The sequence below is a fragment of the Conger conger genome, chromosome 4, assembly GCF_963514075.1.
Source record: "Conger conger chromosome 4, fConCon1.1, whole genome shotgun sequence".
NCBI classification, from domain to species: domain Eukaryota; kingdom Metazoa; phylum Chordata; class Actinopteri; order Anguilliformes; family Congridae; genus Conger; species Conger conger.
This window is the reverse complement of record NC_083763.1, coordinates 5389317-5516816: the sequence shown is the minus strand read 5'-3', so window position 1 is coordinate 5516816 and position 127500 is coordinate 5389317. Positions and strand designations below refer to the sequence as shown.

Below are 127500 nucleotides of genomic sequence, written 5' to 3'. Positions count from 1 at the left end.
CTGTGTGCTCTCTATCTGAGCCTGTGTGCTCTCTGTCTGAGCCTGTGTGCTCTCTATCTGAGCCTGTGTGCTCTCTATCTGGGCCTGTGTGCTCTCTATCTGCGCCTGTGTGCTCTCTATCTGAGCCTGTGTGCTCTCTATCTGAGCCTGTGTGCTCTCTATCTGGGCCTGTGTGCTCTCTATCTGCGCCTGTGTGCTCTCTATCTGAGCCTGTCTGCTCTCTATCTGAGCCTGTGTGCTCTCTGTCTGAGCCTGTGTGCTCTCTATCTGAGCCTGTGTGCTCTCTGTCTGAGCCTGTGTGCTCTCTATCTGAGCCTGTGTGCTCTCTATCTGAGCCTGTGTGCTCTCTATCTGAGGCTGTGTGCTCTCTATCTGAGCCTGTGTGCTCTCTATCTGAGCCTGTGTGCTCTCTGTCTGAGCCTGTGTTCTCTCTATCTGAGCCTGTGTGCTCTCTGTCTGAGCCTGTGTGCTCTCTGTCTGAGCCTGTGTGCTCTCTATCTGAGCCTGTGTGCTCTCTATCTGAGCCTGTGTGCTCTCTGTCTGAGCCTGTGTGCTCTCTATCTGAGCCTGTGTGCTCTCTGTCTGGGCCTGTGTGCTCTCTGTCTGAGCCTGTGTGCTCTCTGTCTGAGCCTGTGTGCTCTCTGTCTGAGCCTGTGTGCTCTCTATCTGAGCCTGTGTGCTCTCTGTCTGGGCCTGTGTGCTCTCTATCTGAGCCTGTGTGCTCTCTATCTGAGCCTGTGTGCTCTCTATCTGAGCCTGTGTGCTCTCTGTCTGAGCCTGTGTGCTCTCTATCTGAGCCTGTGTGCTCTCTATTTGAGCCTGTGTGCTCTCTTTCTGAGCCTGTGTGCTCTCTATCTGAGCCTGTGTGCGTCTGTAGCGTAGCGCCGCAAGTCTCTCTGCTTGGTCCACGCAGATACCGTCTCCCTCCTTCGCCTGCATGCATCCGCTCCCGATAATGACCTCAGTGCCTTAGTGCATTGAGTTACCTTCTTTGCCCTGCTTAGCAGCTTTTAGCCGCGCAGTTAAGATGCTTGGCTGGGATCTGGATGATTGGTGGTTCAAGCCTCAGTGTCGTCACAATAACATCAGTGCACCTGTCGGGCCCTTAAATGGTAAATGGTTATCATTTATATAGCGCCTTTATCCAAAGCGCTGCACAATTGATGCTTCTCATTCACCCATTCATACACACACTCACACACACCGATGGCGATTGGCTCATCGGGAGCATTTGGGGGTTAGGTGCCTTGCTCAGGGACACTTTGAAACGCACAGGGCAGGCTCGAACCAGCAACCCTCCGACTGCCAGACGACTGCTCTTACCGCCTGAGCCAATGTCACCCCGTTAGCCAATGTCACCCTGTCCCTAGAGCAAGGCCCGGGGTCACCTTATCAGGATCTACCTTGCCAGGGTCGCTATGGGCTTATGAATTGCTAAAGAGCAGTGAAGAGTCGGTGATCCCTGCTACGGTGGCAAGGCTGAAGCTATGGACTGTGGGCTTGGGAATCAGTTAGAGGCCAACACAGACAGAGGCGCATTCCTACTCAACTTCAGAGAAGCGCAAAGCACCGGACATACGCGATGACTAGAAATAAGATCGTACGGAATGCACGCGAGGGTAACATCCGAAGAGGAGTCGCAGTTGAAGCTGAGTTCGGCGGGGTTAATTCTGCACGGCAGGTTACGCCGGGTGCAGTCATTTGAGTAAGGTCATTGCAGTGCAGCTTTAAATCGCTGTGCGCTGTGTACTGACGGCAGACCTGAGCTGCACTGAGACACTCAGCACACGGCAGCAACAGACACCTCGCGTGTCAGAGGGAAATAAACGAGAAACGCTGACGGGTGTCGTGCGGGTTCACGGCGGGGCCGTGAAAATGTTCTGTTACAGTTTCTTTCTTTTTAGATGTGCTGTTTTGCAGGAAAGGGAAATGTTTTATTAGTTGTGGATCGAGGTTGTTGCTCGTTGGATTGAGACACACACGCAGTCTGTCTCTGGGACGTTATTTGACGTTAGGCTGGTGCCAGTGAATGAAGCAGGAATTCAGGTTAGCACAGGCTGACCCGTCCTCTGTGGAACAGCCTGGAATCGCCCGGGATCAAAATAACCTGGAGTCACTGGATCCTCAATATAAACTGTCAGTGTGTGGTGAGGTCATAGTCTAAAAGTGCAAGTTAGGCTGTGGCATTTCTCAACTGATAGTGTCACCAAATTCCAACCTCTGTTCCCTCAATCCACCCCTCTCTCTCTCTCTCTCTCTCTCACCCTCTCTCCACCTTCTCTTCCTCCTCCCCCTCCCCCTTCTTTTTCACAATTTTTTTTACAGTTAGGACATTGCACAATTACGATTTACGATTACAGGTCTGTTTTCCAGTACGCAGGGTCCACAATGCACTGCTTTCACTTTACCGTTAATAACTGTGCAATTTTACACCGAGCATTGCTGGGCAGTTATTTGTTCCTGTGAACACTTTGCCCTTATTGAACCGAGGAGGGAAATGATGATGTAAGAAGATAGAGCTCACATATGACCTCAAGACGAGGTTTGAGGTCATCACAGGTTCCTTCATCTTTAGAAGTTGCATTTCACTTTGTATTCTCCACGATGTTGCGACTGTAATTATAAACTTTCAGCCTGTATGTAAACTCGATTGCTTAGACTTTCCGCAGGCTTTATGCAAACTCGGACGTTTACTGGTAGCCTGCACTCCAGCTCCACCTTGACTGTGTGTGCATATTGTTGATAGCAGCAGACATTGTAATCTAGACATAGTAAACAACGAGAGGAATACGCTTCAGACTAGCCTATTTATTTAATTCGCGCTTGGACAATACAATGGGAAGGTGAGACAATGCCCAGCGCTGACAAACGCAAGCTCCGGAACAACAGCTGCAGAGGTGGGCTTTCGCAGTCTGGGAAAACCGACGGCCGCTGTACGGACGCGGCGGTGCCGCCCGGGTCCATCTGTCCGTCTGCTGCGTCCGACTCCGCGGGGCGCCAGCTGGGCAGACGAACCACGGCCCACGTGGATTGGTTGGAAGGGCGGGCACGTTGTTTATTGAGGGCGCGACGACAATACGAGGGATTTAATTATCCTGCGCGGATGTTTTGTCGGGATTATCCATTAATTTAAATTGGTTTAATTAATTTTGTTTTCCCTCGAGAGCTTCAAAACAGACACTAATTTCCATCCCATTATACCCGGTCGGACTTTTAATATTTGCTTGTGCACGGCACATGAACATTTTATGCAAACAATGCAAAACCTTTATTTAACTTGCATCTTCGAAACGGTTCCCTTTCTCTCGCTAAAATGTCAACATTGCAAATATGCAATGTGATTTGCTGCACATGAAATGTAAACGTCAACTGTTACGTATGGCCATATAACATATAGGCTGTGTACTGTAACTGTTATATTTGTGGGCGTATTTATATTTGTCAACTCAAGCTCGGGTCGTGCAGCTTCCCGGAATGACCTCCTTGTCCTCACCGCAGTCGGCAAATGAGCCGGCTTCTAAATCGTGATGCAAAAAAAGAAGTCGTGTCGGAGTAGCTGAAAAATATTGGCTCTCTGCGGCTAAAATCACGCACCTGCGTGTCCTTAGGAAGTCGAGGGAGGAAGCGGAGGGCGTACCTCAAACTGCTGGCGAATGATCCCAAAACACACACGGAGAGGTGTGGATTTCAGAACTGTTGGGAAGACCCGAAGGTTTTGTTGTTCTCACAGGGATTTAGTCGTGGGAAAAAGACGGCGCAAATCAAGCAAGCGGCACTTTAGGCGTAGAACAATAACACGGGGATTCACTTTCGCTTGCATCTACATAGCCGTGCCCTTTATCCTCTTTTTAAATCGCCGGTGGTTGAAAATGAGGGCTTCCAGAAATCACAAAGTTAAGCACTGCCTGAAAGCCCAAAAAATGCTAATGAAAAAAAAAAATTGCCCTACCCTGTAGGATTAAAAAAAAGAGTGTTTCCCCATCTGGACACTGAAATGTGCAAACTCAACATTTTCTTGAAGGTTTCTTAATTTGTTATTTAGACGAGGGAAATAACACATTTCATTAGTATGCATTATGTGCAAACCTACAGGCCTAATTCAGCAAATTATAATCAAGATCTGAGGCAGGAATAGACCACCATACACAAGGCCCTCCATGGCACTGGGTTTGAGATCACTGCTGTAGATAATGACTGATACAGGAATACTTCTGCAAGGTGCAGTCGTTTATTTATGGCCGCTACAATTGTTTATTTGACATTTTATGTATGCTCATAGGCTTTCCGCAGCTGTTGGGCCCTTCAGCAAGGCCCTTAACCTTGCATTGCTTCAGGGGGATTGTCTCCAGCTTAGTCTAATCAACTGTACGTCGCTCTGGATAAGAGCATCTGCCAAATGCCAAAAAAGTTTTTAAAATGTAAATGGGGCAGCCTGTAGCCTAGTGGCTATGACAGGGAGCTGGGAAGTTGGTGGTTCAAGCACCACACAGCTGTTGGTCCTTTGATCAAGGCCCGTAACCCCACATTCCTCCAGGGTGTATTGGCCCTTGCTTAGTCTAATCAACTGTAAGTCGCTTTGGATAAAAGCATCAGCTAAATAACAAATGATATATGTTTTTGTGCGTCAGGCCGTCCCAGCTGGGGTGAAGGTGGCCTTTAGTGTAATGCTATGCCTCTGTTGCGTGACACTGTTCTGGGGTTATACGATACTGGAGCGCCGCATAGCATGAAGCACAGACGCATGTGAACCCGGCACTCTCTGTCTCTCTCTCTCTCTCTCTGTCACATTGCATCTTCATGTGGCCCACAGCGCGAGCTGAGAGCAGGCCTGTCCTGGCCTGCGATGACATAACTGCCCCCCCCCCCCCTGCCCAGCGGGCTCAGCTGCCCATCCTCACACAGCTGGGAGTTCCGCACATGTGAGAGTACAGTAAATTAAATGTGTTGCGGTCGACGACGGGATTGACCTTATCGTCGCTCTATCACGGCTGCGATACGAACAATCTGACATGTCCGTATGTATTTGGCCCCCGATTCTAATTTTACGTCTTCCTCTCTTTGTGGACGCAGTCGGCGGTTCCTGAGAACCAGGGGACGGGGCATTCTTCCTGCAGGATAAGGGATAATGGTGGGGAGGGGGGGGGTACGACAATGAGAACGAAGGTCACCTTTTTGGGGAAGAGTAACCTTGGCTCTGTCCTCGTTCTCTTGTTGTAGTCGACGTTTCCCACCTCCGCAGGCTCCCCTGTCCAACGCCCCCCCCAATCCCCCCCCCCTCCCGTCCCTGGATCCTGAGGTCTCCTCTCTCCGGTTATTCCCAGGTCTGGCCCACTGTTATCACCCCCGTCTCCACACAATGCCCTTTGTCATGTGAGTCGTGGGCTTCTTCCGCTCACAGCCGTCCCTCCCTGGCCTCCGTGCCCGACCGCAGCAGTGCGCCCAGCGTCTGGCCAGCGACGGTCAGGGGAAGAGCACAACGTCATCCCACAATGCAACGGTACGAACCTGACCTGACTGGCCCGAAAGACAATGGACAAAGCAGTGATACAGGAATACGGTATTTGCAGTCGACACAAAAGCGGGCAAGTTAAATAGCTATTGTGCTTATATCATATCTCATTATGGTTTATTTAATTTTATTACGCTATTGTTGTCTGGGAAAAGGGTACTGGTTGTGCGTACAATGGTGCTCATTTAAAAGGTGCGTGAGTGCACAATAATGAATGCAAGGGTATCGGTGTTATCGTAGTTCAAGTGTAACTACTGGCCACATGGCCCTTTAACGCTGATTACAAAAGCCAATCAATGCGTGAGCTGCCACTCTTACTACTGCAGCTATTGATCCTGGCTTTTTATCTCAGAGTGTGCTTTTGTGTGCCTATTGAGGTCTCTTTTCCTGGAAACCTGCAACGCTGTCCAAGTATTTCAGTATCAACACAAGTCCCCCTCTCCTTGTATGTGTGAACTTACTGCACAAACATCTCGTATATCTCACTTAAAAATGTGTACTCCTCAAATCTGAGTAATATTTAAAAATGTTTTCCTCGGTGTTTATATTGAAGAAGCCTCTTCAACAGGAATGAAAAAGCTACCTTACAGTCTCATTCCCGTTAAAATTCAGAAACTAATTCTATTGTTGCATGTACTGTAGCACTGGAGTACCTTTATCGAAATTGTGATCCGTGACATTATTTCTCCTGTCGTGTGGCGTCCGGTGAGTGCTCTGTGTCATGACCGTGAATGTGCACTGACCCCCAGCCCCCCCCCAGCCCCCCCCCCCCCCCGCCAGCGTGCGCAGGGCTGAAGGCCCCTCCTGCAGCTTCCTCTACCTCCGACGTTTTCTAGGAAATGGGGCCCTGTTGGCACCTTCCGCTGTGACTTTGGCCCGAGATCACGAGTTTAGCGAGCGCGTGGGAGAGAGAGAGAGAGAGAGAGAGAGAGAGAGAGAAAGATGAGGAGGGGTAGGGGTAGGGGGGTTGTTTGTCCTTTCTCCCCCCGTGGCAGCTGTGAGAGTGTTTAACCGACGCCTCCTCCGGAATAGCTAACGGCGGCTGTGTGCTCCCTGTCAGCACACCTCAGAGCTAATGCCTGTGTACCTTGGTCATCGAAGAAATCCCCCCCCCCCCCACCGAGAGAACGCTGTAGCAGCTCAGACGCCGATCCCAGCGGGATTGACCGCAATATAGTCTTGCCCGTGAGCATTAACTGAAGTCCATGCGAGATTGAAATCAACTGTTGTGCACTCCTGCTTAATCTACTCCGGTGATGCCACGCTAGAGGAGAGCGCGCTGTTGCTATGCATCTCTGCAGCGCATGTGTTCTCTGCGCTGTCGTATAAAATACTCTGGGGTAGCACGGCTTAAACTGGATGCAAGAGTAGATTTGTTGTTGTACCTCAACCATGGTGCCGGAAAATGCATGGTACCCTATAGGTGCATATGATTGTAGCCCTAGCCAGCAATAAATAATTAATTTGTACCTTTTTTGCTTGGAAAACGTACTTTGGGGTACATTTTGAAAATTTGATCCTTGAAGAACAAAAATGTACCTCCACTGTCATTTTATTTCTGGGAGTGTATAGCACTTGTATTCCATGCTGCGTTGTTGCATATTCTTTGAGATAGAATGGCTTAAAATTGATGCGAGAATACATCTGTTGCAGTACCCAAACCATGGTGGGAACACATTGGTGTTTTTGATTCGATATGTGCATGTCTTGCATTATCCAAAGAGGAAGTGTGGGTGGGAACAGTGAGTAACTGGTGGGTTTTTAGGACTGTGGGAATCCTCTCGGCTGTAGTTATTATGAAATGGTCCCCGCATATCCCAGCATGCCTAGACCTTCCCAGCCTCTTCTTCTGTGGTCTGCGCTGTGCACACGGGGGTGGGAACTGGGGGGGGTTATGCAGCGAGGAGGACTGTTCTCACACCTTCACAACACCGGAGAGAGAGAGAGAGAGAGAGAGAGAGAGAGAGAGAGAAAAGAGATAAGTCAGGAGAGGTGCAGAAGGAGAGTAGGAGGAGGAGGAGGAGGAGGAGGAGGAGGGTGGGAGTGAAACTGGGCTGAGGGGTGAGGGGCGTGCCTGAAACAAACAGACCTCCAGGCTAGAATTTTTGGAGCTCCTTTCACTGAGACGTCTGCAGGAGTGCAGCCCGTGAGAACAGGCTCTGGGAACCACTGGGCTTCCGGAAAGACACGTCTCCTGGAAAAGTGACACCTCTTTCTCAAGCCTATTAATCACCACTTCATATCCACCCGGGGGGGAGGGAAAATTAAACCCTGATCAGCAAAAGAAAGATCATCACTAACAAATAAACCTTTCTTCTTTTTTTTTTTTCACATAACCTTTTCCAAATGTTATTGCTTTTTTTTCAAATTAAATCATTGCACGTGTAAGCATATTCCCGAAGTTGTTTTTGAGCAGCGAAAGAAAGATAATCACTTACAAGCTTTTTTTTTTTGCACACAGCCACAAAAAAACCTTTTCAAATGTTATTGTTTTTTTTTTTCAATAAAATTAAATTATAGCACTTGTAAGCGTATTCTCCAAGTCGTTGTTTTTTTGACCTGCACTTTTTGTTTGAATATATTCCAGGGTCACAATGTTCCTGTGACACGTCTGGTGGGTGATTGTGATTGCTGACCCAACGTGCCCTGCGGAAAGCGGAGCCTCGCTGCCTGCGTTTGTCCCGGCTGCCGACCGACCGCTGAAATAAGTAGCTTTCACCTCCTCGCTGTAATCTGCCCCCCTGCCGCGAATGAGATTACCCCGGACTAATTCCCGGCTCTCCGGTACATTCTGTTATGCTCGCAGCACATAATGGAGTCAGGTGGGGTTTGTCCTGCCCACAGAGGCTTTCTCCTGTCGGATGTGTTGTTAACGTCTTGCGTTCTTCTGCACGGGAACATGTGCATTTCGGCACTGATGGCGTACGATACAGAACAGAACGGCGCCTGACGGTTCCTTTTTTATTTTGTAATGCAACATCAACGTCAAACTACGCCCACCCTGTTCGTTGGGGTTCAGTGCCCCCCCCCCCCTCCCCCGGAGAGCAGATATTTGGGTGCTGTAATCTACTGGGTTGGGGGGGGAGCAGGTGGGACATTCCTCCCAGTCTTCCAGACCGCTGGGAAATCATTCCCGGGATCTTATTTATAGCAGAAGTGTGAGGGTGGAATCTGTGGGGCATGTGGATGCCACTGTTCGGAGTTAATGCTTTTCAGGCCTCTGCAAGACAGTGGTCTAATGTAGGACTGGATTCATGGACAGAGATTCATCTTAGTCCTGGATTAAATTGAGTTTAGGACCAGGCATAATCCATATGTCCATAAAGTTCAGGTGTTCGCTCAAACTGAAAGCTGTAAGCTGTAAGAGGCGTATTATCCCACACGTGTCCTTCTTCTCTGTCTGCAGCGGGGAGCAGTAATTTATTGAATCAGCACAGGGTAGGACATGCTGACAGGTCTGGGAAACGCTCCTGCTCTGTAACAGCTGCAGGCAGTGTGTTTTCACGAGAGGGGGGGGGGGGGGGGGCTGCCCTGTGGGGTGTGTCTTTTAAAACAGATGACTCGCTGGATGTGACAGATCTGCGTTTGACTGACTGTACAACTGTCGTCCCGCATTGATTCTCAAACCACGGGAATAGTTAGAAGCAAAAGATTCAGTTACTGTTTGTTATGTGTGTGAATGCGTGCACTGATGCACTGGTAAATATTTTAACTGTTAACAAACTTGCATTTCATTCTGCCAGGTCAAGGCTGGCCAACCCTGTTCCTGGAGCTCTACTGTCCTGTAGGTTTCCACTCCGACCCTAACAAAGCACACCTCATTCAACAGCCAGAGCAGGGCTGCCCAACCCTGTTCCTGGAGCTCTACTGTCCTGTAGGTTTCCACTCCGACCCTAACAAAGCACACCTCATTCAACAGCTAGAGCAGGGCTGCCCAACCCTCTTCCTGGAGATCTACTGTCCTGTAGGTTTTCACTCCAACCCTGACAAAGCACACCTCAATCAACAGCTAGAGATCTCACTGAGCTGCTAATTAGTAGAATCAGGTGTGCCAAGTTGGGGGTTGAAATGGAAACCTAGAAGACAGTAGATCTCCAGGTGCAGGGTTGTGACAGGGTTGTTTTCTAGAAAAAGGCAGTATACAAATGGACTCGACTAGAGTTTGTTCTGAAGGCACTGCAAAAAGAGGTAATATCTTGCACTTACACTTATTCCGACAAGATAAATTAACTTACCAATTACTGTCTGCGTAAGACTGTTTAGCTTGTTTTAACAAAATCTGTCTTGTTTTAACAAGCAGTCTTATCAAGTGAAATTTCCTGATCCCATTGGCAGATAGTTTTACTTGATTGAAGTGTTTTTTATTCAAAAATTTTTCACACACATTTTTTGGAAGCAGAGGACCCCCAGCATGTCAGCCATGTTGAGGTGCCCAGTCAAGTGTTGCGTGGGGTCGCCCAGAGTTGACGCTTTCTGACCTGTGACCCCCCGGGCCAGCTCAACCCCCCGCCTCTCTTCCTGTACGGGGGCAGTCAGGAGGGCACATCAATACCGGCACAGGGTCGGGAGGGTGGAGGAAGAAAAACAAAAATGTCATCCAGGCTCTGTCCCGTCCCGTCTCCATTTCAGCGTTAATGGCTCTTCCGGCAGCGGTGGGTCCTCTTCCCCTGCGTGCGTGTCCTCCTGCCGCTGAGTATAATGTGTTATTTAGCTGACGCTTTTATCCAAAGCGACTTACAGTTGATTAGACTCAGCCCCCCCCCCGGAGCAATGCGAGGTTAAGGGCCTTGATCAAGGGCCCAACGGCTGTGTGGATCTTATCGTGGCTACACTGGGACTTGAACCACCAACCCTCTGGCTTCCAGTTATGTACCTTAGCCACTAGACTACAGGCTGAGTATACTACAAAAGCCTACAATACCCAGCCTCACTGCTTCTTTAATGGTACAAAAGCCTACATTACCCAGCATCACTGCTTCTTTAATGGTACAAAAGCCTACATTACCCAGCATCACTGCTTCTTGAATGGTACAAAAGCCTACATTACCCAGCATCACTGCTTCTTGAATGGTACAAAAGCCTACATTTCCCAGCATCACTGCTTCTTTAATGGCGGAGGGCGTGATGTTGTTGAGTCAGCATTTTCTCCCACAGCCTTTGTACTAATGTACTGGAGGTAGGTGCAAGGTGAGTCATGAAAACCTTGAGAAAAGCACACCTGCCCAAGACATATACAGTTGTGTAACTGCTAAGGAGGTGGATGGCTTGGCCTGACGAGAACTGAATCATGACAGACGCCACAGGCTGCAAACCAGCACCAGCCTTGTCCGAGAGCCAGGACTCCCAGAAGAGTTGTGTGTGTTTTGTTGACAGCAGTTTCGGTGGCCCTGAAGGAATGAGCACTATTGTGTATTCTGTGACTTTCTTAAATTACCCCGTGCATTCCATTCCTGTCCTCTTTTTCTCTTACCAAGGAATTGGACAATAGGGCGTGTATGCGCTGTTCAGAGGCGTGTTGTTGAGCTGCAGTCCGCTCCCACGTCCCGTGGACTTACTACGACGTGACTCACCCTTCTGCAGGCATCAATGAACCAATGAGCCACACTTCCATGCACTTACTCCTCAGCCCACAGGAATTAAGTAATAATGTGACACATGCCGTGGCCCTTTCATGCATTCCGCCAAACGAGTACGGACAAATCTGATCGGGAGCAGTTGTTTTTGTGCCCCGCTGCATCGCGGATACGCCGGTGGAGACGTTAGGTGGAGTTCGCATATGTGCAAAGCTGCAGCTGTGTTGATCCTCGTCGACTGTTCCCGTGTAGTCTGCCCGTGGAATTGACGGGATGGTGTTGGATTTTCGATGTGCTCCGTGGTGAAGGGTCAGTGTCTGTGCTACGTTGAGGAAATCCTTACACAGGAAATGGGTGCATCTCGTATCTCAAGCATAGCTGAGTGAGACACGAGCAGGAAATGTACATTACTACGTTATCTCCCTCTCTCTATCTCTAGCTCCCTCTCTCTCTGCCTCTTTGTCTCTCGCTCTCTCACTGTTCTTTCTTTCAAAAACAGGTATACATTGTATTTAAACCAGTGGTCTCCAACTCTGGTCCTGGAGAGCCACAGGGTCTGCTGGCTTTTGTTCTTACTCTGCACTTCATTAATCGATTAGAGCAGTTGATTACACAGTTAACTCACCTCACCTGGTTACCTGGGTCTCAACAGGAAATAAAAACCAGCAGACCCTGTGGCTCTCCAGGACAAGACCAGGGTTGGAGACCGCTGATTTAAATTCTCTCTCTCCTAACAAAAATAACTGTTCTGAAGCACCTGCATTTCCATGTGTGTACATACATTTATTCATGTTTGTGCACACTCTCTCTCACACACTTTTGTTCCTTTCAAACACTGACGTCCATAGTATTTAAACGGTCTCTCTCATTATGTAACAGCCACTGAATTTCAACGGCTGCACATGCATTTGTATTCATGTATGTGCACGTATCTGTGCATGCGTGGGCTTTGGGCTCATGTGTGCATGTGTGTGTACACGTTTCTTGTTGGGGTTTTTTTGTTGTTTTTGTATGTACTGCCCTGCGACTCCACTTTACTCGACACTCCTTGTTAGCTGGAATGAAAACAAAATTACGCCCGGGTCTCAGATTCACAAACACAGAGTGCCTCTAGCACATGGCAGGCGCATTTAAAATCGAACGTCCTGCAGTTACCTTTGTGTTAGGGTGGCTTTGTGCTGCAAGGAGGGATCATTTCTGCAAGGAGGGAGTTTTCTTCATCTTCTTCTTTGTCTTCTTCTTCTTCTGTGGTCTTCTGGCCGCTGCAGTTGTTTTTGTGATGTAACTCCCCCGTTCTGTGCGTGGGTGAGGCATTAAGAGGTTGTTATTGAGCCCCTCGTAAAAAGGAGCCGGTCGGGAACGGCGAGAGACATGGGCAGAGCGGTCGGTGGCTGAGCTGTCCCAGACAGTCTGAACGCCAGGCGAACACCCAGCCCACTCCAGACTGCTGTTTTCCTAGACACCTCCTCTGAGCCCCAGTTAGGCATTATACAACACGGTCATACATTCCTCAGAAACCCCGACTGCACTCAGCCATCTGCATCAGCGTCCACAATCTCTGCCTGTCTATCCGTTTATCTCTCTGTCTGTCTGTCTCTCTCTCTCTCTCTGTCTGCCTGTCTCTCTCTCTGTCTATCTGTCCATCTGTCTTTCTCTCTCTGTCTGTCTGTCTCTCTCTCTGTCTATCTGTCTTTCTCTCTTTCTCCCTCTCTCTCTCTCTGTCTGACTATCTGTATCTCTGTCCATCTGTCTCTGTCTATCTGTCTGTCTCTCTCTTTCTGTCTGTCTGTCTGTCTGTCTGTCTTGTCCTGTCTGACTGTGGGCTCTGGCATCATCCTCCTTCCACCTGTCTTGTCTTTCTTCCCAGCAGCCATGGAAGATAAGAGCAGATCTTTCTCCGCAGTATGTGCTATGTGGCTCCTGAAGATGGATTCAAGCATACGACTCTGTGCTCTGTTTGTGTGCAGTGCAGTGCAGTAACAGACGCCATGTCTTCATGTTCGTGCAATAATTGTTTCCATTTGTTCATCCTGTTTATTTGCAGCCTCATGTTTACGACACCCTGATTTTATTTTCGCGGCACGCACACATACAGAACACATGCACGAACACACACTCAAAGATGCGCAGCACACACACACACACACACGCACGCACGCAGGCACGCACGCAAACATGCGCATGCACGCATATGTGCCCACACACACCCACATGCACAAGCACACACAAACACGCATATTGTACGAATTTGCATGAACACGTGGTTCAAACAAATTTGTGAGGGGGGCATTGTAGCAGACCCGGTATACAGTAGGGTCATTTTAATTGGACCACCACAGAACAACAAAGTTGTATTCATTTTTTTTTTCTGTGTCCTCTCAGCTCTTAGCTTATTCCAGGGAGGCATGAACAAAGACGGCGGTGTTTAATGTAATGGCCTTATTTTCGTTTTCTCAGAGTAATTCTCAGCTCAGGTACAGTACCAACGCTCTCCCAACCCATTTACTTGTTTAGGTTTATTTCAATTATATTAACATGTCAACACTGTACAGAGGACAAACCTTCACTCTGTCTGAAAAGGAGACTATTAGACTCTACTTGTTTCACATCGATGCCGCGCTGTTTTTTTTAATGTACTGTATATATGCAAACACAGAAGCATGTACATGTTTATTCAATTGGCTAAAAATATTGTGCTCTCCTTCTTGGTGAGTGTTCTGGCACAAAATGGCACCCAGGTGGGTGCTACACATTGGTGGTGGTTGAGTTGAGTTTCCAGAAAATAAATGCTTTATGAATGTCATGATCTATCTGTCTATCTAAGTGTGTACACATACCACACAACACACACATAAGATCGACCACACAGGTCTAAATCCTTTATTTCCCAGGTCATTAAAAAGATTTTTTCCACGTCCCTGTCCCACCAGACGTGTCCTGTGGGAAACACTCCCACTCTTCCATCAAGCTTCTTAAGTGGTAATTGGTAAATGGTCTGCATTTATATAGCGCTTTAATCCAAAGTGCTTTACAATTGATGCTTCTCATTCACCCATTCACACATACACACACTCACACTCACACTCACACACCAACGGCAATATACTGACAAGCAAAGCACCAACCAGCTCCAATCCCCGGTGTAGCCACAATAAGATCCGCACAGCCGTTGGGCCCTTGAGCAAGGCCCTTAACCCTGCATTGCTCCAGGGGAGGATTGTCTCCTGCTTAGTCTAATCAACTGTACGTCGCTCTGGATAAGAGCGTCTGGCAAATGCCAATAATGTAATGTAATATCCACCATCCCGATTCAGGAATTTTGATCCTGTATCATATGCATTTCCTCCTTTGTTAATCCATCTCCTTGGAATTATAATGTTCTTGCTGCGTTCTGAGTCATTTTGAGATATTGAGCTTCGAAGCTCTCACATCCTAACAGAGCTGAAATGCAGGGGCAGCTCTTCATAGATCAAAAGGACAGACGCCCTAAAAATACTCTCACTGTACAATATCAAAATCCTATCAAATTGGCCTATAAACAAGATTTCGATGACACACATTTTTGTCATAAGTGTCAGTTAGAACCTTATAAGGTCTCGAATCACAGTCAACAGTCACTTGTACCATGAGGGTGACTCAAATTCTCAAGTGTCACTAACAAAAGAAAGTTTACCAAGGGAGATGGTTTTCCTGATCTTAGTAAGTATTTATAAAAAAGTGATTTTAACTGGTGTGATGCAGTGGGGATGCACTTCTTCCAATAGAAGATTTCTTTCCAAATAGTTGTTTCATTTATTAGCATATATTTCATGTATGTAAAGAAAGATAATAATATCAGTTACGTTTGCAAGAAAGTGATATATTTTCATCAGTCATAAGCATTCGTTTCGAGGCATTTTAAAAAGGTTCCGATAGCTTGCATGTGAAATACCACTCAGCTGTAATGGATACGTCTTCAGAGACATGATCTTGCTGCTTTCTCGTCCAAATATTCACACAAAATCAGCCGCTGGAGTCTTCTGTGGAGCAAATGATCACGTGACATGTGTGGCAGTTTCCAGGAAAGAAAGTTTTTCTTTTCTTATCCCAGTCACAGTTTCCCTTAGGGCATGAGACAGACTTTCTGCTAGACTGCAGGATCGGTATATTTAGCCGTCCTTCGCGCGTTGATTTGAGAAGTGACCCGTGTTTTCAGACATGAAGTAGCTCTGTGAACGGTTTCAACATCGCTGAGTAGACACTTGGGCGCGATTCGGACGGGGTGACTCGTCCAACGCGAGTGATTAGGGGCGGGAGCGGGTGACTGTTCCCCCAAGAGAAAGTCATGAACCCAGCTAAACCACTTTCAAGAGCTGCCGTGTAAAAACGCAGGGGAACATTAGTAACACATGCATCAGATGTCTGGCAGAGGGAGAAATGCTGATTTGAATAAGTTAACATAAAATCGAACGGCATTGCCGGGAAATTGTGCTTTACAAATTTGATGAGCAAAGACTTGCCCTTAAAAGCAGGTTTTGAGTCAGTTGTAGACAAATGGGTTTGATTAGTCTCTTTAAAACACATGATTACACCCCTCCATTGCGGGATTATTTTGCAGACTTTTGGCTCTGTACTACTGTGCAATACTGCCGGTGCACTGTCATTACTGATATACTGATGCTTGTTAAACTAAATGATCACATGAGTATTGATCACACCAGAAAATATTGTGATCACTCCAGTTCCTATTTATCTTGACACATTGTTAAATAATTACTTACTTTTTTTTCATCGTTTGTCATTTGTGTCAAGGGAGAATCTTAACCAAACACTCTCAAATTAAGGTCCAAACCTCCAAAACTCTGGTTTTTAATCCTGCACTGCTGGTAGTTTTTGTGATCCTGCTCACTTACCCATATCTGTCTGTTCAGCAAAGAATAAGGAATTAAATTTATTACTTGTTTTTCCATTTTTATTTTTTTAACATTTGCGTCAAGGGGAGAATCTTAACCGAACACTTTCAAATCGAGGCCCAAACCTTCAATATCCTGTCCTTTTATGGTGCACTGTAGTTTGCTAGTCTCTGTGACCCTTCTCTCTTACTCATATCTGTCTGTTCAGCAAAAGGCGGGGAAGAACGGAGACATGGCTGCCACCTGTGTGAATGTGGAGGGGAAATAAATGCTCCACTGTGCTGCCGAGCTGTTAGACGTGTTTACGTTGTCTGGGTGCCTTCCCTGAGACCTTCCCTGGCTGAGTTTGCCGGGTTTTCCCAACATGACTCAGAGCTGGCTGATACACCAAAGCAACCCCCCCCCCCCCCCCCCCTCTCTCTCTCTCCCTTTATCAGACAGAGGCGTTCCCCCGCTTTCCAGGCCAGGAACTGCGAGGGAGGAGGAAAAAATAAACCAGGGAAACACAGAAAGAGTATCGTCTGAAGGCGTTTTGAGACGGGGGAGGGGGGGGGAACTGGAAAAGAGATTAAAATTACTCGACTAAAAAAGTTGTGATAGTCTCAGCTGGGTAGAAACCAAGTGAAGTTTGTGGAAAAACACATTAGTGCGGGGCTACTCGACTCCTGGTCCTGCAGTGTCTGCAGGTATTTGCTCCAAAGTTGTACTGGAGTTTTTTTTTTTGTTTTTTTTAGTATCTCAGAAACTGCTGATCTCCTGGGATCTTCATGCACAACAGTCTCTAGAGTTTGCAGAGAATGGTGCAAAAACAAAAAGCATCCTGTGAGCAGCAGTTCTGTGGGCAGAAATTAGTTGTTAATAAGAGAGGTCCAAAGAGAAGGCCCAGACTGGTTGAAGGTGACAGTAACGCAAATAACCGCACCTTACAACAGTGGTATGCAGGAGAGCATCTCTGACCACACAACGCTTCAAACCTCTAAGTGGATAGGCTACAGCAGCAAAAATAAGTCTAATAAATACCTAATAAAGTGCTCAGTATATGTTGCTTCTTATAGCGACGGGCAATCGTCCAACAAGAACTCGGAAACACAGACAGCCAGTTTCTGTTTCATTTGGTTTCGTATCTGGTTGCGTGCATAAATGGCATGCATTGGCTTTTAATACTTTTTAAAAATATATATTACAGTGCTACTTGTCAGCTTAGGTCAGCTGAGAACACATTCTGATTTACAGTGCCATCGGGACTGGCCCATAAAGCCCACATTTGCATACTTTCAAGACCTTTCAGAAGCAGAAGCAGCTGTCCGCTGGGCAACAAAAACCTCTGATGACACAAAATGGCTCCCCACCAACTCCCAGCCGAGTAAGCCCTTGGCATTTATAAAGTGACGCTGGCATACTTTCATTTCACATTTCGAGCGCAGGGGCAAGAGAAATGTGCAGCTGTTGGGGGGGGGGGGGGGGGGAGCCAAGAAGCCAGAACGGGCGAGTTGGTGTCTGGCGATTGCACGCCTTCTGCTATTAGCAGTGGGATCGGGATGTGTGGAATGTGGGCAAACGCGCGTGTTCATTCCGGAAAGTTTTGAAATTCTCGCCTTTGTATTTTTTTTTTTTTTTTGTTCTTGTTATCGTCTCCTCCTTTTATCCACGAGCACGCAGGAATCCACTCAGAGCCCAAACTACACCCTGCACATAATGAGAGACCAATTTTCCAAAGGAGAGGTTTCACCGTGTCAGCCTGTAGCCTAGTGGCTAAGGTACTGGACTGGAACCCAGAAGGTTGGTGGTTCAAACCCCCAGCATAGCCACAATAAGATCAGTGCAGCTGTTGGGCCCTTGAGCAAGGCCCTTAACCCCACATTGCTCCAGGGGGGACTGTCCCCTGCTTAGTCTAATCAACTCTAAGTAGCTTTGGATAAAAGCATCTGCTAAATAACTGTAATGTAATGTTCTCCTGGGTATGGTGGTGTGTTTGTATCCCTGCCTCTGATCCCACTTTAGGGACAACTAGCCTCACACACTGTACCCTCTGGTCTGCAGAAACACACACACACACACACACACACTGTACCCTCTGGTCTGCAGAAACACACACACACACACCCTGTACCCTCTGGTCTGCAGAAACACACACACACACACACACACTGTACCCTCTGGTCTGCAGAAACACACACACACGCACACACACACACACACACACACACACACACACACACACACACACACTGTACCCTCTGGTCTGCAGAAACACACACACACACTGTACTGTCTGGTCTGCAGAAACGCACACACACACACACACACACACACACACACACACACACACACACACACTGTACCCTCTGGTCTGCAGAAACACACACACACACACACACACACACTGTAGCCTCTGCTCTCCAGAAACACACACAAACACCTCGCCCTGCAGTGCAACAGCGATGTGGCACTGTATCGCTCTCACATGTGAAAGCACGAGAGCAGCTTGGTCAGGGTGTGTAGTTTTCACCGTGCAATGTGAGTCAGAGTCCCACGCCAGCAGGGAGCATCCACCCCGGTTAACAAACACCGTCACAAAGCGCAATTATCTCCATCTAAGCCACGCAGCACAATACAGGCTCAGGAATGTGTCTGTACTTGGACAATGTTTAATAAAAACAGGCTTCACATTTCCAGTGAAGCCCGTTTACACTCTCGTATGGCCTGCAGTCTAAATCTTCCCTTTCATCTGGAATTGTTTCTTTTTGTTTCTTTTTTTAATGTTTCACCGCCATTCTCTCATGATACTGTCATTTATAATTAGTATGCTTCTAATGTTAGTAAGCAGTGTAATCCCCCGTACCTATGTCTGTCAATTCTGCGGTTGTGGTGTTGCATTCCTGAGGAATTATTATTACATTTCTCCCTGAAATGCAGTCCATTTACCGGGGCAATTATGTGTAATTCGACAGTGACCAATAGCTCTTAGGTAATAATGCTCATTTTCTCCATTTTGTAATGTTTTTCAAAATTTGACTCAATGTTAATATGCCATTATTTCTCCACATAAACCTGTAATTTCCTGCAAATTAATTTAGTTCAGTGCCTCAGAAAAATGCTGCCTTTTTTCCTGTATTTTTGCATTTGCCTTGCTCATGTCTGCAGAAATGGCCCAGCTGGGCCACCGTCACTGCTGGGGTCCAGCATGCCGAGCTGCCTGTGATTCTGTTGCATGCAGGGAGGTTAATGATTTATGCTCTTTTAATTCCACAGCGTTGAGGTGCGTTTATTTCACCACAGTCAAATACTTTATCAGACAATGCACGCTGGTGTGCAGGCCCTGGCTGAACGCAGGGGAACTGCGTGTGACTGGGGGGGGGGGGGGGGTTTTAAAGAAAATTGGGAAAACAGTTCAGAATCAGTGCAGGCGGATCGCTGAAGTAGGTCACCAGAAAGCTAATTGCCTAGCAACTGCTGTCGGGGGGGAGAGAGGCAAGGAGGGGGTACTCACTGGAGCATTTGTTGAATGAAGCTGCCCCCCCCCCCACCAGCTGTGATTACGCGTACGGCAGTGCGTGTCCTGTCCTGTCAGCTGGCAAGCAGCAGCACACACACACACACACACACACACACTCACACACACACTCACACACACACACACACACACACTCACACACTCACACACACACACACTCACACACGCACTCACACACTCACACACTCACACACTCACACACACACACACTCACACACGCACACACTCACACACTCACACACTCACACACACACACACCCACACACACACACACACACACACACACACACACACACACTCACACACTCACACACTCACACACACACTCTCACACACACACACACTCACACACACTCACACACGCACTCACACACACACACTCACACACTCACACACACACACACACACACACACACTCACACACACACACACACACACACACACCCACACACACACACACTCACACGCACTCACACACACACACTCACACACACACACTCACACACTCACACACACACACACACACACACACACACTCACACACTCACACACTCACACACACCCACACACACACACACTCACACACTCACACACACACACACTCACACACACACTCTCACACACACACACACTCACACACACACACACAGTCACCCACAAACACACACACACACACTCACACACACACACACACACTCACACACACTCACAGTCACCCACAAACACACACACACACACTCACACACACACACACACACACTCACACACACTCACACACTCACACTCACACACACACACTCACACACACACACACACACACACTCACACACACACATGCACACACACACATGCACACACACACACTCACACACTCACACGCCCACACACACACACACACACACTCACACACACACACACACACACACACACTCACACATGCACTCACACACTCACACACACACACACACACACACAGGTCCGCGGACAGCGTCTGTGCGGGCGTTGCTGGGTCGTTCCCAGCGCTGTGAAAGCTGCCAGAATAATCCTGAGCAGCCGGGGAGGGTGGTCGGGCGATAATGATGACATCGCCTATTTCCCAGGGTTCACAGGGACAGCCCTGTCCTTCAGAGGGGGGGGGGTTCTCATGGCTGAAGGGGGCATGCAGCTTCCACAGTCAGCTGCATTATCTTTATAAAAATCTCATCAGCAATTACCTGCCTCCATTACTTAACTGCAGCTCAAGATGCTCAAGTGCATGAGAGGTATAAGCATCGTTCCTATGGCCATTAACTCAGCCAAAGATCCGGGACATAATTTGCCAGTGGAATCGGATCGCATCAATAAACATCCGACTATAATTGAGACATGATTAAGTATGAATATATGAATATATCCACTCGTACATTTTTCATTTCATTTTCATTTTTAAATCCCCGAGCGCGGTCCGAACGGACGCGGCTCTTAATGCAAATGAGCCAGGTGTGCCGGCGGCCTCAGGCCGTGCTGATTATGGCGCCGGGCTCCGGGGCGCAGAGTGAACCTGTGTACAGGTGTGCAGGGCACAGGTGTGTGTCTGTGCAACAGGTGTGTGTCTGTGCAACAGGGGGGGGGGGATCCCGGCCGCAGTTTTGCAGACCTGGGGTTCTGTGTTGTCTCATGCAGGCCTGAACCCTCTTCCTGCAGCCTGCAGCCTAGCGGCTGAAGGTTATTGACCGGGACCCGGAAGGTCGGTGGTTCCAGGCCCAGTGTAGCCACTTCTGCACTGTGGCTGCCCACTGCTCCTAAGCGACTAGGATGGGTCAAATGCAGAGGACAAATTACTAGCCTGCTAACGTACATTCCACCCAAAAATGTCGTAATGTGTTCTTTAAACAAAAACGTCTCCTTTCCATCCCTCACACACATACACACATGTACATGCATGTATGAACACAGACACACACACATGTACATGCATGCATGAACACAAACACACACACACGTACATGCATGCATGAACACAGATACACACACACACACACGTACATGCATGCATGAACACAGACACACACATACACACATGTACATGCATGCATGCATGAACACAGACACACATACACACATGTACATGCATGCATGAACACAGACACACACATACACACGTGCACACACATGCACACAGACACACGCACACACATACACGTGCATGCATGCATGAACACAGACACACACATACACAGATGTACATGCATGCATGAACACAGACACACACACACACACATGTACATGAATGCATGAACACAGACACATGCACACGTGCACACACATGCACACAGACACACGCACACACATACACGTACATGCATGCATGAACACAGACACACACACACACACATGTACATGAATGCATGAACACAGACACATGCACACGCACACACATACACGTACATGCATGCATGAACAGACACACACATACACACGTGCACACACATGCACACAGACACACGCACACACATACACGTGCATGCATGCATGAACACAGACACACACATACACAGATGTACATGCATGCATGAACACAGACACACACACACACATGTACATGAATGCATGAACACAGACACACGCACACGCACACACATACACGTACATGCATGCATGGACACAGACACACACATACGCACACACACAGAAGAATGCATGTACGCACACGCACATAAGCACACACATGGTCACACTGTGAATATAAACATAGGCACAGCGTGGTCTGTTTTTTTTTCACTCCGCAGGTGTAGCCACGCTGTCTGACAGTCCACAAAAGTTTTGCTTCTCACAGAATTCACTGGAAGCTTGAGTTGTCACTTCCCCTTTCTGCTGAAATCGATGCTTGCTCGCACAGTTTCGTAGGCCCTGTTCTCGGACTGTGGCTTCTCGTTTGTAGCAGGACGCGGCTGTTCAAATGTCGCCTGCTGAACAAGCCATCTCATTCAGAAACTAGTCACGCATGCAAACTTCCAAGCAGCCATCATAAACAGAATCCCGGTGTTGTGTTTCATTGCGTATTGAGTGATTTCACTGTGATATTTAGAAGTTAGTCTTTCACTAATCCTCTGACATTTAGCAAGATCCTATTTTTAAGACGTAGTGCGGGGGTGGGGAGGGGAGGGGAAGGTCTCCGCCGGCTGATGAGTAACAGATTGAATTTAAGAGGAAAACTCCTTTTTCTTTTGTGTTTCTGTTTTTTTTTTTCCTGTTTCTGTTTACGCAGAATTACAACCTTTCGCTGGCCGATGTGGCTTGTGCTCCGTTTACGGTCCCGCCTGATGTGACCAGCGACCGCTTCTTTCTGTCTGCATGTTTTCTTGGGAAATGTCTCCGTCTCATATTATTTCTTTGTTTTGTTTCCTCTTGCCGTGTCTATTTAGAGAAAGATGCCGTGTCTGTAGACGGGGGGGCCTGAGACAGCGAGCGAGCGAGCAAGCGTCTGACGGACCCAGACGTGTGTGTGCGATGTGTATGTGTGCGCCCGGTTTGTTTAGTTCATGCGGTCTCCTCCATCATTATTATTATTATTACGGGGCGGTTCGCTGGCTTTCCAGACGTTTTCAGACAGCCCTGTTTTCCCTGTCTGAGCACTGAGTCAGCGAGGCTCTGTTGAGCACAGACCATAAATAACCGCTGTAGCATATTCTCAGGCCGGTGAGCAAAAGTCTGCTTCTTGCTGACACGCTGGGCGGTGGGGACAGCCTCTGGCCTGATCTCCAGTTTCACGGCGCTCTGGGAGGCCTCCAACAGGAGAACGCCATAAGCTTGACTCATTTGAATAACCCCCGAGATAACAACTTCTGCAACTGTTGCTGCTGGCGCGCGAGATAGTCGCGGTGTGCGGGGCTGTTATTTATAAAAATAGCAAAATCGCCACTTATCTTGAGAAAGCAGTCAACCTTGTGCATTGTTGGCATTGTGGTTAACACTATTGCCGCGCGAGAATGAGGTTCTGGGTTCGATCCCCAAACGGCCAGATCCTCCCTGCGTGGAGTTTGCATGTTCTCCCCCGTGTTTGCATGGGTTTACTCCGGGTACTCCGGTTTCCTCCCACACACGCGTGTCAGGTTAGGTGTGCTCCTGCCGTTGCCCTTGACAAAGGCTCTGGCTTCAGAACTGGAGTTGTGTCCTGGGAGATGCACTTTGGCTGCCCACTGCTCCTAAGTAACTCGGATGCATCGGGCAAATGATGCCGCGGGGAATCAATAAAGCATCTCTTAAAGCTTCTCCGTGTGGATACTGCCAGATGACACTCAGAGCTGTCTAAGCACAGCACATTACATCACATTATTGGCATTTGGCAGACGCTCTTATCCAGAGTGGCGTACAGTTGATTAGACTAAGCAGGAGTCAATCCTCCCCCGGAGCAATGCAGGGCTAAGGGCCTTGCTCAAGGGCCCAACGGCTGTGCAGATCTTATTGCGGCTACACCGGGATTAGAACCACCGACCTTGCGTGTCCCAGTCGTTTACCTTAACCACTACGCTACAGGCCGCTCACATTTCCCCGAGTCTGGCCTCTCCAGCAGACACACACTGTGCACTGTGCCAGAGACCCCGGGAACAGACGGAGGCCATTTTGTGCCGGGGCAGGCAGACCGGTTCAGGAGTGAGGGAAGAGCAGGCGAGGGCAGGGAAGAGAGAGAGAGAGAATGGGAGGGGGGGGGGAGAGGGAGAGGAAGAGGAGAGAGAGAGGGGGGGGGGGGTGAGAGGGAGAGGGGGGGAGAGTGGGAGAAGAGCAGGTCAGGGCAGGAGAGCGAGAGAGAGAGAAAGAGAGGAAGGGAGAGAGAGAGAGAGGGGAGTGGGGCAAGAGCAGGCAAGGGCAGGAGAGAGGGTGAGAGAGAGAGGGAGAGGGAGAGAGAGCGAGAGAGAGAGCTCTGAACCGCCCGCAGCTCGAGCAGAGCAGAGTATGTTCCAGGACTGACAGTTTGTTCTCTCCCCAGAGGACCTTTCCCCCCTATCCTGTGAGTTCAGCACAGAACAAACTGATTGTCCTCAGTGCACTGGAATGTGCCTGCATGTCACTGACATGTGAGGCCCCGATGGTTCCACACTGTCTGTGTGTGTTTGTGTATGTGTGTCTGTGTGTGTGCATGTGTGTGTGCATACATGTTTGTTTGCCTGTTTATGTGTGTATATGTGTGTCTGTGTATGCACATGTGTGTGCACATGTGTGTGTGTGTGTGTGTGTGTGTGTGTGTGTGCATGCATGTACATATGTGTGCATGTGTGTGTGCGTGTGTGTATGTGTGTGTGTGCATACATGTCTGTTTGCCTGTTTATGTGTGTATATGTGTGTCTGTGTATGCACATGTGTGTGTGTGTGTGTGTGCATGTACATATGTGTGTGCATGTGAGTGCGTGTGTACGTGTGTGTGTGTTTGTGTGTGTGTGCATATACATATCTGTGTGCGTGTGTGTGTGCATGTGTCTGTGTGAATGTGTGTGCGTGCATGTGTATGTGCCTATGCCTGTGCTTATGTGTGTATGTGTGAGTTGTGTGTGTGTGTTTTTATCAAATGTTTGTCCTTGAAAATGAGGCAGATCATATTCAAATCCCTCCTCCAGACAGAGACATTTTGTCCAGCAGAGCTCAGCACATGCAAGCAAGGTTTGAGTTTGAGTTTGAGCTCTGCACACACACTGACATACACAAACACACACACACACACACAGGCACACATACACACGTGCATACACACACACATGCACACACACACAGACATACACACACATGCGCATACACAGGCACACACACACACACACAGGCACACACACACACGTGCATACACACACACACACACACACAAACACATACATGCACACACAGAGACACACACACACACACACACAAACACAGGCACACAGACACACGTGCATACACACACACACACACACACACAAACACATACATGCACACACAGAGACACACACACACACACACACACAAACACAGGCACACAGACACACGTGCATACACACACACACACACAGGCACACATACACACGTGCATACACACACACATGCACACACACACAGACATACACACACATGCGCATACACAGGCACACACACACACACACAGGCACACACACACACGTGCATACACACACACACACACACACAAACACATACATGCACACACAGAGACACACACACACACACACACACAAACACAGGCACACAGACACACGTGCATACACACACACACACACACACATACACACACAAACACATACATGCACACACACAGACACACACACACACACACACAGACACACACACACACATGTCCTCAGAACTGCAGCCCCATCACGCTTCCTTTTGTTGGGTGGAAAATGGGAACAGCATGGCCGGGGCGTCGGCTGGGAGGGGAGGGTGACACGGGGTGGGGAGGAATCCGGGCCCTTCCGCTATTTATAGCGCCTCAGCCGCCAGGGAGCCAGCGATCGGGCTTTGTGATGTAAACAGCGGCACACGCAGAACGGGCAAGAGCGTGAGTTTCGGGCGGGGGGGGGGCTAGGGGGGGCTGTATCAGGGGATATGGTGCCAGGGTGGTTCTGCATTGTTTCGGTGGCTTTTTTGGAAAGTGCCGGCTCTTGCCTTTGTGAAGAGCCCCGACCTATGACCTCTGACCTCATGAGCTTGGGTGCGGGAGGGCGGACCGCTTTTTATTCCGGCCTTTTCTGCAGAGCTGTGATAAGGACGCAGCGCACAGCACACCATGCCAAATAATTAAATAACTGTGCTCTTAAATGCACACTGGCCCATGCAGGCTGGTACAGAGTGGACAAAAAGGGGCTTGTGGTTAACTTTGATGAGATAAGTGTTGGGGTTTCCTGAAGTGTCTTTCCTGAAAAGCGAAGGCGGCCATTTTGTATTCTCCAGGTTTTAAGTACCCTTAAGTACCACACAGCCATGTCAGTCAATCCAGCCTCTTAACAAACAAAAAGTCCTACACTGTACGCTCCACGCTCTGTATTCCTCATGGTTAATGACATCGATTTAATTTGTATTTAGTTTGAATTCAGACAGCTAGTGTGCTTAATATTCAGGCCCTGTAAGATTTAGCGCATGCTGGAAGATTTAGCACGTGCAATAAAAGGTCACACTGTAAGTCACCACTTTTGGACATACTGTAGCTCGGCAATTAAGAGATGCAATTCAGCAGTGTCCTGTTATGCATTTGCACTAAAGGGCCCAGTCCTGTAATCTTAAAGTTAATGAAAAGAAAACACACTTCAACAGCTTTCATTTGCTCTCTTTAACTTATTGCAGGGAGGCATACGCTTGTTTAAAGAGCGCTGACCTTCCCTTTCTGAAAAAGCTACGCTTCTTTTTGTGAGGTTCAAGTCATTCGCAGTTCTGTCTTGTCAAGGTCCTTTTTTGTGCACGGGTCCTACCTCCAAGCAATACATGACAGAAATTAATTAAGGCGAGTATTGCTGGGCTGAATGGCCTGTTTTTGCGCCAGTATTTCATTTTACGTTATGTTATGTTATGCTATTTATATTTCAAGCAGACTTTTAATTATAAAAATGTCACACAACAACACTAGGGTTTAACGAATGATCGTATTTCAGAGGAATATCTTTAGCATCCTAACTAACCAAAATAAAAATAAACACTAAAATCCAATCCTACAGGTCAATATAATGTGGTCGCCATGGTTTCCCGGGGTACAAAGAGACAGCAGAATGGGGGCGTGGATTAAGGGGGTTTTTTACACCCGTCTGCTTTGACATGCACACAAACAGCAACAATAGGGGCTTCTGAAAAAGTGTGACTTTTGGAACGTGCCAGTGAGTAAGATGTGGGGTGACCTCTGACCCCATCGAGAGGCACACGTCACCGGGGAGAAAGCAGATTTCCGCCCAGCTGGGCGGGGCGGGGCTGGGGGGTTAGGAGGGGGGGGGGGGGGCTCCACGACTAGGCAAGGCTCAGAGGTACCAGGCTGTCTGTCTGTTTGCTCTGGGACAAACACAGCCAGGCTAGGCCTGGGGAGAGCTCAGGAGGTCAGGCAGACTCCCGGCTGCTGATCATTGATTTTGAATCGCGCTGAAAGGTTTTATGAAAGACCGAGGCAACACACAGAGCAGTTTATTACACATAACCAACTGTTAATGGGGCGTGCAGTAATGTCAGTGTCAATAAGGGGGCTGCAGCAGTGTTGCACACACTGGTACAAAAACGCGCCTAAAAAAAGTTACACGTGCTTTTGCTTGGAAAATATACTTATTTTTACCCAAAGAGAACATTACCGTACTTTCTGGGTACACTTGGGAAATGTGATCCTTGAAGACCAAAGATGCACCTCCACTGTCACTGTGTTTCTGAGAGTGCAGTGGCTTGTTGTGGTGTGCTGGGGGGGGGGAGGGCGGTGAAACCCCTGAGTGGCTCTTGTTCAGCTGTGTGTACAGTTCTGCCGGCTGTATTATAGCCTGGGCCGCGGCTAATGATACAGCTCCGCTCTGCTTCCTTCTTCTGAGAAGGGCTGTGGTCCCCTGCCCTGCACCTGTCAGACATGAAAACAAAAACAACAGAGAGTGAGAGAGGGAGGGGGAGAGAGAGAGAGAGAGAGGGGGGGAGAGAGAGAGAGGGGAGAGATAGAGAGGGAGAGAGAGAGACAGAGAGAGGGGGGGAAAGAGAGATTGAGAGTGGGGGAGAGAGAAAGAGAGAGAGAGGGAGTGAGAGAGAGATAGAGACAGAGAGAGAGGGAGAGAGGGGGGAGAGAGATAGAGAGAGGGGGAGAGAGGGGCAGGGAGTGCATCAGTAAGTATGTGCTGTATAAACTGTTAGCATGTGAAACGTAGCTGTGCTAGTCCCTCAGGATACACGGGTCTGCAAAGCAAATAAACGGTCACGCATAATAATACACAGAGAGGTGTGTGTGTGTGCATGTGTGTGTGTGTGTGTGTGTGTGTGTGTGTGTGTGCGCTAGGAAGTATATGCTTCTGTACATGACAGGCTAAGCATGACATCTCTAAGCGGATATGCAACAGATTCTCACACAGGTCTGTGTGTTTAATGAGCTATGTGAGAGTCTGGAGTCTGTCTATCTGTCAGGCTGTGCTGTGCTTAGGAGGGTTCATAAATGAAAGAGACAAATGAGAAAAGCCACAGGACTTTTGTGATATGAAGAGGATCTTGCTGAACAGGATAGCATAGGGGATGGGAGGTGGTAGGGTAGGATAGGCCAGAAATGAGTATATTCCCTGGTGTAAACTCCAGCTACGCTAGCTAAATTTTCAAGCTGGTCAAGCTGGTCATACGCTAGTCTAGCTGGGTATGATCTGGATCTTATCTGAGCTGGTAGCTGGTCAACCCTCTGTTCAAAACTTGGCTTGAGCTGGTTAAGCCTTTCAAGCTGTGAACTGATTTCTGGTCAACCAACTACACCATGTCGAGCTGGGAGCTGGTCTGAACTGGTCAACCAGCTCAACCTTGTCGAGGTGGGAGCTGGTCTGAACTGGTCAACCAGCTAAGCCGTGTCGAGCTGGGAGCTGGTCTGAACTGGTCAACCAGCTAAACCATGTCGAGCTGGGAGCTGGTCTGAACTGGTCAAAACCTAGTTCAAGGTGTTTTTTTCTGCAGGGTTATGATATAGTTCACAGGAAGGAAGTCAACAGGCAGCTAGCTAGATAGCATGACAAAACAGGACGTAAAGGAAGTTTAATTTGCATCAGAGTATACGCTGCATGTTTGCATACACGTGTACGCCGCATTACAAACAAACGTGTCATCCCATAAACGAACGCATTGTTTCCGTCGCTCAATATCAGCGGTTCACCCACGGAAGGGGAATCTGCGGCCATTGCTCCGTCATAAGCCACAAGGCGGGCCGTTTGAAGACCGAAGTCATTTGCACCTTTTGAAGGGAAAAGCCCGTGGTATACAGAGCGTCCTGATTGGGCCGTGTCGGTTTACGCGCGACTATGGCAGAGCGTGGGTGTCGCTGAGCAGCCGAACGCGGCGAAGGAGAAAGGTCTCTGTTGTGCCGCGGTGGGCAGGGGTGACTCCGCGCGTCTCTTTGTGAGTAACGAGATGAGGAGAAAAGGACACTCTCGCTCTCTCTCTCTGATGACACAAGCTGACTAATTGCGCGAAAATGTGCTAGAGGAGGGGATAAGAGAGTGAGCCGAGTCTGATTTGGCGGCGTGTCCGACTCGAGGGGCCTCTCCTCCTTTGTCCGAGGAGTGCGGCAGAGGCCTTTGTGACTGTTTTGTGCGGCGTGACAGTGTGCGTGCGGCTCGGTCTGTGGCTGAGACCGGGGGTCTGTCGCTGAGACCGGGGGTCTGTCGCTGAGACCGGGGGTCTGTGGCTGAGACCGGGGGTCTGTGGCTGAGACCGGGGGTCTGTGGCTGAGACCGGGGGTCTGTCGCTGAGACCGGAGGTCTGTGGCTGAGACCGGGGGTCTGTGGCTGAGACCGGGGGTCTGTGGCTGAGACCGGGGGTCTGTGGCTGAGACCGGGGGTCTGTGGCTGAGACCGGAGGTCTGTGGCTGAGACCGGGGGTCTGTGGCTGAGACCGGGGGTCTGTCGCTGAGACCGGGGGTCTGTGGCTGAGACCGGGGGTCTGTCGCTGGGACCGGGGGTCTGTGGCTGAGACCGGAGGTCTGTGGCTGGGACCGGGGGTCTGTGGCTGGGACCGGGGGTCTGTCGCTGAGACCGGGGGTCTGTGGCTGAGACCGGGGGTCTGTGGCTGAGACCGGGGGTCTGTGGCTGAGACCGGGGGTCTGTCGCTGAGACCGGAGGTCTGTGGCTGAGACCGGGGGTCTGTCGCTGAGACCGGGGGTCTGCCGTCTGTAGGGAGGTAATCAATCAGTCACAGCGGGAGAACACGTGCCTTCTTTCTCTCTCTCTCTCTCTCTCACTCTCTCCACCTCTCCTCTGTGCTGTCCGTTCTCCCCTTCTTCATGGCGATGATGGGGTGCACGTGCTGCCTGGCTGCTGCACCCTCAACAGGGCATAGTTTGGGCTAAGGCACATGACTGGGACCCAGAGGGTTGGTGGTTCAAGCCCTGTGGTGTAGCCACAATAAGATCCGTACAGCTGCTGGGCCCTTGAGCAAGGCCCTTAACCCTACATTGCTCCAGGGGGGATTATCTCCTGCTTAGTCTAATCAACTGTAGGTCACTTTGGATAAAAGTGTCCGCTAAATAACATGTTTTGTTTTGTTTTTTGAAGCAGGCGTAGGTTGGCCATTGTGAGAGAAAGGTCAAAGGTGAGGGTATATTTGTCTCATTGTGCCGCCAACATAACACCCCCACCCCCTTCTTCAAACTTGGTTCAACTCGCAGAAAAGATAGCCGCAGGGAGAGCTGGCTTTCTGTTTTCCCTGAATGTCAACAATCGATTCAGACCCAACAAACCAGGTGATGCGAGTATAAACAACTGCTTTCACTGATCAATTAAGTGCTGAGTAACAACAAAAGCCAGCACACCCTGCGGCTCTCCGGGACCAGGGTTGCCGACCCCGAAACTAGCTGAAACATACATTATCATAAAAGAAGGATACAAAGTCATCCAATCTGAGTGCCACTTGCCCCCAATCCTCTGACAACTCAGCTCCGTTGAACCCTCCAAAATTTGGGATACTTGCCAGCTCTTATGTTCTTTCGATTTAGTGCTGTGCCACAACCTCAGTCAACTTCTGCTGAAGCCTGCACCCCCACATACCCCCCCACCCCAACTCCCCCTAACCCCCAGATTGCGGCTGGGTGTGTGACAGAGTGGGCTCAAAATTGACTACACTTGAGGTCTCTTTCAACTCCCCGTGTTGTGTTTTTTGTGGGAAGTTCAAATTTGCATTCAGATCAACACTGATGGGCAACTCGAGTCCCTGTGTGCCTGCCCGCTTTCCCTCGAACCTTTCAATTAGCTCCTGATTCAGACCAGGGAAAAACTGATGATTTTATCCATACAATGGCTTCGGCTGCTGCTGTTAGTCACTGAGGCCAGAGCTGGAAGGAATTCGCCAAACCTCAGCCGCTTTTTATACATACGATTTTTCCAAAAAATAAATCTCAAAAGATAAACCCCCGGCCTGGACCTACTCTGGTTAGCATAACATTTATTTATGGATTTGTCCATTTATTTATTGGTTTGTTTGTTTGATTACATTTTATTTCTTTATTTCTTCATTCATTAGTTCATTCATCCGTTCAGAAGTAACATTAATTCAGAAGCGGAGCAGACCCAAGCGCTGCCCGCTGAACTGCACTGTCGCAGGCTGGGCTGACAGCAAAGACGAACCAAAACTCTTTGACATGACATGAATCGCAGAGCTCACCGGGGCAAACCTAGAGCACCGAGTTCAACTTTTATCACAGCAGGGCCCGTTCAGGGCTGTTCACGGGACATAGAAAACGTGTTAACATCTGGCGCGCACGTCTTATTAGAAGTGGAACGGAGGCGTATTTCTGCACTTCCTGCGATCGTTTATGAAGCTCTGCACTAATTGCGATTGTAAATAATCTCCTAAAGCGCACGGTTCTACAGGGTCTCTACGGTGCCTTTGATAACGGGCCCACCCAAGCTGCCTGTGAGTGAGAACGCCGTGTGAAACGCACAGCTCTTTCTGAACAACCGTCCACAGAGGAGGGGGCGGCTCACAGAAAGCCTGGATCTTAATCCGAACAGCCCAACCCCAAGAAGCGTGAAAAGTTATACTTTATTAACAGAAACCAGGTTCTGCAGGTTTTGCATGACGGGGGTTTTTTATTTTCTTTTTCTTTTTTTTTTTTCTGTTACTACCTCATTTGTGTGCCCTTCCCTCGCTGTAGCAGAAAGAGCATCATCGTGGCAACAGCAGGAAGCGTTGTGGGCGATAAGAAAATGGGCACACTCATTTTACTTCCCCCCCCCCTCCCGGTTGCTATGTACAGTACTCCGCTCAGTGAGGGGGCGGCGAGAGGCTTCAACAGGGGGAGGACCGTAAGCGGAGGAGGGGAATTCACCGGAACGCCGGGATTCCGTAGCTCGGTAGCACGGCGTCGGTGTCGAGTTCCGGCTCTTCCATGGAACAGAGATGGAAAAGGAAAGATAGCCAGCCCGGGGAATGCCCAGTCGGGCACGGTGACTGGCTGGAATCCCATCATGCAAAGCAGGGTCCCCGCGGGAGATAAGGGCGTCTGCGAGGTGCTCCCCCGCCTGACTCATATCCGCTGGGAGACCCCTGGAAAACCCCCCGCCTTCTCTCTCCTCCCGCACCTGGGCACTCGGGGGGGGGGGGGGGGGGAAACCGCACAACAAGAAGCCGCATTCAGCATTCACGTCAGGCCGAGGAATTCCCTACCCGGAAACGGGAACGTTCGGACAATATTTCACTGAATCAAATATATTGTTTATATATCTGATTACACTGCAACATGTATTTGTCATAAAAGTTCAAACATATTTTGACATAACACCAAGTGTCTTGGTTGACAAAAACATGTTGCAGTATAAATATTTTCAAAAATACACTACATTTAATTTTAAATTTATGTCCCTTTACGTTAAGAGAAATACTGTATAGAGCTCAGGGAAGCCACGATTACATGTCCTCGTTCGAGAACGCAGGGTCACGGGAGGTTAATAGGCCTACAGCGCCTGCCATGAACTGCTGAACTCCCTGCAATCAGAACACTGAATGCCACTCAATGGGACGCACTCAAGAGTAAAAGAGTGCGCTAATACTATGTGGTAGTTTTGCATTTGGGGGTAAAAAGTGATACTTGGCGGTATTAAACTGCTCTCCTGCTGCAGGGTTGGGGGAGGGCAGTTGTGGGGAGGGTTGGGCTGGGGGGGGGGGGGGTTCTGGATGAAGATGAAAGGTGGCCGGGGTTAGGGGCGTCCCCCCCCCAAAAACAGCCCTGTAATTTCATCAGCTTCGCGCTCCATGGTCTGCCACCACAGCCTCCCCTCAAACGGCCGTCCCTGAGTGCCTCGGTGAGCCTCTCTCTCCCCGGGCTGGGGCTAAGGGGGGTGGGGGGGGGGGACACAGACAATTACCCTGGCAGGGATAGATTTGCGGGAGAAAGACTCAACCGTTCGGTCGTCGTCTAAAAAGAAAAGCCAATTTGGGGAATGATCCTCATATAGCCCCTACTATAAAGGTAACCACCACCACCGCCACTCTTTTTATGCTTTAAATATAGTTTTACTGGCCTAAAAATAGCCGGCCCCGGCTCAACTATTAATAGCGGCCTGTGAGCTTAATTCTGTCAGTGGCTTTGACTGAGGCTCTGCAATTGCTAGCATGGAAATAAAGGGCCTCTGTTCTGCCTTTTTCTTTTTTTTTCCCGTCCTCCCTGGCTCTGGTTCAGCTCTCTCTCTATCTCCCTCTCTCTCTCCCTCTCTCTCTCACCCCCTCTCTCTCTCTCCCTCTCTCTCTCTCCCCCCTCTCTCTCTCTCCCCCTCTCTCTCTCCCTCTCTCTCTCTCTCTCTCCCGTGTACGCGGGCCCAGACGGCAGTTGCCCAGTCGGAGTCGCCGCCCCTGGCCGGAGCCGCTCATGAACACGGCCATTGTGCTTTGCCGCGAGGCCTCGGGGCGGCACATATATATTTTCCGCAGTTTTTTTGGAAAGGGCCCGTTAAAAACACACAGCCCGGCATTGTCCGCAGGTCCGTCCCATAATAGCTCTGACTGACGCACCTTTTCACACGCCCCGTTTCCTCCACGACCTGCAATGGCTTTGTTTTTTAAGTTGGATGCCTCCCAATCACATCTCTCCCTCTCTCTCTCTCTCTCTCTCTCTCTCTCTCATATAGGGATGAAGGGAATTCCTGCCCCCCGCCCCCTCCTTGCTAGGACACACTTTACTGCAACCACGAGAGAAGGGCTATTAATGCGTCCAGATATAGAGCCTCCTGGAGAGGATTATGGGGTGAGTTTAGGTCATGTAGACATGAACAGTTAACAGCGTCGCTGCCAGGACATGGCTGGCCAGACAGGTTGTAGTCCTTTTGCAAACAGTGTAAACGTTGGAGGCAGTCTACGGGAAAAAAGGCCTGTGCACTTAATGCATGCACTGTGCACTACAGTACGGATTCAGACGTGACAGATGATCACAGGAACTCATTTGTTGTAGCTGTTTGTGTTCGTTTGTTATGCTCTTGCCAAGACACATGCTATTATATCAGTAAAACACATGCAGCTTTGGTGATGGGTAAATTGGAACCCTTCGCGAAGAGCGGTGCAGGCGATAATGCAGGTGACCTACAGCAGGTCTCCTTATCCGGTTGGATAATCTGCTCGCGTGCACGTGGCTTGTGATATTTGTTTGCTGCGCGTGCATAGGGCCCAGTCGTTACTGGACAGAGGCTCTGGTCGTAAACTCTCTTGTGTTGTGAGTAGCTATCTGAACAGGAGTTCTCTGAGTAAACCCCAGTAAGCCGTGTGTGTAATTCTGGCCGTGCTTTGGTTAAAAAATGTTAAAAACCAATCGTTGATCGCGTTAAAGATTAAAGTGAATTGAAACGAGCGACTGGGTGAGCGGTTGCGCTGATTGCAGCGTTTGATTTGATTTCGGTTTCGTTTGATAGGATTGCGTCGGGTCGGGAAAAAACACAGTTGGCGTGTTCGTTTTTTAAAATGTTATCGATATTTTGAGCTCAGGCTAATGTGGTAGGCTGCCCTCGGGAGAGAGAAATGGCCCGTTCGTTCCTCCAGTGCGTTGGAGCTCCTTGGAGCTTCTGAGCACCCTCCACCCATGCAGAGACTCAGACTGGCAGAGACAGAAACACATATTCACAAATCAAGCCATCATGTAGGAGCATAAAAAAACCCATGTTCGGTCCGCATCATCCCTCCCCCTCTGTCTGTGTGTGTGTGTCACGAGGGAGGCAGAAATGTCTCTTTTTGGCTGTTTTTCTTTGTACATCCAGTGCCAGCCCCCCTCCCACTGCTGGAGTAGGTGTTTTCAGTATTCTCTGCGGCAAGGTCCAAAATAAATCTCGTATGGAAGGACTTGCTATATAAAGGCCTTCCCGGGTGTACTGCGGAAACCACGGGAAAATTGGCGTTTGTCTCCCACACTGCAGTACTTTAACTGATTTCCATGTACAGTATTTTCTGTAGTGTGACGCATAGCATTGTGTTTTTTCTACAATTTGGAAGTGGAGTGACCAGAATTGTGTGAGCTTGTGTGATCTGTATGTGACTGCAATACAGACTCATGTCAAATGTTAGTTCTTGCTTTCATGTGGTAACTTGGCCTTAATTAACCCTACTGTAGGTTCTTCCACCCAACCCATGGGTGAGAATTGAATTCTTAGCACAGTTGTTAGCTGGAGGTTGGGGTTGGGCTGCGATCGACGTGCAATTAATCTTGTCAAATTATTTATTTTTGTCATTTAATAATGAGCATGTACTGTTCATACCATTGGAACCAGCTCATTACCTTAAAAGTTGAATTTATGTCAATGGTAAGATTGTTGTAAAAAAAAATATCTACAGCACAATTCATGAGAGGAAAAGTACAGTCAGAGAGCATGATAGGAGAGGAAGCAGAGTACACGCAGAGCTCTTTGGTTGACTCAGAGCAAACATTCAAGAAGTGACAGTGTTGCGCTCTCCGTATGAATAATCGACGCTGATCACGTTTCCTTGCAGTAAACCTTGTTTACAATAAATGAGAGCTGTTCAATGTTCACATGCGCAGGTCTCCAGGCAATAATATTTTATTTGCCGTTGTTAATTGACAACAAAATGGCAGCAGGCTCGGAGGAGGCTACCACTGAACCATCCATCCATCCATCCATTATCTGAACCCGCTTATCCTGATCGGGGTCGCAGGGGGGCTGGAGCCTATCCCAGCATACATTGGGCGAAAGGCAGGAATACACCCTGGACAGGTCGCCAGTCCATCGCAGGGCACACACACCATTCACTCACACCTACGGGCAATTTAGACTCTCCAATCAGCCTAACTTGCATGTCTTTGGACTGTGGGAGGAAACCGGAGTACCCGGAGGAAACCCACGCAGACACAGGGAGAACATGCAAACTCCACACAGAGAGGCCCCGGCCGACGGGGATTCGAACCCAGGACCTCCTTGCTGTGAGGCGGCAGTGCTACCCACTGCACCGTCCGTGCCGCCCCACCACTGAACCAGTATAGCTTAATTTTTCTCAAAGTTGTAGCTTATGTGGGGTTGAAAACGGGTGCTACAATAAATTCACTTCAACTGTCTCTGGTTCATATAATTTGAGACTTCCATGTGGAAGAAAGGTTCCAAATAACTTCTGCAAAAGAGGTTAACTTTAGCTGTCACGTCAATAAACCCACAAACCCATAAATATAGCAAAGCCAATAGGACATAACCTTTTTTCACGTTCATAGTTGAACAGAAATTATTACCGATATAGCTACGTAGCTTATTATGGCTTGTCCAATTCAAATGCATAACAGTCACAACCTCAAGGACGAGAATAAATTATAAAATACTATTTCAAACTACAGATCACTGCCATTTCCATCTGCGTTCTTCGCATTCCAGTGGTGCAACTAAGCAATCCTGCGAATTGCCGCCGATGTTTCTAAGAAATATAGACTAACCGAGACACAATAAATGGTTGGCATTTTTGGTAAATGCCAACCATTTACCATTTTACCAGAATAGCTATGCGCTTGTGTGATTAAAATGTAAAAAGAAAAGTGTAGGCTACATTTTAGGCAACCAGCTTTGTTATTTCCAAAAACGATGCGATTATTTGTATATGCATCTGTTACGACAAGGATTCAATGTCATCATGGATCAGCAAATTAATAATTCATCCGTAGTGCAAGTAACGCGCAGTATCAAATTGCCCTTAAATGGGCAATGACGTTTCCGGAGGTTCCGTGAATGCAACTCAACCATCTCTGGCTGATATTTGTGATGAGGGGGATGGGAGAATGTAATTTATCCAACTACGCTTTTTGTGGAAAAACAATGTATTTCTATTGCCAATCATTTAGCGTTGACTAGCCAACAATTCAAATTCAAATTCAAATAGTTTGGAAATACGAAATCAAAAGTGAAATGGTCCAGTTTTGCTAGTATACAGTTAAATGACCCATGTCATTTTTATTTATGGGTGTTACGTATGCGTCGAAGTATAGGATTAGCAACTAACGTAGCCTAACTGGTTGCAGAAACAGAAAAATAATATTAATAAAGTCCAAACAATTTCGTATCGAGTAGGCTACGTCTGCATCTTGCTAAAGGCTATTTTCTGTTGCAGTTCACCTGCAAGCAATAAAACCATTCACGCATGCAGTTGCTATACAGTATGGCTAATGATGTGGGTGTCAGACTTTACTAGCGTTTATTATGGTGTAGCTGAATCACAAATATTTGGTCGTTTTCTAGGTTCGTGTGAGCTACCTGCACGGTGCATGCGTACAGCCTGGTTCCGAAAGTGAAAACAATCATGGGGACCCTCTAGCTGTTTCCATAGTGATCTACGTTTTACTGCGTCTGACGTAGATGTGACACAGTACGTCCACGTTTCCGTGCGATCTTTCCGCTCCATGGCGGAGCCAATTTGCAGATGAAAGGGTAACCTATAAAAAAGTTTCTCTGACGAAACTGAATGCAATATTAATACCTTTTTACAGATTTTCCTTCTATTTTAAGGTGCCGCTATATTGATCTGTACATCTATTTCAAAATGTGTTGGAAGATGTCGTTATAGGCTTTGCTTGTACTGTGTTGCTTTTTTGTCACTTAAGAGGGTTTGTGAACTTCCATTCTCTGTTATGAAATGAATGCAGGGTAAAATAAACTAGTGCCTAAAACCAGCAGCCGATATTCCTCAGGCAACAGATACGATTGACACTAATATACACAGACCTGAGAGGGAGGGAAGGCTCAAGAAATTGCATAGCAGAAACCAGTAAAGCAGGATGGGTTGGATGACATCCTCTTGTTAATCCTGTTTCTAGAATTTATTTAGATAGTTATTACTGGGGCAGGGTCTCAGACTTGCAATTATTTTGATGTTTAACAACAATGGCAGCTGTAGTTGTGGGAAGATACATTTTGTAGATTTTGCATCAGTAGGATCACAGATGAAGCACATATTCAAAGCATTGAACAATTAAGTAGAATTTTATTTGTATAGCGCTTTTCACTGAAGACTGTCCCTAAGAGACTTCACAGACTAACAGAAGGGAAGAAAAAAATGCCCCAAAACAGAACCCCAAACAGCGTAAACGACTTCCTTATGGGGAGAAAAACTCTCCGATGGGACTAAATCTCGGGAGGAACCCAGCTGTGAACGAAAGTCAAATATGCATATTACGAGCCTTGCTCAGAAGTAAGTCAAACTCGGCTTGGAGCGTGAAACGTGGAAGTTCAGAGAAATGCACTGCCGGATGTCATAGCAAAAGTCAAACACCGCAAATAATTTATTTTCATTTTTTGTCATACGCTCTGTTTGTTCCAGGTCCGTCAGTACATAATTGATATTTGTTTAATCAGCTTCGCTCTGCAAAGCCTGCCTATCCATTTGCTGTCATTGTGCTGTCAAACTTGTTTGCATTTCATTGGCCGACACTACTGTATCTTCCATGCAGCAGTGTTGAGTCTACTGCACACCCAGCCTCCGGACAGCTTGGATTAGACTAATACCTCCGCAAAGAGATTTGAGAAAAAGATTTAAACATAATTTGCATACCTAGTACTTGACAATTACCTTCATCTAGTGCTCTCAGTGTTTGGGTAAAAGCAGGCATTCACAGTCTATCTGGATTTCTATGATAGCTTTTTTTTTTAGAGGGGTGCAGTGTGTTCTCATTCATGATGCAGTCCTGTGGATGAGTTTTACCATATGCTCAGTGGGTGTGGTTGTAGAAGCTGAACAGCCTCCCCCCTCATACCAAACCCCGTTCCCACTAAGCCAGCTGCTTCCAGGAAGGCCCTCTTCTACTTAATTTTGCTCATGAACACTGATAAAATCCAAACAAGGGGTTTGAGAAACATTGCTCAATTCTGTTGGTTGGATAGGTTTGTGTGGGTTTAAAAATAAATAATTCTAGCAGACTCCAGCAGCTCTTTCCATGCCCATCTTTTTTCTCCCAGTATACGCATTGGCAATGGATGGGGCCGCGCAAAAAGCACAAAGTAGATGTGTCATCGATGAGACGGCACGGCCCTTATAAGGTGCACAACTAACAAGAAAATAGAAACACTCTCCTGCTGCAAGCCGAGTTTGGCTGTCTGCGCTCTGCCCAATCCGTCTGCTGCTGACAGAGGCGGAGACTCTTATCACACGCAGTCTGCCGACAGGGAGCTTAACCTCCAGACGCGGTTTTATCAAAACGGTACGCTGAGGAGCACGCCGAGTTCCCAATTAGGAATGAGCCGGGTAGAGCGGCGCAGATGCGTTCAGGAATAAGCGTTTGCAGGTGGGGACACTCAGACGTACGGGCTTCGCGGCTGAACAGGTGGGCGGGGGCCTGAGGGCAGAAGTTGCACGGAGGACAGCGGTGCTGGGGAACCCGACCAGAGTCCGGCGTGTGTCTGTAGCCGAACCTTCTCCTCCGTGCCAGGGGCCCGCACACCCAGGGAACAGCAGCACAGCTTTGTGTGAGAAGCATCTGTGAGACGGAGTTGTCATCATCTCCTTTGGCTTGCAGGCAGGGAACAGGCCATTCTATCACGGGAACATTCACCAGAAAGCTTATGGTCTGTTGACCTGCTGAGCTGCAAAAGGCTGGCAGTCAGACAGGCAACTCAGTATGTAATGTACCAGAACCAGAACCAGAACCATGTGCTACTCTGCAGTTACTGTTTGTACTCCGTCCTCTGCTTAGCTTAACTCAAAACGGCAGCGAATGATTTATTATTTTTGATTTATTTTATTGCAGGTCCTGTGTTCCTCAGAGAAGGGTGCGTGTGCGTGTGCGTGTGTGTGTGTGTGAGAGGGAGACAGCCCAAAGTTTCCCCAGTGAACTCCCATTGGCAGCGCCGCAGCGAGAGACTCGTCTATCCCGCCCCTCCATATCCGTATCTGCCAAGTCAAACTTCACTCCTGCGTCACGGGGCCCCCGGACTCTCTCCCCGCCGCCGCCCCGCCCCCAGGGCAGGGTGTCACAGCAGCGCAGTGGAAGAGAGGACGTGACGGCATCGCCAGGAAGAGAGGAAACGTGGCCCATCCCGCGGCCGCTGGACCTCGTAAAGCTCGCAACGACCATAATCTGCTGAAGACAGGAAAACAGACTTCGCTCGCGACTGGCTCAGCAGTTCCCTTTTTTTTTTAATTTCTCGTTGTTGCCGATGTGTCTTCTTTGTCTGATCGCGTTCTGTAGGGTGAAATGGTACGCATTTGTAAGGGGAAACCCCCCTCCCCCCTCCCAGAATTTATTTGAATATATGTTAACCTTTTTTGTTTGGTATTCATGCTGACTTGCATTGCTTGCATTTTTACTGGTATGGAAAAATGTGAAGTAGTTTCACCTTTCAGCACTCTGTTCAGGATTAGAACAGCAATGCCCCCCCCGGGTATTCCAGCATCAAACCCTCTGGCCACTTTCCAAGCAGTCTAACCGTTGTACAGTCCTGCTAACACACACTACGAGTATAAGAGATCTGCACTATTTCTATGGACCAGACGCGTGTGGGGCAATGAGACACAGCCGGGCTGTTGCTGAGTTGCATATCCAGAATTATACACATCACAGTGACAAGAAATCCAGTCTGTTAGCAAGAGCTGCAAAGACCAGAGGCCCTGTCAGGACATAGTTTTAACATAGGCCCGGTTTCCTCTGATCCAACCTTAACTGTGTCTTTCTAATGTAAGCCAATATGGGGGTTTGAATTGCAACTGTTGCCTAACTGACTACTAAGTGCTGGTGACCCTGGAAGATTAGAGTTGAACTTGCCTGATACTACACTGCAAAAGTAAAATAGTTCACTGAATTAATATTTTATTTTCTGGTTTAGGATGAAGAACCCATAGGCTTGTTCCTGCCATTCCCATTTTTGGCAGACCTCATTGGAAAGATAAATTAAATGTGCTGTAAAATATGCATCTGAAGTGCAGTAAGAAAAACATCATATTTTACTGCCTGGTGTGACCTGGTAATGATATTAGGGTCGAGGTTGTGTCATCTAGTCAAGAGCAAGTACTGAAAGAAATCACTTTCTATGGTGCTTTACAGCAGAAATAGTCCTACTTTTGCCAGACTCATTTGGAGTTGAGCCATGCATTCTATCGTGCCTGTAGTTGGCCGACATTTGTATTTGCCCAGGTCAATATGCTCTAGAACGGTGTGTATCTTTCCTACATTATAGGTAGTTTAGTTTACAACCAAGACAGGGCAGTGGAAACATAAGTTATGACGTGTTATTGCAACATCTCCACGGTTAGAATGGGTGTCACTGTAGGCACTACCATAGCTCCAGAGGAGAAAAAAAACATCAGACATAGCTCCCTAGGTCGATTGGATGTGCTCCTGAACAGGTTCTCAAAAGCCTACCCAGCCCAATTACTCATTGCATTTCTTTGAGACTAATGTATTGACTCAGACTGACTCACTGAACATTAGCTTGATGAGAACGTCACTTGTGTACGAAGTTGTAAACGCACAAAGTTACAATTGAATTATTCTACTCGTCGGTCTGTTGATTTGACCCTTTCTTGCAGCTCTATATGTTATGTATAACTCAAATGCAATGCAGAGGTTCTGAGAAACAATATTTTAAATGTTTGTATGCAGAAGTCCACAATCCCAATGCATTAATTTAGCATAATCTTATCCTTCCATGAGACTAGTGTCTGTAGTCTGGTGAATCCTGAATATATTTTTTAACCATCAGATGTATTATTTTGAACATTAGATAAGTGGACTCATTTTGAGATATTAGAACAAAAACATATGCAAAACAAAGAACTTTCAATGTTTCCATTCAATAATTTATTAAAATTAGAACACATGAAATCATACTTTAACAATACAGTAGTTCATGGGCATATATTACTATGTTTAAATTAGAAATACATTGCAATCTATAGTTTCCTTTTGACATAGTCCATTCATCAAGCAGCTGCAAAGTTCGTGTGCTGCACTGTCTCCTCACATGATAGTAGTAGCAGTAGCACTGTGCTGCTCATTCAAGAAAAAAAGAAAAAAAATGCATTCCTGCTTAACAGTTAAGCGTGAGATTCATTTCACGAGTCCACAATGTTCCCTTATCCACGCATGGGTGCGTTACGACCCATTATTAATGTCCGCCTCGACATCGGTGAGAGGTTTCCAGCTTCCCCGATGTGAAGTGAAACTGCAAGTCCAACACCCACGCTGCTGCCGCCCTCGATTCCCCTCCATCAGCGCTGAGAGGCAGCAGCGACTCCCCACTCGGCTCGCTTTCCTACCGCACCCCCTCCGCCACCGCCGGGCATGTTCCACTTCGCAAAGGAAGAGAGCGAGTCCCTTTGACCATTTCCTCGCAGACTCCCAGCACTTGAGCCGCCGCGGGCCGTGCCGCGCGGCAAGTCACCGTGCGATGCCTCCTTGAACGTCGTCCTTTATTCTCGAAGAATGACGTCTTCAGTTTGCCATTAACGCTTTCGCTTTACCTTCCACCAGTTCGTTCAACGCTCCTGCAGTGCGAGGTACGGTACCCACTGGTTTTTGCAGCGACTCTCTTCGCAGTAGTTGCCGACTTCTTTCAGTGCTTGGCATTTCAGTGAGTCGACGTGGGAATTCTGAAAGCAAATAGGAGGTAAAAGGTTAGCAATTCGATCAGTACACTAATATTTATTTGCGAAAATAGCGCAATGGCAATTACGGAAACTACAGATATTCAACCGGCCAAAGGATTTCCAGTCCAGACAAGCGTTAACGTGTTAGCTACGACACTAGCCGTATTTGCATAGGTAATGCGCAGGACCTAGTTATTCAAAGTAGGCTTACTGGTAAAAACTCGATGGCTGCTGCCGAGAAGTCATCTGAACATAATGCAGCTCAGTTTCAGCAAACGCTAGTTTATTTAAAACAGTACTGTGGTCAAAAACGAATCGATACATGAAACTGCTGTACAGAAATGCGCCGCAACTTAAGACACTTACGGTGACAAGGAGGCAGTGCAGGTCCTTGGCTTCGTTGGCGTTGCTGTCCGCGTTGTTTGACTCGCCGAGGACTTGCCCCAGACGGCTCACGCCGGAGACGCGCAGGATATTGATGTCGTTGTCACAGCAGAACGCCTGGATTAGCGTGAAGTGGATCTGCAGCGCGATGTCGTCTTCGTCCTCCTCGTCAGTTGCCAGCACACACAAAACCACACTGTCCGGATCGCTGTGGATCACAAAAAAAAAACGCACATATTAATGCACTGGTCGAAACAATGTAATAAGGCTACATGTCAGCATTTGTAGGCACGTCACTGTAGCTATATTTGCCATGTCAATGTATTAATTGAAATATGAACAAACATTTTTTTAAGTCTGACATTTCAGTTGATAGCGGTACAATTTGCGAAAAAGAAAACGGTACTTACACATTCATGAGTTTTGCAGATTCGTAGACTCCGACCGTGAGACAGTCTTGTCGCTGGGCGGCCACCAGCAATTCTTCTAAAGCTTGACCCACAGACTCCATTCTTCAAAGGGAAAACATTTATTAGAATTTGCACATGGAACATGTAAGCTACAACGTCAAAGAAAATCTAAACGACACAAACTTGCATTCCCGTAGCTACATCTACAGTTAAAAATAATTTCGTGCAATGCATAAACTTTACAATAACAGCGTGCATGCTCATATTCCAAAGCTGTTCTAGTGCATAGGCTACATAGAGAAGCGATACGATCCTACAGGTTTTCGGTAGTGCTTAGATAAGACTCTTACCTTTTATCGGTAATGTTGCATCCAACAAGTTCTTCCAGAGTCATGTTGAATTCAAAAGATGTTATAATCCACAAATTGTAGGATAAACTCCAGAATAGGCTATAAATTCCCGAAAAGAGTTGCAAGGCTGTTGAACGCCGTTCACAAGTAATCCAAGTTGTTCAGCGTTGCGTAGTTTCTGTGTAAAGTCATCCAATGCTCCAGCCACTGTAATAATGCAGACCAAATCGTTCTTGTGTCAGCTCGTTGTGCGACTTCAACCCGGCGATACGCAGTATTTATCTGTTTTTCGGGTGGGCGTGGTTTGTCCTGCTGAAACGGTGTTCTATTGGCCAGCCTCTCTCGATGGACTTCTCACCCTTTACAATAATTGGACGGTTTTTTTAGAGGATCTCCAAGGCACACGTGGGCTTGTTTCGATAACCTCGCGTCCCTTGTTAATATATATATATTTATTTATTTCAGTTTTCAGTTCCAAGGAATTTCCTTAGCGCTCACAGTGCGCAGTTCTTCTTTTTTTTTTTCAATTTCAGGGAAACTGAACGTGAGGTAGTCAGAGGTGTTAAACGTTTTTGCACAGCCATACACCAGTTTGTACACACTGTACCTCTCCAAACATGCACATTTGTTACATAAAGGTCAAATTGATCTACAATAATAAATTATTAGTGTGCCGTCAGTGTGTTTTCAAACAAGCAAATTGCGTGCATTTGTTTGCAGGTTTTGCATTGTTGCGCGGTTGCTCTATGCAGTTGGGAATACGTTGAAGGCACCTTGTGCGTTTTTATTTTTTATAGCACCTGCCTTTCCTCGTTTTTTAATGGAGACAAGCAGTCGGGTGAATTGCCCTTATATTGTGCAACTGAGATAACAGTAGATTAGCCTGCTCTTACACAGTATCCTCGAGCTCAACAAATATCGTCTCTTACTATGCAAAGATGATTTTTTTTCGAATGACAACAACCCTCCTCCAACATCCATATTCTTGAATGTTCCTGAAATTATTGGCATGTATTACCTGGAACTTTCGTCCCTCGTCTGCGCTCCAGTTCTGTGTCTAATTATAGGCACTACTGTCACAAGATCAGAGCTGTTTACGAATAGCCACAACAGGATCATCTTATGTTATGCAGCAGCGTTACAAAATCAGAACTAGGTTTCCAGAACATTTCTTTCCACAAGTCTCTCCCCCCACCTGCGTTGTATAATGATGCGTCAAACAATTTCATGATGTCGAAATTAATTATTTAAAATGTAATCTTTTAAATAATAGTGCACACCAGTCGTACAAGGAGCACTGCGGATGTCGAAATCGGGGGTTTGTTGCGTTGTTGCATTGTCTGATACTATTACTGAACATATTGACACGAAAAAGCAAATTCTCAGGTCTTCGTCAGAAAATAAGTGCTGGTGCCGCCCCCTGGTGGTCACTACAACATATAGTGGAGTGGAACATGTTGTAACACGTTGCAATTTGTAAAGTTTCCCGGCATTGGTTCCTGTAACCCACGCACGGGGTTACGTTCGGTTCTTGTTTACATTATTGCTTGCAGCGTTTAAATGTTATTTTATTTTTAAAACCGTTATATTATACATGCCACATACATCCAGCGTCAATATTTCTATTTTATTTAGAAGTTGGTGTTTAATTGCTGGTTCAATTTGCAACTGCAAAAGGCGAAATGTAGGTATTCCACTTCAGTGTAACAGAAGTGCTTAAGAGTAAGTCAGAGTAAAAGTTCAAATTAAAAATATGGATTTAGTTATGTCTGTAATTATTATTATTATTATTATTATTATTATTATTATTATTATTATTATTATTATTATTGATGTATTTTACGAAATACTTGGTCGTTCCTTTTTTCTTGTCAACGAGCGTCATCTTGTGGCCATTTAAGTGTATGACGCTGTAATGAATCACATTGTAGTTAAGAGACTTAAATAATACGTTTTTAATTTTTTAATTTTTTAGGCCTATATTATATATAATGCATTAGCGTAATAATCTTGGCAGAATTAATTAGCCTGTTGGTTGAAATTCTCTGAGGAGAAAACAGCGGAGGACAAGCTACGACTACCCGTGAATTGCAAAGCATGTTCATGACAACAGCACCGACAATATTGACTCGTATTCTCTAATAGGCTGCTGGTAAACGCGTATAATTTACTGAAAACAGTCAAACGCTGGCTTTTACGTGGTTACTGAATGGCACATCTCTTAAAGGCTACGAAATGATCATCTTGATTCCTCCATTTTCCATTCTTCATTGTCCATAATTATTTTGCATACCATGGCTGTATATTTTTCCATGTAGGCCTATGTTGTTTTAAAGGGTTAGGGGTTTCGTTGTGAGTTTGCCTCATAGCCCTGTGTTCTCCTTCCAAGAGACGCGTGTGTGCAGCGACGTACAACGTAGGACGGTTGAGGCAATTCGCTTTCATGCAGGTAGTGATTCACGGAGATGCGTGACTCATTTGGCTCGAGCTGGGAGACGAGGAGTCACATCACTTTGATTAGTCATTGGGTCATCTTACGGTCCCACCTACAGGCTGTGCCGTGTTAGAACCATCCCAGTGATCATGTAGAAACAAAGTCGCTTGAATAGGTTATAGCCTACCAAGTGAAAACAGATAGAATGTAGCTAGATAATAGAAAATAATGCGGTATTAATTATTGATGCGTAACGAGTTTGAATTCTGCTGTTTTGTGCAATGCTCTGTTAGCTGTTTATTCATGATGAAAAGTTACGTTATTTACGTTGCAATAAACAATGTTGCAACGTAATGTAGTATAGCACGATCTAATTGTAATAGACTTCTGTGTCACAGGTAGTCCTTTGAACCGCAATTCCCAGTGATAGGGAATTTTCTAGCTTTTCCAAATTGATCTGGGACACACACTATTTTAGCTGGAAACCATAGCAACTGTGTCCTGCTCCCTGCGAAAATTAATCGCGATTGCGTATGTGTGTTACAGGCTAAAATATGTCTCTTTAGAGGGTTCAAAGAGACTACCAAACGAATAGCAGAAAAACGGCATTCAGTCGTGAGTTTGTGAGGGGTTATTCAACGAGTGTCAACGAGAAGTCAATGTCGTGTTCTTAGAACATGGAGTGTTGGGATTATAATAAGAAAAGAAGTAGTCCATTAAGATCAGGAACTTAAGTTGGCGTTTATCTCTAATACACACAAAGTGCAATACTCTTTTTTAACCATTTCACACGGATACGGACACAGGATGTCCTGCTGTGCCTGTTAAGGTAATTACGCCGTTTATTAACCTCCTGGTTGACTCACTGTATTGCTGTCGATCACTGGCATCGCCTTGCCTCCGTTTCCCCTTGTTTACCCCCGGGGAATATACCTCAGAACCCCGGAATACACATGGTCAAAAAGTTCAAAGAATTTACGCCTCACCTACCGTGTGTGCATGAGAGCGCAGCAATGTGAAATAATCGGTATACGAATTCTCTAATCTATGAACAAGTTTTCGTTAAAATAGTCCTGTTAGAGAGAGATATATATTATGTGTGTGCTATGTCTTTGTAAGATATAAAGCACTGCATGTCGTGCTCTTGTATATGCAATGCTGTGGAGTAGTTTATATCTCTTATACCATGCTACAACTAAATGCGTGAAAATGAGTTCGGATACAGTTGCCGATATCTATCAGTTATCAAAAAACATAAACTTCATAAACTATTTGGCCCATTGTTTAATAAGAAAGAATTGCACTGGTTAGCAAATAACCTGAACAACCACGGAATTCCACTTTACTGGATGACTGAAGAATACATTTAGTTGTGAAGAAAAACACCCTTTCAACCGTTAAAAAGATCAAGAACACTCCAGGATGTAGGAAAGGGTGTGTCAAAGACTACCACAAAGAGAAGATTACACCAGCATAACCTCAGAGGGTTTTTTTTTTCCACAAGATGCAAAGAAGAAGTTTGCTGAACATTTGCTTATATGCAAATACAGAGTTGCGCAGTTCTGGAACAAAGATTTGTGGACAAATGAGACAAGTACTAACCTGTACCAAGGTGAGGGTAAGAGGAGATTGGGGAGAAAGAGAGGAACTGCCCATGATTACAGTACATGTAATCATGGGCAGTTTACAGTTCAGGGTGGCACGGATGGTGCAGTGGGTAGCACTGCCGCCTCACAGCGAGGAGGTCCTGGGTTCGAATACCCGTCAGCCGGGGCCTTTCTGTGTGGAGTTCTCCCCGTGTCTGCGTGGGTTTCGTCCGGGAACTCCGGTTTCCTCCCACAGTCCAAAGACATGCAGGTTAGGCTGATTGGAGAGTCTAAATTGCCCATAGGTATGAGTGTGTGAGTGAATGGTGTGTGTGCCCTGCGATGGACTGGCAACCTGTCCAGTGTGTATTCCTGCCTTTCACCCAATGTATGCTGGGATAGGCTCCAGCCCCCCTGCGACCCTGTACAGGATAAGCGGGTTAGGATAATTAATTAATTAATTAATTAATTAATTTACAGTTCATTAGACTAAGCAGGAGATGATCCTCCCCTGGAGCAATGCAGGGTTAAGGGCCTTGCTCAAGGGCCTAACGGCTGTGCGAATTTCATTGTGGCTACACCGGGGATCCCTAACCAATACGCTACAGGCTGCCCCTGATGTTTTGGGCCTTCATTGGAACTGGTTACTTAGCTGCTCAGATCCAACCAAATGCCTCAAAACTGATTGGACTGCACTTCACCTTGCAGTAAGACCGTGGTGACCCTACACATACAGAGGTCTAAAAAGTGGAATGATCTTCACTGGCGAACTCAATCACCTGACCTTAATCCAATTGAATATGCTTTTCACTCGTTGATGACAAGACTGAAGGCAAAAAGCCCCGAAAAACAAATAAAGAAATGATTTATGGACCCCTAAAATGGGGGACTATGTATTTAAAGTGTTGTAATATCACCTGATATGGATGTAAATACCATCATACCCTCAAATTAAAGCTGACAGTCTGCACTTTAAGGTCATATTCTTTGTTTTATTTCTAATGAAATGTTCTGGAGTACATATCCCTACAGAACCATAAACTGTGTAGTCATTTTGACCACAAGGGGGTGACATTGCCCAGGCGTTCTGTTAAATGAGAGGCTGAACGTGAGGTACTTCAAGTCCCAGTGTGCAGTGCGGCCAATACCACGGGAACACCTGGGTTGCCAGGTTTGTAATTCATTTTTCGCTAAACTAAAAATGTCAATATACGCTCCTTGCTAATACAACAAGCATAACCGTGTTCCTTAGTAGCGAATTCATCTCATGATAAAAAGCAGTGGTTGTTTCCAAAATTTGTGTTGCAATATGGGTTTAGTGTTCTCGTCTTTGACAGATGACGTCACGTTAAATTGGCACTTTGAAAGTCTGGAAACCTTAATTCAGACTTTTACACACTCGCGGGAATTTGAGTGAGCCGTGTGGATAGTCGGATGTGGCAAATTGATGTGGCGTTAAATATAATAACAATCTAATTGATTATAACTAGTATTTTTTTCAGTATATCTACACATGGCCGAATGTCACGGAGATATTGTTTTTCGAAAAGACAGAAGCGTAAGTTTCGTTTCCGAGTTTTAGGAGGGTTAGCAGCGTAGCCAGTTTGGTACGTTAGCCTGTTTAATCTAATGTAGCTAACTAGCACAAATGAGCCATAATCATAATGCTAACTAACGTAGGAAGTTATGAACTACGTAACATAAGAGTGTTAGTTGGCTAGCTATGTTCTTTGTTTATTCAACCAGCTAGCCGATCTAGTTAACCTGATAAAAGAGCTTGCATGAACCTGTATGTCATTTCAAGATTAAATAAACAAGTTTATTTATAGTCATGCAACAGATAATTGACTTCTGTTGACCTTAACTTGACTTGACCCATTTCTGTAAGTGATTTGTAATCTTCGCCGACTAATTGACTGCAAAGTTACAATACGTGTCTATGGCTTACTTTATAATGAAGGCGATGGACGCTCTCTGCAACCAAATGCACGACTTGATCATTTAACTTTAGATACTGTTGTGCAGTAAGTTATGTCACGCCTTTTTTCGAGTTCGTTATTTCTTTCATCCAGGGCGTCCTTTAGATTTTTTGATTATACTAGGCTAGGGAAGTAAGCAAGTGAATTAGTGCGCAATGTCTTGTCGAATACATGCAATTATGAACGAGTTTAGGTATACCAGTAAAAATTATTACTAATGCTTGCCTCTTTGTGTAGGCATGTTGTTCAGCAGCAATAGCAGATGACAACTCCGCTCTGGTGAAGGCGTACGACAGGGCGCTGAAGTCTTTTCAGGTAGAGCCAGATTAATTTGCTTGTCACATCAACATTTCAATCTTGCATCAGCTGTCAACCGGTAGCAAAGCAAAACGGCTTGAATGTACCGTCTTCACAAATTTCAGTTAACAAATTCTATTTGAAATCTCAACGGTGTGACTTGTGTCTCATTCTCCTCGCGTAGAAAGGAGTGATGAGTGAAGGAGAGGATACCTCGGATGGACTGAACGAAATGCCGAAATCTGGTGAAGAGAGCAAGGCGGCGGAAAAAGAAAGGACCACTACATGTGTAAGACGTGAGACCTACAGATGTGTTCATGAAAAAATGACACCCCTGCAGCATGTATCATACGCGATATTGACTGCATTTGTGGGTTTATTATTTGTAATAGTCCATACAGTAGATTCGGTTGATATGAAGTGAAATGAAAGGCTTGAATCTATGAAGTAAGCAGGGCTCAACGCTAAAGTGCTAAGCTAAAAGAATTTAGGAGCACACTAGTGCTTACCAGTTAGTATTGTAGATATGTGCGCCTAAATTATTCGTCCAGTTAGTGGACATCAATTTTCAGGAGATTCTAAAATGCTAGCATTGCAGTGCCCTGGTATGTTTGAATACGGATCAGTTGCTGAGCGTTTTTAAAGCCGTGTTGTTTCCGTACAGCAGCCGTGGGCAGTGGGGTCTCGCTGTCGTACCGTGTGGTCGGAGGACGGACTGCTGTATCCCGCAGCGCTAGTGTCGGTGGAGGGCCAGCGCGGCCGGGTGAAGTTTGACGGCTATGGCAATGAACAGGATGTGGAGCTGAGCGCTCTTCTGCCTGAGCATTTAGATCAGCCATGGAGAGAGAAACGAGTAAGAAGGCCTATCGCCCCGTTTACTTCTGCTGTTTGTAGCTGGGGATTTTTATAATAAGCTTTATTTAAATAGCACCTTTCATACATGGAATGCAGCTCAAAGAGCTTGATATTTAGTCATTGACATTCAGCACAAAGCTATTAAAAGTCATTATGAAGACAAGACATTGTCAATAAATCTTTTTATTTTTGTTTTTGGGATTGCTATTATGATTATCATTTGATGGTTATTATTATTATTGTTATTATTCAATTGTTTTTATTTTACGTTGCACCTGAAATACATTATGTAATAATTGGGCAGCCTATAGCCTAGTGGCTAAGGTGCTTGACCTGGAAGGTTGGTGGTTCAGGTCACCACAGCCTCAATTAGATCAGTGTAGCTGTTGGACTCTTGAGCAAGGCCCTTAACCCCACATAAGCCCCTGCTTAGTCTAATCTACTGTACGTCAATTTGGAAAACTTCAGCTACATAACCAGTGTAATGTAGGATCCTGGCTGTGTAGGTAGGCAGCGGGGTTTCCCTGTTCCCAGTGCCACCTTCAAGCGCAGACTGACGACTCACTTCAAGCTGCACCTCTCCCTGTCCCTCCCTACCTCCCTGTAAACCTTAACTGTTGTCTTCACTTGTGTTATTTCCTTGTATCATTAGGATGATACCTTTGCTAGTTTTGTTTGGTTGGGTAAGCAGTTTATTCATGTATTTGCATGTTGCGGTATTACTACAAAATAATAACAATAAATCTATTTTTTTTTTAAACTGATGATAAAATAGGCCCTAGTCCTTATCTTTGTTGTACAGGTAGCAGTTGAAATTGTACTTCCCTCTAGGGTCTTTCAGCGCACTTATACCTGGTTATGGGTATGCTCTTTGCACTTTGTTGTATGTAATGTAATGTAATGTAATGTAGTGTGATGTAATGTAATGTAATGTAATGCAGTGGGTCATGGGGAGCCGCTGTCGGGCGGTGTGGTCGGGAGACGGGCTGGTGTACCCGGCGGTGCTGGTGTGGAGGAAGGGGGACCGCGGCAGGGTGCAGTTTGAGGGCTACGGGAACGAGGAGGAGCTGGAGCTGTGCGCCCTGCTGCCTCCGGAGGAGCGCAAGAGAGCCACGTTACCGCAGGAGGTGAGAGCCACTTTAGCGCAGGAGGTAAGAGCCACGTTAGCGCAGGAGGTAAGAGCCATGTTAGCACAGGAGGTAAGAGCCACGTTAGCGCAGGAGGTGAGAGCCACGTTACCGCAGGAGGTAAGAGCCACGTTAGCGCAGGAGGTAAGAGCCACGTTACCGCAGGAGGTGAGAGCCACGTTAGCGCAGGAGGTAAGAGCCACGTTAGCGCAGGAGGTAAGAGCCACGTTAGCGCAGGAGGTAAGAGCCACGTTACCGCAGGAGGTGAGAGCCACGTTAGCGCAGGAGGTGAGAGCCACGTTAGCGCAGGAGGTAAGAGCCACGTTAGCGCAGGAGGTAAGAGCCACGTTACCGCAGGAGGTGAGAGCCACGTTAGCGCAGGAGGTGAGAGCCACGTTAGCGCAGGAGGTAAGAGCCACGTTAGCGCAGGAGGTAAGAGCCACGTTAGCGCAGGAGGTAAGAGCCACGTTACCGCAGGAGGTGAGAGCCACGTTAGCGCAGGAGGTAAGGGGATTGAACCGCAATATAGCCCTCGCGGTTCGATCCTCCGCCCTGGGTGTGTCGAAGTGTCCCTGAGTAAGACACCTGACCCCCAACTGCTTGTGTCGAGCTGGTCGATGCTTTGAATGGCAGCCTAACGCCGTCGGTGTGTGAATGGGTGCGAGGCATCAATTGTAAATGCTTTTGTCTACATTGAATATGTGAACGTATAAATGTGTGTTCTGGCAGTGTCTGGCTTATTAAAATAAATGAACAGTCACACAACATGTTTTCTGTTGAATTCAACAGAAGGTTGATTTCCACCCAAGCCAACATAATGTTGGAATGGGAGTGTTGTTTTTTGGTGAGTGAGTTGGCTGGAAGACGTTGTGAGAAAACCCCCTCCTTTCTAGGTGCTGAAGACAAGCCCAGCTAGCAGCAGGAGCCACGGCAGTCACACAGATTGGAGGAAGAACGAGAAAGAAAACACCACAAAAAAACAAGATCCGACATTCGCCATTCCACCAGCCTGCACCACTGTGGGTCTTAATGCTTGTTATCCTCCACCTCACTTCGTGCTACTCACGTCCTGTAGTTCTGCTTTCCCTCCACCTCACTTCCTGCTACTCATGTCCTGTAGTTCTGCTTTTCCTCCACCTTACTTCCTGCTACTCACTTCCTGTAGTTCTGCTTTTCCTCCACCTCACTTCCTGCTACTCACGTCCTGTAGTTCTGCTTTCCCTCCACCTCACTTGCTGTTACTTACTTCCTGTAGTTCTGCTTCTCGTCCACTTGACTTCCTGCTGCACACACTTCTCAGCAGTTATTCCATACTTTGCAGGTATGTTTGTGAACTGTGACTGTGGTGTTTGTCAGGATGGGAACAGGGGCAGGGACAGCTGCCTCGGTGAGCCTGTGACGGGGCAGAAGGACCAGGGGAAGTCAGGCAGCTGCAAAGAGAGGCTGATGGGAGCCTGCCCTCCACCCTCTCCTCCTTTTGACTTCTTCCCTCCTGTACCTCCCAGATTCTCTGCGGTGAGAGACCAGTCGAGACCTTCAGAATATAATGTTCTAACTGACATTTTTGACAAAAATTGGTTGCAGTCATATGTTATGGTAATGCATATATATATATATATATATATTTTTTTTTTTTTCTTCAGAGGATTTTGATATTATACATTCTGAGTACTTTTAGGGTGTCTGTCGTTTTGATCTATGAACAACTGCCCGACATTTTAGTTTTGCCGTGTTCGGATGTGAAAGCTTTCAAGCTCGATATCTCAAACTATTCAGAACGCAAATATAACCTTATAATTCCAAGGTCACGAAGTGCCTTTGCTTGCACTCTTATTTGGCCAGTTTCCTAAAGGCTTACCAGAGGCTGTCCTTCTCTTTGTCCAGCCAAAAGCACCCCTTCTCAGTGTAGGTACAGGCCCAATGGCCCGATGATGAGATACTGCCATTGCACCCTTGAGCAAGGCACATAACCTGAATTGCTTTCGTAAAAATATCCAACTATATAAATGGATATACTATGTAAAGAAGATTAGATGGTTGTGTATATGTTGCTCTGGATAAGAGCGTCTGCTTTAGCATAGGATTGGTTGTCATCCGGTATGCATTGGCAGAAATTCCTTTGCCGCAGTCAGTGGGCTGATTACCTCATTGTTAAGCTCATTGCGAGAGGGCTAGCAAAAGCAATTTCCTCAAGCGTTTTCACCTACTGACACAGCCTCAGCTATTAATGTTACGGTTATAGCCGTGAGCTAATATTGATATTACATCCCTTCCAGCTGAACCAAGAACTAAATGAGATGTGAGATGATCAATCTCTCTCTCCCTCACTCCCTCTGTCTATCTGTGTCTGTCTGTCTTTCTTTCTGGATATAGGGATGATATTGTGGTACTTGTAAAGACCAGACTATTAGTAAAATTTGGCTGTTCTACCATTATTTGACAGTGACAGTTGTGGGATGTATCAGTCAGTTTCCTTGAGTGTAAATGGTAAATGGCTGGCATTTATATAGCGCCTTTATCCAAAGCGCTGTACAATTGATTATTCTCATTCACACACTGACACACCAACGGCGATTGATTGCCAGGCAAGGCACCATCCAGCTCGTCGGGAGCATTTGGGGATTAGGTGTCTTGCTCAGGGACACTATGACACACCTGATGCGGGATCGAACCAGCGACCCTCCCACTGCCAGACGACTGCTCTTATTGCCTGAGCCAATGTCGCCCCATTTAATGTTTAATGTTTAGAGTGTAATGTTTACAAAATGATAAAACAGTTTATTTGAAGAGCTATACAAGTACATAAGAGCTGTACAACTTCTTCATAAGCTCTACGTAAACACTTATGTCAATAACCACAAACAGGCATGTGATGTGTGATGTAAACCTTGATGCAGCAAGTGACACAAGATCACTCGGTATGTCATGGTAATGTCGCTTGCTGCAATGTAGTGCTTATGAATGCACTATAGTGCTTATGAAGGACCCTTTAGATAAAACTTTCCCTCATGTTCCAGCAGGATGTCTTGCCATCAACGCCTCCCCCTCCACCCCCACTGCCGGGTGTTTTCCCCCCATGGGGGAGCCCTGGAGGGGGTTGGGAGGGGCTGGACCCCGATATGTCTTCTCTCTCCAGCATGCTCCTGTCCTGGTACCTGTGTGGCTACCACACCGGCTGCTACATGGTGAGTTCCCATGTCATTCATCTGACAAATATTCCTCACCAAACAGAGCCATGTTTTTTTTTCCATAGTGGCTAAGGTACATAGGACTGGGATCCGGAAGGTTGGTGGCTCAAGCCCCGGTGTAGCCACGGTAAGATCTGCACAGCTGTTGGGCCCTTGAGCAAGGCTCTTAACCCTGCATTGCACCAGGGGGGGGGATTGTTCCCTGCTTAGTCTAATCAACTGTAAGTCGCTTTGGATAAAAGCGTCAGCTAAATAACAAATCATTATTATTATTATTTACTATAATAATAATGATATTATTATTATTATTATTATCATTATTATGTGTATGTGACGACCTGTGATGTGATATGGCTGTCCCACCCCTGGATGCCGCTACCTTGCTGACCCATGACCTGCATTCTAGGCCCTGCAGCAGGCCAAGGCAGGTTGTGAAAGTGTAGACCAGGAGACGCACAAACCCGACTGCTCGTATGGGAAGCACAAACATTAGAGAGGTAAGCTTTCTCAGTAACATTTTGAGCAGGATTCATGAACGCAATGCATGTAAACGGCTGTATTCATACGTGGATTTTTACTGTACAAATATTAGGACTTGTCATTCAATGTCTGTAATCTTCGGAATTAGTATGTTGTATCAGTCTCTCGCACATGCCTAAATGGTAAATGGTTGGAATTCATATAGCGCCTTTATCCAAAGCTCTGTACAATTTATGCTTCTCATTTACCCATTCACTCATATGCTCGCACTCACACACACACCAACAGCGATTGGGTGTTATGCAAGGCACCAACCAGCTCGTCAGGAGCATTTGGCATTTGCCTGGTCTTCATCACGCCCAGCGTCTGTGCACAGCTGAGATACAAAGGAATTACACAGGAATTGCACCGGGATTGCCTGTATTGGCCTTGAAGCGAAGGCTGCTTATTAAACCCTTTCTCCCTGTGTTGAATTGCAGCCTGCGGCATGGTGCGTATAAGTAACAGTGGGAGAGAGGTCACTGCTTTATAAGAAGGATAACCCATCCTCCTGACATCAAACAAGCCTGACTGGGGGAGAAAAAGAGATGTGGGAGTGATGGGGTTTGAGAGAGACGACAGCCCCAATGGACCAGAGAGAGTTGGGACCTGTGAGTCCACAGGAACTTCACCCAGGCGACTTCCTGTCGATAAAAAAAAAAATCCATCTTGGTTTATGTTAAAGGAATTTTCTGAAATGGTGAAAGCGTCGAGAGAATTTCTGGATGGAATGTGTTGTATTCCTCGTGCCTGACGTTTTATACGGGTCTTCAAAACACTGCTCTATAGAATCGAAAACCTTGGTTGATTTTTTTTTTTTTTTTTTTTAAAGACATACATACGCCCATACTGTTGCAAAAAGCATCCTGGTGTTCATGAGTGTGCAGGAGATAAAGTGGCCTTTCTGTCTTTTAAAGAGGATCATTTGTTTGTCTGAGCAGAGCGAATTGGATGATTTAACGAATTAAACAACGCTGCAAATATTTTTATCTGTCTATCCATCTAACCACATTCACGTTTTCCAGAACTGTTAAGTATAATGCGATTTGTTCAAAGAAAATGAATTTTCCCTGAAGTTAAATTAGTTGTTCAAAATTAATAAAGGGGAAAAAAATGCTTTTGATGTCATCATTTCATTGAATGTGATTTGGGGCAAAATTAACAATCTAATAAAACTGAAACGATACTGTTGTATTTTGCACGTTCAAATGTTTTTTTGGTAAAATGTATAATCTGTCGTCATTTTTTTTGGAATTGTAATATAATTAAATTAAGAACCTGTACAACATGACGCACTGTCTGGCTTTGACATCAGACCTGAATTCCTGCCGTGAACCGCTGGCTGAGACATCCACACCAGAGTCAATATTTGACCCGTGAAATGATTATGAGAAGATATAAATGGCTTGGGTTATCTTGGAAAGGCAATTGCTTGAAAATAAGGGTGGTCTGTGCGTGTACGTGTCTATGGCGGGGGCAGCGGGGGGGCACCTCTTTCTGGACCGCCGGATCAGTTTGTGACGCAGGACTCTGGAAAGGTCGCGGTGTGCAGATTAGAACCGACTCCTGGTCGTTGATTGATGTCATCAACTGGTGTCTGCCGTGTTCTGGACAGCAGGAACTGCGAGATCCATTTCCTCTTCTCATTGAAGCCTAAAATGTATTATGTTTACTCTAAGAAAGTTAGTATGCGACACAGACACATTCTGTAAACAAAATGTACCGAAGAAAAAGCCAGATAACAGATGGTAGGAGTGTGAATGAAGACTGAGAATGAGAATGCCTGAGGGAAATAAAGGAGTGATTTGTTCGTTAAGAATTAAATAATGCACATTTCCATTGAGAGCAGACGTTTCCTCTGCTTTTAGTCAACGAGGTGTCAGCTGAGATAGCCAGCGAGCGTTTCACGCAATCAACTAAGACGGCAAGAATAATTATCCTGTAATTAAAGGTTAAAAGAGTATTTTAAATGCACATAGCTACAGTGTTCATTGATATTTCTGACAATCAACAATTTAAAATGAAATGTCATTGGGAGCACAATGAAATAAAACCAGTTTATGTATATAGCTTGTTACCAGTATATATCTAATTGATAAACCTCTTTTGCCAAACTTGCTCGTGTCTTGTTTCTTAAGCCATGCTACGAACCCAAATTTGTTTACAGGCTTGAATGAACAAAATCTGTCAAGAACTGCATATTTTTAATGAACTTTTCTGTATTGTCTATTAACCATCATGTTGTCCTCAGAAAAAAATTAAATTTGATTATTTTTCCTGGAGGGGCCCTAACATTATAAAAAGTTCAACATTGCCCTTTTAAATATTTTTCATGAAGCGGTACACCATTTAGAGTGTTTTGTAGTCAAAATGAATGGTCTAGGCAGTCTATTTGGACTGAAGTTGCATAAGTTGTTCCACATATTTATTCATGAGTGCTGTAAAAAAAATATATATATATATTAGTACATCCATCCATCCATTATCTTAACCCACTTATCCTGAACAGGGTTGCAGGGGGGCTGGAGCCTATCCCAGCATACATTGGGCGAAAGGCAGGAATACACCCTGGACAGGTCGCCAGTCCATCGCAGGGCACACACACTCATACCTACGGGCAATTTAGACTCTCCAATCAGCCTAACCTGCATGTCTTTGGACTGTGGGAGGAAACCGGAGTACCCGGAGGAAACCCACGCAGACACGGGGAGAACATGCAAACTCCGCACAGAGAGTCGATGGGGATGGGGATGGGGATGGGGATTCGAACCCAGGACCTCCTTGCTGTGAGGCGGCAGTGCTACCCACTGCACCATCCGTGCCGCCTATATTAGTACATATAAAAATAAAAAAAAGATTTAGGGTATAATTCAATGAAGATGCTTTATCGCATGGGGAGCATATACAAAATGAAGGCATCACCAGGCAGAGGTGGGCAATAAGGGTCATATCTGTTTCTGGCAACGTCTGGCCTTTCTTGATTAGCCCTACCGTATACACAATGACATTTTAGCTGCATTTCTTGATAACAACATGGATGACAGATGAAGAATATATGATATATTGTTTATTGCGATCTATTCTACAAGTGGCTAAGTGTTGGTATATCGGCCAGTGAGCTCATTTAGCAATGGTACTTGTGGCAAAAAGTAGCATACACACCGGCCCGCCAGGACCAGAATTGCCCATCCCTAACGCTCGCGACAGTGGGGCAATTCTTGCGCATACCACATTATGCTGGGGAGGTCAATCTTCTGCAATAAGAGCCGGTGTGGGTGCAGGTTTTTGTTTTATCCCAGCACGACCACATCCGATTCAACTAATGAACTTATCATGGTCTTCAGTCAATATGTCGCTAAATAGAATCAGGTAGTGTAGGGTTAAAACAAAAGCATAAGATAAGTTTGGACAACACAGCATTATACTACGTGTACGTGGCTGAGAAATTAATACCAAGGCCTTGCAAAGTAATATTAAAGATAGATTGGCAAATATTCTTCCTCTAAATAATTATACACATGCAATGTTATATAATATAGTTTTTTTCATTATTTGGATATGTAAACTTCCTTCAGTTTGATTCTAAAAACAATGATAGTAGCAAAATCATGTTGCGCATTTACATTGAACTGTGCTTTCTATTTATGTTTGGGGAAAATAGCGGTGGCAGGGGAGAAAAGGCAGCAATTCAGTCCAGTCTGCATTTCAACATGATGAATATTGCAACAGCTGATGTCAATGGCTGGTATAAAACGCGGGCCCGCACACTAAGAGGTACTGAAGATTATATTCTCCACCCGCGCCGCACTTCGCCTTCAGCACCTGGCTCGACTTCTCCTCCGTCAGCACCATGGTTAACACTCGGCTCTTGCTCCTGTGTCTCACCTGCGCGTTGCTTGTACTCTTGGTGCATTGTGAGAACTCGTTGGAACCTCGCTCCTTCGACGACCCCATCAAAACCCAAGAGGAGAAAGATTTGGTGAGGCAAACTTGTTTGTGGGGTGTACGTTTGACCATCGATATTTGAACGAACAGTTGGATGTCTTGGCTTGGTGGTAACCTATATTATTGATGGCATGCTATTGGTATATTGGTATTACTGTAAACGATCACACTTTAGTACCCTACACAATTTTACCGGTGTTTGTATTACCATGCAATATTTTAGTTTTGTATAGATACAAAGTAGCCTATTGGTCTGATGGTATTCAGACCACTGGTTATCAATCCATTAGCGTCAATCAAGCGAAGATGTTCAATGAGTTTCACCCAAACAAACTGTCCTGTGGCTTGGGGATGAATTGTAGATTTTGTAAACCAAGTTATCACAATTGTTCTACGTTCTTCCGGCAGATCGAAGCTTTGCAAGAAGTTCTTGAGAAGCTGAAAAATCAGCGAATGCCTCCATCAGAGAAAAAGTTGGGTTGGGTGACCTCGGTAAGTCCCTTTTAGTGATCTTTGTGTAGTGAACGAACAGTCAACTATATTTTCTGATTGTTTGAAAGCTACAGAATATGAATCGAACTTTTGATAAATATGCAATGTGTAGGAAAATGTAGCTAAAGGTGATGTTCACTTTGAACATTTGAATCCCGTGTTTTCATATTGTCATAACGTTCACATTATTGTCATGTTCAGTGCGACGCAGGTGAAGAGTGCGCTCTCCGCAAAGGGTCGAGGATTGGAAGACTCTGCAGTTGTCCTCGGGGAACGTCCTGCAATTTATCCATCCTGAAGTGCTTGTAATGACTGAAATCGTATGGGGTCTCTTCCTCCCCGATGCAAGCGACGGTGGCTCTGGAAGCTGCGTTTTCTCTGACCCTAGCACATTCGGTTTTCGATCACGAAGGGAATTACGCCTTGCCATGAACAACGACAAATGGTTATTATTTGCTATTTATTTTGTTTTTAAACGGAAACCACTCATTTAAATAAATACACAAATGGTTTATAAAAAAACTTGTCCTCTTGTTTTTTGGCCTATATGCTAGTATATTAATATAAGGTTTCTAGCTAAGGCACTCAGACCATTGGAATTGCTGTTTGATATCAATAGTCTACCACATGTTAAAATAAACGTCTGCGACATCAAATCTGATATTTTGAACAGTCAACGCAGTGAGATCCTGGTGTTTTTTTGTTTTTTTTTAAGTTAATTTGCTTCCTGATTGCTTCCTGTCTGTTGTGCATTTCGTTTTATTTACAGTAATTCTTTGTAGGCTTATAGATTTTTCCAGCCTAATGGATCAGAAGTGCTCGATAAACCCACTTTCGGATTTCAGGAAAACATTAAATCCATGCCAAAAATTCAGTGGCAACTCTAAACAAGACATTTTCTGGCATGAATATTCACCACTAGGCGGCGCTAAGTAGCCAAAAAACGAACAGCGATTCTCAAAATATTAGCTCGCTCCCAGCACGTGGCGCTCGAAACCACGCGCTCGTCACCCTGGGGTTTTAGGAATTGTTCTATTTTTGTATCATTGGACTATTTCACAGAAGATTTGCAACTGTGGTCTGTTATTGCGATATATGCCTATACAATTCCATTGGCAGCAATTAATTAATTATTTACAAATGTCACAATTTTCGAGTTTGTCTTTTGCAATGGAGACGTAAGACATATTAGTCATACAATATATAAATGTCAAGCTAACTGATCAGTAGATTTAAAATGTTATGAACGCTAAGACCGTTTTAGACACGTAGGCTACTCTACAAACACGATGGCGCAAAGTATCTTGAAAAGTATCTTTGTTAAGATCTATCAGAGCTTTTGCAGAAAATCACACAATGAAATACTGCGTGTATCTATGGTATGGTTTCATCCGCTTCGCATGGTTGTTCCATAGCAAAAATGGGCTACTGGATTACACTTAAAATAATTTTCTGAAAATGCGGTGCTAAATTTTGAATCGTTGGTTTACTTAAACGTGGTAGCGCGCTGTCGTTATTTTATTCAAATAAGTCCGGTTTTAGGGAGGTTTGATTGGCCACACTGAATGCCAATCAATAGGCGTCCGCCCCTTATAATAATGTGAGGCTCTTCGAATGACATCATTATATGAACTTTTCAACATGGCGACGGAGCAGACTGGAGAAATTGATGCGATGGAAAATTCAATCCGAACTTCCCATCCTGGGTTTAGCAATGAAAAATATTCTCTGCTCGTTATTGTCGGCGAACACAGTCGGCACGGCCTTGTGGATTACGTGGTTGCGGAGATAGAACGAGGTAACGTTTATATTTTACGTTATTAAATAATAATCACCCGGTGCGCGCTCCCCTCAAATAGTCATCTGCATTCATACATTTGTGCGGCCAGTTAGCTACCTCTCCTTCCTCTTCATGAGAGAAGTTGGCTGGTCAGTTAGGGTTTGTTATTGCCAAAATTGTGCATCGTTATTCTATTCCCAAAAAACAAACAATAGGATGGCAATTGCTTTTTAATTGTTCAGGAAGCCAAATAGATGGCCGATTAGATATAACTACCTAACTGTTACTGTAATGAAGATAATTAAGGCTACGGAATTATATAACGTTAGACCAGGTTGTATAGATTTTAACTTTCATTTTGTAGGCTCGGAATATGATACCATGAGTAGAAATTCTCTTCGAATATGGGCTTCATATGGGGAGGGAAAATGGGAGGTCAGTTTTGAATGGTTTTGTGTTTCACTTTTTTTTTTTGCAGGTAGTCTAGTGTTGTAATCATCCATCCACTTGCAGTGTTGACTTCAGATGTCATTGGACTCGAGTATTGAATTCATAGATATAAGTTGGCTACATTGAAAACATGTCAGACGTAACGGTAAACTAACGTCATAGCAAACCTGTAAGATATATTGCTAGGCAAGCCCTGTTTGTGAAGATTGTAGTATGCGATAGCTAGCCTAGCCTAAGTAGTTACGAATCTAAATGGATAATCTTAACGTAACTTTAATTTGTCAACGCTGTTCTAGTGTGTGGTCCTTAACGCCATGATTCTGCTTAGCTAAATTGAGTTACAGTAGATTTAACTACTGTAGGCTAGCTAATTAACAGTTACTAAGTCATGTACTAACATGATTATCGGCTAACGGACTGACGTTATCGGCCACTGGGTTTATCTGGTGTGCCAGCGACATAAGTTAGGTGTTTGGTTGAAATTAAGAATATAAATAAATGTAATCTAAAAATATTGTAACAAACGTCGCTACCAGGTTATGTGCTGGTTATATGTGTTCATGATCCAGGAGACAATGTCATAACTCGGCTAATTCTTTGTCATCTTCAATTTTGTGTAACCTAAGTAGCTAGCTAGTTGTCACTGGTTTTGTAAACACACGCATGCTACTACAGGTTTGCCATCTTGGCCAACATCATCACACTCTTTGTCTTCATTTAGAAGCTTTCTCGGTGAACTACTGGAGCTGCCTGCGACTGTCGTGTTAGCCGCGCCCATTTTGGTGTACCAAGTGTAATAAATAATAATGAGGTCATTTTTCCCCGTGCATACCTGTACACTTTCCGCATGAAGAGAAAGTGCTGCACACTGTGAAATGCATCTTCACCAAATGAGAAAATCCGTACATATTTTTGTGACACGAGTGCGTTTGAAACGTAACTGGATACTTCCTCAGTCAAAAATGAATTTAAGGAAGGGGCACGAATTGTAACACTTATTGAGAGACTTCCACAATCGCAGGAAGTTGTTTGCATTCTGGCCCTCTTAGGTTCAGAAGTTCATTCGTCGCTTTTTATGTTGAAAGTGGGATAGGCGAGCTTCTCAGTCCTTGACCTCAACAGCGTTTGCATAGCGCAGGTTGACATCTTTACAGCTTTGCTCTGCCTAATAACGCACATGAAGTTGTCATTTGTCATTTAGCTAATATCACTAGGCGAGGTAGCTACATGGATATTGGGTTTCTTACCTCTCCTACACGACCCCTCTAATATTTTGTTTGTTCTATTATTTCGTAAACCTTGTATGCAAATAATTAACACTGTGCTACTTCCAGACAATTGTCACTTTTAGATTCTCCTTGCTATCAATGTTGATGTTAGCCTCGTGTATTTTGTAGAGGGAAATCTGTGAGTACATGCAGTTCGCCGTGTAGCGGTAATATTTTTGTACTCGTGACCTGATTGTTTAGAATCTGAATCGATGCCGCAGGACTATCCTGCGCTGGAGTGAAATGAGGTTTCAATCTCCGTGTATTTTCCTAGTAAAATAAAGGTTGTGTTCTGTTCAGTTCCATAAATCTTTTTACTATTGCACTATTTACAGAGCTGCTGTCGTAAAGATACTTCACAGGAAAATAACGCTTCCTAAAATTGGCAAAACGACTCCCCGGTGGGAAGAGAAACAAATCAGTGGTGGGAAACTTTCCCACTGGCAAATTTATCTACTAAAGAGGGGAAAGCCTGTCTTTCCCTGCCCTGTCCAGTTGTTGTACTTAGGTTAAGTGCTAATAGGGAGGTAGTGGGGACTGTTAGCGCAAATAATAGTGGCAGGAAAGATTATCATCTGGGGTATTAAACTACCTGGTAACATAGACGGTGAGAACAAAGAGTGTATATTAATGTGCAGATCTCCTAGCCCTCCATTTTACGTCATGGCATGTGCTTGAACCAAGAGAAGATATGGGCTAAAGCAGGCAGGTGATGATATTACAGGACCTCCATCCATATCATTACAGCATTGCAAAATAATGAATGCAAATTGTGATGTGGCTGGTTAGGCCCCATCATATAATTATGTAAAATGTAGGAGTGGATTGTTCTTTTTGTGATTACGTGGCTATAAATTTTACAAATATGTTTTCACTGTAGACAAAGAGAATAAAGAGGTGTGTGTGTGTAGGGTCTCGAATTTGCTTGCTTTTCATGTTGAACAGGAAGGATTAGGCCTACATTCTCGCAAGATCACCGTTTGTGTCCCTGTTCCACAAACTGAAGCTTTAGTATGAAGCCGAAGCTCTGAAATGCAGCGTGGAAAGCAGTACGCAGTACTTGCAGCTGAATCGGGAAGCTTGTCATTAAAATCGAGGTGGATTTGCGGCTCGGTTTTGATCAATGAACCTTTCCATGAATTAGGCTAATGCACGTATTGCAGTGCTCAGAGACTTTGTGGTAGACGCACATTCGGCCAGATACCCCTAGCCATCAGTTTTCCCCCTCATTAACCCCCGAGAGGGCTTATGCGGATCTCGAGAGATCCAACACAGCTGGCCCGGAAGGCCAAGGGAAGCACTCAGAATAGCAGTGTTGTTTTTTTTTTTTTTTTTTTTCTTCTTCTGTTGCCTCATTATTTTAAGACTGTTCCAACAGGAAAAGGTAGCGTGTTGTGGATGTGTGTCATTGTGCTGAACTCGCAGAGCCCGGGGAATTAATTGGATATTCTGGGTATGCTGCCTGTTGCTTGCTTCTCTGTGGTGGTGGAAATGTTGTGTGTTTCTAAGGGCTACGTGGCTCAAACTTCAGGCAAATATGTCACCGCTGTGCTGAAGTTGAGTTGGATGCATTTTTTTGGATGCAGTTTCTGTTCCCTCCATACATGGCTGTTATGATGTGGGGAAATTTGTAGTTTCTGAGGAGTGTTGGAATCTGAACTCTCATGGCTCCACACGAAAGTTATTTGAGTTTTGGCAACCATTTATTTCCCATTTTAAATGCACATTTCCCTCTCCGTAAGTGCAGTATAACCTAAATACCTCTATTTCCCCCCCAGACATCTCTTTGTTCCTTGAATGAGCACAATTATTATGTGAGACGTTCAATTGGTGTTTGTATTGTCCCAGATTTGATATCGCAATTGAAAAACCAATAAAAAAATACTTCAATAATAGTCTCTGAGGGTGTCTTGCACGAAGGCCGTTTGACTTCTCTTTGGTCTGCCGCTCGTTCGCCGTGCCCGTTTGTGCATTTCTGTTTGAGTATTTATCAGAGCTTATCGTGAGATAACAGTGGTAGCCATGGTGATGTATCCTTGGTGACAGACGCTGTCTGTCCCACGGGTGTGATATGCCTATCGGACACACAGGTGGGGCTTAGCTCTTTTTTTTTCGTTACACCCGTGTGCCAGAATAGGTAAACAAGTCGAGCGCCAGGGAAGGGTATGAGCACGCCAGGGCCACGGTCTTTTGTTTGCTTTGCGGCACACATCACCGCCCCAAAAATCAGGCAACCGTATTCCCAAATCGCCTCTACTTCCTGATTTATCCGTCAGTGTAATCAGCTGCCGTTCTGTCTGTTGGTTTTAAGACTCAGCGGGGCAGTGATCAGAGGGGTTATTATATGGTTGATTTTCTGTCCTCTCACCTGAGTTTGTAATGCGTTAGAAGAACCCATTTGTCTTCCACTGTGACGTCCTTGTAACACGCGGGATTATGGATTGAGATTGATTTCTTTAGTCCCGTTTGAAGATGCAGGCATGTTGGTTTCAGTCCAGTTTCAGGGGGTTTTCCACAGTTTTCAGTACCCAGCTGGGTGAGCAAGGTTGCCAGCTAGTGATGTTGCAGTGGGGGGGGGATAAATTTGTCCGTTGGCATCATTTAAGCAATCCTTCAATATTTGTCTAAAAGTATCTGGCCAAACAGAGGTGTGTCGTCGGCCATTTTGCTGCCAGTTGGCTCTTACGGAACTCCTTGAGGTTTCTTTCTCTTCGGCGTGGCCCTAGATATTGTGGAGTTGATGTTTTTTTTAAAGGGGCAATTTTCTCATGTTACATTATTCATGCTGCCTTTTTCTTCAGGCTGTAGCTAAAAAAGAAAGGAAAGAAGAAAAGCCTCCCGAGTCGTTGACAGTCGGGCGTTGTGCAGAATCCATTTTGATTTCAACACACAGCCACTGCTGTGATTCGAGCCGTGCAACGTTCCCCTCATCCGGGGAGTGGCAATTTAGGGCCTATAACTGTGCTGAAAGCTAGGTAGGTTGGAACGGGAGCCTTGAGCAGCACCTCCGCGGTGCAGCGCATGAATAATGCAGGGCAGTTACTTCGGCGTGGCTACACCAGGGGGGCTTTGGAGAACAGAAGGCATCGCCATTATAGGCCGCTATACGTTTTTTTTTTTTTCTGTACCCCACCCATGTAACCGCGAGCCTTATCTCGGTTATGTACTGTTGTCTCGCAGTAGGCAGTATGGAACTGCAAGATAAAGCGGGGAATTGTGCAGTGGACTTTGAATGCTGAGATTGCTGCCTTTTGTGTACAGGGTTGAGGAGTGCTCATATAATGCTAGTGGCTAGTGCTAGCTCTTAGCAGCTCTTTAACTGGCTAGTCTGCTAGCTACTTAACATGCTAAGTTGCTAGCTTGGTACCTTGCTTGCTAGATTCTCTAGCTAGTAGTAGGTATTTAATTATGTAGGCCTTTTTCTAGCTAATCAGCCGAGCTTGCTTAGTAGACCTCTTCCTCGCTTGCTAGTACTTGGTGTTGGTGCTCTTCTCATGACTTTGCTGACTTAGTAAAAATTTCCCAAGGTTGTGAATGTTTTCCTGAATAAATTTGAGTGTCGATCCTTTTCCATCATTCCTTAGAGTTGAAGCCTTGACAAAAGGTATCCAAGTATTTTTTTTTCAATGTATTTTTTAGCTGCAATTATTATATCAAACTCCCCATGCTGTCCTAGTTTCTGACTTGACATCTCAGTGTGCTCTTCGTGTGTGTGTGTGTGTGTGTGTGTGTGTGTGTGTGTGTGTGTGTGTGTGTGTGTGTGCGTGTGCGCGCGTGGGTGTGCGCGCGCGTGTTTGTCACGTAATTGGATAACTGTCAATGAGGTTTGGACAGAAATGCCTTCTGTTCTTCCAGATGCGCTTTCAAGACTTGCCAAACTGTAATTTTCTCATAAAACTCAGGCATACATCCAAGTCATTCAGACATTTATTTTTGGACATACATTATTGCAAGTCATTTGCAATAAAGGTGTTGGAAAGGTCAATCAAAAGCTGTTCTCTTTAGCACTGCGTATGACAGAAATCAGACCACTACGTACTTACAATACATGCACCACTTTTGCCAGGATTAATATTAAGTATAATATTGCCAAGTGTATCTGTTCTCCTATTAGTTTGTTTGGTGGGTCTGAATCGGTAAATCAACACTTTTATAGGTGTCTACACTAACATCCCAACAAAGGCAAAATATTCTCATGTTTTTTACCATGTACTGCCAAATGTTATAACACTCACAAAACCTTCAGATAACATTGTGAGTACATTTTGTGTTAGCTGGGATATTCTTCAGTTAAAACGCATGGGACACATAGAAGAAGAAGAAGATTATATACTTCATTGAACACTGTGGGGTAATTTGTCCTCTGCATTTGACCCGTCCTGGTTATTAAGAGCAGTGGGCAGCCACAGTGCAGCGCCCGGGGAGTGATGTGGGGTTAAGGGCCTTGCTCCAGGGCCCAACAGCTGCACGGATCTTATCGCGGCTACACCGGGGCTTGAACCGCCAACCTTCCGGGTCCCTGTCGTGTACCTTAGCCACTAGGCTACAGGCCCGCCCCGTAGCTTGAGTAAGACCGTCTGAGCCTTGAGTGCCAGGCCTGGTGTGGCTCCGGCAATCTGCTCTGCACAGTACCGGCAGACGAGATGTAGGTAGTGACACCAACCCCCCCCCGCCGTTTCTGCTGCTAGGGGAAGGTGCTCTAGTCGACGGGAGGGATTTGTGAGTGTGCGCTGTGTACAACGCACGTATGTGAGGCGGGGTGCAGCTCACACGTGTTTGACTCCTCCGGTGTGGCACTGAAAGTGTGAGTCCAAGGTGCGGGCCCGTGTTTGCCTGAGGGGCAGGGAGAGGTGGGGGAGGGGAGGGGGGGTGCCAGGTGCCAGGGCAGCTGACACTTTCTAGGAGAGTAGAGAGATCCTGTTTCTCTCTCTCTCTCGTTTTCTCTCTCTCCTTCCCTCCCTCTATCTCTCCCCCCTGTGTGTTCCGTCTGACCTCTCACTTTGCGACAACCTAGTGGCTAAGGTACACGACTGGGACCCCGAAAAGCTTGATGATTCAATCCCCAGTGTAGCCACGGAAAGATCAGTGCAGCTGTCGGGGGGGCTGTTGAGCGAGGCCCTCGGCCCCCGCTTAATGTAATCCGCTGTAATGTCGCTTTCGATAAAAGTGTGGGCTGAATGGCTGTGATGTGCCGCGCAGCTGTGTGTGTGTGTGTGTGTGTGTGTGTGTGTCTGGCCCTGGTTATCTGCGGCTGAGCTGTGGCATGCGTCTGTGGCAGAGCGCACATCCTCTGGAGCTCTGTTCATCGTTTCCTCTTCCTGGTCAGCGATAGTGTGCGAATCTGCGTACGTGGGAGGACCGATCTGTCCCTCCGAAAGGTCTGTATTATGGCTTCGCTTCAAACCTGTTTTGAAAAATAATGCCTAAAACATATACTCTCTCACTCGGCTGTAGTCGGACGCAATCAGGATCTCCTCGATACAAGTTTTTAAAATGACAGTAATTTTTGAGTGAAACTTGACTCGAGTGAGAATAATTTTCCTCCTTCAGACTTCTTTTCTGTACTGGAATTGGTCTATGATTCATAGCTGAACTAACTGGTAATTACCGTAGCCTGCTTTGAATGGGCCATGTTTTGCGTTATTTTAAAATGTAGCAGCCATTTAAAAAAAACCCTTGCATAGCTGGCGTTTTAAGAGATGAGGTCTCAGCCAGGTTTCAGCAAATTAACGATTAAGAATCTGATTTGTTTACCGCTTATAGCCTAAATATAGACAACGACACCTCGGAATATGTAGCCCAGCTCTTGGGTTGTGGGCGGTGAATGGGGTCAGAGGTGACAAGGATGACAGTGTGGGGCTGCCCAGGCATGCGCCGGGGGGGTGGCGTGTGCGTGTGCGTGTGGTGTGTGGCGTGTGGCGTGTGGTGTGTGCGTGTGCGTGTGTGTGAGTGTGCGTTTCATTGTACATCACTCTGGATAAGAGCATCTGCTAAATGCCTTTAATGTAATGTAATGTGTGTGTGTCTGTGTGTGTGTGTGTGTGTGTGTGTGCGAGCGCGCGTGTGTGTGGGAGTTTGTGTGAGATTGTGTCTGTGCGTAGTGCAGAGTGTAGAGAGTGTGTGTGTCCGGGGGGGGTTTGTGTGTGAGGGTGTGTGAGAGTGTGTGTGTTGAGTGTTTGTGTGTGTGTGTGCAGAATGCGTCTGTGCAGAGTGTGTGAGTGTGTGTGTGTGCGTGCGCGTGTGGGAGTTTGTGTGAGATTGTGTGTGTCGAGTGTTTGTGTGTGTGTGTGTGTGTGCAGAGTGCGTCTGTGCAGAGTGTGTGAGTGTGCAGAGTGTAGAGAGTGTGTGTGTCCGGGGGGGGGTTTGTGTGTGAGGGTGAGGACTGTATTGGGTTTCCTCTGTATAACACATCTACAGTAGGCTGATCCGTCTGCTGCTTGGCGAAGTGCATCTTATTTAATTTTCCCTCCTGTTATTGGATGAGCCCTTGCAGCTGCTGATTCATTATCTCAGAGAGAGCGAGAGAGAGAAAGAGAGCTGTATGTTCAGGGACCCACTCGCAATCAAGCATTCGTGTGTGTGTGTGTGTGTGTGTACCTTTGTGCTCCTGTTAAGTGGCTGACTTCAGTTGTGGGTTGTGGCTATGTGTACATGCAGTATACGTGATGTCCCTCTCCGCCTCAGCTGATGTGAAGTGACTATTCTGGCACACAAAATGGCCGCCGTTGCATCTCCCAGGTGTAGGTGCTACACATCGGTGGTGGTTGAGGCGAGTCTCCCCCCCTCATCACTGTAAAGCACAGTGAATTCCAATTTATATGCCCTTGTGTGAAGGGGAAAGTTGTCAAAAGTTTGTTTTACTGCAGTGCTATAGATATCCTTAATTAAACAAATGGCAGGTACTTTCATTTGATGTGTTTAAAAAAAGAAAAAAAAAGGCAAATTAGGCTGTACTGCAGAATTAAAGGGCGCGGTGAGTACTGTTCTATGAATAGTCTGCTGCGGACAGCCTTTGAGAAATGTTAAAAGCAGTGGGTTTCACCGGACAAGGAAAATACGATACAACACACTGACAGTGGAAAGTAACCTTGGGTCTTCTCTGGTACCGTGTTCTGTAAACATGTCCATCAACGGTACAAGTACTTCTGCAGCCTCAAGCAAGAAAAATGCCCAGATGCAAACAAACATGCCAGTGTTTTGTAACTTGGCTGCCTTTAATGTAATGTTTGTTAAATTCTTTTTTCTTTTTTTTTTCTTTCTTTTTTTCTCTCTGTGTGAACGGGTGGTAGCCACTAATGTTTTCATCCTCCACAGCCATACGCTACATAACAGATCATCACCATTGTCTGATGCGAAGTGCAGTTACTGATGCCTTTCTGGGTTATAATTACCATTGCTTTGGTGATGTTGCTGGATTTGCCAACTTGTAGAATGCATACCTAAAGTGCTGTGTATTTGTTGTACAGTGCAGTATTGTATTGCATACAGTACTGTATTTGAATAGCCATATCAGGCATTCCACAGAATCACAGTCCGAATTTTAAGTCATAAGTTTTCATGACTCTGTACTGGAAACAACTGCTCTCTGTGTGTACACTCTGACTCGCTCAGAAATTATAATGAATCCTGACCTCACCGCATTCATAGAAGATTCTTTGAGTTCCCTGCGGTTAGTGGGGGTGCTCAAAGTAGCAGTTATAATTCTGCAATCCACAGTTTTTTTCCCCTTCAAAATGCGGTTTTGTGTTTTAACCTTTCGTTGCCTCTGCCTCCACGCGTCGCATTAAGTGCAGAATCGCTGCACCGCTTGAAGAGGAAGAGGCGCCTGGTTTTTAACTCGTGTCATTGTCTGGCCTGAGTACAGACATCTCGTCTCGACACAAACGGACTCGCTTTGGGCTTGGGTGAGAGGTGCGGACGCGTAGGCTTCGAGAGAGAGACGCCGATGGCAACGGGGCGTGCGTAGCGACGACCTGTGTCGCTATGGCAGCGGAGGGAGCGATCACAGGAGACCTGAGTTGGGGAGAGGCTCGCCGTTAGAGTCGGCGTTCCACCGATGCCTCTGGTGCTTTCCGCTGTCTTGGGGGAGAACTTGTTGTCCTTGTGCAGAAAAGCATATGACAGTGAGCTCAGGCCTATATTTGTCCTCGTCAGACGGCGGGAGAGTTTGCTTCCTCTTTCTCCGTCTCCTTCCTGTAAAGAGCTCGGCACAATGGAGGATGTTGCCGGCTCGCTAAACTCTTCCGCCCCCTTTCACACCTGTTGAAATTGATGACAGAAGAAGAGAGGGGCGAGAGGGAGAGAGAGGTAAAGAGAGGTAGAGGGAGTAGTGGAGGGACAGGTAGAGAGAGAGAGGGAGTAGAGAGAGGGATAGAGAGTAAGAGAGAAAGGGTAGGGAGAGAGAGAGAGGGGGGAGAGAGAGAGGGGGGGGGAGAGGGAGGGGGGGGGAGAGGGAGAGAGAGAGAGAGGGGGGGAGGTAGAGAGAGAGGGGGGGAGGTGGAGAGAGAGAGAGAGAGCATGAGAGGGACAGGTAGTGCGACAGGTAGAGGGAGCAACAGAGGGAACGAGGAGAGAGAGAGAGAGAATGTAAAGTATGTAAACCCACTGTTTACATATTCTCCTGGCTCTTCGCTGCAGCACGCCACGCTAATGCTTTCTTCCCCCCCACTGTTAAAGCAAATCATCTGCCTTCAGGCTACATGTAGCTACTTCCCAGTCCTTAAAAGTGTGACGCTGTTTACCGCAGAGGCCCCCTCAGTCCGCCACGGTTAAGCGAGAAACTTTAGCTTTTGTTTTATTTGCCCCCGCCGCACAGAACCCTTCTCGTGCTGGGTTTTTTTTTTTTTTTGTTGTTTTTTTTTTTTTTTTGTTGTTTAACGCCACGGAACGTATGGGTTTGGTGGCATGCCCTTTGGAGGGTCTGTGTGCATGTGTACACGGCGGCAGCTCCCTGTACAGATTACGGCGCACACACCCGTCCGTCTCTGGCCGGCCCCTGCGTTTCGTGGCAGAGCTAACAGCCGTGGCGCAATCCATTATAAACACCGAGCCCGCCGCCCCTCCTAAGAAATCTGTGTGTTGCATGCGCTTGAGTGCTGCAGCTCAGGAGGACAAGCGAGCTACTGTGCTCTTTCATGTTTGTACTGAAGTCCTTCGCTCTGCCGTCAAAGCAGTCATTACATTACATTATTGGCATTTGGCAGACGCTCTTATCCAGAGCGACGTACAGTTGATTAGACTAAGCAGGAGACAATCCCCCCCCCGGAGCAATGCTGGTTTAAGGGCCTTGCTCAAGGGCCCGACGGCTGTGCGGATCTTATTGTGGCAACCCCGGGATTAGAACCACCGACCTTTGCGTGTCCCAGTCATTTACCTTAACCACTACGCTACAGGCCGCCCCAGTCAGTAAGGCAAGGAGCCTTCTAGGAAAAATGTGCACCTCTATATCGTATGTTTATCGTCGTGGAGATATGAACCTGCAAGATAAACATGTCATAACTGCTTGAACTGCGATGAATGCAAATTTTTTTAAAATTGATGTTCTGTTAAATTGATAGGCTGTTCGCCAAGTTGTTTGTTCGGGGAAAAATGCCCTTTTAAACATTTCACAGGTGAGCATCGTCTGATGAAACCGATCCCAGTAAAAACAACAATAGCTATACTTAAGCTTAACTGTCGTATTTATTTGCAAAGAAATAACATGAAGTGAGAGAACTTACCGGCTTTCTGATTTGAATCAGACATAGTAAGACTCATACATACATACTTTTCCAGAAGGGGGGGGCTTTACCAAAACAAAAAGACATGAAGCTGGCCGCGAACATTTATCAGTATATTGTCTTGTGAATACCCCTTGTTGACCTTGCTGTAATGCGCTAGCTACCCCCTTCCAGGAGAAGCAGAGACATTCAGGTCAAAGGCTGTCTGTCTGCTGGGAGAGGGACAGAGAAAGACTCCTAGTAAGCACTTAATTCAGAAAGTGGTCTAATGGTAATAAGGATTAAAAATAAAAGGTTATTTTTAACCACGTGATTGTCTTCATGTTAACACACATTGTCAATTAAGATAATTACCCTTACATGTTCAATAAAAGCCTGTTGGAAGTAATATATGAAAGTTTTTGTATTCAGTGGGCATAGGCTATTTGTTGTCTGTGGTCTACGTTAGCTGTGTACCTAAAACAGAAAGACATTAGAACTGCGCACACTTCAATATTTGTTTATTTATCGTCTGCCTGTAGCAGCGTAGTGGTTAAGGTACGTGACAGGGACCCACACGGTTGGTGGTTCAATCCCTGGCCGCAGTAAGATCCACACAGCTGTCCCTTAACCCCACATTGCTCCAGGGGGGATTGTCCCCTGCTGAGTCTAATCAACTGTAAGTCGCTTTGGATAAATGCCCCCCTGCTTAGTCTAATCAGCTGTGATTCGCTTTGGATAAAAGCGTCAGCTAAATGACATGCAATGTAATATCGCAAATCATACCGCCATCGCAATATTCAACTACGTTATTTGCATATTTTCCTCATGTCGTGCAGCCAAATCTCTAAAATGCTAAAAATAAAAGGAACCCTCACTAACCAAAAAAAAGTAAAGAAAAGAAAGAAAAAAAAATATGTGGGTGTTATGGCCCAATGAGATGGAGACAGAAATAAAGGCCAGCTCTCGCAGTGCGACAAAAGGCGACAGACGGTTTATCAAAGTTATCAGACGGGCAGCAGCCACAGTGACCACGTTTTGGGTTACGCCTTCAGCGTTCACCTCTGACAGACAAAAAATAGATTCAGTCTTCGGCTTATTGATTCGGTCTTCCTCGATATTTTAGTACGGTGTCGACATTGCAGACGGTCTGAGCCGAGCCCTCAGAGTGCAGCTGGTTGGAGTCTTCGTGCACTGCTCCTTTACACTGGAGTTGTAAAGTCGATCTTCCATCTGAACAGGATTTTATCTTAACATTTAACGCGTTTTATACACAGGTATTCGACAGCCTCTCAAACCTTTTTATTTGTGTTCGTCTCCAACTTGACTCCTAGCTCGACATCCAGCCTACATGCTCCCATTTTTCTGCATGTATTTTGAATCATCTGTGTCTTTTTTTTTTTGTTTCTGTCTGACTTCCACTAGTTTTCAATCAGCAGCCAGCTAGTTTCAATTCAGCATTATCGAATGCAGGTTTTTCACTGGCAAATATTTCATATTTTGGGAGTGCGTAGCAGATGGTTGTATGGATGCATCTGCAGTTCTCTTTGCATTTTATCACATGATTACAGCAGGTTCAGCCTTCATTTAACTTAATCTTCACCAGCTCCGTCCATACATGTGTAGCACACAACAACTAGATGTACTGTGTGATATGATCCATACTCACTAGTTTCCTTCATTGCTGTCTACTGAAAAGGCCTCTCTGAGGTACATTCCATTACAGTTACTTAGCTGAGGCTTTTATCCGAAGGGACTTACAGTTGATTAGACTAAGCAGGCGTCTATCCGTCCTGGGGCAATGTGGGGTTACGGCCCTTTCTCAGACGTTACCCTGGCTACACTGGGGCTTGAACCACCGACCTTCCCGGTCCCATTCAAGCACCTCAGCCACGAGGCTACTGGCTGCCCCCTCGTGTGCCCCCATTCGACACTAAAAGGGACGTAATATCCTGATGTGCACTCTGCAGTCTCCATCTTAAATATTCCGGGTCTGATGGGCAGCCTGTAGCGTAGTGGTTAAGGTACGTGACTGGGACCCGCAAGGTTGGTGGTTCGATCCCCGGTGTAGCCACAATAAGATCCGCACAGCCGTTGAGCCCTTGAGCAAGGCCCTTAACCCTGCTTTGCTCCGGGGGGGGATTGTCTCCTGCTTAGTCTAATCCAACTGTACGTCGCTCTGGATACGAGTGTCTGCTAAATGCCGATAATGTAGTGTAATGATGTCGTGCAGCGTTCGTGCAGGAGAGGGTCTGTTTGTTGTTTGCGTGTGCGTGTCAGTTGGCCCTGGCAGCTAGCCTCTCTGAGCCTCCCGGTGCAGGTGTTTGGGGCTAATGAACTCTGAAGCTGACTGGCGTTGCCGTAATTACAGCCCAGCCAGTCGGGGGAGTTGCTCTCTGCAGTCTGTTGGCAGCTGTGTGGGCAGACGTTTTTCAACCTTTTTTGGGGAAAACAAGTTTTCTTCTGTCCTCAGTCCAAGTGGGATTGGCCTCTGGTATAAAGCCTGTGACTCGGTTTTAATTCTCTTCTGTGAAGTTGCTTTTAACGTGTTTTAATTTCTGAATCCGGCAGTGTTAACGGTTAACTTTTTTTGTGTTCGTCACTGAATACCAAACGCAACTGCAGCGCCAGTTAAATCTCCCCGCTTATCCGACATATACAATGTATTTCATTTTATTTAATTGAAATCGATGATCACTTAAATCGCCAAATTTGTTTAGGAGCAGAGCAGCCTTCTGGATCAGCCTTTATCGAAATGTACAAGTCGCACCCAGATGAAAACGTTTATTAAGGTACAATAAGTATTCAACGTCTCATCTATAGACGAAGGTTGGTAGGTCAGTCTGGTCTGACAGTGCAGAAAGTGCATGTATCATGTTTGTACTGTAAAACTGGCGCCTAACTCTTTCTCTCTCTCTCTCTCTCTCTCCCTCTCTCTCTCCCCCTCCCTCTCCCTCTCCCTCCCTCTCTCTCTCCCCTCAGGCATACGCTCCTGGGATGTGGATCTGACGGCCTGCAACCTGGACGAGCAGCTGAAGCTCTTTGTGTCGAGGCACTCAGCCGCCTTCTCCGAGGAGGTCAAAGGTCAGCACAGCCTTGCCCTGCCCTGCCCTGCCACCCCCCCTGGAAGTTTGGGGGGGTGGGGTGGTGGTAACTGAGTTTGTGGAAGTTTGTCAGGTCTCGACCGTTTTGGTCATCGACGAATGTGCCCGTCTCAAAATGACCTGTGATGCCATTTGGTAAATGGGAAATGGACTTCATTTATATAAGCGCTTCATAATGAATGCCTCTCGTTCACCCATTCACACACTCACACACCATGCAAGGCACCAACCGGCTCGTTTGGGAGCTATTGGGGGTTAGGAGTCTTGCTCAGGGACACTTCGACACACCCAGAGAGGCAGATCGAACGGCGACTTTCCAACTGCCAGACGACCGCTCTTAGCCCCCGAGCAACACTGTAATGTCTCCGTGCTTCATGGGCTGACTGCTCTGCCCACAGACAGACCTCTTGGTTGATATGGACACACCGTTCATTTCACTTTTAGACTTCCAGCTGGTGGAGTGTGAGCCCTTGTCCGTCTGTGTGAGGGTCGTATCCATGGAGACTGGCGGGCAGTGGTGGTGGTGGTTGTGGTGGGGAGGGGATTGACCAGTCTGGGAGGGGTGACCCTGTCGGGTGGGGTTTCCAGAACAGCTGAGAGAACAGCTGAAGCCCCGCCCCCCCCCCCCCCCCCCCCCCCCCCCATCCTGTCCCAGAAGCCTGTTCTGCTCTCACACGAGGTCACACGTGTCCAGCATGCCTACAGCTCACCAGACATACTTTCCCGTCCCTGTCACTGTCCTCTGGGAAAACAAACATCCCCCACCTCCACACCCCACCAAGCAAAGGGGCAGCCTATAGCCTCGTGGCCAAGATGCTTGCCTGGGACCTGAACAGTTGGTGGTTCAAGCCTCTGTGAAGCCACGATAGGTCCAGCTGTTGGGTCCCTTGAGCAAGGCCCATAACCCCACATTGCTCCTACAGGGGTTGGCCCCGATTTGGCCTCATCAATTGTAAGTCGCTTTGGACGAAAGCCTCAGCTAAATAACTGTAATGTAATGTAATGTAGGGTAACTGCTCTCTATTAATGTCAGACTTTCAAGTAAGTTCTTCCATTTGCTGTGGCCTTTTAATAGAAAGTACAGCCCTTGTGGAGCATCCAAAAAAAAACAAAAAATACATGACATCAGTGGTGTTCTTTTTAAACCGTTTAATTTGCTTCCGCCTCTTACGACATGTCTGTGCTTTGAGATGAGAACCCCGTGAGCCTTCTCTGTTTGTTCCAAACTCCTGTTCAGTCACCCAGCTTGCCTTGATTACTTTGTTTGGTTATGCTTAAGTACCTCCCTGTCGCTTATTTGTGATAAGACTCTGTGATTGAGACTGGAATTCGCCCGTTAGTCCTGCGTTCTGCCCATGCTGTAGAATGTAAATAAAGGTTTGTCACGGGCAGAATGAGTTTTAAGTTTGTTGACTAGCACAGATTTGCGATGCTCCGTTAGCTGCCCAGTTCACCCAGAAACCTCACGTGTTGGGGAAGTTGGGGGTAAATGTCCACTCTTGTAAACGTGGCCTCACTTGTCAATTGGCCTGTCCTGCGTGTGTATGGGGTTTCTGGGTGTGTTTAGTCTTGTTTGGGGTTTCTGGGTGTTTTTAGTCTTGTTTGGGGTTTCTGGGTGTGTTTAGTCTTGTTTGGGGTTTCTGGGTGTGTTTGTAGTACTGTTCAGGGTTTCTGGGTGTGTTTGTAGTCTTGTTTGGGGCTTCTGGGTGTGTTTGTAGTCCTGTTCGGGGTTTCTGGGTGTGTTTGTAGTACTGTTCAGGGTTTCTGGGTGTGTTTGTAGTCTTGTTTGGGGTTTCTGGGTGTGTTTGTAGTCCTGTTCGGGGTTTCTGGGTGTGTTTGTAGTCCTGTTTGGGGTTTCTGGGTGTGTTTGTTGTCCTGTTTGGGGTTTCTGGGTTGCTCTGGGGCTGTGAGGCTTGGCGGGGACTGTCGGGGGCAGGTTCTCGAGGATCAGCCGATGGTAGTGGACCGGTCGTGTGTTTAGGGATCCTCTGAGGAAGGATTAGGCTCTCTCTCCCTCTCTCTCTCTCTCTCTCTCTCCCCTCTCTCTCTCTCTCTCCCCTCTCTCTCTGTCTCTCTCCCTCTCTCTCTGTCTCTCTCCCTCTCTCTCTCTCTCTCTCTCTCTCTCCCTCCCTCTCTCTCTCCCTCTCCCTCTCCCTCTCTCTCCCTCTCTCCCTCTCCCTCTCTCTCTGTCTATTAACCAGGCGTTCTGTAACCCATGGGCCGGCAGACCGTCCCGTTTTAGCTCTCGCACTGAAGCAGGACTGAGCTCGTTTTTCGCAAGCTCTCTCCTCCCCATGGCTGTTCCCCTCTCACATCCGAATCTCCTTTTCAGAAGCCCCGCTATAAAGGGCCATTCGTCATTGAGGCCTCAGCTGTTTTTCCCCAGTCGGAGGAACGGCCGTGCGCTCCGAAAATGCTTCACGCCCCGGTCACATTAATATTTGAAGGCGTTTCTGCTCCGACACAGCGGGGAATATCTGCTCCTGTGTTGGAAATTCATCACCTGCGAGCGTCTGGGCGTGTGAAATCTGGAACAGCGCAGTTACCGTGCAGGGTTTTCGCCGCGGCTGAGCAGGCACTCGGGTATTTCTTGAGTAAACGGTGCCGTTGTTTACGGAGGCGGCGCGCGGTGTTTTGCAGCCAGCGCGTCGAGCAAAGCCGTTGCGTCCTGGCGACGGCGCGGCTGGGCCGAAGCGACGCGCTTCTCAGCAGGTGGCCATTTTGAAAGCGTGAGATCAGACCGAGGACGTAGGCTTTCGTTTTGTTGACCGTTGATCATACCCGTCCCCTCGAGTTAAGTTTGTTCTTTCCACGAAGACGACACGAATCCCAGCCATATAAAGCTCTTATTTTCCTTTTCTGCCTTTTTTTTTTCACCCAGACAACAGCCAATGCTTTTATAGTAACGCCAGTGGATGAAAAGCTTTTTTTTTTTTTTCATCTTTGTATTTTGATGCATTTAACGTGTCCTTCTTCTTTTTTTTCTTCTTTTTCTTCTTCTTTTTCTTCTTCTGCGATTGCTGCAGTCAAAACGTATTTGCGTTTGGTGGAGTGTGGTCCCGATGCTGACAAAGCGGGCAGTGTCCTCCTCCCCCCCCCCCCCCCCCCCATCTGGAGGAACATCGGAGGCCAGATCGCCTAGCCGAGGGGGAGAGGCGGAGGCTGGAACTGAGAGCTCTTTATCACGGTCTGCACTGTGTCTCACATCCCTGACAGTTCTCCAGCGCTCGGGGCGGACCAATCCCGCTCTCTGTGCTTAGTTAGTGCCCCAGACGTCCGCCTCTCGGCGCAGGTCTGGTGACCTCTGTCGGGTCGATGAAATATTTAGTTGCTGGGCGATGCGGTGTCTGCTGGCCTCCAGGGCGGCCTGTAAGCGTAGTGGTTAAGGCACGTGACTGGGAACCGCAAGGTCGGTGGTTCCCAGTCCCAGATCCGCACAGCCGTTGGGCCCTTGAGCAAGGGCCCTTAACCCTGCATTGCTCCAGGGGAGGATTATCTCCAGCTTAGTCTAATCAACTGTACGTCACTCTGGATAAGAGTGTCTCCCAAATGCCATTAATGTAATGTAATGGTGGGGAGCTGGGGGTATTAGCTGGGACGGTTGACGGAGGAGGGTGGTGATGGAGGCAGAGGCTGGAGGGTGGAGATGGGACAGACAGGAGAGCTCGAACAGTGCAAGTGGTGCAAAAACTGTCTTAACAAACTTTTTTGTCTCGTGATAAGACTTAAGATCGTCTCAAGAAGAACATATTAGCTTGTTTTTTTTTTTTAAGATATTTTTTAGGCCTTTTTCAGCTTCATTGGACAGTATATAGTATAGAGAGACAGGAAGAATGGGAGCGAGAGAGAGAGAGGGAGAGACAGGAAGAATGGGAGCGAGAGAGAGGGAAAGACATGCGACAAATGTCAGACGGTCGGATTCGAACTGCCGAGAGAGCTCGCAATGAGCATGCGGTCAGTGCTCTACAGGCTGCTCCACCGAGACACCCAGCTTGTTTTTAGTTAATGTTCACTTGACGAGTGCAATTTTCTTACGCCATTGGGAAAATCTTGAGACGAGTCAAACCGTCTTGCCTCGTTGGCAATGTTTCCATCTTGTTTTGCAAAAAAAAGAAAAGTAAAAGAAAATACAATCTCTTTAAGTCTCAATATAAGACAAAAATGCTTTGTTTTCGCAGTGAGGTGGATGTGACGCTGCCCAGCCGACACGCAGCCTCCTCGCAACGTTGCCGCCATGTAGTGGCAACGTTTTCACATTGACAGAACGTTCCAGGAACGTTGTGAGAACATCTTATGTTGGCTGGGTGCTCTGCACTGCGACTGCCCGATTACGTTCGTTGAATTGAAGTCGTTCGGTTCCGCCTCGTTTGCATTCGCTTTTAATTACAGCATTTCGGCTACATTGTCGAGGCGCTCTTGATGAATATCGAACTCGTTTTTTTATTCTTTACAAACTCCCTGTGGGCTGTGAACTAAATTGCTCCTCTCGCAGTCGCACTTGGCCACACACACACACACACACACACACACACAGACGTTTAAGTACATTTTTGGGCAGGTTCTGCTGCCCTCTTGGTTATTTAATTCAAAAACACTTGCATGGTAATTACTCCTCATTTAGACTTAATTTTTGCCCCTATAAAACATCCCAGGTAAAACCTCAGTGCAGATAAAAGCAGTTTTTTTTAAGTTACTATTTACATACTATTTAGCTGTTAGGTAAACTAAGCAGTAGGTACTTTTTAGTGGCAGGATAAGGCAAGCATTGCTTGGCTGAGTTGCCTGTTCTTGCATGTTATGTTATGTTACGTTTTTACTGAGATAACAGGTCAATATGTGGCGGCAATGAAGTTTCAACCCTTTTCGAAAGCTGCTGTTTGACAACACGGCTGAGATGTCCAGTAATGCCAGTGCAAGCCCCTATCATAAAGCCAAGACGCTTCTCCCCGTGATCCCGTTCAGGATGGCTTCATTGTGCCCTGTGATCTGTGCCGGTTGTGACTCCAGCAGTAGGCTGTATCGTAGTTTAAGTGCAGTATCTTAACGGTTACATTGTGCGGTGCTGTTCTGAGACACTTCCCCTTTACACTTTGTGTCCGAGCGCCTAGTCGTGTTTTCAAGAACGAGACGCAGTTTGTGCTCTTGTGCAATCGGCTGGCTCCTGACGGCCAACCGTTACAAAACGATGCGGTGAAATATGCCACAGTCAAGCTTTTCGTGCAGAGTCAAAGGCAACATAATGTTTTGTTTTTTTTTTCCTGACCTATTTTTTTGGGGGAGAAGGACACTCATGCATCACTTGCCAGTGGGCAATTGGGCATAATGGCTGATAATTGATCTCCTGTGTTTGTGTGACATGGGACGCCAAATAAGCCGGCATCCGTCTCGAGTTCGGTGAAGTTGCGCTCTGAATTTGTGCCGTGCTTTACGCCTATGTACTTGTATGGCCCTCTGTGTTCTGCCAAAGGAAAGAAACCTCTACATGTGCTTGGCAAATGAAATGCTGCGTTTCTCTATACAACTCGGAGGAAGCAGAATGTGAATTTTTTTTTTCTTTTCTTTTTTTTTTTCTTCCTGCAGTTGGTTTGCAGTATTTTGGGGGGAGAGTTCCAAACTGTTGGAATTTCAGATAATTGGATTTTGGTCTGGGATGAGAGTGAGAAAGGGGGAGGGAAAACGTTGGAATTGGAGTTAAAATTAAAGAAACGTGTTTTATGCGGTCTTTTGCTGGTTGTCTGGTGGAATTTAAGCGGAGGAGGGTAGACTCAGGGGGTCGTAAAACGTGAAGGGAGGATGGAGGGAGGGAGGGAGGAGAGGGTGGCGGGTTTAGTCAGGGGGGGGAGAGGAGAGGAGAATCGGCTACAGCAGGCGACAGTGACCGAGTGGCCCCCGGTGCTGAGAATAGACACAGCTGTACATCTGTCATATTAAAGCCAGTGTATCCCCCACGCCACCACACCCCACCCCACCCCACCCCAGCCCATCCCACCCCACCCCACCCCGGGCCTGCCTGCGTATCTCACGGTCCCCACACTGGAGCAGCCTGCTGGGATAAACCTTTGATCCCACCGAATGGGTCACCGTGGGGGGCGGGGTTGGGCTTTGGTTAATATGACTGTTTTGTTTTTTGTTTTTTTTTCTTTCCCTGTCTTCTCCGGGAATGCTCAGTCGTGCTTCCAGCAAATGGGGTGACTAATCCCAGCCCATCTGTTACGGAATGCGTTGTGTGGCAGGCTGGGGAACGCTGGGGTGGGGGGCGGGGCCTGTGTGGATGGCTGGGTGGGGCCTGGGGGGCGGTGGGAGGGGCCGGTACTGTTGTGGGCGGGGTCTGGGGAGTGCATCGGATGAGTGGTGGGCGGGGCCTGGACAATGGTGGGCGGGGTATGGGCAGTGGTGGGCGGGGCATACCGGCAGGGGTGGAATCTCGAGGTCGTGCAGTAGCACACAGCTGCCCTGGTGCTCGACCGGAATTCTCGAACCGACTTCGAGACGCATCTTCAAACCAAACGGCCAAAACAGGGCTCAGTTCCTGTGTCTTGTAGAGAGACGCTGCTCACTAACGCCACTTCGGCTGGCTCCAGCATCGGCGTTTCAGCCACCCCTTTCAGTGTAAAGTCCAATACGGTAAAAGTACAGTCATTCCCCCCCCACAGGAACACGGTAATACTTCATGGACGAGTCAGGGACGGTTTGCTTCACTGACGAGTCATTCTCTCTCCCTCACACACTTAGTGGAGGAGTCACACTCTGCAAACGAACTGCGCGGTCTCTGGCTCCAAATTTTACAACATAAAACTTGACTACTGTGGCTTCAAACCGCTGTTCGCCCAGCCTGTGGATAGTCAGTGAGTGACGCAACAGGCCACTTGGCCCATTGTCATTTTATTTTTTTCTTCTACAGTCTATGCTTCAAACCCACGGACACATAGCGGAGCGCATGAGTCAGTCAGGTCTGTTATGAAGGACGGGACTTCCGTCCCCCATCCCCTGTGGACCAGAGCAGAGCTGGGGTATTTCAGAGGGAGCGGAGCTGGGATATTTCAGAGGGAGCAGAGCTGGGGTATTTCAGAGGGAGCGGAGCTGGGGTATTTCAGAGGGAGCAGGGGTATTTCAGACCGATCAGAGCTGGGGTATTTCAGAGGGAGCAGAGCGGAGCTGGGGTATTTCAGAGGGAGCAGAGCTGGGGTATTTCAGACAGAGCAGAGCTGGGGTATTTCAGAGGGAGCAGGGGTATTTCAGACAGATCAGAGCTGGGGTATTTCAGACGGAGCAGAGCTGGGGTATTTCAGAGGGAGCAGGGGTATTTCAGACAGATCAGAGCTGGGGTATTTCAGACGGAGCAGAGCTGGGGTATTTCAGAGGGAGCAGGGGTATTTCAGACAGATCAGAGCTGGGGTATTTCAGACGGAGCAGAGCTGGGGTATTTCAGAGGGAGCAGAGCTGGGGTATTTCAGAGGGAGCAGAGCTGGGGTATTTCAGAGGGAGCAGGGGTATTTCAGACAGATCAGAGCTGGGGTATTTCAGACGGAGCGGAGCCGGGGTATTTCAGACAGTTCAGAGCTGGGGTATTTCAGAGGGAGCGGAGCTGGGGTATTTCAGACCGAGCGGGGCCGTTTCTCCCGGGCAGCCTCGGCGGAGGGTTAAAACTCAAACGTGCGCCTGGGCGCTGAAATGTCCTGTGATACACGGGGCAGGCTGGAGGGACTGAGAGACTGAGTCTGGCTTCACTGCTGTTTACTGCAGCCCTGAGTCTGACCGCCACTGGTCTCGCTGCGATTTACTGCGCAGATTAAACTCCTAACGTCTCCCCTGCCTGAGATCAGAGCGTGAGGGGAGGAGGTGTGTGTGGCTGTGTGTGTGTGCATGCTTGTCTGTTGTGTGAGTGTGTGTTTTGTGGCCCTATGTGTGTGTGCATGCATGTCTGTTGTGTGAGCATGTGTGCACACGAGAGTGTGCTTTGTATGCCTGTGTGTGTGTGTGTGTGTGTGTGTACTGTGTGTGTGTGTGTGTGTGTGTGTGTGTGTGTGTGTGTGTGTGTGTGTGTGTGTGGGCGATAGGCCGTGCTCTCAGAGCTATAAAACACAGATAAAATATTGAAGCTGCGCTGTGGGGCGAGGGGGGGTGGAAGCATGTCTGCCACATAAAATGCTTCATCAGGCGGATATAAAACACATTCCTGGAAGATACTGTCAGGCTCCTGTGTGTGTCAGGCTGGTGTTAATCCTGCGTGTGTCAGGCTGGTGTTACTCCTGCGTGTGTCAGGCTGGTGTTACTCCTGCGTGTGTCAGGCTGGTGTTACTCCTGCGTGTGTCAGGCTGGTGTTACTCCTGCGTGTGTCAGGCTGGTGTTACTCCTACTTGTGTTACTCCTGTGTGTGTGTGTGTGTCAGGCTGGTGTTACTCCTGCATGTGTCAGGCTGGTGTTACTCCTACGTGTGTTACTCCTGTGTGTGTGTGTGTGTCAGGCTGGTGTTACTCCTGCATGTGTCAGGCTGGTGTTACTCCTACGTGTGTTACTCCTGTGTGTGTGTGTGTATGTGTCAGGCTGGTGTTACTCCTGTGTGTGTCAGGCTGGTGTTACTCCTGTGTGTGTCAGGCTGGTGTTACTCCTGTGTGTGTGTCAGGCTGGTGTTACTCCTGTGTGTGTGTCAGGCTGGTGATACTCCTGTGTGTGTCAGGCTGGTGTTACTCCTGTGTGTGTGTCAGGCTGGTGATACTCCTGTGTGTGTCAGGCTGGTGTTACTCCTGTGTGTGTGTCAGGCTGGTGATACTCCTGTGTGTGTGTGTCAGGCTGGTGTTACTCTTGCGTGTGTCAGGCTGTTGTTACTCCTGTGTGCGTCAGGCTGGTGTTACTCCTGTGTGTGTGTCAGGCTGGTGTTACTCCTGTGTGTGTCAGGCTGGTGTTACTCCTGTGTGTGTCAGGCTGGTGTTACTCCTGTGTATGTGTCAGGCTGGTGTTACTCCTGCGTGTGTCAGGCTGGTGTTACTCCTGTGTATGTGTCAGGCTGGTGTTACTCCTGTGTGTGTGTCAGGCTGGTGTTACTCCTGTGTGTGTGTCAGGCTGGTGTTACTCCTGTGTGTGTGTCAGGCTGGTGTTACTCCTGTGTGTGTGTCAGGCTGGTGTTACTCCTGTGTGTGTGTCAGGCTGGTGTTACTCCTGTGTGTGTGTCAGGCTGGTGTTACTCCTGTGTGTGTGTCAGGCTGGTGATACTCCTGCGTGTGTCAGGCTGGTGATACTCCTGCGTGTGTCAGGCTGGTGATACTCCTGCGTGTGTCAGGCTGGTGATACTCCTGCGTGTGTGTCAGACTGGTGATACTCCTGTGTGTGTGTCAGGCTGGTTGTTACTCCTGCCTGTGTCAGGCTGGTGATACTCCTGTGTGTGTGTCAGGCGGGTGATACTCCTGTGTGTGTCAGGCTGGTGTTACTCCTGTGTGTGTGTCAGGCTGGTGTTACTCCTGTGTGTGTCAGGCTGGTGTTACTCCTGTGTGTGTGTCAGGCTGGTGTTACTCCTGCGTGTGTCAGGCTGGTGTTACTCCTACGTGTGTTACTCCTGTGTGTGTGTCAGGCTGGTGTTACTCCTGCCTGTGTCAGGCTGGTGATACTCCTGTGTGTGTGTCAGGCGGGTGATACTCCTGTGTGTGTCAGGCTGGTGTTACTCCTGTGTGTGTGTCAGGCTGGTGATACTCCTGTGTGTGTGTGTCAGGCTGGTGTTACTCTTGCGTGTGTCAGGCTGGTGTTACTCCTGTGTGCGTCAGGCTGGTGTTACTCCTGTGTGTGTGTCAGGCTGGTGTTACTCCTGTGTGTGTCAGGCTGGTGATACTCCTGTGTGTGTGTCAGGCTGGTGTTACTCCTGCGTGTGTCAGGCTGGTGTTACTCCTGTGTGTGTGTCAGGCTGGTGTTACTCCTGTGTGTGTGTCAGGCTGGTGTTACTCCTGTGTGTATGTCAGGCTGGTGTTACTCCTGTGTGTGTGTCAGGCTGGTGATACCTGCGTATGTCAGGCTGGTGATACTCCTGCGTGTGTCAGGCTGGTGATACTCCTGCGTGTGTGTCAGGCTGGTTGTTACTCCTGCATGTGTCAGGCTGATGATACTCCTGTGTGTGTGTCAGACTGGTGATACTCCTGTGTGTGTGTGTCAGGCGGGTGATACTCCTGTGTGTGTGTGTGTGTGTGTGTGTCAGGCGGGTGATACTCCTGTGTGTGTGTGTGCGTCAGGCGGGTGTTGCTCCTCTCTTCACTCCGTGCCTTATTGGGCCGCGATGTGTTCGTGAAACAGCCGAACACGGGAGAATCGGAGACGGGGGTAACTCGGCCTCTCTTGCGTTTCTGCTGCACGGGGGCGGCCGTCTCAAAGTGCCTCTGCGTCCGCACCGTCTCAGACGAGAGTGGGCGAGCGAGGGAGCGAGGGAGGGAGGGGGGAGAGAGAGCAGACATGACGAGGCTTCCTGCAGGATGAGACCGAACAGGGGGAGGAGGGGGGGCTTTCGGCTGTGCCAGAGCCTTGAGCTTTTCATGTTATTATTATTAACCTTTATGTCACCAGGAAGTCTGATTTGAGATCCAGTATCTCTTTCGCAAGAGAGACCTGGCCAACGTAGCAGCCAACACGGTGTCAATATACGTTAAAACAGTTCAACAAAAACGTATAACCTATAACATAACATCCAGTAAAAAAACAAGTGAAAAGATTCAATCTAGGTACTAGGTTCTAGCTCTTCATCATGCAAGGCATTTACACATTTCACTTGCAGGTTTTTTTTTTTGTATGGTGCTTTTAACATCAGCGATGTATTAATGTATTAATGCGTTTAATTCAGGCTCTTTTTGTAAATTGTTCCAAGACCATGGTGCATAATAATAACAGCAGAACATAACATGACGGTGACAACAGGCCATTCAGCCCAGCAATGCTCACCTTTTCCTACCACTAAACTGTACCTAACATAGTATAGCACAGTTTACCTAAAAGCTAGATGGCATCTCGCACTGCATCAAGCCTGGTCTTGGAAAAACCCCCAGTGTTTCATGGATATAGGATCAAGGGGTGGAGGAGGCAGAGTTTGGGGGTTGGGGGTTGGAGAGAGGGGAGGGGAGGGGGTGGAGGTACACGTTTTCCTGCAGCAATCCGCAGTCCCGTTCGCTTTAGACCTGAGCGCAGCCGTGTATCCGTCATGCCTGCTGTAGGATTGAACACTGTGTTCCACTGCTCTTACCCACCCCCCCCCCCCTCCTCTCCCTGCCTTTCCAGCCCCATAACGGCACTAACGGCTGTGGAATCTCCGCTGAGGGTATTTACATATGGCGGTTATTAGGAAGACATGCGATAGGCGTTGAATGTTGCGATGACGTTAGGACTTGCGATAAACAAATATCGCTAAAGCGTCGCACAGTTCTAATGTCTTTCTGCTTTAGGTACACCGCTGACGTAGACCGCAGACAATGAATACCATATGCCCACTGAATGAAAATGTTAAAACATGCATTGTTTGCAAAATGCTTTTGAACAAATTGCACGTGAACAACCAGTCATTTTAACAGAACAGCAATTTAAATGAATACTATTTATTGCAATTTAAGCAGTCTTTTGCGATCTGTTTTCATCTCGTATGTTCATATCTCGAGGACGATAAATATACAATGTATTGCGCAGCCCTAGCAGTTATGCATACTGTGCTATTTTTATAGCCTTTTTTGTGTTTATTCTTTTGTATTCAAATTAGTCTCCCATTATTTGTGTTTCTCCGAGCAGCATTCTGTCTGCTACTGAATCTTGTACATATTCCTACATATAACTTTCCACTCATTGTGTATATACTTGGTCTTAAGGCAAAATACAATTTTAACGGTGGTAAAACTGACCATTTTAGGGCAGTTCAAATCATATGCGGCCAGATATGGTGAAAACTGAACGCAGGTTTTCAGCCAGGTCTTCAATGTTGTGGAGGCTTCCTGCGGCTATACCTTCACAGAGTCGAAAACAAAATGTGTTTTGCTTTATGGTATGCTGCTGTGCAGGGTTTGTGTATGCCGGTGGGGGTGTACAGAAACAAGACCGAAACCTGCATTCCAACTGTTCCTGCTCACCGTTTCTGGTTGCATGCTCTGTGAATATGCTATAATAGGTGCTATCCGGTGTGCTCTGCCCACAACATGCCAAATATCACTCTATCGTCAATAAAAAGACACTCCCCTGTAATACAGCCATATTTGGACAGGATGTAAAACTTGGCCATGTGTGGCCCTTCTGAAAATGCTTTGTAGTTTGGTTGCAGGTCTATATATATATATATATATATATATATATATATATATATATATATATATATATATATATATATATATATATATATAATTTTTTTTTATTTTTTAGATGTTCTGTAATATCATTGTGTGGGTAAGTGTAGTAGTTCTGGACTCACTAAGTATGGCTGTGCTCTGTACAGGTCTGCCTGGGCAGGTAGCTTGGAGGTTATGAAGATGTATGTACCAGGCAGACATATTTGTAGTCTTTCTACATCGTTGTATGTTAACTGTGTAAAGTAAATGCACAGAAGAACTGCTCTTGCTTGGTGGTGTTTCCTTGTTTTTCATGATTCTTATTCAGCGGTCCTCCGGTGGTGCCCTTGAGTATGCCTGCTAAGCGCATAACTTACAGAGTGAAAGATATTTTGTGAAATAAAGGATATATAATTACTATGTTTGAGTGTTGATCATATATGAGTGTCCTTCATAAGCTTTAATTCCATTTAGAAAAACTTCTTTTCAGCTGCGCAAATTAATTAATGTGATGTGATGAGACAAGGGGGCCTTTCAGTTGGAATCATCGTCATGTATACGAATGCAAAGTTTCTATTGGAAAGGGGCCCTTCATGAAGTCTATACTGGCCCTCTTGAAACGACACTAATGTATCTGCAAATTGAAATCGGCCGCGTAGGACTGATGTAATTATCGTTCGTAGTGTGCGTTAGCAATGTAAACGCGTGGGAGTGTTTCTCTGCTCAATCTGTGATTCGTTGTTTTGCCTGCCATCCTCTGACTTGGCCGTATCGGTTCCTATGGATAAATTATGTCGAGGACCGCTTCGGTAAGCTGTCCGCTGTCGCTTGGAAACCACAATTAAGCTTCTGTTCCTCATGTGGGCTCACATAGCAGACTGCGCTGTCCCTTTACCGCTCCGTAGCATTGCCGTCGTGCTGACATCTGGTGTGAACACACGCTTTGAGCAGATATTCTGATGGTCAGCTGCAGCGCTGTGACCCGGTCTCCATTGCCTTCAGATGTGCGTCTCTTCCTGGTTGCTGGGAGGCTCCGATTGGCTGTGCGTTCGGGCGGTTGCAGGAGGAAAGGGCTGACTGGCTGTTGCCATGGCGCTGTGCTTGCTCAGCGAGCCTGCAGGAAGGAAGGCTTTCCTACAGAGTGCTGGTCTGGTCTCGTCACCACCTGTCAGGAAAAACAAGTCTGCACACACACACGCACAGAGAGACACACACACACACACACACGGGGAGACACGCATGCAGAGAGATGGACACACACACCGAGACACACACACACACAGGGAGACACACACATGGGGAGACACACACGCACGCACACACACACGCACACACACACACACACAGAGACAGACACACAGAAACACACACATGGAGAGACCCACACGGAGAGACGCACAGACTCGGAGGCACAAGCATGCATAGACAAACACAAATGCACAGACGCACACAGCGAGATGGACACACACACACACGCACACAAGGGCACACGCACACGTGCTCACACAATGTGAGACTGCGTGGGTGGCAGTTTGTTAGCTCAGTCAACTAGAGGAACAATAGAAGTAATATTTTTGGAAGGAAGTTCAAATATCAGGATGGTGTGGGCTACATTCTGTGGGTTCGGAGGGAGGCAGACACAGCTTGGATTACGGACTGAGTTGCCAATGTGCAGCTCATGAGACGGGGAGGCCCTCTGTGTTTACACACACAGATCTGGGGAGGCTACACTAAGAGAGAGGTGCTGTACACCTCTGTGTCTGGCTTTGTGTTGATCATTCCTGGAAATAAAATGGCCGACAGTGAAACCCCATGATAATGTGTCCCTCGCCATAACAAGCTTTCGGATCTGACGCCAACATCGCTTGCCTCCCAACTTCTAAGAAGGGTGAATGTAGCCTGCTGCAGTTTTAATGTCCGAGCCAGTGCCCTGTGTTTCATGGCGTCCTCCCTACGCTGACCCGGAGGTAGAACAGTCCGGGTTCAGAAAGTAAGAGTCCTCCCCAGTATTTTGTCCCGATCGCCTGGGTTTCCTAATGTTCTACAGCCAGGAGGTAGAACTATTTGGTGAAATCAGCTGGCTGAGTTCCTGGGTGGAGGAAACACAGTGCAGCACTTTAACTTTCTGACCCCTGGACCTCTGCACTGATCCAGACGGAAGGAATCATAATGGCTGACCGTGGCGTGATGGATGGGAGGCTGAGTGCTATCTGGTTTTTGTGCCAGGATACGCTGACCACTTCCTTAATGGGCCGCTAATCCAGTAATGTGCTCAGAGGCTTCTAGAACATGTAGCAGCAGCCCTTGTCCAATCGGGGCACTCCAAGGGCAGGGACCCCAGAGCCCGTTTGCCCACAGGGGCTTAGCGCAGAGGTGGATGTGCGGGTCATCTGGGGGACCCAGAAGAGTCTTTTCCCCAGGCTTACCTTTGATTGGGGTGACATTAGCTCAGGAGCTTTGAGCGGTTGTCTGGCAGTTGGGGGGGTTGCCAGTTCGATCCCCTGATCTGATTTTTATCAGCAATTCCTTTTCTTCCCAGTGCTAAATGGAGAGTCTGACACTCAGCCGCAGAGTTCTACAGTGCTCCCATTTTAGGAGCATCGGCTGCTGAAGACTGATGCGTGCTAGCTGTCTGGAAAAGGACATTAGGAGCACGTCTACTCATTTGGATGCATTAGTGTGATCAGTGTGCTCCTAAATTTTTTAACTCAGCCCATGCGCTCCTTGTAGAAAATGTTAAGTGTTGGGCTGTGTGGGTGGGTGTGCGTGTGTCTGAGCGTGTGTGTCTGTGAGCGTGTGTGTCTGTGAGCGTGTGTGAGAGCGTGTCTGTGAGCGTGTGTGAGAGCGTGTGTGTCTGTGAGCGTGTGTGAGAGCGTGTGTGAGAGCGTGTGTGAGAGCGTGTGTGAGCGCGTGTGTGAGCGCGTGTGAGAGCGCGTGTGAGAGCGCGTGTGAGCGCGTGTGTGAGCGCGTGTGTGAGCGCGTGTGTGAGCGCGTGTGTGAGCGCGTGTGTGTGCGCGTGTGTGTGCGCGTGTGTGAGCGCGTGTGTGAGCGTGCGTGTGTGTGTGTGTGTGTGTGTGTGTGTGTGCGTGTGCGAGCGTGTGTGTCTGTGTGCGTGTGTCTGTGTGCGTGTGTCTGTGAGCGCGTGTGTGTGTGTGTGTGAGAGTGTGTGTGTGAGAGTGTGTGTGAGTGTGAGAGCATGTGTGTGTGAGAGCACGTGTGTGTGTGTGTGTGTGTGATGTAGGAATGTAGCCCTCATGAGCCAGCTATGCGGGTGATTCTCTTATCCTCCCTTCCTCTTATCTCAGCCTTGTGTAGCTCACCGCACAGAGCTAGCACAGTCCATGACACTCACTCACACTCTCTCTCTCTCTCTCTCTCTCTCTCTCTCTCCCACCTCTCTCTCCCTCTCACCTCTATCTCTCTCTTCCCCCCTCTCTCTTCCCCCTTCTCTCTCTCTCCTGCTGGTCTGCCCTCTATCTCTCTTTCTCTCTCTCTTTCTCTCTCCCCCTCCATCTCCTCTCCTCTCCTCTTTTTCTTCATCTCACTTTCACTCAGTCTTGCTCCCTCAGTCTTGGTGGCGGACGTGTGTGAGTCCTCCCTTTAAATGGTAAATGGACTGCATTTATACTACGCTTTAGAACAAATGCCTCTCATTCACCCGTTCTCACACACACACACACACGCACGCACGCACTCACACACAAACGGTGAAAGGATGCAAGGCATCAATCGACACACCCAGTCGTAGTGTCCCTTTTGTCGATCAGCAAGACGCCTGACCCCCCCCCAGTGGCTCCCGATGAGCTGGTTGGCACCTTGCATGGCAGCCCATCGCCATTGGTGTGTGAATGAGAGGTGTTCATTGTAAAGCGCTCTGGATAAAAGCTCTGGATAAATGCGGTCCATTTGCCTTTTGCCTCCGGAGCTAATGTCGCCCCCTTTATAATGTCGCTCGCTTTATGAACCATAAGTAACCCCGACACACACACACACACACACACACACACACACACACACACACACACACACACACACACACATACACACATACACATACACATACACACACACACAGTTTCCTTTGGCTCCTCTCCCGCTGCCCCCACAAGGCTAAAATGCGAGCCCCAGTGAAGTTCTCAGCCCCGTATCTCATCAGGGCCATCTCCCCAGGGTGATTCTGGCGCTCTGCTCCAGGATGTGGTCGGTGTGTGTGGGGGGGACAGTGGACAGTGTACACGGTGCGCTGGGCTGGACTTGAGGGCTTCAAACGCGCGCCGGCATGTGATTCTGTTTTGGGTACAGCACAGCGACGATCACAGCTCCTTCATTCACTCAATGGGGCCCTTTGAAGGTGACATGGCAACCGCGCGTTGCCCATCGTCCCGTTCGGGACAAACAGGCTTTCTTTGTCCGAATGACATTTATAGTTCCCTTGCAGCGTGTTGTTTGTCCCTGTTGTTTGCTTGTGTTTTCCATGTGACGGATAATATAAAGTGTTGGCTGTCGTCGGGATGACAGTTGACCCTTTTACAATGTTAACAAGCGTAAGTTCATGTTACTCATTGACAATGAACTTCAGATTGAGGTCACTTAAAAACGCAGTGTCTTCCCCCCATCTTGGGGGCGACATGGCTCAGGCCGTAAGAGCAGTCGTCTGGCAGTCGGAGGGTTGCCGGTTCGATCCCCCGCCCGGGCTGTGTCGAAGTGTCCCTGAGCAAGACACCTAACCCCCAAATGCTCCTGACGAGCTGGTCGGTGCCTTGCATGGCAGCCAATCACTGTTGGTGTGTGAGTGTGTGTATGAATGGGTGAATGAGAAGCATAAATTGTACAGCGCTTTGGATAAAGGCACTATATAAATGCCAACCATTTACATCTTGTCTTTTCCACTGAAGGTTGATCAACTGAACATTTTTTTTTTTATTGTAGCCAAACAACAGTTAAATAAGGTTAAGGAAGGGTACAATAATTGCTCAGAACCACTAGGGCCATTTCCTTATGGCCACTTTTTGAACGGTTGTGTTGTTGTGGCCTATGACTTTACAGAAATGAGAAAGTGGAGAATGTTCTTGGCTTGGGTGTTTTTTTTTTTTTTTTTTACTTCCGTTAAGCAGATTCTCTTTCTTCAAAGAGGTTATAGAACTAGAGCCTGAACCTTTAAGTCTACTCAAGCAGGGATTGGTGCTTCTACATGAATGCTTGCACACTTTGGCATGGTTACTAGTGCGCACAATGCTGAATGTGGTTGTCATGTTGTCGAAAGTTATGGCAATATGAAGACCTCACCCATTTTGTGTCTAAAAAGAGGGCCCTGCCCTCTAGTGGTCAACCCTGGTGGTGATCCCAAAAATATTTTTTAAATACCATTTGGGCTACTTCCTATTTGTAATGCATTACAAATTATTATGAATTATCTACTGGATTAACAAAATATAAGATGAGCAGTGGAAAGAAATCTGCATGAAAATATACGCAAATTAATACTTTTTTACAAATACAAGTTAATCTTTCGCAAAATCTCTAGCTTTACTTTAGGACTGTTGTTGAAGAAGTAAGGGCTTCTGGTGGAGGGAGAAGTAAGCACAATCATTTGCACTGGGCAAAATAAACATAAACACATCCTCATTCTTATAAACATCTCTTCTCCTTCCTCTTGTTTTTCTGTCCTCCCCCAGGTCAGAGGACACTGCAGCACAGTGGAGACGTCCTGGAGACACAGGTGGTGGTGAACCCCTCCCACCTGTTTGTGTGCTCAGAGGTCAGACTGCCACACCCATCACACCTGCCTCTACTTTCCGTTTCAGTCTGACTGCCCAACACTGCCCAACACCGTACAACTGTCAAACACTGCCCAACACCGTACAACTGTCAAACACTGCCCAACACTGTACAACTGCCCAACACTACAACTGTCAAACACTGCCCAACACTGTGCAACTGTCAAACACTGCCCAACACTGTACAACTGTCAAACACTGTCCAACACTGTCTATTGTTCAACTGTCAATCTATATCATTTCGTTTTCTGACAGAGTTTACTCTTGTGCCATCAGTACACTACCTTGTTATTAAAAGCATTTTGTTGTTACTCCTAACATAAGTGAGTAGTGGGTTTGACAATGGATGCATTTACTGTATCGATTCCTGATTGTTCTTGTACAGAGCACTTAACTTGGATGGTAGATAATCCATTTTTCCCCTGCCAACTGTCCCCTGTCATTTCTGACCCTAAAAATCAAATTCCTTTTTTCCTTTTTCTTTTTTCTTTTTTTAAGTCAATATAATAGATTACTAGCATTATCTACTCACCCGCATAATGTAATTTACTGTCTACATAATCTAATCTAGACACAAGCTCATGCCTATGTGCGGTTAATTTGTATATGCATGTAGCATTGATGTCTTATTTCCTCCTCCTGTCTTTTGGAAAGCTGGTCGTAGTTTAAGTATTTGTTGTACAGGTCATGTTGTTTTCTTCAGCTCTCTGGGAATTTGGGTATGTAAACATTTGTTCCCAAAATATTTAGAGCTGCCCCCCCCCCCCCCCCCCCCCGCTGGCCCGATTCGTGCTGAACCTAGCCCGGTTTCCTGGGAAGCTTTCTGAAGTGGTGCCATCTCCGAGCTGCTTAGCAACCACATGCTCGACTGTTGCTGATCACAACAGCCGCTGACAGTCAGAAATACGAGAGTCAATTATTCAATTTAATGCCTTCGTGCTCAAGGCCTTTTCATCCGTACTGCAGACGTACCAGCGTGCATGTCCATTTTAGGAATGCCAGTGCTCGCGAGTGTTTAAATAAATAAAAACCAAGAAACGGGTTACGCCGTTTGTCTTCCGAGCATGTCTCAGGCATTTTTCCCTGTAAATGCACCAAGCATTTTAAGGCTAGAATGTCAGGCCGTCTGGGTTTCAAGGGTGTCTGCGCTCGAAGGTCAGACGTGCTGATTTAAGCTTAACCTTCTGTCGGAAAGACTCCGTTTTCAGTTAACCGGGATGTCTGCAACATATCTAATACATGAAACAGGATTCTGGATAATATATTAAATCTATTTTACATCAATTGAGAGATGCAGTACATGCTGCCTCTGACTGTCACAAAATGATTTTTTAATGTCGATGGAACACTTCCTCTTCAACTCTTTTATCCATTATTAAGTGTGTTCAGTGTCTAATTACCTTGAAGTGGTTGAATTGTTGAATTGTTGTTCCAGTCTCTTAGGCTATGAGCAATTAGCCATATTTGTGTTGGGTTAGAATGACTCAAGTGTACATGCGCCAGGGCTTAAATATAGGCAACGTAAATATAGCTGCGGCACTTGAGTCTGGCAGGCGAAGATAAAATTTTCCGCTGAGAGAAAGTCGGGTTTCTCGACTGCTGAAGCACACTTCTTTGTTTCCACTCACTTATTTAGGTTTTTGGCATGGACGTGCATCAATAATAACTTCAGCTCAGATTTCAGAGTTGTGGCTTTGTCTGCGTCGTATTTTCATCGACTGTGAAATGGTCCTGCGTTACATCACCCGGCTGTAGCTCAGCTATTTCAGTCTCGACAATAGTCCTTGGTTGTCTTGCCGCTGGTGGGACTGCGATGGCATACCTTACGGTCCCTCTCCCTCTTCTTTCCTAGGTGCGAAGGCTTATTTCCGACGTGTCTCGTCACAAATTGCTGGTCCTCGCGGGACAGTGTGTGGAGGACACGGGCGACTTGGTATTGCAGACGGGCTGCTTCTCCCTCCATGACTTCATACAGATATTTGCAGACGAAGAGGTCAGTCTGCCGTTTTTGTCAAAGGTTGTTCAGAATTGTTCTGTTGTTTATCATCGACGTACCACGATATAGTTGCGATAACCTACGTATCTCTCCATTACCCCCCCCCCCCCACCCCACCCCCCTTCCAGATCGGTGAGCTGCTGAGCTCAGCAGACCCCACTCAGAAAGCCAGCCTCACCCTGAGCTGCCCCAACTCTGGTGTCTGGAAGACCTCCATGCTGGAGAAGCACAACCTGCAGGACTTCATCGAGATCAAGACCAACCCGCCCGCCGTGCTACCCGAGATGGAGGGACTGCAAGAGTTCACGGAGTACCTGTCAGAATCCCTGGAGCCACAGTCTCCTTTCGACCTGCTGGAGCCTCCCAGCACTGTGGGCTTCCTGAAGCTCTCCCGCCCTTGTTGCTACGTCTTCCCGGGCGGGAGGGGGGACTCTGCCTTCTTTGCCGTGAACGGCTTTAACATATTGGTCAACGGTGGCTCTGACCCGCGCTCCTGCTTCTGGAAGCTGGTGCGGCACTTGGAGCGGGTCGACTCCATGCTGCTCACCCACGTCGGGGTCGACAACCTGCCCGGCGTGAACAGTCTGCTGCAGAGGAAATCGGCAGAGCTGGAGGAGGAGCAGTCGGCCGGCTCCCAAAACAACGAGGACTGGATGAAGAACCTCATTTCCCCCGAAATTGGAGTGGTGTTCCTCAACGCTCCGGAGAGGCTGAAGAAACTGCAGGGAGATCCCAAAATACTCCGGAGCCATGATCAGGCTGCACTCACCTTGCAGTACTTGGAAAGGCTGATGATCACACCGGAACCACTCCATCGTTCCAACAGCGCTAATATTGAGCCCGTTATCCTCTTCCAGAAAATGGGAGTCGGTCGCCTAGAGATGTATGTCCTCAATCCAGTCAAGGGTAGCAAGGAACACGAGGCCTTCATGCAGAACTGGCCTGGAACTAGCTCCAACATTAAAGGCTCAGACATACCCTTGCCATGCCTTGTGTCCATCTGTGCTCTGCTTGTGTGGCATCCAACTAGTCCTCAAGAAAAGATCATTAGAGTTCTTTTTCCCGGGTGTACACCCCAAGGCAAAATCCTGGACGGGTTGGAGAAGCTAAAACACTTGGACTTTCTGAAGTACCCTGTAGTAAGCCTCCAGGATCTTGAAACGTCCAAATCTGACAAGCAGCCAAAACGTGCCGAGAGCAGGGAGAGCCTGAAGTCCGCACCTAGGGACTCCAGACCTGGAAGTGCTGTTGTGAAAGAGAAGTTGGGTCGTATTGACATCAAGAAGCAAGATCCCAAAGGCAAAGCCAAAGTGACGAATGACGTAGCCTCAAAAGGAGGGAAGGAAAGTGAAGACAACCCGAAATCCAAGGAAGGTGACGTCAAACCAAAGCCCCCAAAACTTGATAAAGTCGTACCCAAGAAAGAACCTATTAAAGATGACAAGAAAGAAGTCAAAAAGAAAGAAGAAATTCCCGCAACAGGCATTTCCAAGAAGGAGGAGAATGGAGAGAAGAAGAAAGAACCAATGAAGAAGGAACCTCCTTCTGCAAAATCCAAGAAAGACACAAAGCCAGACCTGAAGAAGGAAATTAAGAAGGAGTTGAAGGTCGAAGAGAAGAAACCGGCAAAGGCGACAGGCAAGGATGTCAAGAAGCCCTTGACAGCAGCTGCAGCTTCATCTGCTGGAGACCAAAAGAAAACCTCTGGAAAGAACGGGACTTTAAAGAAAGAGGCACCCTTAAAGAAAGATGTTCTGAATAAAGGTACGAAGCCAAAGACTGGCAAAAAGGAGCCGTCGAGCCTTAAGGCATCGAGTGGAGCCGCTGAAGTGGATGCCGATCGCTCCAAGATGTCGACGCCAGAGGACATGACGGCAGAGTTTGAGAAGCTGAGAGAGGAGCAGGGGCAGCAGGACGGGCGGCCGGATGAAGGGAACACCAAGACTGAGCTCAAAGCGGTGGAGAATGAGGCATTCGAGAAGCTGGAGGAGAGCGATGTGAAAAACGGAGCCGGGGCGGAAGAGACGGACATTTTAGATAGCCCTGAGAAGTTCCGCTCCATGGATACGATTGCGAATCCCACCAAGTCCATTGGACCGACGTCCCCTCTTGCAAAGACTCCAAAGAGTGACCGGAGTGTGAATTTTGACCTGACGCCCACGGAGTACAGGCTGCTTGACGGTGCCTTGAAGGATAACTTGTTGAGAAATGGACAAGAAGATGCATGTGCCAGCTCCGAGGAGAAGACCCTGGAGCTGGTCTCTCCCCCAGGCTCGGGCCAAAACAGTGCTGGACACACCCCTTTTCACCAGTCCCCTGAGGATGACTGCCTGGGCTCTGCGGAGGACAGCAGCCTTGGGGCTAAAGTGTCCAGCATCGGATTTGAAGACAGCCAGTTCACCGGATCCTGTAGGAACTCGGAATCGGGGTGCGTAAAAAGTCATTTGGAGAACAATTCGTCCTCCTCTCAGGACAAGCACTCCAGCTACTTGTTGCTGAGCCCCTTCAAGGACATGCTGCCTGACGTTTCCCCGACCATCACGACCCCGTCTTTGCCAGCGGAGGTTGGTTCCCCACATTCCACGGAGGTTGACGAATCTTTATCCGTGTCTTTTGAGCAGGTGCTTCCACCTCTTTGTGAATCTCCCAAGGAGGAGATTAGTGAGCGTCTCTTCTCTAACGGACACTTTGTTGAGCCCGACTCCAAAGTCGGAATGTCCCTGCCTTTGAGGACGTCCCACAATATTAGACCGCCGGGCGACGGATCGGAGGGACGCCTCCCAGGACCACAGGGCCTTCTCGGTGAAGTGCCTCCCCACGACGTCGACCTTTGCCTGGTCTCGCCCTGCGAGTTCAAGCATCACAAGTCCCCGGAGAACCAGCAACATCAACTGTCACCAGGGTTGGCCAACCCGAGCCCACACGACCTCTCTGAAGACAGTGACCTCTCCCAGGAGCTAGCCAAACCACTGGCGCAGCGCTGCCTGGGCAACAACAGGCACTCCCCTCAAGGCCAGGAGACCCCACCTACCTCTGCCAGCGATTCCCTTCCCACAGCTTCCGACTCGGATGTCCCCCCCGGGACGGAGGACTGCCCGTCCATCACCGCAGATTGCGGCCTGGACTCCGACGAGGACTCAGCAGCCATTTTTCCCCCTCAGCAGCCGCACGATCTACCCAGCTCTCTCTCCTCGCTGAGAGGCACGCACTTTTCCTCTCAGGACCCTCCTCCGGCTCCCATGAAGGACTTGCCCCCGCTGCCGCCCCAGCCCGGGGCGTGTATGGCCGACCCCGAGGCTGAGGCGCAAGCCAAGGGGGCGAAGAGTACGACCGCGAAAGCCAAGAAGACTACTGGAGTCACCTCGAGGCCGGGCGTGAGCGGTAGCGCGGCCCCGGGCGGCAAGACCAAAGCTGGTACCCTCGGGAGTTCCTCTGGCTCCTTGAGGGCGAGCTCCAGCCTTGACACAAGACCCCCATCTCGCAGTACCGGCGCGAGCTCCAGGACAGGCACCACTAGGCCATCTGGTAAGCAAGGTCACTTTAAGCTGTTAAAGGCATTAAAAGATGCTGAAAGATTGGTCTTGTTTTTTTGTTTTTTTTTCCAGTGTGTTTATTATATAATATAGTATGAGATGCTCCATTCTACTGAAAAACACAAAACTTTTTTTTTTTTTTTTTTCATTCATGGTGGCATTTCTGCATTTCTTGTTCACCTCTGTCCACAAGGCTCCTTGGGCAGTAAGGCGGGTGGAGCGCCGGTCTGTTTGGACCTGGCGTACCTCCCCTCGAGCTGTGCGGCCGCCACCGTGGACGTGGAGTTCTTCCGCCGCCTGCGCTCGTCCTGCTACATCGTCAGCGGGGACGAGCCCCTGAAGGAGACGGTCATGAGGCCCATTCTCGACGCCCTCCTGGAGGGCAAGGCCGCCTGGCCCGGCGTTGAGGTGAGATCACGTACTGCATTTCCATCCATCCATCCATTACCTTAACCCGCTTATCCTGAACAGGGTCGCAGGGGGGGCTGGAGCCTATCCCAGCATACATTGGGCGAAAGGCAGGAATACACCCTGGACAGGTCGCCAGTCCATCGCAGGGCACACACACCATTCACTCACACACTCATACCTATGGGAAATTTAGACTCTCCAATCAGCCTAACCTGCATGTCTTTGGACTGTGGGAGGAAACCGGAGTACCCGGAGGAAACCCACGCAGACACGGGGAGAACATGCAAACTCCGCACAGAGAGGCCCCGGCTGACGGGGATTCGAACCCAGGACCTCCTTGCTGTGAGGCGGCAGTGCTACCCACTGCACCATCCGTGCCGCCACATACTGCATTTGCACGTTAAATTACAACATTGCTTTTTCAGCTCTTCGCCAGAAGGGTCCGACTGAGGAGAGAAAATTTGAATGTAAACGAATGTCAAAAACGTGCAGTTACAACGTTTGACTTAAAAACTGCATACTTGTACTGCGAATCTTGTAGAAACATGTAAAGATATTTCAGATGTATATAATTACATACAACTAAGAACAAAAGATGGCAAAATAAATACATACTGCAGATTAACTGTGTTGTATGGTACTATAAGATGTTAAGCTAAAGAAAATGATTGAATTGGTCATTTCAGCAAAGGATGCAATTAGGAAGGGTTGAAGGGTGTAGTCCGTATTCTGTACTAGGGAGGGTCTGTGGCCATTTCTACGGTAATGTTCTGTTTTTACATTACATTACAGTAATTTAGCTAATGCTTTTATCCCACGCAAATTACAGTACAGTTGATTAGACTAAGCAAGGGGGCCAGTCCTGCAATGTGGTGGTCAAGGGCTACACTGTGGTCTGTGGCTACACTGGGGCTTGAACCACCAACCTTTGGGATAAATGCGTCAGCTAAATGACAATTTATTACGTATTTATTTATTCTTCCCCACCCCCCAGGTGACCCTGATCCCCACTTTCGACTCGCTCACGATGCACGAGTGGTACCAGGAGACCCACGAGAGGCAGCGGGAGCTGGGCATCACGGTTCTGGGGAGCAACAGCACCGTCGCCATGCAGGAGGAGACCTTTCCTGCCTGCAAGGTGGAGTTCTGAGACGGCGGAGGAAACAGACGGAGGTCGAAGACGCAAGGAAATCCGTCCAGCTCCCCCCCCCCCCTTCACACTCCATCCCTCTTCGTACCACAAGTTATGTTTTTTGGGTGAAAGCAAGTTCCATGCCCCCCTTTCTCCGTTTTTCTCCTCCGCCCTTTCTTCCTGTTCCAGCAAGATTCAGGACGCTTGGCGTACCATGGGCCTGTAAGGTGGTGGGACGTCCTCTACTGCCCCCTTCAGTCACAGGGGAGGTAGTTACAGACCGCAAAATGATCCCCCTTTTTTTTTTGCCACTGGGATATCTAATCAAATGGGAATCTGCTTTGGTTCCATGATATTGTCATAATATAGAAAATTCTGGTTCCACTAATATTTATCTAAGCTGCTCAGTTAAAAATGTATGAATGCTTAGGTGGGTATGGGGGAAGGCGCACTGTGCTGACATTATATTCCCTGACATTTTGGGCATTCACTAAGGAGAGAGCGTGTGTCTGTGGACCCGTGACCATTCACCCACAATGGAGAGGCGTGCAAGATTCAAGTTTCCTTCTCATCAAGATGCTCGTTTGGAGTTTGTCCAAGGACAGAGGGGACAGCAAAGGGCAGGGGGGTGTGGTGTGGTGAGGTGTATGAATGTCTTGCACTCTCAAGGCTTTTCAAAAATGTCACTCCCTGAGGATTGTCCATCACAACATCTTTAGCATTCCCTGCATGCTTTTGATAAGACTAACGTGGGGTCAGTCTGCAGCTTATCGTCTGGAGAAATTGGCGGGCACAAATACTTGCGGAAGGACATATGTTTCTTCTATTTTACGTGGAAATGCCTCCCATCAGCTGACTGTGCACGTAGCATGGGAGGTGCTGAGGGAGTATTCATGGCCTTTAAGGATGTGTAAGTTAAGCATGAAATGTACATAGTGAAGGGGTTTGGTGAAGTCGACCATGGAATGATGAAGTTGTGAGCGAGTTAGACGATGAAATTGTGATGATTGTGACCCATTGCGATCGAGTTGTCTTCTCACAATGTTTGCGGTTAGCTGCCACGCTGTTGAACCGGCTTGGATGCAACAAAATGGTAGCCGAGTTGGAGAGAACCAATGATGTCTGAACATATTTGCGGGAGAAAAAAAAAAGTGGATTCTTGGTGTAATGCACGGCAGTGGATGATGCTGAATCTATGGCATCCTGGACTGAATATTCCTTTTCTTGTCTGTAACGGATCACAATTCACAGAAAATCTCTTGCAGTGTCCAGTTCCAGCAGGTGGACCTGCTGCGTACAGTAGGCCGTCAGAAATGTCTACGTGCTGTATGTGGGACCACTGTGTGTTGCGTGCATCACATCGTCTTGTTTGTAGTGCTTGAAATGATTTTATGATATACATGTTGGGGAGGGGGGGGGGGGGGGGGGGGTGGTGGGTGGTGAAATCCATTCAACTGTAAATCTTAAGGCAAGTTTGAGCTGAGAATTTGTGCAATTGGTTAATCGGATACCTTTTGAGGACTTTTCCCCTGACCCCTGGTTGCTTTAGTGCCTATAAAATTAATGTGCGCACACAAGAAGAAATTACATGCAGCAAAGAAAAAAAGAAATCATTTATCCACTGTATATTTTCTGTGTGTGTGTCATGTTTATAGCTATAGGGTGTAGAGGGGTTGTTCTCTGTGAACACGTCCACTTTGTCTGCGACCCTGAGGCCAACACGGTTTGTCTGTAGATTACCTGTGACCTTCTGCAGGGTGAAGCCAATCAGCTGCTTTTTCCTCTCTACCCCCCAAATATTTTTTTTGTTCCCTGAAAAAAAAAAAAAAAAAGTAATTTGTTTATAGGCATGCTGAACTGTATGAGCATGGGAATTCATTGATGTTTTGTTTTTGTTGTTTGTTTTTTTTTGTTAGTCATAACTCAATTGAATGAAGAAAATCCCTAGCCCTTTCTACAGCCAAAGTATCAGAAAAAGTCTGAATATCAGATAGAAGCTTAATGTTGAGATGCTAATGTTGCTTATGTTGAGAAAGACGTATTCTGTGAAGTCTGCTAGAAATCCCTGTCCGTTCAAATATTATGAAGCGGAGACCTGTAGGATGACTTTTTTAACAATCATTTTCAAAATTGTATTGGTTAAAATTCCATAGCTGATTTATTTATTTTAGTTCCTTAGGGTTTTTTTTATTCTGTAATTTAACATAACACTTATCTCTAGAGGTTATTTATCAATGGTCGTGTTGCTTCGCTCTAGGCTGTTCATGTCACCTTTTTCTACCTAGCAGGTCATGGCTTGATAGTTGTTTTGAGAACTGTAGTAGTCACAGTCTATATAGTTATCTGTAATCTGCCAATATTTGTGCCTCTGATGGACAGATGGATCTAACCACCATTTTTAAGAATGTGCTTTTATTTTTTTATTTTTTCCAAATATGTAATTCACCAAACAAACTTTTAAATGCCTTCTCCAGATAATCCGTCCTATTTCTCACTCCTGCGACCATGTATTTGCCTGGGCAGGTCTGGGTAAGGCTTTGCTTTTGGTTTTGCACATGTTTTTTGTGCAAATCCTGCCCCCTGGTGGCTATTAGGCATAAACGCGTATACTTCCCAATCTCTCATACCAAAGTCGGGAGCTGACAACCTGCGAATGTTTCTCCCATTTTGTAACCTCTGAAAAGGAGGTTATTTCAAAAAACTCTTTCAATGTGAGCCTCCACACGTCATGGATAATCTGTCCAGTTCAGCCTCCCACATAAGACCGTTTACTTAATTTAAGGGCCCGCAGTACAGGTACCCCTGTTCCACGATGACAGGCGTTATAATGGTTAGGTATTCAGCCGTTAGAATTTCAACTCCTGGATCGACGGCATGACCGAAATGTGTCCAAGGAGCTATACTTTACTGTGATCAATCGCCTGAGCACTTAGGTCAGTTTCGCAAAAGAACTAAATTTGATCACATCTTGTGAGTTAGGTGGCATGAAATCTTGTGCGTCAGTATATGCAAGACCCTTATTAAGTCCCTCTGCATAGGCATAATCCCCATCAACTACAACCACCGCCACAGGCTTGACGCAACTTTTAACTGGCACCAAATCAACCAAGTTGAACGCTGTTTTTGAGCCAATTTGAATCTTTCATGATGTTATTCATGATGTTATTCTATGGTTTCTCGTAATGGGCTACTGGCATGCCCGGTGTGACTGCCCTCTGCTGGCTGTTTGAAGCACTGCTACAAGTGCAGGCCAGGAGTCCAGTGGCGGGTGTGTTATTGCTGTGGAGGAGAGTTAGGGCTGTATCTGTTTCTGGATTTTATGCCATCTTCTGCTCTTAATTATTTAATTAGTCGAATCTTTATGCAATTGATTAGTTTGCGTTCTTGATAAGTTCACGAATGACCACAAAAGACTGTTGTTCCTGTGTCCCAACATGAAAATCTTGTGGTCCAATCTAAGGTTAAACCAGCATAAGTGTATTCTGCCAACTGGCTAATTTGGCCCATGTAACTGGTGACAGTGGAAACCTGCATACTCCCAGCCCTGCAGGAATGAAGCGGACCTTGCCCCTGCTTTAGAGGTTGGATGGTAGATCATCCAGTATTGAAACACTAATTTTTGTTTAGTTTTTTTTTTTTTCTCTCTCTTTTCAATAAATATGCTTCTTTTATAAACAATTGTTGGAATTTATTACTGCGTTTTGTAGGCTATATTATATCTGCCCTGACAACACTGTTTTGAATTTTTATTTTATCCATACTCAAGGGACAGCGTTTTAAAACTTGAGTTTTGCTCGCAACTGGAAAGAAAATAATGCCTTTAAATGGTAAGTGGTTGGCATTTATATTGCGCCTTTATGCAAAGTGCTGTACAATTGATGCTTCTCATTCACCCATCCACACACACACACACCACGATTGGCTGCCTTGCAAGGTAAGGAGCAATTGGGGGCTAGTTGTCTTGCTCAGGGACACTTCAATACACCCGGGGTGGGATCGGACCGGCAACTCTCTGACTGCCAGACGACTGCTCTTACCTCCTGAGCCAATGTAGCCCCCTGCCATCATCAAATCTGGACCTGGTTTTATTTTCTCCCAGGTGATTAGTTGAACAATTAGTGTTACTGATTGGCCAGACACGCCTCGACACACCCAGGGCGGGATTGAACCGGCAACCCTCCAACTGGCAGGCAACTGCTCTTACCTCCCCTGCCATCATCAAATCTGGACCTCAAATCCAAATCTGGCCCTGGTTTTATTTTCTCACAGGTGATTTGTTGAACAATCAGTGTTACTGATTACTGCCGGCTCCAAGCTTATTTGCATGTCTGACGAACAGCAGTTTCCTGCTCAGCTGGTGGTTAATTCATCAACGGAAGCATTGACTCTAAGATTGGCGTTATATAGCCTACAACAGGGGTGTCAAACTCCAGTCCTGGAGGGCCGCAGAGGGGAAAGTTTCTACTGGTACTTTCAGTGCTATGATCTAAACATTCCAGCAGAACTGAGTTATGTAACTTCATTTAAAGGTACAATAGGTAATTTCGGACCTCTCGGTCAAGAGCAGCAACAAACACGCTCAAACCACAACACTGTTTATCCCTCCCCCTTCTCGGTGAACGCACTGACGTTGAAACGCCATTGCCTGTGGCAATTGGAACCAATTTTCAACCAATGAGCTTGAAATATTGTACAGTCATACAGTGTTTTGCTGCAGTCAACTGTATATTTTAGGACTATGAACACAGGCAGAGGGTGAGTCAATATGTCGGTGAGCCTTTTTCAATGATAGGAAGGCATTTCTTTACCTTAAATCTGCCTGCAAAAGTATGTATATATATCATCATCTCAGTCTTTTAAATGCATTATACTGTGACAACGTCCTCCAAATTTACCAAAAACAAAGTATTCTTTTATATTTCCTTGCCTATGTGGTAAATTAATTGATCCAGTTAGAGGTTGTTCCGACTGCTTATACAGATACGACTCACTAAACTAAATTGATCATTTTAAGAGAAGAAGCAGAAGTCACTCTCAATCACCATGTATGAGATAGAGAATTTGAAGATATGTAGTCTTCTGAAATATTGCTATTGCTAGGCTAGAAATATCAATTTCGCCTTAACAAAGAACGCAGTAGCCTGTTTTCTTTGTTGAAATCCTCGTCTTTCAATTGGCGTAATAATGATTCATAAGTCTGAACTCTCTGCACGAAAAATTATCCAATTATTTATTTCCTGTATAATCTTACTGTCACGTGTGTGAATATCGTGTAAGTGATAGGCCTGCTTTCAGAATTCGTTCACTTTCGTTTTTTGTCACCTGACTCGAAACTCGAAAGTTCATAGCGAAGTACAGCAGCATCGCCGATGTGCCAGGTCCAGTTATATTCTGTAAGTACGTTTTTGACTTGTTGACATTTGGCTATTTTGGTATGATATGTTTTCATGTAGTTTTGACGGTTTCAAAGTTCATTCAGCATTCAGCATTCAGCAGGACTAGTAAATTATTGTATAATGTTTTATCCGAGCTATGACAAAAGAGTGCAATTAATCTGACCCGTGCAATTTCACCGCCAATTATGCATACTTGTTTAAATAAAAGTTCGTTGTGGATAAGTTTGTACCAAGACATTTTTGATTTCGCATGACATGATGTGTTTGTAAATTATACTGGCCTATTGACAGTGTCCTGATTGAGGAGGAAATGTCCTATTTTGGCGCCGCAGCATTTGGCCAGCCCGCATTTGGCCAGACCACATCTGGTTTTGGGTCTGCAATGCCAGCTCCATCACAGCCAACAATAGGGACACCAGTCCTCGGTGCCAGCGACGTTCACAAGGAAGAGAAAGAAAAGGGTGAGCCTCCTGTTCATTCAAGCTACAATGAAGGGCCGCTTTATTTAACGGGCTTCATTGTCGGTGTATATTTTTTGATGAACACGTCTGTTTTGTGAGCTGTATTCCCGTCGAGTGAGTATATATTGATGTTGCCTGTAGCGTAATGGTTAAACACATGACTGGGACCCGCAAGGTCGGTGGTTCGATCGCCAGTGTTGCCACAATAAGATCGCTACAACCGTTAGCGTTGGGCCCTTTACCTTGCATTGCTCCAGGGGAGGATTGTCTCCTGCTTAGTATAATCAACTGTAAGTCGCTTTGTCAGACAAATTACATGTAATGTAATGTTGAAGTTGAGAGTAGACCTAGTTGCCATTTGTTTAGTGTTACTATTGACCAACATTTCTCAGCCAGGTTTTAGTGGGTAGCAATTTTGTCTGATGTTTATGAGCTGCAACTTTTTCAGTTGATTTGGGACTGTTGGAGTCTCCATGGAGGAAGGTGGCCTTTTCAGTGGAGTGAGTATGCTTTCTAATTACACTCAAGCTATTGTATTGTGGTACTTGTGGGTGTTCTAGCTGCCAACTGTGGTATGCTCGTTTGGAAGTTGATGTATTCTTCAAGGGTTCCTTCCTAGTGTAACCATATCTGTATGGTTACACTAGGACTAGGAACCATACTGTCCTCTCAGGTCATCTTCACACTTGTACTTGTGTTTGATCTGCACTTCGTTGTACGTTGCTCTGGATAAGAGGGTCTGCTAAATGCCTTGTAATGTAATGTAATGTAATGTAATGCAGTTTCTTATCATTCCAGTGTGTTCCTCCTAAACCTGTTGTAAATTGACGTGGGACTGAAGCCTTACAGTTGATGTTTAGACAATGTCACTGTGTTCCCTAGCAACAGGAAGGCTCTGGTTGATTCTATAAGCTCCTACAAGCCCAGCTGTGCTTCTGTATCTGAGGCCCGGGTTCTGCTGCTCGGCCCGGTCGGGGCGGGCAAGTCTAGCTTCATCAGCTCTGTTCATTCTGCCTTCTCTGGGAGAGTCACCAACCGAGCCATGGTTGGAACTTCTTCTACAAGCTTCACGCAAAAGGTAGAGCAGCAGAGCAATGCCAGACATGTGAGCGCACATCACACATGTTGTTTTTCAGTTTGCAGCCGTGTTACATTTCTAATATAACCAATAGATGCTGGTCACACACCGTGACACACCCCAGGGAGGGTAGACAAGCTGGACACAGGACACAGGGTGATAGGGAAATTACGGATTGCACCAGCGTTTTTTTTTTTTCAGATTTTTCCCTTTTTCTCCCAATTTGGTAGCCAATTGTACCTCGTCTGATTCAATTGGAGGTAGTCGTATTAGATGTACCGCCCGTACCCTGTCCCTCGGCGGCCCGAATGAGAGCGACACGCCTTCTTCAAGCCGTCTCGTCTCGTGCCCGTTGCCGTGATTCCGAGGCGGCCGAGGTGCTTATTGTGCGGCGATCTAATAACCCTGCCAAGTCCCTCCCTCTGGAGCAGCGAGCCAATTATTGCTGCCCCACGTGAGCCAGCCAAACTTGGCTTTTGGCAGGACCGAGAATCGAACCCCGGTCCCCGGTGTGCAACTGCAGTGCAACTGCTCCCTGCACCAGCGTTTTATTATTCTCACTGGACCGGGAAGGAGCGAGCGAGCACGCTCGCTTGTAAACGAAACAAAAAGTCTTCTGCCCTCACCCTCACAGGATCGAGGTAAAACATAACATACTGAAATAATAAAGTCAAAGAAAACCAAAATCTTAACGGTAGCTTTTCAGCTTTGCTCGCAGCTCTTTGTGCGGCGCTCTGCTCCCCTGTGGCCTCCTGGTCTCAGACGCCTACTGCGGAATAGAGCACACATTTTAACAGCCAGGACTAATTACAAACATAGTCCTGGTTGTGTGCCTACTTAACCAGGAGGCCTGGACCTCGGATTGCCCTGCTTCCTTCCCGCAAACCGCACACCGCACACGCCACAATACCATTTGCACAACGTGATCTCTTTTCTTGTCGGTGAACATCAACCCGAACTGAAGACTTCTTGACTGAAGCTCCTTTGACATTTTTCATTTGTCAGATTCACGTTCAACTGTTATGTCCATTTAGCAACTCACTGGGCACCAGACCAGGGGTCCGTTTCACAAAGCAGGACTACCGAGTTAACTGGTTAACTGCACCAAGTAAAACCCGGATCCCACCAAATCTGGAACATGGACTGAAGTAAAAAAAAAAATTATACTCTGTTGAGTTATCAGGCTAACTTGGAAAGTCCTGCAGATATCACAAAGAAACACAATAATACAGATGGTGCTTCTTTCCTAAAACCCTAATCTCTCTGTCTCTCTCTCACTCTTTCTCTCTATCTGTCACTCTTTCTCCCTCCTTCCATTCTACCCCCCCCCCTCTCTCTCTCTCTCTCTCTCTCTCCCTCTCCCCCTCCCCCTCCCCAGCTCCGATCCTACACCATTCGGAGACGTGGAGGGAGTGGTGATCAGCCAGTGGCCTTAACTCTGTGCGATACCATGGGCCTGGGGACGGGTGAGAAATCTGGCCTGTCCCTCCCTGATGGTCTGACTCTAATCAAAGGCCACGCCCCTGAGGGACACAAGGTACACTGGAGTGAGAGGACAGCAGCATGGGAATCGTCCAGTTGAGATACATAAACGAAACTCTCTAAATTCACAGAAAATTGTACAATAGCAGACATTGATACCACATAATTTGCAGCATAATCAATACTATGTTCTGAATGTTATTGTCGGACCATGGCTCCCTATTCTCTGTTCTTATTCTTGGTACCTGGCATTATTGCCTCCAAGGCTGTCACCCACAGTAAGGAGAAGATAACTAATAGTCATTTAAGGGAAGTGTGGCTTTGTGCTGCTTTTTGGGGCTGTTCAGCAACAAACACGTGTCTCTGTGCTTTTCCTGTGGTAGTTCAACCCAGTTCAGCCCTTGACGGCAGAGACGCTGGGCTATGTGAAGAAGCCGTCTGCCAGTGAGAGTATCCACTGTGTGGCCTTTGTGCTGGATGCCACAAAAATTGACTCCTATGGCAAAGGCATGGGCGCCACCTTCCAGCAGCTGAGAGAGCATATCAGTGACCTGGGTAAGCCTGAGAACTAGAACTAGTCCAGGATGTCAGTGACCTGGGTAAGCCTGAGAATTATACCTGTTTAAATGGACTCTTTATACAGTTTATAATATCTGCCCTTTGCCCAGGTGTGCACCAGGTTGCACTGCTGACACACGTGGACCAGCTGTGCCCGGAAACCGCTCGTGACATCACCATGGTGTACCGGAGCCGGCTGGTGCAGAACATGGTAATTCAGTAATTTTGTGATCTGCTGTTAAATTCACACAGCCACCACATGACACTGTCTATCCAACGCGTAAACATGGGCAGTTCCGGAAAGTCTGAGCTTCGACGCCGGCCTCCAGTGGACATTTTGTTGTAAGTGTACCTGTGAGAGTGTAATCGCACTTCTGCAAAAATGTGCAGAGAGGCTCATATATTTCATGAGACTGGGCTGTAAGGTGTTGCGATATCAAGACAATATATTTTACGTCAACACATTGCAGTAGGAGGCGGCACGGATGGTGCAGTGGGTAGCACTGCCGCCTCACAGCAAGGAGGTCCTGGGTTCGAATCCCGGTCGGCCGGGGCCTCTCTGTGTGGAGTTTGCATGTTCTCTCCGGGTTTGCGTGGGTTTCCTCCGGGTACTCCGGTTTCCTCCCACAGTCCAAAGACATGCAGGTTAGGCTGATTGGAGAGTCTAAATCGCCCGTAGGTATGAGTGTGTGAGTGAATGGTGTGTGCGCGAATGGTGTGTGCGCCCTGCGATGGACTGGCGACCTGTCCAGGGTGTATTCCTGCCTTTCGCCCAATGTATGCTGGGATAGGCTCCAGCCCCCCTGCGACCCTGTTCAGGATAAGTGGGTTCAGATAATGGATGGATGGATGGACATTGCAGTAGGCTTCATGTACAGGACAATGGCCAGATGCCACAGCATACGAGGCTGATGTGCTCCGGTTATTCTGTGTCTCTTCAGATGGAAAAGGCTGCAGCTCTGCTGGGCATGTCCATGTCCTACCTGGTGCCAGTGAAGAACTACTCCTGTGAGCTGGATGTGGAGGGGGACACGGACACCCTGCTCCTCAGTGCGGTCCAGCACCTTCTGCAGTACGTGGAGCTGCACTTCCAGGACCTCACAGACCTCAGACTCGTTGACCTAAAAGTGTAATATGGAGCTATCACAACAAATTCTGTCCCCCTTACAAAACTTATCCCCTCCGTGGTCACGTTTCCGGTTTCCGGTTTCCGGTTTCCCCTCATGCGTAAGGTAACGTCATGAGTTAGCGTCAAGTCGACAGCATGGTTGCCAAGCTTTATCTGTTGGTTGCTATGATGCGATCTATAAGATAAAGTCCCCTGATGCGTACGGTAGCAAAACGTATAGAATTTCCCTATAGTTTAAGAAGTAGATAAGCATGACATCGGTAGATATATTTAAGTTAGCTCCCTAGTGAGCAAAATAAGAAATATCTAGCTAGCGAGACAGCCAGAAGGATAGATTGCTCGCTAACGGACCGTCTACGCCCTGCCGTACCGTCCCTGAGAATTGACCCTGAAGGAGACGCCACCTTTACCGACGGCAAACCCAAAGACCTGGAACCTGACACCGGACATGTGAGCCTAATAAAGCCCCGTCATACTTACCCTGTCCCTTTGTGCTTCCCCCCAGCCCTGACGCCGGACACATGAGCCTAATAAAGCCCCGTCATACTTACCCTGTCCCTTTGTGCTTCCCCCCAGCCCTGACGCGGCCCAGGACGGAGGGAGGAAGGAGGGCCCGGAGCATACCCAGGTTTGGGAAGAACCGTAGTTGATTTTGCCTGAACGGCCCCTTTTATTTCTCCCGTTTTTCCCCTACCCTTGCCCTGAGGGGGGGTGCTATCACCAATACCCCGAAAAAGAAAGAAAGGAAGAAAAAAAAACAGAAAAAATGAAAAGAGAAATTTTTTCTGATAATTGCTGACTCCCATGTCTGGCTTTGAGCTGGGCCCGCCCACTACACCTCGAGGCACCACACTAGCTAGATGTAGCCTATATTGTGGTTCAATGTATATAAATAATCGAGATATTACATATGAAGCACTACGGAACTATCATCATAGCAACCAACAGATAAAGCTTGGCAACCAACGCTGTCGACTTGACGCTAACACATGACGTTAACTTACGCATAAGGGGGACGAAACTGGAAACCGGAAATGTGACCCCGGAGGGGATAAGTTTTGTAAGGGGGATAGAATTTGTTGTGACAGAGCCAAAAGGTTGTTATTAATAAAATGTATTGAAAAAATGTTTTTGGAAATTGTGTGTATATCCTTAAATAATATCCTAATATCCCTTCATAGACAAGAATATACAGTCAGTGAGCACTTTATTAGGTAGACCTGTACAAACGCGTATACTCCCCAATCTCTCATACCAAAGAGTCGGGAGCTGACAACCTGCGAATGTTTCTCCCATTTTGTAACATCTGAAAAGGAGGTTATTTCAAAAATTCAATGTGAGCCTCCACACGTCATGGATAATCTGTCCAGTCCAGCCTCCCACATAAGACCGTTTACTTAATTTAAGGGCCCGCAGTACAGCTACCCCTGCTCCACGACGACAGGCGTTATAATGGTTAGGTATTCAGCCGTTAGAATTTCAACTCCTGGATCGACGGCATGACCGAAATGTGTCCAAGGAGCTATACTTTACTGTGATCGATCGCCTGAGCACTTAGGTCAGTTTCGCAAAACAACTAAATTTGATCACATCTTGTGAGTTAGGTGGCATGAAATCTTGTGCATCAGTATATGCAAGACCCTCATTAAGTCCCTCTGTATAGGCATAATCCCAATCAACTACAACCACCGCCACAGGCTTGACGCAACTTTTAACTGGCACCAAATCAACCAAGTCGAACGCTGTTTTTGAGCCAACTTGAATCTTTCATGATGTTATTCATGATGTTATTCTATGGTTTCTCGTAATGGGCTACTGGCATGCCCGGTGTGACTGCCCTCTGCTGGCTGTTTGAAGCACTGCTACAAGTGCAGGCCAGGAGTCCAGTGGCGGGTGTGTTATTGCTGTGGAGGAGAGTTAGGGCTGTATCTGTTTCTGGATTTTATGCCATCTTCTGCTCTTAATTATTTAATTAGTCGAATCTTTATGCAATTGATTAGTTTGCGTTCTTGATAAGTTCACGAATGACCAAAAAAAGACTGTTGTTCCCGTGTCCCAACATGAAACATCTTGTGGTCCAATCTAAGGTTAAACCAGCACAAGTGTATTCTGCCAACTGGCTAATTTGGCCCATGTAACTGGTGACAGTGGAAACCTGCATACTCCCAGCCCTGCAGGAATGAAGCGGACCTTGCCCCTGCTTTCGAGGTTGGATGGTAGATCATCCAGTATTGAAATACTAATTTTTGTTTAGTTTTTTTTTTTCTCTCTCTCTTTTCAATAAATATGCTTCTTTTATAAACAATTGTTGGAATTTATTACTGCGTTTTGTAGGCTATATTATATCTGCAATGACAACACTGTTTTGATTTTTTTTTTAGTTTTGCTCACAACTGGAAAGAAAATAATGCCTTTAAATGGTAAATGGTTGGCATTTATATTGCGCCTTTATTCAAAGTGCTGTACAATTGATGCTTCTTATTCACCCATCCACACACACACACCACGATTGGCTGCCTTGCAAGGTAAGGAGCAATTCAGGGCTAGTTGCTCAGAGACACTTCAATACACCCGGGGCGGGATCGGACCGGCAACTCTCTGACTGCCAGGCGACTGCTCTTACCTCCCCTGCCATCATCAAATCTGGACCTCAAATCCAAATCTGGCCCTGGTTTTATTTTCTCACAGGTGATTTGTTGAACAATCAGTGTTACTGATTGGCCAGACACACCTCGGAGCGGCGAGCCAATTACGTGCGCTGGCTCCAAGCTTATTTGCATGTCTGACGAACAGCAGTTTCCTGCTCAGCTGGTGGTTAATTCATCAGCGGAAGCATTGACTCTAGGATTGGCATTATATAGCCTACAACAGGGGTGTCAAACTCCAGTGTACCGAGGCATCCCCGTCGGCCGGGGCCTCTCTGTGCGGAGTTTGCATGTTCTCCCCGTGTTTGCGTGGGTTTCCTCCCACAGTCCAAAGACATGCAGGTTAGGCTGATTGGAGTGTCTAAATTGCCCATAGGTATGAGTGTGTGAGTGAATGGTGTGTGTGCCCTGCGATGGACTGGCGACCTGTCCAGGGTGTATTGAACACCCTTGCACCCCCCTATCTCTCTGACCTTCTTCACGACTACACCCCAACTCGCACTCTCCGTTCCTCCTCAGCTGGCCTCCTGTCTATCCCCAGCACCCGATTCTCTACTATGGGTGCTCGAGCATTCAGCTCTACAGCACCCAGGCTCTGGAACTCTCTACCCATACACATCCGCCATACAGAGTCACTGTCATCTTTCAAAAAACTTCTCAAAACTCATCTGTTTACTCTTGCATACAGACTGTTTCCTTCCCTTTACATGTTGTTGTGTCTATCTCTGTCTGCTGTCTGTTTGTTTGATATTAATTGTATGTTCATTGTAAATTATTTTTAATTGAATATATTGTATCATGTTTTCTTTTTTGTTGATGATTTTAAATGGGATATTTTGTATCATGTTTTTACCATGTTTATTTTGTATTTTGCACAATGTAAGGTGACCTTGAGTGCCCAGAAAGGCGCCACTTCAAATAAAATGTATTATTATTATTATTATTATTTATTATCCCTGCCTTTCGCCCAATGTATGCTGGGACAGGCTCTAGCCCCCCTGCGACCCTGTTCAGGATAAGCGGGTTACGATAATGGATGGATGGATGGACGTATTGTCTTATCATGTATTATGTTAGTCTAGGTTCGTCATGTTGTTTAGTTTATTTCTTGTTACGATAAATTGTCTTGTCATGTCTAGTTATGTTTTCGTTACGATTATTTTACCTTGTTATGTTGAGTGGTTATCGTCTTAGTTCGTTTAGTGTTTTGATTTATGTTTATTGTTACGTAAACTGGTCGTTGTTTAAACATACACTTTTACATGTCTTTCCGCAAACCTTGCATTCCGGCTTTCTCTCTCTCCCTTTCTGTCACTCACACCCTAATTGTTTCTATTTGTCTATTTACTAAAACTACTAATGCTAGGGCAGGATAGGTTTATTACTAACGATTACTAATTACCTTTTTAAACTTGTCATCCATCGCACCTGTTTTCCATTCCCTTGCTGCTCTTCCCTTGCTGATTGTCTACACCTGTCTACATCTGCATTTATAGCCCAGTCGCACTTCTGTTCTTTGCGAAATTGTCTGCCTCTTGTCCGTCAAAGCAACACTTGAGCATTATTACCATTGGGTTCACGTTAAGAGCCAAGCCTGTTTATCGACCACCGTTTATTGATTTCTGTTTCGTTGACCATCGCTTGTTTTTGACCACGTCCTCGCCTACTGCTTTTGTACCTTTGCCTCGCTGTTTTGTTTCGACTTCCGCATCGTTCTCGACTACGACCCTGCCTGCCGCCCGCCTGTACTTCTGCCCCGCTGACAGCTCTCCTGCTACCGGACCTCCCTGCACGTCTACTGACTAGGAGTTTGCCTCTTCCCTCGGCACCGTGTTTTCTGATTGTTTATTGTTTTATTGGCTGGATCTACGTGTATGGACTTTGCTTGTTTTGACTACGCTCCTGGGATTCGTCCCGAATAAAGCCCTGACGGGACTTTATTTCACTATTGTTTCTGAGTTGTGCATTTTGGGTCCAACCCCCACGCACCCGTCTCAACATATTAAGGTAGCCTACGGTTCCATAGCGCACTGAACGATCTCATTTGCACTTTAGGAGCTGTCTGAGTGTTGCTGATTCATGAAGATGAACTTGCTTGAGTCTAAAGAAACTACTACGCAATTATTTTCACGTCTGGGAATATTGTGCAAGCGTTAGGACTGCTTTGCTTAGGTTTCAGGTTTTAGCAAACAGGATTTGGAGTTACTTTCGTTTCTCAACTACACTGCCACAAGCGACTCATTGCGCTACTCTAGTACAGTACTTGCTTGTTCCCATCAGCGCGTAGGCTTACTAGGCTACTGGCAAGTACAGTACAACGTTTTTGTTACATGGGATGCCCAATTAACAATTGTTGACATTTGGATATTTTGGTATGTTTTCCTGCATTTACGGTCATGATTTACGTTTATATTCAGCAGAGTAGTAAGTTATTGTACACTATCTGCGCAATGACAAAAGGGGGAAGTTAATCGGACGAGAAGTTCTGGTGACTGTACAATTATTTTAATCAAGCGTACTTATTGAATTGTGTATTACAGGTGCTTGTTGAGTATGAGTATTATCGACATGGTTTAATTGTATATTGACAGGGTGGTTGAAAAAAAAAAAAAAAAAAAATGACATTTTCGTTTGGAATGGCTAAAATGACAGCGGTGCCTCCCGCGACCTCGTTTGAATCCGAAGATGCCCCATTGTTCAGTGTCAACAAAGATGAAACGGATGAGAAAAAAAATGGTAAGCCTACTTTTTATATATTCTTTGACCCTTTGAATTTAAAAGCCTCAATCAAATTCCCCTAAGTCTCCTTTTACCAAGTCTATCCTCGTAACTTCTTTTATACATGGAATCATTCTGGTTGCCCTTTTCTGAACCTTTTCAGCACTTCTATCTTTCTTATAAATAATTTGGTGTTCTCTATTTTCTGACCTGCTTAGTTGGGTTTTCTATGGACACACATTGCAGGAAAATCTCAAAAGGAAAATGTAAAATCACAATGTAATCCTACATTTGAATTTACATTTCTCACCCATATATGCATTTTCTGTCCCAAAATGAAAATCAAGAAATTCAATTTGACATTTCATATGCTAGTGTTGATATTTTGTCCTGAACTGCTTGGATACGTTTAATCTGGTTATACAATAATGGTGTCAAAATGATAATTTGCATGTTATTTTCCATTCATGCATTTGCCTTTCTAAGAAAGCATTTGAAATGTGATAGTCAAAGACAAAGACAGTAGCCCCTTCTACAACTACAGTGCTGACAACAACTGTGATGGTCAAAGACAATGGCACTTATATAGTTATATATAGATATTGTTGTGTTTTGTATTAGCTATTCTATTGTTGTATTCGGGATATTCTAGCTGCCAACTGTGGTTTGCTAGTTTGTAAGTTTGTATTCTTCAAGGGTTCCGATTGTATCTGTATGGTCACGCTAGGAACCATACTGTCCTCTCGGGTCCTCTTCACACTTGTTCCTGTGTTTGATTTGCACTTCACTCTACGTCGCTCTGGATAAGAGCGTCTGCTAAATGCCTTGTAATGTAATGTAAAAAAGAAGCTACCTTACAAAGGTGGCAAAACTGAAATGGTTATCCAAAGGTGAAAAGGGAAATGCTCCCTTGTCCTTACCATTCAATATATTTGCAACACTGCAAAAAAAAAAAGTGGCTAAATCCAATTGCAAATACATTTTTCTGAGGTGATTGCATTAACATTTTGACAGCATTAACCCTACCAAGGCTGAACATAGGACCCAAGGCAGAGCCAGCAAAAGCCAAAGCAGCCTACAAACCTGCATTTGTGTTCGCATCCAGAAAAGGTGAAGTGGACAAGAAGGAAAAGGGTGAGCCTACTATTCAATCTTGAATGAGTGACCAATTTATTTGATGGGCTTTGCTGTGGATATGTATTTTCAGGTTGTCTCTTTTGCTTCTATTTCACATGTGAACGAGTTGCCATTTATGTATTTATCATTATTTACAGTATCTATTTTACATTTTCTGACCTGCTCAGTCAGGTTTTAGTAGGTAGCAATTGTTTTGTCTGATGTTTATGAGCTGCGTCTTTTTCAGTGGAGTGGGAATTGTTGGAGTCTCCATGGAGGAAGGTGGCCTTTTCAGCGGAGTGAGTATACTTTCTAATTACACTCATGCAGTTTCTTATCATTCCAGTGTGTTCCTCGTGAACATGTAGTAAATTGACGTGGGACTGAAGCCTTACAGTTGATGTTTACACTGTCACTGTGTTCCCTAGCAACAGGGAGGCTCTGGTTGATTCTGTAAGCTCCTACAAGCCCAGCTGTGCTTCTGTATCTGAGGCTCGGGTTCTGCTGCTCGGCCCGGTCGGGGCGGGCAAGTCTAGCTTCATCAGCTCTGTTCATTCTGCCTTCTCTGGGAGAGTCACCAACCGAGCCATGGTTGGAACTTCTTCTACAAGCTTCACGCAAAAGGTAGAGCAGCAGAGCAATGCTGGACATGTGAGTGCACATCATGTACAGTTGTGTTCAAGAAAATAGCAGTAAAACATTAGTAACCTGATGAACTACTGCTATTGATAGTAGTGGTATTTCTGCATGGCAAATACTTTAATTGCAAATAGTGTTATAAAATATATTTCCTTCTGAATTGCTAAGTAAAATGGGCCGTTCCAAACATTGTTCGAAGGAACAACATCATTTGATTAAAAGGTTGAGTGGAGAGGGGAAAACATAAAAAGAAGTACAGCAAATTATAGGCTGCTCAGCTAAAATGATCTCAAATGCTTTAAAATGGCAACAAAAACCCGAAACAAGCAGAAGAAAACGAGCAACTACTGTTAAAACGGATCAAAGAATAGTCAGAATGGCAAAGATTCAGCCATTCATCAGCTCCAGAAAAATCTAAGATGATCTACCATTACCTGTAAGTGCTGTTAGTCAGAAGAAGCTTGATCGAAGCTAAGCTATCAGCAAGAAGCCCCTGTAAAACACCATTGTTGGGAAAAAAAGGCGTGCAGAATTGGTTAATTTCCTAAGGAATACATCGATTGGCCCAAAGAGAAATGGCGTAACATTCTGTGGTACATCGGGTCTAGTGGTTGTTGACAGTACGTCAGACAACCCCCGGGTACTGAATTCAAGCCACAGTACACAATAAAATCCTCCGACCTCAACCACATTGAAAACTTGTGGGGTGATATTAAAAATGCAGTTTCTGAAGCAAATCCCAAAAATTCACAGAAACTGTGGAAAGTAGTTTGTTCATCCTGGGCTGAAATACCTGTTTCTAGGTGCCAGAAATTGGTTGACTCGATGCAATGCAGATGTGCAGCAGTTATCAAAAACAATGGTTATGCAACTATTAGTTCAGTAATTTAAAGTGATGTAAAATTTTGAAAAATGTCGGCACTGCCATTTTTTTTTTACAGGTTAATATTCCTTTTCTTTCCTTCCTGAAAAAGAATAATGCAGACTTGATCAAATTTGCTAATGCTTTGACTTGGAATTGAATGTGTAATGTTTCCACTACATTTGAAATATTGAACTAAAAGCTATTAAAAAATATTTGCACTTAACTTTTTTTAACGCACTGCTATTTATTTGAACCAAACTGTGTTGTTTTTCAGTTTCAGTCGTATTAGTTGTACTGTATACAACAATAGATAACAAAAGAATGTTTCGTTCTTGATGGTGGCATCAACCCAAGCTGAAGACTGCTTGACAAAAGGATAAATTCAATTTAACATAACCTTTGGACCTCATCATCGCAGATTTGAATGAGATTTAGCATGCTGATTTGGCCTTACCAGAAACCCGAGGAACTGAAATTACAATAGTCTCTGTTAATCAGCGATATATTCACATGACTGTGATTTGCCCTAACTGTTGGTGGAAATGGTTCACTTTATTGGTCTTCACCAACTCCAACTTTTACATTTGCATTACGTTCACCCTAAAATGAAAGGCAAACAGACTCACGAGTGATTAGAATCTTGACATCTGATTTGCGAAAAAAAACCCCAAATATTTTAAAATGGCTTACATTTTTTTACCAAAGTTAGGTTATGTAAATTCTCTCTCTCTCTGTCTCTGTCTCTCTCTCTCTCCCCAGCTCCGATCCTACACCATTCGGAGACGTGGAGAGAGTGGTGATCAGCCAGTGGCCTTAACTCTGTGCGATACCATGGGCCTGGGGACGGCTGATATGACTGGCCCGTCCCTCCATGATGTTCTGTCTGTAATCAAGGGTCACGCACCTGAGGGACACAAGGTACACTGGAGTGATTATATTTATATTTTATTTCATCTACATTGAGCCTGAAAGCCCCAGTGAGATGCATCATCTCTTTTACAAGACAGACCTAGCCTGGAGGACAGCTCAAAATAAGAATTGAACGGGCAGCATTAGCTTAGGCAGTCATCTAGCAGGCGGAGGGTTGCAGGTTCGATCCCCTGCCCTGGCTGTGTCGAAGTGTCTCTGAGCAAGACACGTAACCCCCAAATGCTCCTGACGAGCTGGTTGGTGCATGGCAGCCAATCAGCGTTGGTGTGTGAGTGTATGAATGGGTGAATGAGAAGCATGAATTGTACAGCACTTTGGATGAAGGCGCTATATAAACACCAACCATTTAGCATTTACTCCAGGTTCTGATTGTTATTCCAGGGCCGAGGGAATAAGAGAAGAGAGAATAAGAGAACATGCAGCAGTGTGAGAATGTGTCTCTGTGCTTTTCCTGTGATAGTTCAGCCCTGATCAGCCCTTGAGGACAGAGACGCTGGGCTATGTGAAGAAGCCGTTGGCCAGTGAGAGGATCCACTGTGTGGCCTTTGTGCTGGATGCCACAAAAATAGACTCCTATGGCAAAGGCATGGGCGGCACCTTCCAGCAGCTGAGAGAGCATATCAGTAACCTGAGTAAGCCTGAGAACTAACGGGGCGACATGACTCAGGCAGTAAGAGCAGTCGTCTGGCAGGCGGAGGGTTGCCGGTTCGATCCCCTGTCCGGGCTGTGTCGAAGTGTCCCTGAGCAAGACACCTAACCCCCAAATGCTCCTGACGAGCTGGTCGACGCCTTGCATGGCAGCCAGTCAGTGTGAGAGTGTGAGAGTGTGAGAGTGTGAGAGTGTGAGAGTGTGAGAGTGTGAGAGTGTGAGAGTGTGAGAGTCAATTGTACAGCGCTTTGGATAAAGGCGCTATATAAACGCCAACCATTTTAACTAGCCCAGGGAAAGCCTGAGAACTAGAACTAGTCCAGGATATCAGTGACCTGGGAAAGCCCAAGAACTAGAACTAGTCCAGGCCAAGCAATGGGGATACGGCATGAACCCTTGACCTTGATCATGTGTTTGAGGCCATAGAGTGACTTACACAGGATTGATGTAAATACCTCTCATTCGCCAGTGATAGGCTGACATGCAGGGTGCCAATTTGGGGTTGGGTGTCTTGCTCAGGGACGCTTCAAAACAGCTCTGACTGCCAGACATCCAGAGCTAATGTCGCCCCCGAATAACAAAAGGAATACTGTCGATTAAAGTTATGTGGGTACAAATGCAGCTGAAATTACAGGTGAATAGCTGATTAAGAACGACATATCTGCCCTTTGCCCAGGTGTGCACCAGGTTGCACTGCTGACACACGTGGACCAGCTGTGCCCGGAAACCGCTTGTGACATCACCAAGGTGTACCGGAGCCGGCTGGTGCAGAACACGGTACTGAATCAGACTCATTCTGCTTCTCTGCACATACTGCAGTACTCTGTCTTACACAATTAAACTGATCAGCATGTTCTATTTTTTTTTTTATGAATATCATGACAATCAATTTTATTTTGATATTACAGCATATTCCATTTTGTATAGGATAATATTCGCTAATGGTGATATTAGATATTTGATTATTTTATGGGTGGTACAAAATTGGAAGATGCTCAAGTTTGAAAAGACTTTGGTGATAATAGTTGACCAAAGCCTTTCAGGTTCTAGTCAATGTGCAGTAGCAATAAAAATGGCCAACAGGATGCTAGGATACACAGACAGAGTTTGAGTATAAGTTTTATACTCGCCTTATGCAAAACCCTTGTTCGACCACACTTCGAGCACTGTGTGCAGTTCTGGAGACTGCACTATAAGAAAGATATAGAGGTGCTGGAAAAGGTTCAGAGAAGGGCAACCAGATTGATTCCATGTATAAAAGATAGCAGTTATGAGGAAAGGCGTAAGATGCTTAATCTCTTTAAGTTTAGTAAAATCAGACTTAGGGGGGATATGGTTGAAGGCATAAATGGAAATTGGCATAGGATAAATTCCACACTGATATTAGGAAGTCTTTTTTTCCCCCACAGTGGTCACTGTGTGGAATAGCTTGCCAGGACATGTAGTGGAGGCAGACACACAAGACCAGGCTTGATACGGTGCTAGATATTATTTAGCTTTTGGGCAAACCAAGCGGTAGGCACACTTTAGTGGCATTAAAAGGCGAGCATTGGGGTGTCTCGGTGGCGCAGCCTGTAGAGCACTGACCGCATGCTCATTGCGAGCTGCGATGTCGGCGGTTCGAATCCGACCGTCTGACATTTGTCGCATGTCTTCCCCTCTCTCTCGCATGGCTTCCCCTCTCTCTCGCATGTCTTACCCTCTCTCTAGCTCCCATTCTTCCTGTCTCTCTATACTGTATACTGTCCAATAAAGCTGAAAAAATAAAATATCTTTAATATCTCTGAATGGCCTATTGTCGTCATTGTGCCATGTTATACCACAGCATACGAGGCTGATGTGCTCCGGTTATTCTCTGTCTCTTCAGATGAAGAAGGCTGCAGCTCTGCTGGGCATGTCCATGTCCTACCTGGTGCCAGTGAAGAACTACTCCTGTGAGCTGGATGTGGAGGGGGACACGGACGCCCTGCTCCTCAGTGCGGTCCAGCACCTTCTGCAGTACGTGGAGCTGCACTTCCAGGACCTCGCAGACCTCAGACTTGTGTAACGCACCTTTGCAGTGCATTCTGGGATGCCGTGCTCTGAACCGCACCAGTGGGTTGAGCTAAAACATGGAATTCAGGGCAAAAAGGTTTAATAAAAAAAATAAAAAATAATGTAAAATGTTCAGTTGTTTACTCTTCATAAATCTTGTAATATGGTGTCATAATATGGTATATATAAAAAATCATATTTATATATTCATATATATATTCATATATATTTAATATATATTCATATATAAAAAAATTGCATCAATATACAGAAAACAATGTTCTGGATTAATTACGGACTATTTTTCAGTAATAAATGAATATTTCAACAGCTGTGTTGCATTCATATTTAATATCGGCTGCTTCCTTGTATTGTACCTCACAGTTTGCTTCTCTGGTTGTCAATATGTGTGGGTAATATTTTCACCTCAGAAGAATCAGGGCTACTCCACCAAACACTGAATCATGAACCCTTCCTAATTGAAGACATTATTTTATTTTTTGTGTTTGGGCATAAACCTATTTATTTTGCATTATTCAGTGCATAAAGCCAACAATTACTGGATTCTGGAGGGCTTAATTTCCTGGATAATAATGCCTTTAAAATCAATTGAGTTAGCCTTGAAAATTGAAAATCCCATTTCAATCTGGAAACTTATTCCCTGTCACATCTCTTGTTTTTGGTGGCCTGTGCTTTATCTCAAGTAGTAATTATAATGTAGACAGGCTCCCTGTTAAATTATCTGTATTCCATAAACAGGTCCTTCAAGCCTGGTCTTTGCTGTACAATTACAACTCACCACACAGGTATCTAATTTAGAATAATAGAGACATTTTCTTTAAGAGCAAATCACTTTTCTTTGAGAGATGGGTTCAGATTCATATTCTGCTGGTGAGTCAACTGTTCAACGGGGAGGGACAATTTTTTACAGATAATTCTTAGATAGATACATACAATCAACCAGTAGCCGCCAAGGAATTTGTAATAGTATTTGATACCATTCCAACAGGCACCTTAATTGATTTTTAGGAATGTAGTTAGGCCTGCATTCATATATACATACGTAGCTTTCCCCAACCCAGCTGATTCCCCAGTATGTCTGTCTGTTTCTCACTACATCACCAAAATATTGAGTCATATGTGACCTTTTTCAAAGGGATGTTTCATATTTGACTCGGATTGTGAATTACATACATTGGAAGAAAGTCTGGATGCATCCTCATAAGTACCTAATCGTGAATAAGGTTTAAAAAATTGTCCTTCAAAATTATTCAGAAATACTACCCCGCCAATTACTACATGCAGAAAATAATAAAAGCAAAACGTAAAAGTAAAAGAGACATAAACAGGAACTGTTCTTTTCGAGATACATTTTTTGTTGTTTTCATGAAGGATGTTGAGCGATATGTGACTTTCTAACGCAACTAACAAAAAGTCTATAAAAACACAATTTACATATCATATTTTTGTCTAGTGTGACATCCCCCCGGCTCTTCTGTTTTTGTTCTGCTTGTATACTATCCACTCTATACTGAATCAACGTAATATTCCTTTGTTAATGTAAAAAAAAAGGAACTACTACGGAAGGACGAGAAGCTGGCACTGGCAGTTAATGTGTTGTACCAGTTTCGATTCGTTCACTTGCTCAAAGCAGGGCGGGGTGCAAAGAAAGTTGCAGGGATTACGTTTTCCTTTTGCCAGTTCTAAAGTGGACTCAATGATTGTTTTGGAAGTGTTCGGTTGCTATTATTGCTGGCGATGCAAAGGGGTAGTTTTTCATTAATTAAATCAAATGGTAATTAAAAAAAATATGTTTTGTTTTTTTCCCTAATACTGCATTTTGTCTAAAGATCTGAAACCATTCAGTGTGATGAATATACAATAATAGTGGAAATCAGGAAGGGGGCAAATACTTTTTCTCGGCTCTGTACATTGTCGTCCATTTTAAATGGGAACACTCCCGGCCCGGCTTACAGGCCACACGATTTGTTTATTTTGCTAAAACCACTTTTGTTTGAGTCGCTTTCGATTCTCTGAAAAGGCAACTAAGCTGGTGGGAAGTTGCTGCAGTTTCGTTTCGTTCGCTTGGTCAAGGAGGGCGGGGCGCAAAACATGAAGTTTTCCTTTTGTTCCAACATAGACTATACTCTATACACTATACATTGTTTGAGTGCGAGGTAGGACCCCAAATATTTGTTGATCAAACGCGTCACCAGTCAGCTAAAGACAAACTCCACGCTACACAAGCACTTTATTAGACTTAAGGCTTCTGCTGCTGTAGCCTATACACTTGGAGGTTTGACATGTTGTGTGTTCAGAGATGGCAGCATGGACGGTGCAGTGGGTAGCACTGCTGCCTCACAGCAAGGAGGTCCTGGGTTCAAATCCCTGTCGGCCGGGGCCTCTCTGTGCGGAGTTTGCATGTTCTCCCCATGTCTGCGTGGGTTTCCTCCGGGTACTCCGGTTTCCTCCTACATGTCCAAAGACATGCAAGTTAGGCTGATTGGAGAGTCAAAATTGCCCGTAGGTATGAGTGTGTGAGTGAATGGTGTGTGTGCCCTGCGATGCACTGGCGGCCTGTCCAGGGTATATTCCTGCCTTTCGCCCAATGTATGCTGGGATAGGCTCCAGCGACCCTGTTCAGGATAAGCGGGTTAGGATGATGAATGAATGAATGATTGCTTTCCTGTTAAAACATTTTTTTGACTAGATGTCCAAATGAAAAGTAATTCTTTGATCATAACCGGAAACCGGAGTACCCGGAGGAAACCCACGTGAGCACGGGGAGAACATGCAAACTCCACACAGAGAGGCCCCGGCCGACGGGGATTTGAACCCAGGACCTCCTTGCGGTGAGGCGGCAGTGCTAGCCACTGCACCATCCGTGCCGCCTGGGAAAGCAATCAACTATTAATATTTGAAGTTGCCAGCATACAGGAAGTCAGTATTTTGTTATGGAAGAGAACATTGCTTTGCTAATTCTTCCCCAGTTTAAAATTTCTCTTTATTTCTCTTGTTGAATTGATCACATTTAGTGTCATTTTAACTCATTAGGGTTAGAAAAACAAGCAAGTTATGGTTGTGTTCTGGGGCAAGTTTGCGGTTAATCCTTGATTTAGCTGAACAAAGAACATTTTCACAATTGGGACAATTGACTTAAAACATACTGCCATGTACTTTTTCTATTCTATTTCTGTGCGTCTATCTCTCGTTCAATCAAACTGCAGCTGTTGCCTTTCTCACAAAAAATGGCACATCACAGTGTACAGAGAAACAGAAGTTTATTCATGTAAGTCAGACAACTACTGTACAGGAAGGGCCATCAGAAGGGAAGCAGCCAACATCATGTCCATATCACTGACCCACAGGTGGGACTGAGACAGGGACAACATCATGTCCATATCACTGACCCACAGGTGAGACTGAGACAGGGACCAACATCATGTCCATATCACTGACCCACAGGTGAGACTGAGACAGGGACCAACATCATGTCCATATCACTGATCCACAGGTGAGACTGAGACAGGGACCAACATCATGTCCATATCACTGACCCACAGGTGAGACTGAGACAGGGACCAACATCATGTCCATATCACTGACCCACAGGTGAGACTGA

The 127500-nt window shown here is 46.5% G+C and overlaps 7 protein-coding genes across 23 annotated transcripts in view; 5 read left to right on the top strand and 2 right to left on the bottom strand.

Annotated features, from left to right (window-relative positions):
• Positions 1-42377: 42377 nt before the first annotated feature.
• LOC133126459 (growth arrest and DNA damage-inducible protein GADD45 beta-like) lies at positions 42378-44570 on the bottom strand. The gene is made up of 4 exons (XM_061238717.1): positions 44333-44570; positions 43983-44084; positions 43555-43780; positions 42378-43191 (listed from the first exon to the last, which is right to left on the bottom strand). The coding sequence occupies exons 1-4, from the start codon at positions 44374-44376 to the stop codon at positions 43078-43080; spliced, it is 486 nt and encodes a 161-aa protein (XP_061094701.1). The 5' UTR covers positions 44377-44570; the 3' UTR covers positions 42378-43077.
• A 5188-nt stretch (positions 44571-49758) lies between these two features.
• Positions 49759-57511, top strand: LOC133127327 (survival motor neuron protein-like). Of its 3 annotated transcripts, none has more exons than XM_061240118.1 (10): positions 49759-49910; positions 50569-50646; positions 50813-50917; positions 51296-51481; positions 52425-52610; positions 53504-53629; positions 53967-54125; positions 55628-55795; positions 56205-56295; positions 56758-57511. In XM_061240118.1, the coding sequence occupies exons 1-9, from the start codon at positions 49866-49868 to the stop codon at positions 56289-56291; spliced, it is 1140 nt and encodes a 379-aa protein (XP_061096102.1). In that variant the 5' UTR covers positions 49759-49865; the 3' UTR covers positions 56292-56295; positions 56758-57511. The 3 variants fall into 3 exon arrangements, with proteins under 3 accessions (XP_061096102.1, XP_061096100.1, XP_061096099.1); XM_061240116.1 differs by having other exon boundaries at positions 51293-51481; positions 55631-55795; XM_061240115.1 differs by having other exon boundaries at positions 51293-51481.
• A 2614-nt stretch (positions 57512-60125) lies between these two features.
• Positions 60126-61222, top strand: LOC133127723 (cocaine- and amphetamine-regulated transcript protein-like). Its single transcript, XM_061240813.1, has 3 exons — positions 60126-60296; positions 60671-60754; positions 60956-61222. The coding sequence occupies exons 1-3, from the start codon at positions 60168-60170 to the stop codon at positions 61061-61063; spliced, it is 321 nt and encodes a 106-aa protein (XP_061096797.1). The 5' UTR covers positions 60126-60167; the 3' UTR covers positions 61064-61222.
• Positions 61223-62404: 1182 nt separating this feature from the next.
• map1sa (microtubule-associated protein 1Sa) lies at positions 62405-103581 on the top strand. Its single transcript, XM_061238731.1, has 7 exons — positions 62405-62552; positions 76933-77034; positions 95005-95087; positions 96959-97099; positions 97231-100627; positions 100829-101043; positions 102041-103581. Exons 1-7 carry the CDS (start codon positions 62429-62431, stop codon positions 102194-102196), a joined length of 4218 nt encoding a protein of 1405 aa, XP_061094715.1. The 5' UTR covers positions 62405-62428; the 3' UTR covers positions 102197-103581.
• A 3834-nt stretch (positions 103582-107415) lies between these two features.
• LOC133127714 (interferon-induced protein 44-like) lies at positions 107416-114587 on the top strand. Of its 4 annotated transcripts, none has more exons than XM_061240800.1 (9): positions 107416-107571; positions 107866-108035; positions 108484-108535; positions 108924-109113; positions 110492-110650; positions 110979-111150; positions 111264-111364; positions 112095-112282; positions 112859-114587. In XM_061240800.1, the coding sequence occupies exons 2-9, from the start codon at positions 107885-107887 to the stop codon at positions 112926-112928; spliced, it is 1083 nt and encodes a 360-aa protein (XP_061096784.1). In that variant the 5' UTR covers positions 107416-107571; positions 107866-107884; the 3' UTR covers positions 112929-114587. The 4 variants fall into 4 exon arrangements, with proteins under 4 accessions (XP_061096784.1, XP_061096785.1, XP_061096783.1 ...); XM_061240801.1 differs by having other exon boundaries at positions 108918-109113; positions 112095-112225; XM_061240799.1 differs by having other exon boundaries at positions 108918-109113.
• Positions 114588-116435: 1848 nt separating this feature from the next.
• LOC133127388 (interferon-induced protein 44-like) lies at positions 116436-124206 on the top strand. 7 transcript variants are annotated; one of them, XM_061240243.1, is made up of 9 exons: positions 116436-116934; positions 117519-117663; positions 118660-118779; positions 119009-119060; positions 119190-119412; positions 121025-121183; positions 121656-121779; positions 122521-122621; positions 123712-124206. In XM_061240243.1, exons 2-9 carry the CDS (start codon positions 117546-117548, stop codon positions 123889-123891), a joined length of 1077 nt encoding a protein of 358 aa, XP_061096227.1. In that variant the 5' UTR covers positions 116436-116934; positions 117519-117545; the 3' UTR covers positions 123892-124206. The 7 variants fall into 7 exon arrangements, with proteins under 7 accessions (XP_061096227.1, XP_061096224.1, XP_061096221.1 ...); XM_061240240.1 differs by having other exon boundaries at positions 116440-116934; positions 119196-119412; positions 121656-121827; XM_061240237.1 differs by having other exon boundaries at positions 116443-116934; positions 121656-121827.
• A 2936-nt stretch (positions 124207-127142) lies between these two features.
• rabgap1l (RAB GTPase activating protein 1-like) overlaps positions 127143-127500 on the bottom strand; it is a 128043-nt gene continuing 127685 nt past the window's right edge. For all 6 annotated transcript variants that reach the window (XM_061237437.1, XM_061237439.1, XM_061237442.1 and 3 more), the window contains one exon: positions 127143-127500. This exon is cut by the window's right edge and continues 2760 nt beyond it. The gene's annotated coding sequence lies outside the window, so the exon portion shown is untranslated.

Excerpts from the sequence above, each read along its gene's own strand:
- LOC133126459 (XM_061238717.1), bottom strand. The coding sequence starts at position 44,376 with ATGACTCTGGAAGAACTTGTTGGATGCAACATTACCGATAAAAG. Across the intron at positions 43,781-43,982 it reads TCTGCAAAACTCATGAATGT|CGATCCGGACAGTGTGGTTT; the intron begins GTAAGTACCGTT and ends TGTGATCCACAG. Across the intron at positions 43,192-43,554 it reads TGCACTGCCTCCTTGTCACC|AATTCCCACGTCGACTCACT; the intron begins GTAAGTGTCTTA and ends ATTTGCTTTCAG.
- LOC133127327 (XM_061240115.1), top strand. The coding sequence starts at position 49,866 with ATGGCCGAATGTCACGGAGATATTGTTTTTCGAAAAGACAGAAGC. Across the intron at positions 51,482-52,424 it reads AGCCATGGAGAGAGAAACGA|TGGGTCATGGGGAGCCGCTG; the intron begins GTAAGAAGGCCT and ends AATGTAATGCAG. Across the intron at positions 55,796-56,204 it reads ACCACACCGGCTGCTACATG|GCCCTGCAGCAGGCCAAGGC; the intron begins GTGAGTTCCCAT and ends CCTGCATTCTAG.
- LOC133127723 (XM_061240813.1), top strand. The coding sequence starts at position 60,168 with ATGGTTAACACTCGGCTCTTGCTCCTGTGTCTCACCTGCGCGTTGCTT. Across the intron at positions 60,297-60,670 it reads CCCAAGAGGAGAAAGATTTG|ATCGAAGCTTTGCAAGAAGT; the intron begins GTGAGGCAAACT and ends TTCTTCCGGCAG. Across the intron at positions 60,755-60,955 it reads AGTTGGGTTGGGTGACCTCG|TGCGACGCAGGTGAAGAGTG; the intron begins GTAAGTCCCTTT and ends TGTCATGTTCAG.
- map1sa (XM_061238731.1), top strand. The coding sequence starts at position 62,429 with ATGGAAAATTCAATCCGAACTTCCCATCCTGGGTTTAGCAATGAAAAA. Across the intron at positions 77,035-95,004 it reads CTTCTCCGAGGAGGTCAAAG|GTCAGAGGACACTGCAGCAC; the intron begins GTCAGCACAGCC and ends GTCCTCCCCCAG. Across the intron at positions 97,100-97,230 it reads AGATATTTGCAGACGAAGAG|ATCGGTGAGCTGCTGAGCTC; the intron begins GTCAGTCTGCCG and ends CCCCCCTTCCAG.
- LOC133127714 (XM_061240799.1), top strand. The coding sequence starts at position 107,885 with ATGTCCTATTTTGGCGCCGCAGCATTTGGCCAGCCCGCATTTGGCCAG. Across the intron at positions 110,651-110,978 it reads ACGCCCCTGAGGGACACAAG|TTCAACCCAGTTCAGCCCTT; the intron begins GTACACTGGAGT and ends TTCCTGTGGTAG. Across the intron at positions 111,365-112,094 it reads GCCGGCTGGTGCAGAACATG|ATGGAAAAGGCTGCAGCTCT; the intron begins GTAATTCAGTAA and ends GTGTCTCTTCAG.
- LOC133127388 (XM_061240237.1), top strand. The coding sequence starts at position 117,546 with ATGACATTTTCGTTTGGAATGGCTAAAATGACAGCGGTGCCTCCCGCG. Across the intron at positions 117,664-118,659 it reads AACGGATGAGAAAAAAAATG|CATTAACCCTACCAAGGCTG; the intron begins GTAAGCCTACTT and ends ACATTTTGACAG. Across the intron at positions 122,622-123,711 it reads GCCGGCTGGTGCAGAACACG|ATGAAGAAGGCTGCAGCTCT; the intron begins GTACTGAATCAG and ends CTGTCTCTTCAG.